Source organism: Pyrgilauda ruficollis, unplaced genomic scaffold, assembly GCF_017590135.1.
Source record: "Pyrgilauda ruficollis isolate IOZ18807 unplaced genomic scaffold, ASM1759013v1 scaffold15, whole genome shotgun sequence".
Lineage (NCBI taxonomy): Eukaryota > Metazoa > Chordata > Aves > Passeriformes > Passeridae > Pyrgilauda > Pyrgilauda ruficollis.
This window is the reverse complement of record NW_024513654.1, coordinates 9,866,877-9,979,235: the sequence shown is the minus strand read 5'-3', so window position 1 is coordinate 9,979,235 and position 112,359 is coordinate 9,866,877. Positions and strand designations below refer to the sequence as shown.

General features: G+C 40.9%; 1 protein-coding gene across 6 annotated transcripts; it reads left to right on the top strand.

Moving 5' to 3' along the window:
- Nucleotides 1-16,894: 16,894 nt before the first annotated feature.
- On the top strand, nucleotides 16,895-109,084 carry ADD3 (adducin 3). Of its 6 annotated transcripts, XM_041461171.1 has the most exons (17): nucleotides 16,895-17,116; nucleotides 28,874-29,060; nucleotides 50,275-50,320; nucleotides 60,812-60,908; nucleotides 84,751-84,974; nucleotides 95,641-95,779; nucleotides 97,169-97,320; nucleotides 97,438-97,518; nucleotides 98,579-98,728; nucleotides 99,599-99,742; nucleotides 99,831-99,929; nucleotides 100,958-101,140; nucleotides 101,375-101,632; nucleotides 102,688-102,807; nucleotides 104,078-104,167; nucleotides 104,876-104,996; nucleotides 106,703-109,084. In XM_041461171.1, exons 5-17 carry the CDS (start codon nucleotides 84,780-84,782, stop codon nucleotides 106,993-106,995), a joined length of 2,025 nt encoding a protein of 674 aa, XP_041317105.1. In that variant the 5' UTR covers nucleotides 16,895-17,116; nucleotides 28,874-29,060; nucleotides 50,275-50,320; nucleotides 60,812-60,908; nucleotides 84,751-84,779; the 3' UTR covers nucleotides 106,996-109,084. The 6 variants fall into 6 exon arrangements, with proteins under 6 accessions (XP_041317105.1, XP_041317104.1, XP_041317103.1 ...); XM_041461170.1 differs by lacking the exon at nucleotides 28,874-29,060; XM_041461169.1 differs by lacking the exon at nucleotides 60,812-60,908.
- The last annotated feature ends 3,275 nt before the right edge of the window (nucleotides 109,085-112,359 follow it).

The following is a 112,359-nucleotide window of genomic DNA, read 5'->3' as shown; positions in this document are numbered from 1 at the left end:
GATCACCAAAAATGACCCCTGCCCATCTCAAGCATCCCACAGCCTTTGATGGCAGATGCTATTTGGCACCTTGGTGAGACTGGTGGTGTCAGAAGTGACCCAGCAACCAGTCTATGACCAAGTCATTTTTTTCCCCCTCAAAGTAATGGAGATTGTTGTGGGAGAGGGCAATAGAAACTGAGGATTTGTAGCAGGGAGCTGAGCATCCACACAGCTCTTGCCAAGGACAGGAGATGCCAGTGGTGTCTGCCAGTGTCTTGGGACATCTCCTGGCCACTGGGCAGATGAAAGGGTGCTCTCAGCCCCGCTTCCCTGACACACAGGCTGGTGCCACAAGCACCATCGGGCTCTTTGCCATGGCCCCACAGTGCCACAGCCTCCGCACTGTTTCCAAGCTGGGAAATGCAGCAGGAGACACGCAGAGGGTTGGAGGTGAAGTGTGGGATTGCTTCCTCCCTGCCAACACAGGTCCAAAACACATTTTTACAGGGTTGCACACATGACTGAACAGTCCCTCCCATCGGTGTGTGAGCGCTGGGATCCTCCCTGCCAACACAGGTCCAAAACACATTTTTACAGGGTTGCACATGACTGAACAGTCCCTCCCATCAGTGTGTGAGCGCTGGGGTTGCCTGGACAATAACCACCCTCTTGTGTTTGTGTTTCCAGGGGCTGTCCTGCAAACGTGAAAGTTGCTTCACTCACAACAACCCAAGTGAGTTTGGCCATGCTCACAGCTCAGTTCTGGCAGGGCAGGGTCACATCCTCCCAGCTCAGGGGCACACCTGTGTCCATGTGGGGGACAGCAAGTCCAGTTTTCTTCCTATTTCCACCCTAGAAAATTACCTAACAACAATCAAAGCCAGTGTTTTGGTAGTATATAACAGCAGTGCTGTAATGTGCCAAGAAAAGGAAGGGCCTGAGAACAGCAAAAAATTGTTTGTATTTTTAGCTCTCAGCTCTGACTTAAATGAAGGTTTCAAACATGTGGCATGAGTCCTCTTGGATCATGTTTAAAATAAATTTTGTGTGTTTGGAAACAGTGAAACTAGAAACTGCAACAACAAATGTTGTGTTTGGGGGAAAAGATAGCAGGGAGAGAAGAAACAAGCCTATCTGGAGATCTTATCTTCATTTTTCTTGGGAGGACAATTTATCTGGCCAGTGCTGGAAGTTGATCATGGCTGGGTGGTTCCCAGCAGCCACATTTGGAAAGGAAAGGGAGGCAGCAGTAGGCCAGGTAGATATCTGAGTATTTCCACGTCTGCTCTTTTAAGTCAAATACCAGATGTTCAGGCTTTGCCTGCAAACCTTTAACGACTCAGATGAAAACGAAATGTTTGCTGCATTCTCTGCCTGGCTCCCTTTCAACACCACACAGTGCACACACATCCCCTGTCACCTGCACTTGCCTCTTTGCAAATGGCCCAGATTTGGACCTCGTGGCTGTTTCCAGGACTCTTAATTTTCCCTTGTCCATTCTAGCAGGAAAAGAGATGGGAAAAGCTAGATCTAATGTATGCAAAAGAGACCACTGTGGTCACTGGTGCAGCACTGGTGTTAAATGCTTTAGGAGACCCTTTGTTCAGTCTGCATGAAACTCCATTCTGCCAAGGAAATATATCCTGATGACTTGCATATATTTATGAATATATTCCATATCTAAATTTTAAAATCATGCTCATTGCACAAAAGAGACTTTATCCAGTTCCTATGATGCCTTCTTCCTCAAAGTCTTCACTAGCACAAACATTAACAGGGTGCAGTGACCTGCCCATGTTTTGGCCTGACACCTGGGAAATATTTTTATAACACAAGGTTTCCTTATCTGCTCCAGCAATAAAACTAATGGAGCTAGGTGTCTGCTAGGTCCTGTCTGCCTGGGAGGTGAATGAGAACCCTCCTGTGAGCTCATGCCTTGGTTTGGGATAGTGTCACTCCTCCCAATGTTAACACCAGTTTAGCAGCTGAGATTGCTAGTGGATTTTGTTTCTAATTAATATTTGCAGGGTAATAGACATTTATTTGTATAAATATATAAAAGGGACACATTTTACAAGCCCAGTTCCCACCCAAAGTCACTGCCTTTGTGAGCGAGGCCCACTCACCTGCTGAAAAATCCCTTGAGCCTGAATGTGTTGAAATAATTTGGTGTCCCAAGCTGTATAATATATTAAATGAATCACAGTACAAGAAACAGATGTTTATTCCAGTGAGTGCAGGAGTCCAGACACAAAGTATTGGGTTACTGTCTGTCTCAGATAACAGTACAAAGCAGAGAAAAGTTGGGATTAAACATTCTACATGTGTTCAGTATAGAAACTTTAAACCTTAAAAATGTGGCCCAGGTTCTGCTCCTGGCCTTGCTGGAACAAACCTGCAGTTGCCATGAGGCATTTCCAGGCTGTGATCAGCACCTGGGCACAAACCTGGATGCTGGCACATGCCCTGCACATTACACCAAACTGTGAATCTGAGGTGCTTTACTTTGGTGTCTGGCCATGTTCCTTAACTCTCATGTCCCAGGGACAGTGATCTGTAGCTGATATCTGTGAGAGATTTGGTACATCTGAGACCCCACCTATGACATTTCAATTCTTTAGACACTGCTGTCCTGAGATTTAATTGCAAAACTGGGCTCTTAAAATTAGCTGTTTTCCTTAAAATAAAGGCTCATTATGTTTGATTAGTTGGTATTGTCTGTTAAGCCAAAACTCTAGATTAGGAGTGAGAAAACCTAGGCTGATTTTTTTTCCCCCAAATGAAACATGAAATATGAGGTGCTCCAGAGAAATCTGGGGGCCAGGGCATCTCTGTCAGGCTGGCCCCTTGACTCTTAGCAACTTTGTTCAAGGAATGTTTACTCAAAACTCTGTAAAGGAGAAAGCAGGAGCCTGAAAAAGAAAATGAGGTAACTTTTTTTCTCTGTTGAAAGATCATGCATATCCAGGGATGCTCCTTGCTTGCAACTTTTGTGCCCTGTACTGATTCTTTTATCATCAGCATTACCCACATGAGTCCTGCTTGGGGTCATTTCTAGAAGACCTGGGGGTCCAGACTGTGCCCTGTGCTTGGGGACCCTAAGGGAACTCAGCTTTTGGCCCCACAGGAAGGCAGCCAGTGAAAAGCAGTGTGACCAGATCTCCAGCAGCTCCTGTCACCTGCAGTCACTGTCCTTCAGCTGGCAGCAACTGTGGAAGGTGAAAAGCACCATTTTTACATTATAAACAAACAGACCTTTGCTCAGAGAGAGCTTTGCCTCCTCCCACATCCCACTGCTGTATCACAGGCAGTGCTTCCTGGCTGCAGAACCTGAGCTTCACTCATAAAGGAGGAAAGATCTGCTGCTTCTTTTCTGTTCCTGTTTGCATCCCTCACCACGCTTGAAATGAGCTGTATCCTGAGTTATTCTTGTACAAGCCTTCCCATTGTTCACGTCATGGGTTATGAATTCTGTCCCTTTGAAGAAATATGAGCCATGTTATGGAAAAGTGAGAATGGTGTTGAGTCTGCACGAGATACTCATGGATGTGACATACAGGAAAAGGATGAGTGCTCTGCTCTGTCCTCATGAATGAAGCCACAGGAAGGAGATGTGACAGGGCACTGGGTGAGCTGCTGAGAAATTTCCATGGTTCGTAGTTCTGCACTGGCTCAATTTGCATCCTCATCCTGCATTTTCATTGACTGAAAATATTCCTCATAAAGAGTTCCACTGGCACTAACAGTCTTGTCTCTGCTAAGAGGTTTTTAAATACCTAGCACCAGTGATTCACACTTAATTTGCAACATTTGTATCGTGACAACCCATGCTTTTCAGGGCACGGGTACCTCAGTACAAACATCACCTGGGATTGAGCAGACCTGGTTATATGTACCTGCTTGGGAAGGAGAGGCTGGGGAGCAGCACCTCAGGAAGAGATCTGGGGCTTTGGGTCGATGGCAAATTAAATACGAGCCAACACTGCCTGTCAGTCCAAAGGGCCAACCAAGTCCTGAGGTGCACCAGGCACAGCATCACCAGCTTGTCAAGGGAGGAGATTGTCCCACTCTGCTCTGCACTGCTGCAGGGTACTCTGTGCAGATTGGAGCTCCTCAGTGTAAGAAGGACATCAAACTAAGAGGAGTTCAACTAAGATGGTGCCTCGAGGGCAAGACTGAGAGGAGAAGCTGAGATATCTTGGTTTGTTCAGCTCGGAGAAGAGGAGACTGAAGGATTTCTTCGTTGCAGGCTACAGCTTCTTCACAGCAGGCAGGAGATGGGCAGATGCTGATCTCTCTTGGGTGACCAGTGATAGGACAGGAGAATATGGAATGAAGCTGTGTCAGGGGAAGTTCAGACTGGACATTAGGAAAAGGTTCTTCACTGAGAGGCTTTTGATCCCTGGAACAGACTCCCTTGGGGAGTGGTCATTGCACCAACTTTGCCAGAGTTCAAGGAGCATCTAGAGGATGCTCTCAGTCATAGGGTTTATCTGTAGGTACTACTGTGAGGAGCAGGGAATTGGACTCAATGATCCTCATGGGTCCCTTCCAGCTTGAGATATTATATGATCTTATGACGGTCATTGGTCCCTTGCCCAACTTTCCACACTGTACTGCTCCTATATTGTCATCAGTACTGCCAGCTGAACATTTGCAAGGATGTGAGAAAGCACTTTGTGCTGATAGAGACCTCTGATGGCTGCAGTCTCCTCCCCAGGATGCCATTACCAGCCACACAAGGCGTATTTTGCTGGAACAGGGGAAAAAACAAAAATGCCACAGCCAAAGGCCTGATGCAGGCAGGTGCTGAGCATCACCATTCTGGAGCATTTAGAGTTTGCTGCTGGGGCTCTGTGGCCTGCACTGTCCCTGGGATCTCTTGGCATTTTGTTCCCCCAGCCCCACTGTCAGCCCTGGCAGTGCCCCTGCTCGCCGACACGACACGGGCTGCGCTGCCCTCCCCAGCTCCTGCAGGCTGCTATCATGTGCAAAAAGGAAGGAGAAGGCAAAATAAGCACAGCCAGGAATCACATAATATTGCTGCAGTCCTGCCAGGAAACAGACTGTAGAAGTTCCTGTATTTAAAAGCCAGGAGATGAGTTTTATTGTTAGTAGTTGTTATAGCAACCTGAGGTGCTGCAGAGTAATACATGCTCGGTGCGTTGCAGCAGACTCTGACAAGTTCAAGACTGTTGCCTTGCTGCTAAATCTTGTTGCCAAGGCAATGCAACACAAGGCAAGAGCCTAGAGAAATGAATATTGCTGACAGCTCATGCCAGCAGGCCTGGGCTGATTAAAAGGGAACTTTTAAAATTGATGTTAACTTAAAAAACGCAGCAGCAGAAAGGAAATGGGAGCACAGATGTGGAGGAGAGGATCCAGAGGAGGAGCAATGGGTTAATGTCAAGCAACAGGTAAAGGAAAGCATTTGATTAAAAAACAATGTGGCTGACAGGATGTCAGCTCACGAGGCAAGAAACGCGCCGCATTTTTGGAGGGAGCAAAAGCAAAAGCACAGAATCCTCACTTTTTAAATTTGTTTAGCCTGGGCAGTACTGCTGTAATTTGAGAACTTGAGAACTGTAATTTGGGAACTTTGGCTTTTTCCCAACAGTGTTGACAGCAAAAATAATTTTCTCAGTAAATTTGTTTAGTGGCACGGATTTTGTTGCTGCTGTAGTAAAACCCATGAAGTAGCTCAGTCAACTTTCAATTTTATGTTCATTTTCAGCCTTTTAAAAATGCTTCATGGTGAAAGGTTAGCTGGAAAAGAGATGAAGCTGCAAGCTGATTATTCTCTCCTGTCTATGATTCACTGTTAATGCTGACAGTATACTCTGAATTGAAGGAAGAATATTACCCCAAGGACCACGGAGTCAAAATAAATTATCAGTGCTGAAGAAGTCAGGTGATGATGTTAATTTCAACTACACATACAATATTTTTACATTGCTATGGGATACTAGGGTTCTAAAATTCAAGTACTGCAGAAGTACCTCAGATACACAATGATCTCAGATGAACTTGTTACCTTGTCAATTGATTTGTGAATAAAAGCATAACATTTCCTGGACAATTACCATAGCAGTATTCTGCTCCACTCCCACTTATGCCCCATATATTTTACATTTCCATGAATTATCAATATCTAAAAATGACCTCATGTTTTCCTATTCAATGACTACTCCATCATGTGCAACTTTCAGTACAGTAGTACTTTACCTGACCAAATGCCCTGAGTGGGAATTTGTTCTTCTGGCACCTGCTGTGGATCATGGAAAAGTCAGGTCTGCAAGTACTTTGCATTATATTAAAATAGAAAACTAAGACATGGGAAGTGGTTTGCCAGTTGTGCTGGAATTTTTTTGTGTGTGCATTCCTTGGCAGAGCCATCTCTATTGACCTTCATAAAAGTCAGGATTTTTAATTACCTGGCAAATATTTTTGTACTATTTTGAAGTTCTTAAGCCGTGGGCCAGGAAGCAGGCAGGTGACTGGTCATATGCTTGTAGCCATCATTTGGTTTTCAGCAGCTAAATTATATTCAAAAAAGCTGGCAGTGTGTTACTTGCACCCTTACTACTGTTACTGGCATTTTTCCACAATTGCCATAGCTAGCTGTGAGATATTATACAATCAGAAAAAAGGGAAAAACTGGTTCAGACAATTGTGAAGGGAACATGGCATTGCCCCAGAGGATGTTTTTATTTGGAGACTGTCCATTAGATAAAGAAACATGAGAGTCCAAGATTTGGGCATTTGCTTTTTTTTTTTTTTTTTTTTAATCAGAAAACAAAAAGAAACTCTATTTTTATTCTTAGTTTAATTTTTCTGCTGGTGATTCCACACATAGTGCTATTTCTTAATATATTCAGGAGAAGGTTTTGAAGCCCTCCAGAATATCCTTCCTTTTCCTGAAGAGAAGCATACACAAAAGTCAGGCTAGTAAAAAGGCGGAACCATATGGGCAGGTCACACAGCAACATCAACATTTAGCTGAACTGCAGGACCCCAGAGCACTTCCAAGACCTGGCTCTCCTACCTGCAAGTCCCATCTGCCCCTAAAGCCTGTGACAAGAGGATCCTTCTTGGAAGCTTTCTAGACCATGTTTACCAGCCCAAACCTGCTGTGTGATGCCTCCTCCAGGACAGATGGGACACTCAGGGGAAGCTCAGACCCCCCCAGAAAGAACCAGGGCTGAAAAGCACTGCAGCTAAATGCACCTTGGCACAGCCTCTGAAATATGGCTGCACAGCCCAAGGGCATCCCCCTCTGCTTCCTTCTGCCTCCTGTCCCCCTTCCCTGCTGTGCACTTGCTCGAGAGCCACCCCCAGAGAGCAGGGAAGCAATGTGGAGCTGGGACAGTGTGTCATCAAGATAGCTGCTGATAGCAGAGCAGACAGAGCTATTTCCAGAATGATTAATACTATTAGCACATGCTGAAGCTTTAGGCTAAACATAAGCTTTAGAGGAATGGATTTTGATGTAAAAAGTGAATAAATGAGACAACTGTCAGAACAATGAGTGGTGAACCAAGTAAAGATTCTTAGTGTAGGAGATGCAAAGCACAGCCTGCTGGCCTATTTTCACTGAGCCTGCTGGTAAAATTCCCCCTGCCCTTCAGGCTGGGGAAATAGCTCAGCAATAGCATGTGGCACAGAGGTAACCCAACCAGCAGGCACCAAGGCTGCTCCCACAACTAATTAGCTGCATGGCATTTGAGCAGAGGCACGGCGATGGTAACACCCTGGGATCCAAGGCACTGATCCTCCCCCAGCCCAAACCATGCTCCGCTGCTCCTGGAGCCTGTTTGAAGATCTTTGTGCTGCCCTTTACTGTACATACCTTGAGTGCTTGCAAGAGTACCAGTGTGAGGGCTCGTCTGTCGCTGAATAAAAAGCACGTCTCAAAAGGACCATCTGACTTATGCTGTCTTCTCATAATCCCCATTCCAGAGGTCCCAAATGCCATAATTGAAAACCTGCTGTTCATCCCCTGAAAGTCAGGTTTAACTTATTGTAAGCAGCTCCCAGAAGGACAGTATTTTGCATAATCAGTTACAGGGGATATGGGTAGCATTTTTCTGTTTTTCTTCTCCTGATACTTTCCTCACAGGAGAGCAAGAAAATAAAATGTAGGCATAGCTGGGCAATGTCCTCTTCCCCACTTCCTTTTTTTTCCCCCAATCATCAATCATACTTGTTTTCTTATGGTTATAGCATTGTATGTACAGTTCTTCATTTCCTTTTTGAAAATTTATTCTTATTTTTCCTACACAACACATCTTGAGAATAGATGTCTTGAAAGTCAGGTGGGTTTGTTACTTTAGATCCATGTCTGCAAAGAAGTCACATGCTCAGGGCGTTTCTCTGGAGTAGCTAATTCAGCTTGGGCCCAGCCACATGATCCCCCTTTCCAGTCTTGCCTTATGGCCTCTGAGGAATGTTGCATTGGCTGCGAGGGAATTACTAGGTCTTGGCAAGACATGTTAATATCTTCGCAAAGACTTGTTAGGGACCAAGACTTCAGCCTCCAACTATTTCCTCTGATAAAGCAGAGTATTCACAGCAGTTCATTAGTCTTGAATTGCCAGTTTGACTTTGAGAGAAATGAAAGTTCCCTGGAAACCAGAGGGGCTCTGTAAGTAAAACTGGCTGGTGTTGTCTGCCTGCTAGCAGGCTTCAAAACAGAAGCATAGTGTTGGATCCAGTGAGACAAATCAGTGGCTCAGGACACTTTAGTCGAGGATTGGGAAAATGAGCACCCAGGTAGAAGAAAGATTATGAATTATGGCCATACCTGCTATAATGGGATTTGAAAGACTGTCAGGACATCAGAAAACTTTGGCTTGGGCATGCAAATTTGATGTTTTCTCCTGAAGATGTGCCCATGTTCATACACCAAGTTTGCAGCAGCAACAGAATTACAGTCTTACTTTATTACAGCAGTTGTTTTGTTGGGTTTTTTTTTTTAACATGCAGTGTCTTTCCATTAGCATCCAACATTACACTGATAATCCTTGAAAGCACCAGAGCATGAGTATCATATCTGCATCTGGATCTCTCTGCCAGGGAGCTCGTTACACAGCATGGAAAGAATTTTTGCTATCTCATTTGGAATCATTGATAACAATATCACAAGTGAAGGGAATGTATTGTTCATCCATGAGATGGGAAGGAATCATTCCCACAGTCCCAGCACATTGCTGTCCCAAGCAGTCACTTGCAAGGCAGAGAAACAACATCTGAGTTACACATTTTGCAAACCAAGAGCAGTTTTCCCAAGCATGGGGGGGCACAACACTGGTGCAAGGGACAGAAGGTGTATCACAAAACAGGTCCCTCCATGCCAGCTTCCCAAAGCACTTGTATGATTGAGCTGAGCTTCAGAGCACAGCACAGAGAACATTAAAGGAACCTGAGAGCTGGCCCCTAGCAGCAGCAGCAGCCAGCTCCAGCAGCTGGAGTGCTCCATCCGAGGAAGGGTATCTATCAGTCAGATGCTCAGAAAATCCCAGCTGACTCAGGGCCCCATTTCTTGGCTATGTGCTGGCCTCTTTACACCTCTGGTGTTGGAAAAGGAAGTGGAACAGCCGGTTCTCATGTATACGTTCAACAGCTTTGAAAAGCCCCCCGTTGTAGAAAAACGCAGCAGAGCTGCGAGGTCTGGAGCTGGTTTCCTATCTGAAAGCCAGGCAGGATGCCTGATCTGTAGCTGCAGTTCAGCTTGACAGAGGGCCAACTCCAACACCGCTGTTCTCATCTGCTTCAGTGTCAGATGAACACTTGTGTGCCGTTTTCCCATCCACCACCATACAAGCTTAAACCAAAGAATTACGTTCCCCCGGCTTTCTATAGAGTGGTGGCATGAATTGCTGTCTTGTTCAGAGCCATTTTCTGGCACCCAGCTGGCACTGGGATCCAAATCAAGGCCCCAGTTCAGCAGTTACTCAGTGACTTGTCCCAGTGACATTCCAGCCTCCCTTGCCCTAGTTAGACACATGTTTAAAGAACTCACTACAGCCATGCTTAAGCCCTGAGAAAAAAGCATCCCAGCAGAAGGGCAGAGAACCAGCTCGATCAACCACACACAGTGAGATGTGTTCAATGCTCAAGCCAACTAATGCAAGCCTACTAATGGGTAATCCTGTGTCTACTCTTGGCAGAAGAGTGTTATTGCCCCTTGGGGAACAAGTCTTCCTGGTCAAAGATTATCCTTGTGGAATACATTATCAAACCAAAGTAATGCATGTGTATGTATATATATATTTCACATGGATTCATATGACATGTAGCTTATACTTATGTCAGTCCATCTGATGGGGTAGAAATCAATGGGGAAGCTGTAACTACATGGAAAGAATGGGAATTTTCTGGTAAGCCTCAGCATGGCAGAGACTGTTCTCAGAGGTCGTAAAAGACTTCTGCAGCCTGCTAATTATACACTAGCCAAATCTTATTACAAACAAGTAATAAGTATAGGCACGTTTGTTGGTTTTGCTAATGACATTAATGTCCTTTTTGATGATTTGCAGAGCTCCAGGAGGCCAGAGACTCAATTTGTACTGATGTATCTCTCACTCCGGTGAAGTCTAGGAAACTCTGGATGTTTGATAGTTTTTCACCATCTATCTTTAGACAACCCAAGATCTGTTTTCTGCACAGTAGTTTGAGCTGCTTCATCTGCTCTATAACACACACATTCAGAACTCTAACTAGATACTGGATTTGTGTATTATTTTCAGGTATGTAAGTGACGGTGTGTAGACTTATGCATTCTTCTTAAAGGGAATTTGTTCATATACCCTTCTTGTTCATTCCCTCCTTAAAGGGAATTTGTGCTTTTACTTCTCCACAGTTTCCTTATCTCCCTCAGCTGTGACACTGAAGTCTGCTCTGTAGATTCATTTATCTTTCCCCTGTGGAGTCCCAGAGAGTTCAGATATCCCAGTGAAAACCACAGACTTTGCAATTTAGGGTAAATCATCACACGGTAAGAGACGGACTTGGAAATGGTTAGTACACATTCTGAAGAATTACCAGGATTTGCTGGGCAAAGAGAAGCAAAGGTTTTTCTCTTTTCTCTCTATCCACATACTTCTGTGACTGATTTGAGTTTCCAGTGTCTGTTTGCACAGACCTCATCACTGGTCCCACTGCCCTTCTCCACTTCCTGTCTGAGAACAAATGGAGACAGTCAGCAGCAGCAATCTCACATCCTTTCGTATGAAAACCACTGAACACAATTTGTCCCACCAGGGAAATCAGTGCTTTAAGTATGTGAGTAATTCACTGATTTCATAGGAGTATCTCAGGAAGGTTTGTTTCAGCCTGCTCCGATGGCTGCAGTGACAGAAGGACACTGCCCTGAGCACACTCTGGATGCTGCAGGAGCTCTCTGTAGGCACTGCTGGCCCGTGCTGCAATCTGGGGAGCCCTGCTGTGCTGGGGCAGCGAGCTCCTGCCCCCAGCTTTCCATCCAGCCATTCCTAGCATTACGAATCCCTGGGAATACACTCAGAAACTACAGATGAGGTCATTCCCAAGAGTCTGCTTAGGTATTTGGGGCCCTTGACACTGAGAGGAGCTAAAATCTTACACTCTATGAATGGTTTTTAAAGGGAAAGTGGAACTCTTTTTATAGTACATTAGCTGTTTGCTAATCTTGAATTGGTAAATTATTAACTCCTCTACAATTTGTTTGTCCTTTTTGTTATATACTGCACTAATACACATTCTTCTATCTTACTTGCCTCCTAAGAAGCTTTGGGAGTGACAGTTACTTATCAAAATCCAAAATAAAACATTATTCATGAATTAATATTGTTTATGCACATTAACAAATCTGAGGCTGATTTCATTGCTGTGCTGTCCTTTCAAGTGATCCATCAAATACAAAAAGCAACAGTTGGCCCTAACAGCTCTGAATTTGACTTGATGCTCTAAACTTTGAAACATTTGTCCAGGAAATTGCATCACATGCTCCTCTGCGGGCCCTGAGATAGCATAAAAAGCACAGCATGCCAAGATACCTTAACAATGAGCATGGGGGACTCTGTCTTTGTCCTATATTCAATTTGTCTTGGGGTAATGGAGAAGAAAGTAGAACTCCAGGATAGTTACAAAGAACCTTTTTCAGACTTACTGAGTCAACATGCACATCTATCAGTGTGCCATGACCTTAGGCTCCCATACTTCCAGGCTCCTGTCCCCCAGGAGAGGGCTGGCCTTCCCAGCTGGTGTGTGTCTGGTGACAGCACACCCATGTCAGAGATGGCACTTGAGCTTCAAGTCACCATTAATGTGCTGACAAAGAATCCCCACCTTGTTCAACCAACACAAACCTTTTGCCTGAGCGTAGATGGTGCTGAGTCAATAAATGTAGGTTTCTTGATGCAAAGGGACGTGCTGTGCTCCAAATGCATCATCAGAATCACAGATTAGCGATGTCTTTTTAAAAATGTGCTCCGAACATGAGTTTTTCCTTCCAAAAATAACTTTTATTTTGTTCATATTAGAAGAGCAGGATGTTCTTTCCTGTCCTGAAGGGATAAGGAGGAAATGAGAACTATGGGGTTCTTATATGGTATGAGCTACTATTCTTCTGGACTAGTGCTGTGAATCTTGATTTTTTTTCTCCCCAGGCTTAGCATTTTATTCCCCATGGACCTCATTTTGCATTCATTCATGCTGATGTTACTCCAGTGAAGCTCTCTGATATCAAAGGCATTCCTCCATGTTTACAACCTCTCTCATCCTAAGGCAATAGACATTAGAAGGGAGGCAACCTACTGAAGGCAGTGCATGCTAAATGTCTCAATTCCCTTTTCGAATGAGATAAAGTCAGTTGAGAGACATGAGTGGGGGCAGAAAGCATCCTTTCCTGTACTCTGTGTTCAAGGAAAGAGACAGCAGTTTGGAGGAAATGTGAACGTAATGGACTGTACATTTGTATCCCATTGTACCGAGGTCTGACAGGAAACACTTGGGGCTTGATTCAGGAAAAAGTAAATCGGATCCCTTTATAACACTCTCATAACCCCGGTTATCCTGCAGTATTTGACTACATCCCTGTCTTTAATGTATATATTCTCACAGCTCTCTCCAGAAGACCAGAAGGAAATCTGGTCACTGGGGAGCAAGGGAGGCATGGGAAGAGATTTTACAACATTTTCCATCCGATGGCCCTCCTGAGTGACAGCAAAAGGCCAGCAGCCCTTCACTTTTAAACCAAAGGGACTCCTGAGCAGCTGCCATTATTGACTGCCGCCATAAGCAGTTCCTTACATGAGGAAAGCTGCAAATACCAAACTTTAGATAATTTCTGAGCAGCCTCTGCCAAGCCCATGAGAGCTTTTTGTTGTCATTGGCCTTCACTGTAATGTGTAGATGGTTGCAGTGAGTTCCCACCACATGTGCAGGGCCAGAGGCTCCTCAGCAGGCACTGCAGAATCCCTTGGTTAGAGGTTCACCCTGCAGCAACATGGAAGAGGTTCCAGCCCTCAGCATTCAGCAGCTCTGTTCCTCAGGCAGCCCGCTGGGTTCTGTGGGATCTGTGCTGGTCCCTGGAAATGCCTTTAACTGCTCCCAAGGGAGCTCCCTCCCAGAGTGAGCAGGGTCAGGGAGCTGTTAGAGCCTTTGTCTGTGGGGAACACGCAGTACCACCAGTGTTTGGCATTCTGCTGTACAGCTCACGAAGCTGCAAAGATTGAAAAAGAAACCACCCCCCACACGTGACCCAGAAGAGACGGATTGAGGACATAATGCCCCTGATTGAAAAGGGAGGCACCCAGGACACCTTGTGGTGTATATATATATATATATATTTTTTTTTTAACTAGAGCTAAAGTAATTTGGCATGTGTGTCCCCTGAGCTACTTCCTAAACCACAGCTGCATGAGGAATTATCTAGCTCTTAGCTGAAGTAACTTCTCAAAAAAAAAACCCAAACATGTAGGTCATCAAAGTGCTAATAAAAAAATTTAAAAAAAAAAAAAAGAAGTTGATGAATCTCTGAGCAGTGCTCTGATTATCTCTCTGTGGGGAATGAAGAACTCATTAACATGAGCTCCATGCCACTCCCTCGTCCTTTCTCTGAGTTTGGCATAAAGCAAGGAAACAAATGTCTGTGGTTTGGCCAAGTTTCTAATGAGTAGCTCAGCTAGGTCCACTGATTAGACACGTGGCTCTATGGAGGGTGAAAAGGCTGCCCTGCCATGTAAAGTGGCAAAGAGTGGCAAAGCATTTCTGCCACACTGGGTTCCCAAAAAGGAAATACTTTACTTCTTGTGTGGATTTTTTTCAATGGATTTAGCAAGAACTGTACACAGAGAGGGTTTCCTTGACATGGCCAACAGAGAGAAACAGTGTGAGGTCCAGAGAGGGCAACAAAGGCGGGTGTATGTCTGAGGGGTCCCTCTCCAAAAATTGTTGTTGCAGCTTGCTATGTGTTTGGTTTCACTTGTTAAGGGGGGGTTTGCTACTAAAATACAGTCCAAACCCAGAAGAACAGTCCTGCCTATCATCTGTCCTCCCTGCTGTGGGTGTTACCTGTCCCACTGCACAGAAGGATGTCTGCAGAGCAGCCCCCAGGCACTGCTGGAGCCCACAGGCAGAGGTCTCCATTTGCTGCATCACCTGCAGCAGCTGCAGCACAGAGGTCTGCCTAACTAAGAATGGCCCACTCCACTGACTCTCTGGAAGCACCTGGCAGCTTTTTGAAGGAATGAACAAAAACTCCAGAACTAATGGGAGAAGTCTCTTCCATGCAGGAAAGTTTCTCCTTGACAATGTTTGTTTCATTTATAGCTTGAATCATCAGTACATGTCAGCTTCATATCATAATCCTTCCAACACTAAAGTAGAACTCATCTACATGCCCAGGAGAAGAAAACTCACCCTACAATAAACCTGAAAGGCATCTGCTGGGATAAGCAACTGCTGCCTCTGAAATTCAAATATCAGGGTGTGTGATCAATGTCACGCAGCACCTTAGCACTCCTGAGACATCAAGTCTGTCCCCTGCTGCTGCAGACAATGCATTGTATAATGACTTTAATAAACTACAACTTAAAAGCAGTGAGATTTTCCATTCCAAATATCCCCTCAGAAAAGGCAGTATTTGATTGCTGTAATGGTTAACAGCTCTCTTCTGGTTTCCAGCTGAAATTTGTGTGTGGCCGGTTCCTATTCAATCCCTTATGCGCCTGCACCCTCTCTAGTAAGCAGCTGTCTGGGCCAGAGCTCAGAATTCAAGGCAATTCCCAACCCACCAATTTAATTCCAGTATCACCCTCATTTTCAAAACCACACCTAAAGTTTGTAATTTATTGGCCTCTTCAGGTTCATGGTTTATTAAAACATGATACAGCTGTAATTTTTTTCCAAAAGGAAATAAAAATGAGGGGATGAACATGGATGGAACAGCCCTACTAATTCCATGAGTGTTAAACTGAATTAATAGGCAAATTGGAGAAAGCAAATTGCTCCAACCTTCATAGCACAGTCCACATGTAATTATATATTCTTCCTGTGCCCAAGGTAAGTTTTAATTTCCAACAGCCACCAGATAGTTAAAAGTCCTGTACTAAATAACAGATGCTGTGCCACCTCATCTCCTTATTAGTGGCCGGTACCTGCAGGTTCCCGTGGCGCTGGTGCAGTCAGGTGGAGCCATCTCAGTGCTGGGTACACATTTGCAAAGTTAAAACATGTTCTGCACCCTCTCTGTATTCAAATCAGACACCCCATGGCTGGACAGATTGCTGCCTCAGGCACTTTTTTTCTCCAAGGACCTCTCAAACTCCCAAGGGCCCTTGCTTGGGATGGTCCTGTAGCTCCCCCACTGCTGTGACGCTGACTCCATCAGAAGAGGGTCCTGGCACACAGGGTCTTCATCCTACCCTGCTCCAGCCCTGCTGCTTTCCCCAGGACCACAGTCCTCGAGGCACTCTTTAAAAGCGAGCAGTACGCAGAATTAAAAGTTTTTGTCCCCCGAATATACGTGGAGTTAGTTAATGTGTGATTTTACACCTGTGAACAGCAGTGCTGATTTCAAAGGGACCTTCTAAGACTTTCAAGCATATTTTACAAAGTTTCTACTTTATCCTGCTTGTAATTCCCTCCTAGCCTGGATCGTGGGGACTCGTTGACCTTGAAGACTTCTGCATCTTAGAAATAATTAAAAACATAATTAAAATACAGAGGAGTTTTTTATTTGTTTTGTTTTGGTTTTTGTTTTGGTTTTTTTTTGCATAAAAAGGAGAACTATCACCCAGTGCTTCCGTGGCTTCAAACGTCAGATCAGAGCCGCTCAGATGTAACAAAACCAGCTCTGAAACCGAGAAACCAAGTAACTTTGGGTGGGGAACCAAGAACAGGGATGATTTCAGCCGCAAAGCGGAACAACTAGAGAAAGCCAAGAAAACAAAAAACAGGGAGGAAAAGAAAAAAAAAAAAAAAAGAGAGAGAAAGAAAGGACAGTGTTTGCCAATATGACTTTAGCATTTTGTGCAGCTTTTTTTAGCCAGGGCTGCTCTCGGCAAAAGAGCTTTCTCCTGAGCAGCACGAGCCATCTGGAGAAGCCGTCTGCCGCCTTTCAGCCTCAACAACTGTTTAAATTTCTCACAATTTCACTTCCAACCCAGGGTTTTGTTGTTGTTTGCTCAGGGGGCGTGGATTCTTTATTCATTTTACCCGCACACTTTTCCCCCGTGCGGCGGCCACCGCGGGGTCCCTCTCCAGCGGCACGGCCCCTCGGGATCGATGCTCCAGCCCCGCACTGCAGGTAGGCAGGGGCGCGGGGCGGGCGGCAACAATGGAGCGCAGCCGGGGCGGAGGACACTGCCGGTGCCGCCGCCCCTCGGCCAAGTTGGAAGCCGCGGAAGGGCGAGGGAAGGCGGCCGTAATTCCAGCTTGGCCGAGGGGCGGCCGGGGAAGGACGGCGGGCGAGCCCCCAACGCTGCCAGATAGTGATCCCGAGCGGGCGGGCAGGCGCGGGAGGAGGAGCCCAGGTGTCCCTTCCTGCCACATAGTGCGCCGCCCCTTTCCCCGCCCGCTCCCGCGGTGGTGCTGGCGCTCCCGCCGCCGGGCGCGGGGATGGACTGCAGCACAAAGGCGCGGGCCCGCTGAGGTAACGCTGCCCGGGCTGCGGGCACCGGCGGGGGGACGGCGGGCAGCGGGGATCTCCCTTCCCGCCCGGCGCGGCGCCGCGGCCGCCCCGGAGCCGCGGTCGGGGAAGGGGGGGCGGCGGCGGCCGGAGGCCCCGAGCGCTCCCCGCGGTGCCGCGGCCGCCCCGGGGCTGCGGGGGGAGCGCGGGGCCGCGGCCGGCGGCGGGATGGGGCGGTGCGGGGGCACCGCGGGGCCGAGGGGGAACTTGCCCGCGGGTCTACGCCAGCTCTCCGCCGGGGGAGATGCTGCAGTGCTGTCGTTCTGCCTCGGCGCTGGGCTGAGGAGGAGGACGAGGCTTTAAATAATGCGCCTCCGCTCCGAAACTCAGCTAATCAAATAAAACCTTGGGAGTGATTGTTGCAACTACGAGCTGTCCTTGCTCCACCGCGAGGCTCCGGGCTCCCTACGCCTCTCGGAAAACTTCTTAAAATCTACATTATTTGGGGGTTTTATAGTGGCGCGCAGCTCCACCTTGGCCGTGGGTCGCGGTGCGGCGAGCCCGGGATTGCGCTTCCCGGTGCAGGCTCAGGCATTCCGGTCACGGCAGCGCGGACCCACCGGCGTGACCGGCATCAGCCCAGCGCCGCTCGCTGCTGCGGGCTCGCCCTGGCCACCCAGCCCCCTGCTCTGCTCGCAGTTTGGAATTATCTCCAATCTGTGCTTGTCCTAGGGAGGAGGAAATTCAGGATTGCTGCCTTGAACTTTAGGCTCCAGAAATGAGAATTTACGATGGGCCTTTTGGGAGTTTGTTCCTCGGTGTTGGTCAGTTTTCATCTCGCATTAAAAAGCTTATTTAAGAATTCAGAGCGGAGTTATCAGTCAGTGTGCACTGTAGACTTCAGGGCAGGCAACGTCTGCATGGCTGAACGATGGGTTTTTGGCAGGGAAGCCTTGGAGTGGCTCTGTAAGGAGGGTAGAGCATGCCTGAAAAGCAACGATGTGGTCGTGGAGGTGGGTTGTCTCTGTTTCTGTCTCAGCATCATTATGTTACAGGCAGGTTGAGCCTGAATCTGCTGGTTTTCATTCACATGTTCTGGACTCGTGTCTGGAGGGTAGTGATGTGATACCGAGTGGAGGGAAAATGTGTAGGCATGTGCCTCATCTGCGTAGTTCCACTATGTGGAGGAGTTAAGTTTAAAACAACAAATAGATAAAATCAATGGCAATGAATATCTGGGCCAAAAAATGAATGGCCAAGGGTTATAAAGGCATGAATGTATGGAATTGCTGAATTGTGTGGGAGAAGTTGCTGCTTAAATGAGCTTTGGTACCAGAGGAATGAAGCTGACAAATGTAACCTCAGCCTTTCAGAGAGCGCTTTGGTGTGCCTGGGGCAGCTTCAGGCTGTCTCGCTTACCTTCTGGTCCAGTTGCTGATGACTGGAGTGCAGCACAGGTGTGGCAGAAGTCTGGCTCTGTGTGATCTGCTGGGAGGGGACGGTGGTGGCTTTTGGGGGGAGTGGTGCAAGACGGGACAGGTTCTGCACGTGTCTGAAACTCCCTTTTGCCTCCCTGCCAGGGTTTGTCTTGTACCAGGGAGTTCTCAGGGCTACACACCCGGTCACTTCAGTGGCCTTGCTGGCTGGAAACTGTGTGTGAACAAATTGTACGAACCTCCTTGGTGGCATCCAGTACTTGCAGGGAAGGAAAGTGTCAACCCAGGGGACAGCATGAGCTCTTTGACTGTTATCAGACAAGCTCCTCAATGCTGATTTGAGTAAGAAGTGCATGTATTTCTCAATGAAACAAAATTATAATTGTGTAACTAATAGAATAGACTATACCAGTTTTAACTTTAGATGTTGACATGTTAACACTTTTAGCGTTAGTTGCATTATTTCTCAGAAGATATTATTACTTGAGTTTAATTTTTCTTGGAAGAATGTGAAGTCCCAGGCAGGAAGGGGTGGGCTGCTTAGGGGTTGAGTGTTTAATGATAGAGGTTACTGCACGACGATGATGATGATGATGATTAAGCACGTCCTTAATTCCTGACCAATAGATGGAGTGCTGCTATGCTTTAGGATATCTGGGGATTTAATGGTCTCTTGGTTAAATCAGTCATTATCCTTGACTCTTGCCTGAGGATTGAGGCAGCTGACATTATTTAAGGGAAAGGTGATTTTAGGGTGGTGCATTTAAGCTGTCATGTACCCCACAATCATCTAACCCAAAGCGAAGATGCAGGTGATGCTCTGACCCCCAGGCTTTGCAGTGCTTGCAGGGTGGTTGGACTGGAGCGATCTGGGGGAGCGGGGCAGTGTCACTGCCTTGGCCAGCAAGGTGTACTGCAGCCCTTGCAGTGCCCCTTTGCTGGTTATGGAATGAGCTGGTGGACAGGGCTGGCTGAGCCCAGCTGGGCTCGGTGTAGCTGGGCTGGAACGGTCCCTGTTGCATGTGATGTTAGAGGTGACATTGCACGCAGGGCCGCCAGCTTTTGTTCAGCTTCACTTGTTAGAGGCCAAATGACCTGGCATAAGACTCTGTTTGCTGTGAAAATCGTGAGAAATTAACATGTAAGAGTGAAAATCGTGAGAAATTGACATGCAAGAGACGAGAAATGAAAACTGTTTTAAGAAAGGCCAGCATTAGTTTGTTTCCTTTTGTAAGGGAATGTTTTACGGATCAAGAACTGAACTGAAAGAAGGCAAAAGGCTGCTGGTTTTTCCCTTGTTAAAATCATCATTGCCAGTTAAAACTGCAGCGCTGTCCTTGCTGCGCTGTGGATGGTGCTGGAATGATAATGCTTTAAAAAAACAATTTTAATTTAGGGGAATAGCTTGCCTCACTTTGAGATGGTGCATAAAATTGCCTTTTTGCTCGCACTTTTTAAACTGCATATGAATTCTAGTTTAAAAAATGTCCTGTAACTTCAGCAGCCGTAGTAACCTCTGGCTATTATTTCCCTTGTAAATCAATTTTGCATTTTCATAGTGCTGCTGCTTCAAAAACCAAATCGGTCATTGTTTTGGTATTGACTTAGAAGAATGCAATCTATATTTTTTAATAGCATTGCTTCCCCTTACATCACAGGCTTTTCTTCAAGCTATGTTTTGAAATGCCTTATTGCCATATGAGAGATGGTGGTGTGGCTTCTGGTAGGATTCTTGGGGGTTAGTTCTCTTTTGTGTAGTGTTTTTTGGCAGATGAAGATGAATAAAAAGTACTTGACAGGGAGCAAGCAGTAACTTACTCATTGTGTGTTAATATTAGTTCTGTTTGCCCACAGAGTCTACTCTGCTTCTATATGAACTCTGAGTCACTTGACATGTGGGAAAACACTTTTGTTTCTTTTCTGTATTCAAGATAACACGTGTCATTGTACATCATCACAAATGGGATTTTGAAGGATTTAATTTAAAGATATCCTAGCAAGTACATGGCTTTTCTGCAGATAATTTGTGATCCGGATTATTAATTAAGAGAAACAAATTTTAATTGGTTAGATAAGAAAGTATGTTCAGTTATGGCATGCTCTTAATCTGGGCTGGTGGCAGAGGGATGGCAGTTCAAAACTGTAGAGTAAGCTGCAAAATGCTGACTACTAAAAACTTGAAAATTTCTACAGATTCACTGAGAAGTTGGAGAGTGGGAGAAGGCTTGAGAGCATCACACCTCAGTGGGAGGGTGATGGCTTCCAGTATTGCCCCCTGGATCATTACAGTCTGGTGAATGTGATGTAGGTATCTGTTTATTTAGGACTCTGGGAGCATATTAAACATTGTTCGTGTCTTATGGTAGTAATGTCAATTCTGCTCAACAAGGATGCAATTCCGCTGTTACAAAGTGCTAATTAGGGAAATATTCTAATGGCCTCATTCATTGTTCTCATCTGTTAAACTGTTGTGGTCTTGGCTAGGAAGAAACTCTTTTCTTGCCTTGTATTGTCTAGCGTGTTAAAATCCAAGTGGCATCAAAGCAGGAGGAAAACTCACAGTTTTCATGTGAGTCAGCAGGCTGAGGTGAGGATCCGTAAATCACAGGCTGGTGTGAGAGCTGGGGCTTGCTTTGTAGCATTTCACGTTGTGTTTTCTTGACCCACAGCAGCTAACAGCTGGTAAATCCCTTCTCCCTCGTGCAGCTGGAATCTCCTGAAGTTACTTCTCCAGCTGAAGTACGTGGCAGTCCTGAGCAGCAGGAGCTGACAGCAGCTTACTGCTGTTCCCATTGTTGCTGTGCTGCCCTGAGCGAGTACCTGGCGTTACTGGCAGCCCTTCAGCCAAGAGCTGAACTCTGCTGTGTTGGCCAGACCAAGAGGATTCATTGAACTGCTTTGAAAATCTCTGCTTGTTGTCTTCATCTAGACCTGTAATAACTGATCCCAAGTTTTTTTTTTTTTTGTTTTTGTTTTTTTTTTTTTTAATATTATGCATATGTTCAAGTGTTAAGTTTCGTTGTTTGGGGTTTTTTGACTTTTTTTTCTTGTAGAAAACAAGTATCCCTCTGCATGTCATTCATTGCTATTACACTGAACACAGCCTAGGTTAGAGGCCAGGTGGACCTGCATGTTCTGTGTGCAAATGCACAGTAAATGTCAGCCCTGGAAGGACACCTGCATTTTGCACTCTGTGGTAAACAGAGTGCAAAAGAGGAAAGCTTACTTGGTGGGTAAAACTTGCTTAACTATTCAATACAGTCAAAATAAGGGAGGAAAAAATATAATTGTAAATATATATTTTATTTCCCCCTACAAATGTAGACCAGCTTTCTTTTTTTTTTTTTTTCTTTTTTTTTTTTTTCTTTTTTTTTTTTGTTGGACAGCTCTAGAAGTCTTGGCAGAATGCTGTGGGAGCAGTTTGGTACTGAAGTTGTCTGTGTGAGTCAAATAAATAGTTTCTAGAGCAATGTAAATTATAAATTGGCTGGGTTCAAAGAGACTGCTGGTATTAATGTAAGTAATTTCATATAATCCAGTATCCCAGTACTGTCTTAACAACCCATATGATGTTTTAGTCTTTATGGCTGTATATACAAAAAACCTCTGTATTTATAAAGAGCATCACTAAGGCCACAAAGTCAAGTATTTGAAAGCTGGGTAATGCTTTCCAAAGAAAATATCCTCAATTTAAAAATTAAATTGCGGCATTGGAAAGTACACTTAGGAGCCCTGATGTCAGAAAGAGAGAAGTGTTTTGGCTCAGATTCTTCAGATCTAGCAGACACTTAGCAGAGACAACCTTCAGCCTAACATGAAAAATTAGGTGAAATTGAAAATAGAATTTTGGGACGGAAACAGTGGACAATACTAGGCAGTGCATCCAGCTCTGTCTAGAACTGAACACAATAACTCGAAAGTAGTGACCTCACAAGTACCTCTGTTTTTTCCTGACTCAGATACACAGCCATTTTTAGGAGGGTTAATGAATTGTATAACAATTTCTCCAGGCTCCTGATCAATGCTAAAACAGGAGTAAACCACAATTTAAGCAAGCTGCCTTTCAGTATTATTTAAATTATTGCTCCACACCAGGCAACATACCATATTTGCTGTGTATCCTAAACCACCAAAACCTAACCTAATTTTTTTTTTTTTTTCTTGGAACATACAGACTTTATACAGTATTTGAAGGTGTGCCCTGTGGAAGGTCATATCAAGTTTTCTCAAATGATTGTTTTCAGCTGTATTGACTAGAGTTCTTTGAAGGTGCTGAGATTTAGGGTGTAAGAACTTGTATATGAAAATAATATCTGGCATTCCTATGCTACATTAGCCTGTGCAGCTCTCCTGACGCAGCATTACTGCAATAATAAATGAATACCTAGTTCAATATATATTTCTGTTACTGTGTTTAAATTGTGATAGTACCCACAACAAGCCTGTCATCCTGTTTCAGATCTTGATTGCAGATGAAGCTTTGCACTAAATACCTGGTTAAGGGATAATTGTCTTCATAGTGTTCACAGTTAATCTGTACTGGTTACTCAAATGTTTTTGGACCCAGCCATCAGGGCAGAAGTCAAAGATGTTCATGATCTTTAATTCATCCACTAAATAGAAGCTGTTCCCCACTAGAGCAAATTGTGTATTTTCAGACCAAAGTCTGTGTAACCTTCTTATTCCTAAAGTTACTGAGGTTGTAAAAGCGTTTGTGGGTGTGTGTTAATTTTTCTTTCCCCCATTCCCATCAGTGGGCATAATACTGAATACAAATGAGATTTCTTACTGATGTGCTGGTTGGAATGGGTTGGCTGTGCAGAGCTTTGTCTTTGACACGTAGCTGACTTGGCATTCAAAGGACACGTGCATGTGCTGTGTTAAATGGCTTAAGGACTGGAGTGACACAGTTGGAGAGCTTGGCAGATACCTCTGTGTGTGCATGATTTGGAACAAAAACCTCCATATTGTAAGACAAACTGTCCAAAGTAGATCTCTCAGTCAAAATTTCATAAATATTTTTATTGCAAAGATTTAATTCTGAGCATCCCAAGAAGAAAAAAGGACTTGTGATGCATGTTTTAATAATGGCTGGTACAGTATTATGTAAAGCCAAGTATGTCTGTAACCAGCAAAGCCCTCTTTAGGTGTTTGTTTTGTTCCTTATCAATCTGATCACAATTATGGGTCTGGTATAGAGCAGGAAAAAAATGGAGAAGAATTTGCAAAAACATTGAAATTTATGGTGTTTCAAAATACATAAATGAACCCAACACAAAAGCAAACCAAGTGGTCTGGCAGTCAGGTTCCCCCCTCCATTTTTTTACTCTGTTTCAAACTTTGTTTAAATACTTCTGCAGCATGCAGAGAGATTGAATACATCTGTGTAGTGCTAGCATGAGCGAGTCTGTGCTCAAAAACAGGTTAGTTAAAAGAAAAAGAAAATCTTGAAATGAATCCAGGTAGCTTCCTAGTTAAAACATATCAAATAACATAAAGTATGTGAACTCAAGACAACTCAGTTTAACTATATAAAACATTCAAGCTGTAAAGCATCAGGAGGTTTTTTTATAGGTGCCTGGATAATTTGCCCTGAGGTGGCAGGGGGGCAGATTGGGTTGGTTCCCTTTTTACATCAAATGTTTTCCTGTGAGCCAAGAACTTGGGGAGAAACTGAAATACTGCTTCCTCTTTAAAGGCTTGTTGCATATACGTTATGCTCTTTGTGTGTGTTTGCTTAAACTTAGATGTTTTTAAAGATCCATGCCCCTCGTTTTAACTTAATGTCCTAAGACAGTTCCTGGTTAAGGGCTGGATTTCAAAGACTGCTTAGTTCTTCTCAAGCACCACACCATTCAAAATGGAAACTTTTGCTGTCTGGTCAGCAGAAAGTGTTCTTTTTCCTTGCCATTCCTAACATGAGTGTTTTATTGCATGTCAATGCTTCTAATCAAATCAAGTGGCACTTAATGTATTGTCTGGTGGGATCTTGTGTCCTTCAAAGTGTCTTAGGTGTGAAAGTCTCCAACTGCCTGAGTCAAGGCGCTGTCTCCAAGCAGTGGACCCAAAGTGGCTGATGGAGGCCGTTCAGCGTGGTTATTTCTTCCTTACCAGAGAGGTGTCATCCAGCAAGGGTGGTCAACACTTCAGTCCAATGCTTTGGGGAATCTTTGCTTAGATGTGGAGATTTCTATCTGAGGAGAGATTTGGCAAACACACAGAAGAGACCTCGGGGCGAGAGGGAGGGAATGGGGACGGGGAAGGAGCGCTCTGCTCCGCAGGCAGGGCCAGCAGGAGCCCAGGCTCGTCCAGTGCTCCCACTGCCAGCAGCTTCATCTGCCTGCTCCTTTCCAGAGCTGGAGGAACAGACAGCCTAGGCCATGTGTATCAGCAGAGCTGTGTGTGCATGGTCCCTTTCCAAGAAGCTCGAGTGCTGTATGGCATTTGTCACCGAGCTTGGATCTGTGAACTGTTTCACAGGAACCCACGGGACAGACCAAGTGTATTGGTCTTATTGTCCCAATACTTGTCTTAGGAGATTCTCTCTCTCCACTGGAAAAATTACAGTTTCCTTGCTGAAAAGGGATGGAATTCTCCCCTTTATGGGGAAAAATGTTTAAAAATTAAAACAAAAACTCCCACATGTATCTCTTCCTTTCCTATTAATACTAGCTAGTATATTGCATAAAACTAATGTACGTGCAACGTTGATTAAAAATAATTGGCTAATGGTGAGAGTAAGAATAAAAAATTATTTATAGCCTGGGCTAGCCTTTAACAAGAGAAAATAGCTTGAGGTATACCATGTAACACTAGTGTCTGGCTACTATCAAACATGCTGCAAATATATAGTAACAGATATTGTGTGCAGTAAATTTATCTTTGTAGTAGAAACCTGATGTTGTTGCTATTCCCAGGGGCTAAGTTGAATTACATTATTACCGAAGCTGAGCTAACAGAGCTTTGCTTATGGTATACATACAGACAAGGCGGTTCTTCACAGAGAGGTGACCTCTGCTGTATTTTGGTTTCAGATTTCACAGGGACACATTTCAAAGTTTTTAGCTTCAGTCCACACCCTGCTGGTAGCTAGCTATAAAACTCTCTTTTAAATAAATTAAAAAAAAAAAAAAAAAAAAAAGTCTGTCCTTTATTACTTTAATAAAGTCAGATAAAGGTCATTTGTTTACTCCTTTTGTGATATACACTGCTGCCGCTGTTCCTTGTCAGTATAAGTGATACTTGAAAGATGGAACTAAAGCTACAGAATTACTGGTTGCAGTGTGCAAATGCGTAGTGTAAGTAATTATCTTTTTTATGGGTCTTTTGTTTATTAGTTAACCTGGAGAATGTGCACAAGCATATATTTGTGCTAGGGAAGCTATTATGGTTGACATGGCGTGATGTAGTGTACTCCCTCCAAGGTTATTCCACCCTCTCTCTAAACTTTTTTTGTGTTTCTCTCTCTCTCTCCAAAACCAATTTAAAGAGCCAAATTAAAGCCCTGTAATCCTATTTAAGAGCCCTGTTGAATAAGAAGTCTGCATGTCACTGTTCCAATAAATATAATCACCTCTTTAGTGCAGTCTCCCCTCTCTAGGACAGATTTCCGTCTGATTGAAATCCTTGGGTTGTACATTGCAACCAAGCTCAAGGGGATATCCTGTTCTTCCCTCCTGGCCCTGTGGTCCTGCCTCATCCTCTCTTGTGTAAGCCCTGCTGCTTGCTGAACTTGTGCAATTCGCTGTGAATTGCAGAAAAGCTCCTCTCCCCCCTCTGACTGCATTAACTCTCTTTAAGAAGTTGAATTAACTCAAGAGAGGGTTGAGTGAGCACTAGGTGTGTACAAGGTGTCGAAGGCAATGGGGAGAAGCAGGGAGAGGGGGGGTAAGAAGATGGGGCACTGTCAGCACAGGTGGACTCCAGCCCCACAATCCTGGCGTGGTGATGCTCTGCAGCCAGGCGCTGCCTGCAGCACTGGGAGGTGTCAGTGAGTCTTCTGCAAGGGGACTGGCTGGTAGGAGAGCAAGAGTGATCAAATAATTGCTCTGGGCTTTGAGGTAGCATGTAGCAGCCCCCAGATTGCAAGGTTCTCCCTTACCCCCCCCCAAGTGCTCAGAATCTGAGGAGGAGCAGTCGTGTTTAAAGGGAGATTGTGGGATAAATGCAATGTTTTGGCAAAACAACATAATTTCAAAAATATTTTAATAAAAAATAATCTCAGCATGCTAGGCTGTGTGGCTCCCATATCCCAGCCCTGCCAGTGGGTGACAGTCCTATGTGGTGTGCTGGTCTTTGGCACTTGGTGTTGCTTTCCACAGCAGCCTTCCCTTGCCTCCAGAGCCTGCAGTATCCATGCATAGCACAAGATGCACTAGATTTTCTATAGCAAAATTCAAAGGTTTGCACTACTGAGTAGTGTATACCATTGCTTCTTTTTCTTTATTTCATAAGTTATATATAAGAAGTGGAGGCTAAATACTGCCATTATTTAGAGAACTTTATTACATCAAGTAGGCCATGCTGTCTGTATGTATAGAACAAATTCTTTCTTTGGTGAGAGGGGAGGGTGGGGCTGCTCTTGGTTCTAGTAATGAACTTCTGCATATGTTTACAAGATAACTTTAGATATAAAGAATTCAGAATGCCATTGAAGAACATGTATACAAATAAGTTGCTTAGCATATCTCAGCGAGCCGCCCAAAATGCTAATTCTGGCTTGCAGCCTCTTACGTGCCTTTGACAATGGCATTGCCTCTCTTCTTCCATCCAGGTTCTCATCAGTTAAGCAATGTGTGAGAAAACCTGGCAGAAGAATTGTTTTAGGAGTGTAATGCTGAGTTCCTAACAGCAGAAAGCTCTTTGCTGTTGGAGTTGACTGAAATGGTTCCAGTGCATCTCTGTGCAGGTGGTGGGTGACACAAGCTCTCAGCGTGAACAGCTGTCCTGCAGATAGCACTTTAATGTCTCCAGTGCCAGGTCCTCCCAACTTTCTCCTGCAACTCTTCTCCTGTTTTCTCCTAGCTGCAGAGAAGGATTGTCTTCCAAAGTTTGCATTTTCTGTTTCATATGATATGCAGGCTTCAGTGTAGAGACTTAAGGAGTCTTATCAAAGTAATACTGGCTCAGTCAGAGTAAAGATGCTTTAGTTAAATAGACTATGGCTGTGTTTAAAAATAACTGCTCTAGCTGTGTCAGCGTGTTGGACGACCTGATACTGACTGCAATAGAAAGAGCTTCTGAAAATTACTTTGCCTGTTGCAGTATTGCCCCAGTGTGAACTTGGTTTCTTTGGTAGCATTTCTGTGTTAGATAAACCAAAACAGAACCCCCACATTTTAAAAGTGAGCAGCCAAATGGCTTCAGAGGGAGCTTGTTGTAGTGGGCACCTTTTGAATGCACAAACAGGAGCAGCAGCAGTTTTGCTCTCGTTCGCACTGTGAACAAGCAGTGCCTGGGTTTGGTGCAAACACCACCCTCATTTAAGCTCAGTTAGTTTTGGGTTCTCAGCTGGTCGATGTTTGTAGTAGAAAGTTGGTGTGGGTATCTTCCAGCCCGAGATCTGTGTGTGAGTGCCATGCTTGCACACGTGTAGCCTGTTGCTTTCTTATAACAATATAGTGTGTGGAGGGGCTTTCTAGTAATTCCTCTGCAATTGTTTCATTTTGCCCCAGCCCTGGTGTGTCTCTGACTTCTGCTGCCTTTCTGAAGACTCATTTAAAGCACTGATGTTCTTAAAAAGTCTGGTTGATGAGAATTTTTTGAAAATACTTTGTGTATCTGATGTTTATCCTGTGTTTTACAGTTCTTGTCATGTGCGGGTTTTCTGTCCTTTTTTTTTTCTTGGCAAGGAAGACAGTATTACATTCTTGTACCAAGAGGAAGAGTATTAAGCCTACTCATAAAAAGAAGATTTATTATCAAATGTAGTTTTTCATTTTGTCCATTGGAATTTTTTTTTTTTTTCAACTCTAACCATACCCAGATTACTGGCTTCATTCATACAGTCGTTGTATCAAGTTTGGATGCTGTCTTTGTTAAATTATGGCTCCTGAGGGTTTTCTGTTACAGAGGTTTCTTCAGTCAGGGGAAATGAGGGTATAATAAGGAGGATTCAAGGACTGGACACAATGATTCCATATAACTGAAACAAACAATGCCAGATTTGGCTGATGTTGGATTTTCCATCAAACTTTTTTATTGGCGTTCATTCATCTTACTTTAAGCAGAGTTTAAAATTGAGGCACTTTGAGTGCCTGAAGGAACGGAGGGACCAATAGCAGATGATTTGGGCAATACTTTTAATCACTATATCCTATCTTCATGCATTTATTTTGAATTCCAGCTTACTCAGGAGGTTGCCTTGATTCAAATGCCATTAGAGCAGTAAATCCAACAGGAGCCATCCAGATTCACTGAAAGGACTGTCACTAAATGCAGTGCAAGAGACCTGACTGTGCCTGGGGTTTCTGAAACACTGATTCCAAGCATTGAGCTCATGCTTAGTGAGAAGAGTGCTGTTTCCTGGCAGAGTGAGTACCTGACCTTCATTTCTGTAGCCTCTCACTTGCTGCAACTCCCTTAGCTGTTACTGGTATATTTTGTCTTTTACTACACTTATAAAATGTTATTAACTGTAATGTGCTAAAATAGGGATAAAATAATCAGAATGCACTTCAGGATGCAAGCAAAATTGCTGTGAGATTCTATAAATAAATGACTGTCAGCTAGAAATACAGTGTGAAGCAAGAACACAGGGTATGCCTGTAGCTTTCTGTCTTTCTCATGTTGAGCACTGCCAGAAGGGGAATGATGCTGAATCTGTTTTTCACTGCCTCTGCTATGCCAGAACATTGGTCTGTTGGGGTAGAGAGAGTGCACTACTGCAGTTTTCTGCAGACACTTCTCAAGGAGAGAGAGGAGGAGAAAAAAACCATAGCATTAGTTTTGACATTTACAAACTAAGAGATACTATATAAAGCTGAAGTTGAAACTTAGCTGTTGCTTAAATGTCCTTTTAATTATTTTAGAATGCTTTGGGGTGTTTTTCCCCACTCTTATTCTCAAAAACTTCTGTGTCTTTGCTCACCAATTGGTGAAATTGGATGCAGTGGTTGATACCCAGTACAAAAACTCCTTCCTCTTCCCATCTTTTTCTGCATGTGCTCTTCAATATACCTTATCCAATTCTTTATTCACAGAAGTCTAGGAGAAACTTTCCTAATTAGGGAAGCTTTTTCTCTTATTAGGGTTCAATGGCATAACTTTAACTTCTGTTCCTGCATCTTTTCTACCTTTAGTGGCTTAGAAGTAAAAATTAAAGCCCTTACAGTGGTCTAACATGTAGCACTTTGGAGGATGAAAATTAGATTCGCCGTGGAGCAAAAAGCTGTATGTGATTTGAGATTAGCACTTGCAGTGCATCAGCATTATGGTCAAATTTATTTGACACAGTGTTTTTAGTCTTTTTATGCAATATGTGGTAAAAGAGGATTCTGCTTGATAAAAGAACGAAAGCAAGCCGACAGAAGTAAAACTACATATTGCCCCAAGGATAGAATTTTAGAAATGTTTCTCTGGATTCCAGCAATGGGCATTACATAAGAAAGAAAAAAAAGTCTGCCCTGAAGTGCCCAAGTTATTGAAGTTTTTGTAAAAATAGGATTTGTCTGTCCAGAAATTTATTGCAATGTCTACTTCTGACCAGAGGTGACACGAGTACAGATGCTTTGTAAATTCCTACTCATCTACAGGAACCTGTGGCTTTTGAGGCTGCAAGGTTGTGTAACTCGGTGTGAAAAACATAAAAGGTTGCAGCTGATATCTTCAAATTATTTATTTACCTTGCAGTTGTGTGAAATTAAGTTTCCTGAGAGGTCTGAGTGATGTTATTTACTGTAGGAGGATCTGATCTTGTAGTTGTTTGTTCTTTGTGGTAAGCACAAAGACCAAAGATCTGAACTAGCACAAATGACCAAAAGTGTGCAATTGTGCACTCTCTAAGAGTGCTCTCTTTGGTGTATTGATAGATCAGCATTAAGGGGTGGTGGTTGTGAAAGCAGAAAGGAGAACTGTCATCACTGTGAGATGCAGCGACTTCTTGTAGCAACTTGTGGGGAGGAATTTGCACTGGACTCAGACCCACACTCATACCCCAGATGTTCTCTTGAGCCACAGCTCTTTCTTTGGCTCAGCCCCTGAGGGAGCAGAAAGGCAGGAGGTATTCACACAGCACTATTTGTGGCCAGCCAGGGCTTTCCCCTTAATCACATTCCTGCTTTGAATTGCTATTTGGAGAGCACTCTAAGGATGCTGGAAGCCTTAAAACAAGGCAAACTCAGGGCTTGGCTGGCTAATTAAGGTGCCCCAGCAGAGCAGTGAATAGCACACTTGGGTTGTTATGCCTGCATACAGATTCTTGGTAGAGGGGCCTGGATCTGTGGGTCCTCTCAGATCTGTGCAGATAGCACCCAGGTAACAACTCTGTTAATTCTCAGCTCATTATTCAGATTGCGGTTATATTTAAATATTCTGTCTGCATTTTGCCTTAATCTCTCAGAAGACTTGGATTGTGAGGGTCTTTTTTTCAAACTTTTTAACACAAGCTGTGTAAGTGCTGCAGTATGTTATTTTTCTCTTTTTAAGGTATTTTATCCCATGCTGATGTGACAGCTGTTCATGTTCACACATCTTGGCAACAGTTAAGCCTTTCATGTGAAGTAGTTGGCAGCTGGTACATGAATGATGGTTTTGCCATTGATTCATTAATGTGTCCAGAAACCACCTGTAAGGTTTTGGGTTCTCAAGGAATTCCATTTATTTGTCTTCTTTCTGAAGAAAATAAACAAGTACACACACATCTTCATTTGTTTCTCCTATCCCTATCTGTAGCTAGGCTTCTCAAGCTGGGGTTTCTTTTATGTTTAAAGAAAAGGCTTTGCTAGCAAGGCTTCTGTTATAAATAGTAGGTAAGTGCACCTACACATCAGGGCTCTCTTTTTAAGTGAGGTTGTAGCAGTTGCAGTTGGGAGGTGATTTTTGAATACTCTGCAGATAGACTGCATGGTGGGCAGAGCCTCTCACCTGCATGACACCCACAAACCAAAGTCGCTGGAAGCCCTTGGGTGAGAGCACAGCTGAGCTTCAGAGCTTGGGCACTTCAGCAGCCTCTCTCACTGACAGAACCTTTTCCTCGTGGAGCAGGAGCAAGTGCTTTGCTCACCTCTGTGCTCGGAGTGTTTGTTTGTCCATCCTCGCCAGAGCTTCCTCTCTGGACAAGGTGTAACCACACTTTAAATCAATCTGATTCCCCACTAAAGACAGTGTTTCTCCAACCATGCATATGTATTTAATCCTGTTGAAAATGATTCTCAAAACAGATGTTTAAAGCTCTTGTTAAAGGTCACTTGGGGCATTTTAAATAGTTGTGTAAAATTCCAGTTGCCTCATTGTCCTGTCTCCAGAAGCAAGTAGCAATGTACCTGTTGATTAGAAATTGGCTGGTCATGAGAGGATTTTAAAATTTTACCTCCATTCACATCATCTGACACAGAATTTCTTAGGTGAAAGTAGGACTTTTCCCTGTTTTGATTTTTATTTTTTAATTTTTTCATCATTTCATATGACCTGTTTAATACCTTGCTTGGAAAAGATAATCTAGATTAATCAAATATATGAGCTTTACCAATAAATGTAGATGCTCCTAAGTGGTGCTGTGCTCTGAAAGAGTTAGTTTTGTTTTTTAAAGACCTAATCAAAAGATAATTTGGGGAAAGGGGTTGCTTTCTTTTCAACTGTTGGTTCTCAGTGATGTTACTGGTAGTTAACTAACCCAGCTTTTCAAGTATTTCCCTTCCTTCAATAAATACATTGCTAAGGTAACAGTCTCAGTAACCACTGAACATTTTAGGGATTTACAGCTTTAACTTGATATGCTCATGGATGGGGAGTGAGAGTAATGATTATAAAGAGAGACAATTTTTCTTAAGCACTGGATTCTCTATTCATATGAATAAGAACTTGTCTGATCTAATTCAGGAGTGTGTTTGTTAAGAGGACTGTTCTTAATTAATTCAATACTTGGATATCAAATATGGTGAAAATCTCTTGGGTTCAGATGTGGAATGATGCAGTCAGTCTTTCTGTACTGTTTCTTTTCTGTTTTGAAAAGAGTTTGAGCTTTATTCTAATTTTCTTGAGGCTCTAGATAGGATTTTATAAATCAGCAAGCATGAAACAGTGGAGTTCTTATTCAGACTTCACTGATTTTGAATTTAAAACTTTTCTGTTTCTTCTGTTCTTTTTGGTGGTTGCTCAGGGTTTTATTAGAATTAAACAACCTTTTATATCCTAAGCAATCCTATAGTACACCAATTAAATCTTTACTTTATATTTTAATTGCCTAAGAGCTCTCTAAATTTGTAAGAGATTTCAAGGATGATATTATTAATCAAAACTTTGATATGTTTCAGCTGACTTTTAATTTTCTCTACTTAAAACACTACAAATAATTGCTTACAGTATCTACAGTTTCCACAGTTCTGCAAGCAGAGTTGCAGTAACTATTTTTGCACTTTGAAAATCAAATTACAAGTCAGGTGCAGTGCTAGCTAAGTATTGTTTGTGGCAAGGAAGCTCAGTCTGGACTTAGTTGTAACCTGCATCGTTGCCTTCTCACACCTGGTATAGCAGTGGGCTGCTACAAAGCAGGGTTTCCTCAGTGCATGCTATGGGGTTTTTTTGTAAGAGTGTGCCTGAATTTTTTTTTTTTTTTTTGGTGGATTTGTGAAAGGGGAAGGCATGCAACTTTTCAGTTCTAGGAAACATTTTCTTTGTGAGTTAGGAGTCTTAGAGAAAAACACAGAAAATGGGTGAAATTCACATAGAGAGAATTTTTCCCTAAACACTGGGTTCAGGATGTAGGCCACATCTGTAATCATGTTTTTAGAAATGAGTCCATATTAAATGGATTCTCTGCCAACAACATCTGGTTGCACTTTATGTACGTGTTTTCTTTCATAGAGAAAGCAAACCATATGACATAACCCCAGTCAGATAAAATGATTGTTTATAATACTTTGTTTATTTATATAGCACCACAAGATGAAATACATCTTCATCTGAAAAACCTTGCAGCAGATTACCAAGGTGAGCAGATGACATCTGCATTTCCAGATGGCTGGTTTGGGGAACTGTGTTGTGTGGTTTATAAGCCCTGCTTAAAGGCATATAAAATTAGTAGCTGAATTTGCTAATTGAATGGGGGCTGATAATTCCAGGTGCCTTCTTGGGGAGTGTCCCACATTCTGTAGTGGGACTGTGATGCTGGAAGTGCTCCTGATGCATTGCATGGGGTCAGAAGGGGCATTACTGTGCAGTGACAAACCTTCACAGACACAATGTCTTTTAGGACTGGTGGTAACCCTCTGGTAGTGGCCACTGCTCTGAGTGAAACTTGAGAGCAGTGATTTGCTTTTATTAAAATGGCCAGCCCTGCAGTTGCTGTGCTGAACATGAATTGCTCAGACTAATTTCAGCAGGCTGATCTTAACTGTGCTCTTAGAAGTGGCTTCTCTGCTTACAAAACAAGCTGTCTGTGGGCTGGTAGTGGTCCAGCCTGGACTCACCTCTTGGGCTCTGCCTGGAAACAAGCCAAAAGATAAGAATTGGGAATACCTTGCAAACATCACAGGTGTGATATCCTGTATGAAAAAGTGTTGGGCTGTGATGCCCTGGGAGCAGGGGGAGCTGCAGTGGGGTTTCAGCTGCTGAGATCCCAACCAGCAGATGTGCTCAGCGCGTGCCTGCCCAGGTATCGAAGGGTGTCAGCTGTGTCCTTGTCACATGAAAGCTGAGCCACCTGCAGCTGTAGATGAAGCTGTGTTTAACTGAGCGTGGATGGTACTGTACTTCTGAATCTGAGATATTTGGAAGGATCAATTTCCATGCAGCCTGCAATTATTTCAGAAATAGCTTCATGTATCAAAAGCTCGGTGGGAGCTTTTCTAGCCTGCCAGACTTTGTGTGTCAGTGAGGGACATACTGGGGAGGGAGGCAAATGTCATCTGCTGCAGGGTTTGTTTCTTCCCTGAACAGGCTCCTATCAAATGTGCTCAAGGAAAGAGTATTTTGACAATTTGTACCCAGATAAAGTATCCTTGTGTGCTTGATGATCTCGACTGAGATCCAGGGTGTCTTTCAGTTTGCGTTTCCTAACTGATTATTCATACACTAAAGCTGCATAGAATATGCACTACTCAACACGTAATAATTTATTTGACTCTTCATTGCAACTGATTAACTTTTCTGGTAACACCATAACTTCTTTTTTTGAGTCAGTCAAAAAGAATGACAGTGGTTTAGAATAGATTTTTCTTGCATTACCCAAAAAACCCCAGAAATTTAAATATTGTGGCTATTAGACCTTTTTAAATTAGGCATCTTAATTAACAGAGCTAAACATGACTTAATTACTTAATGTAATTAACAGAATATCTATTACCTTTTTAGTTGCTAAGCTAAAAGGTTTTTACTCGAGTACAAGCTTTTGCTGTGCATGATGACCCTTTAAAGGCTTTTGGGACTCTGTCCAGCTGGCAGCTTGGCATTGCTGAGCAGATGTGGCTGGTCTCTGGAGAGCTGATCTCTCCTGCTTAGCTTTATTAATTCCTGACATTCATATTGATCTGTGGGTCCAAACAAAAGTAAAGAGTCTCAGGTGGAAGTGGCATAATGTGTAGCTTCCTGTTGGCCTTTTCCTGCTATTTTCAGGATATATTTTGCTATTATTAGTCTTAGCAGCTCTTATTTTGTTGTATGTGCATGTGCATGTTTTACTGTTTCTTGGCTTCATATTCTGTTCTTGGTGATTCATAGAGCATCAAAATGCACAGAAATCATGTTCTCAGAACTTTGGAAGACCTCTCCAAGTAATTCTGCATGCTGGTTGTTCACAGGAAGCAAGTGGGCGTGCTGGAAGAGCATTCAAGTTTCCCAAAAGTGCTCATGATCACTCAGGAACTGCTGTGCAGCTCCCTTCTGAGAAGCATTCTTCACTTCTTCCAATTATTTAATAATTAAAATGTTGAGGTTGGGAGGAAGTCCATTTTCCTGTAATAAGGATAGGTGGTGTTGAAAAAGCTATTGAAAATGTGTGCTGATGGACGGAAGTTTGGGTTTTCCTGAGATGTACTTTATTTCCATAAAAAGCAAATGGTAGTGAGTGTGACAATAAACTCGAATAGCAAGTGCCAGTTTTTTCTTAGTGTGGGGAGAGTTGTAGTCAGATATTCTGTGCATGGGAAGTCTTTGTGGGCCACCCATCAATGTATTATCATCACAGTAGTAAAATGAAGATTTTTTTTTTTTTTTTAATATTTATCAAATTCAAGAGGAAACATGAGGAGTTTACAAATAAGAAGAGTATGACCAGAGCTGGCATGTTGGAGGCGCTGATCACAGGCGGTTGCAGATGGGTTCTGAAGGTCACAGTGGAGCATGCCAGTGGGCTGTGGATTTCCCCCCTCAACCACACTCTGTCACAAATAAACATGGTGATTACTGCAGCAAAGGCTCTGCTCTGACACGCACTGCTGACCTCATCCCAAGAAACACACAGCACCAGCCAATTTCTGATATAGCTCGGGAAAAACATTTATTTAAATACTTACTGAAAACAGATGTTTGGAGTTTTGTTGGGGTATATTAAAGTCTTCTAAAAATTTTAAATCCTGAACTGTAATTATAGTAGCTGATAGTTTATACCTTTCCAATCCTTGGTCTCTGAGGCCATGCTTTGATAATTTCTCTAAGGGAAGCACTTGCTGGTCAGAAAGTGGATTCAGATTGAGACCACCCAATAGTCACTGAGTAGAAGTCACGGCAATATGTGTGTTTTCATTTAGTATAAACATTTTTAACTTAATGACTTCCTGTTTCTAAGGATGAGAATAATCTTGCTTAAAAAAGGAGGAGGAGGAATATTAAAACAGGAAGCTTGCATGCATGACTGCTGTTTGCTAGCAAGCATATAGGCTGAGGCAAACTTAGGAGAAAGCTCATGAGATGTTTTGATAATTGCAGCTTGCAATTCCTAAGGTATTTGTCAAGTAATTATGGTTGTTTTCCTACAAACACACAAATTTGTGCATTTTGCCAGCAGAAATGGACCAAATAACAAGAGTTTGTTGAACGGAACAGCAAACGAGGGATGAGTTCATGTCAGGAAGACAGAGAGGGGAGAATACAGACAGTGTTTTAAGTAGTGTCTTAATAAATGTTACACTGGATAGGAGTTCTGTTTAAGTAGGTAACAAGTCCCTGTTTACATTTTGAAACCTGGTCTGGATAGGCAGATATTACTATAAAAAAGTAAAAAGAAAAGCTTAGCTAAAACCTCACAATTAGACTTGAATCATTTAAACATTCAACAAATTCAAGCTGAAGGTGTCTGTCCTAGTTTTGTTCACTTTCCTAACTGAATTTGATGTACAATTTCTCAGTGTGACTGCCTTGTAGAAGTAGCACATGAAAGTGGCTGGTTGTGTTCTTGAGTTTGGCAGCTTCAGCGGTGGAAAAAAGTGAGTTGCAGAGATAGGTAAGGGTTTGTGTAAGTTGGCTGAGGTGCACATACTCAGGAAATCTTACAATTCTATAGTACTGTTTTATTTTAGACAGGGATGTAAATTAATTCTGCTGGCCTTCAATGTGTATCTCATGCTGTCTTGCATCACCATTTAATGGAGTGTTCTGTTTGATCAGCACATGTTCCCTTCCCTCCTTTAAAGTAATTTCTGTTGAAGGGATCCAGGTGTGTGCAATAAATCCCTTTAGCCTAAAATGAGGATCTTGTTAGAAATGCAGCTACTGAGAGGTGACTTTAAAAAGTCATGCATTTATTTTCCAGTAATGTTACTTTCATAGATTTTCTTCATACCTTAAAACTAATAAAACTGCAATGTGAAATTTAGTATCTTGTGCTTTATCTGTAGAAGGCAAAAGGTGTTAGGAAGCAAAGCCTGGGTGGGAAGAAGACTGCTGCACCACACAGCAGTCAGACTTTCCTGTTGCACTTAGTCCTTTCAGTCACTGTTAGCCATAGTCACCACTGGAATTCCTAATTTTTAATTTCCAGCCTCAATTTCTTAAACTGTAGAGCTGCCTCATTAAAAGTCTAATCTCCCCTTAATAACATTGTTATGAAATAAGGTTTTACACTTGCTGAAATTTGTCTTAATAGCATGGGCAGTTGTACAAGAAGTTTTTTAGTACCAGGCAAAGATGACAGCAGTGGTTTCCACTGCCTCCCTGGCATGTCCAACCTGGGCATTCTCATCTATTCAGTTTTAGCCCGTCTTTTGGTAGGTCACTTGATTTCTGCATGGTTTGCTTGCTGTGTTAGGAAGAAGTAGGCTGAAATGAAGAAAATCCTGCCTCCTAAACGTGCCTGGAGTGCATGCTAGGACTCATTTCCACAGCAGGCATTAGGAGGTCTGTTCCTTGCTCTGGGTATGGCTTTCTTCCTCTCTCCTAAGCTGGTATGTGCTCCTTAGCACAGGAGCTTTTGAGTACAGCCACACTTTGTGGGTATTTTGGATACAAAACCAATCACACTTTGCTTGAACGAAAGTAAAGCACTGAACAAGTTTTTTCTGCTTTTGGTGTTTCTAGCAGGGCAGTAAGAGGCAGCGTCCTTCTGTTTGGAGAAAGACAATTCATCTCTCTTGGAATAACTCATAGAGTATGTTTGGTAAGGAATGGCTTTGAGATTCAACAGGGAAAAAATACTTCATTATGTATTTGATATATATATATATATATATATATATATATATATATGTACCCCACTGAATACAGAAGGTAATCTTAAGAAAGTGTGTTCTTGCCAAAGACAAGATCAAAGTTACTTGATATTTCCACATTGTGTTTACAGCTAAAACCATTGTTCTGGTTTGCATTCAGAATGATGCATGTGACAGGCCATTATCTGGATTATTCAGTGTGTATAATTAGGCATTTACTTTCTTTTCCTTTCAGAGTATCTGCAGATTTTAAAAATTTGAAGTAAAAATTATCTGTGCGCTTTGATACAGCATTTGCATAATTAATTTGAGAGGTTGGTCAGAAGGATTTATTTTGAAGCTTTTGTGCCTAAAATAGGTTCCATTGATTTATGGACAGAGATGAGCATTGATGTGTGTTCTGCAGTGGAATAGCATAGTGGAAATAATACCCCAGCCTGTGGTAATGTATTGGGATTTCAGGGCTGGGTGTCACCTCTGGCCATCAGGCAAACGGTTTTAGAAGTAGACTCTTAACACTGAGGTTTTGAGGTGCATTGATGTTTTCCTTCTGAAAAGGAAAGCTGTGCAAAAAGAATTGTCACTGCCCAAACTGACACAGCAAACCAAGAGAGTTCCCTCTCAAGTTGAAATTAGCCTTACTCAAACACCTGTATTGAAACTGCTTTAGAAACATTTTATTTTCAATTCATGATCTAGTTTTCACTGAATGTAGAGGGGACCTGGATTTATATTGAAATGTGAATTTAAGATTATTTTTAAAATCAAACAACAAACCCTGTGTATACTCAGAGAGAAATTGTGTCATGAGAATGATGGATAGCAAGAGTTGTTCTCCCTGTTGCAGGCAGGTACATGTGTGCAACCTCTGTTGCTAAGCAGTGAGTTATGTGGCTGGTTGATAAGAGGAATGTTTCCTTTCAGAGTGCACCGCAAACCTCAGAAGTTTTAAATTCTCCAAGGAATTCTGATTATTTTGGCCTGGAGGATCTCATCATCTGGAGTTCCCTGGTGTAGCTGCCCTTCTTGCCTGAGGGCAATCCTTGCACGTAGGGTGCAGCAGCAGCTGGGGAGAGCACCCAGAGCAGCCCCATGCCATCAGGCTGGAGGGATGCTCTCCAATGTGCTCATCACAGGGGGGACACCTGCTTGGCATTTGTGCTGTGGAAACCTCTCTTGAAAATCAGCACCTTTTATCTGACCCACTTTGACTTCTTGGACAGAAAAGTTTTCTGCCTCACTAGTTAAAGATTTGTTTTTCCTCTGAAAGAGGAACCACGGGATGTGGGCAGTCAGATTTTCTAAAAGTCACAGCAGAGCCTGTGCACGCCTGAAGGAGCAGACTATATTCAGTGCCAGCTGTGTTATTTTTAGTGACTCTTCCTGCACTGCAGTTGAGAGGAGTAGGCTGGCAGTGGATGTGAGCTGGTGTGCATCCTGTGCACGTCTGTGCTCTCCTCTGACAGATGAGTGCCTCACCAGTGAGGCTGCCAGTTAAATTGCAGGTTCAGGATGCCAAAGGTCCAATCCCTTAATCACTTTGGAGTTTTGCTTCATGTGCCTTCTGCAGCTGATGCTGTGTTTGTTACAGAAGCAGCACAAACACAGAAATTTTGTCCCTTGGATTCTGCCCTGTTTCCTTAGAAACTAATTTCATACCATAGCTGCAGACTGAGCATCAAGTCACTTTTTGTTCTCTCTGTTAGAAATATGTAAAACTAAATTGAGGCAGGCTAAGTGCAAATATATTAGTCCTCACTTCTTGGCAGATTCTTCTCTTCTTTGCTGTGAATATTCTCCTACTGATAATTTTTCAACTTGGAGGCTCTAGAGAACAGGGCCCATTAGGCTGTGATTGCTATTCCTTGATTAAAGCTATGAGGAGTTGTCACAGCTGGAAGTAAAACTTATTTTTAGTAGTTTGCATAAAATGTTCAGCTTGTGTATCAAGAAAAGGAAGTTTAGGGTTGCCTGAATATTTATTGTCCATGTCTTCTAAACGAAAAAATATTGCAAATTTTGGGGAAAATTTGAACAACTTGAAATGGAGGTGGAGAAGTCCTTTTTAGTAGAGGTATTGCTCATCTGATAGCAGATCTCCTGGGGTTTTGTTTCTGATAAATAATTTGACTGAGCTTCCCTAAAGCAGAGACATGTTGCATCTTCACAACACTTCAGCTACTTTTTAGTGACAAACCATGTTTATTCACTCTGCTGGTCTTTTGAGTTTTGGAGATGAGGAGGAAAAAACTGTGAAGAGACAATGTTGAATCATTCTAGAAACTGGCATCTTTAAAAGAAAGCAAGCAGAATGTGGTAGTGTTTGGGTGAGTTATTTCAGTAGTTATTTTTTCATGTGGGCATATTCATTACATTTTTAATTCGTTGTTACCTCTCTGCTGTGTATTTCCTGCTCTAATGAACTTACTGTGGCTGTGGTATGCAGCTGACCACGCATCTGTAATTGAATTTCTACTCCTTGGTATCCAGAAGAGTTGCTGAAGGGACAAGAAGATACTTGACATGATCATTAAAAGTCATTATGCTGCTGAAGGGTCACTTTGTTGAATTAAATTCAGAGGTTCAGCTTGAAAATAAACAACAGTAGGTAGTTCTCTTTAAGCAAACACCCCTCTAGAAAGGTATTTTTCTTCCTAGTGTTTTCTAATTTATGTTACATTGGCATTTTTCCCTTATACAGGTATTAAATTAGCTCATTAAACTGAATTAGTATTTGAAATTAGTCAGATGTTTGGGTCAGGCATCAAAAAGCATTGGGGCTCTTCAATTCCTAGTTCAAAAGCTGAATGTCAAGCATCACTCATTGCTTTCATTAATTTTCCGTGTAACTAAGACACCAATCTGGCTTTCATTTAAACTTGATGCAGATTTCTGGTGCATGTCAACTGGAGCAGAGTAAATCTGCAAAATAGCTTTTAATGATAAGCTATAGTTATAGACTACCTTTGATCAAAAGAGATAGTGTGCCCTGAAAAACAAGGTTATAAAATACTAAAAGGCAGACTTATACTGCAGCTCAGATAAAGTAAAAAATAGGTGGGGTTTAAGGACATGGGGTTGAAAATAAAACCAGTTTGAAGTAGTTTCTTGTCTTCTGCAGTTTGTGCTTTTTCTTCAAGTTTCCTCAGCACACTGGATCAGCAGTGTTGGGAGAGGGGTCACAGCACAGATAGTTTGATGAAAATGCAATTTTAAAAAAATTGCGTGCTCTTCTGTCCTGGAGGAGCCAAGATGCAGCAGTCACTGCCAGAGGGAGGAATACCATTAAAATGGATACAAGTTCAAAAGTAAATATTTGTCCATGTCCCTTTTAAAATTTGTCTCTGATCTTAGTTTGGCAATAGTTCGTTTTATTTGCAAAGCTGTCACTTTTACTGTCTAAATAAACACTTGGGTACAATTGCTTCTATCCTAATCCATCATTCATGAACTTTCACACTGTTTGTAAGGGCTTTTGTGAAGAAAGGGTGAAAACGGAGGGGAAAAATAGTAATTTCTGTTTTTAATTTTTTTTTAAAGGCAGCACTAGGAAATTATAAGCAAAGAAGTTGTATGACATCAGTAGAGCTCATGAGGGAGATTGAGTGAGGTCCCCAGAGAGAACAGTAATTTTTTTGAAATAATAAGAACTTAAAAGATAACTATGGAGACAAGACAGAAAGATAGTAAGGAGATTTTCTTCGTTCATGAGCAAGTTTGACTTTCTTCTTAGTAATGTAAATACAGTCCAGATGGCTGGAAAGTACAAGATGCTCCCAGGGGTTAGGGTGGAGGTTGGCTGAATTAAGCTTTGCAGAAGTCAAAAGTGAACAAGTGAGATACAGAGTTTAAAAAAATAAAACTGTAGTTGGTTTTGATCCTTTCCCAGGTTTGGGGGCTGAATTGACTGTTTCATGCATATGATTAAATAAAAGAATATAAAGGGGCAATATTTCTGTTCATAATGTCATTATAAAGTAGGATGAATACTGGTGAAAACCTATTTTTCTTTCACCAGTGGAGTTGGTCAGTTTGTAAACAAATCATAACCTCAACTTCCAAATACAGCTTGTTCTAATAAATAAGGGGCTTGGTATTTCAGAGGGGAGGAAAAGTGTTTCAAGATCTTTTTGTACATTATTAGCTTTGCAGCAGTAATTTGGTGTCATGGATCCAGCTATGGCTTTAACCATAAGTTAATGCTGGAAGAAAATATATCATATATTTGAAGTTTATGTTGTGAAACATCTTCTGATCATCTGTTGGCAGGCAGCGATTCCTCGTGGTGGTTTTGTCCTGCCTTGATGCAAGTGGGCTAATTGCCCTACTAATCACCATTGGGAGAATAGGGAAAATCCTCTCCAGCCCCCTCCAACTTCAGCTGCAGGTCTTCACTTTTATTTCCACCATTCTCTCCCTGTTTGCAGGCACAGTATGAGAGGAGTTTTGTCAGTCTCAGAAAGAGCTGCAGAATGCCAGTAACCTTGCTGGGAATGCTCAGAAGTAATGTTGCTGCAGTAGAATGAGAGTGACACCTCAGCTGCAGAGCTGAAAGACAAAACTCTATGTGTGTGCAGCTTAAGAGGTGCTGTGAATTCGATGGCTTGCAAAATAAAACAAAATAGCATTAAAGGAAAAGGTGAGAATAGAGAGGAACCAGTGTCTGCTCAGGTGGTTGAAGCATCAATTTAACAAGAATCCCTTCTTAGTAAAAACATCCTGAATGGACTTTTTTAGGACTGATGTGTCAAAGGGAGGTTGCAAAAAAATTGCTGAGAAATTAGACATAGAATAAGAATGTGCTAGGTCTTGCTTTTACTTCATAGGAGAAAACACATGGAAAGAGTCCATGTGAATTTTGCTTTGTATCCTTAGGCAGACCACTACTGCTATACCAGTGTTATAACTGTGAATATTTAAGTGTATTTTTTACATGTTAATCTAGTGAGAAGGGAGTCTCAAATGCACATACCGGAGCGAGCTGGGAAGTTGGTCTTGTTTCCTTGTGTGGGAAATGGAACCCAAGGGAGCAGAAGTCTTGCTCCATGGAGTGCCCATTTCTTTCTTGAAGCTTTGAGGCTGTGTTGGGTCCCTTGGGCAGAGGAGGAGGTGGGTGGTCTGTGTGCAGCACCAAGAAGTTATTTCCAGTTGTGCATTTGAGGTGGTTGGCCAGCACAATGTGTCTGGGCAGTTCTCGTGCCAGGAGTTCATGTGGCAGTGGAAGAGGAGCAATGGGCTGGTGGTGCTGAAAGCAGAATGCAGAAGTAGCATGACAGAAGGGACTTGCAGTGGGTGGAGGGTAGGATTTCTTACAGCCATTAGTAGTCTGGGTGTTCTGGAAGGAGTGTTTATTGCTAGGAGTGGGATCCTGCAAACCACAAGGAAGAGAAATTGAGAGCAGCTTTGGAAATGACCATTATACATTAGTAGGGGGGTCAGAGGACAGTAATGAGACTGCAGTAAAAGCTAATGGGTTGAAGTTGACACTGAGAGATTGGTAGAAAATGTGAGATTTGTCTCAGGGAGAAGAAAGCCAGAAACCTGTGTTAACAAAAGGTGAGAATGGAGTCATGCTGGGCCTTCACATTTCCTTTTCTTTTTAAAAAGGAATGTAAGATATTTTTTCTTTCAGGAAGATTTAAAATCTGAGAAGTCTACAAGACTTCAATATATAAGAATACATGTGGAGTGAGACAAAAAAGAAGGAAAGGGGGAAAAAACAGATTCAGGGGCATTAAATTGCAGCTGAAAAATCCTAGGTGTCTTTTTCTTCACAATTGCCCAAACCTTGGGCATGGCTTGAAAATTATTTTACTTTAATGAATTTGGTGTACCTTTAAACTATGCTTTTTCATTTTTCATAAGGAAGGCTAAAGGAGCACTGTCTGCCTCCTCTTGACGGGCTTTTTGGATCTGCAGTTAGCACTTGTGTTTAGTCTGGTTTGACATACCCATTGCTGGAAGAGATGTAGTATATTACAGTATATTAACACACTTCTCTCATGCCAGTCTCAGCAGGGAGCTCACCTTTTGAAGGGAGCAAGGGGAGCAGAAGTATATAATGCAGAAACTACTTCCCTGAGGCCAGTTAGAAGGTCTATTGCAAAACTGTACCCACAGTCAGATAAGGCCATTCAGATGATTTCTGGCAGTGTCATTTCCCATTGCTTAGGCTGTACTTATGTGGAAATTTAGTAGTGCAGTACTTAAAATAGCCCACCTGAAACTAATTTTATTCTCACTGAGAAACAGTCATTAAGATAGATACCAGAAAGCAACTCTATTCTTTACAATGCCAAACTGTTGAGCACTGGGCCTTCGTAAGTGGGGTTTATCAGATGACAAAAGTAAAATTACATAGCCAGTATTACTATAAACAATAACCCATAAAGTAATTGTGAATTAACATATTCATTTTTGTATGTATTTATTTCAGCCAGAAGTAATAATTAAAGCTTTTCAGTTACTCTTCAATAGCTTTAATTTGTAATATTTTTCTAAAATCGGTCTCTGCTTCCTTATCAGCACCAAAGTTTCTAGTGATTGTAGTGCTAATTCAACTTGAGTATGAATGTTACATAAATTTTGCCTAGTAGTTTCTTGCCATTCTGAACATGCATCTTGGTGCAGGGACTGTAGGAAAAATTAAAAATGAACCGTGCATTTTAATGAAAACCAGCAAATAATTTCCTGCATCACTTGGTATTACTATGTTCTAATTATGGTGATCGTGGTGTGCTGTAGCTTCTGCTTTGCTTTTCAGTCTGCAGAGTCTGCGTAGTTCTCTAGCAACACCAGAGATATTAAATTGAAAAGTTTTTGGTGCATATTTTTTTCTTAGGATATTGACAGCAATAAAAAGAAAAGGTAGTTTTTGAGTTCTATTCTAAATCTCAGCGCACTTTGATGTGTCAGCTGAAGCGGGATTTTGGTATCTAGTTAAGATAAAAACTGGAAAAATAAGTTTTGCTCTACTATTATAATTAAACCAAGCTGTTTCTTGGTATAATTTATGTTTGGAGCCTCAGAATCATCTAAACAGGAGAAAAGTTGAATTCTCCAAGATCAGCAGCGTGCTGTGATGAAAGATCAGCTTTTGAGAGTTCAGTGGGCATCCCTTTGAAAGAAAACATCAAGAGATGCAGCAGATAAATAAAGCTTAACTTGAAAATTTTAGCTACTGGTTCAGTAGCTCCTGGTAAATGGTTTTGTATGTGAAAATATTATGGGATGTAATGGCTGTTTTATTATTGAGGATCTCAGAATATGAAAGTGAAGTATTGACATGTTTCATTTATGATGGTGACCTCTTCCTCTACGGAGCCATTGGAACCAGTTTGTTGTCGAAGTCTTGTTTGGGACACTAAAGCCGTATTCATTCTCCTTTCAGAAGAGCATGGAGGATTTTCCTATGTTCCCTCTTGAAAGGGGAATTCCAAAATTTGGAATCCTGTAAGAGTGGTTTCCTTGACTACAAGAGTCATAATCTCTCTGCCATGAATTGTAAACACTTCCACACTAGCAAAATCTTTTTATGTCTCTATCTGAAGTTAAGACATTTGTCTGTCTTTTCTACCATCCAAAATTCTTGACTTGTTTGGCAAACTAACTCATAAAGATTTGTCTTTCATTGGCTCTGTTTGTTTTGGTTTTTACTTTTGAAAACAATTTGGTCTCTTTATAGCACATTCCAATTTTGTTCTCCTTTTATGACTTGTTCCTCTTGCTTTCTTTCAGCCTGAATTGAGAGAATTAAGTGCAGTTGTAGCTCTGATTAAAATCTTGCCTTAACTGAGTTGCAAATTTGCAATGACATACATTGGTCAGGGGGCCGATGTAGCACCTTTCCCATTCCTAGCGCCTTCCTGAATTCTGGCAGTACTGTGTTTTCAGTTGCCTATGTTCATTTATCCTGCATTTCTCTCTTCACAGCATGGAGTTCAGCACAGAGTGTAAATTGTTTTCTCCATGATAGTGATTTGTTAATTATATGTCAGGAAAATTAAGTCCCTTTGTAAGTCCTGTCTTGCCTTTCCCTTGAGGTATCTCTGATACTTGATCTCCTTGTGCAGTTTCTGGTAGAATGTGAGTTCTGAGCACCATTGCTGTACATATACACAAACATTTCCAGCTTCCTTTGGAGGGATTCATGGTGTGAGCTGACATAGCTCAAATAATCCTGAATGAAGAAGGTGGTGAGGAAATCTATCCATTAGATGTCTTCTAAGATTCAAAGAGTAGCATTGCTTTTCCTTTCACTAACTCAGTTGAGTACCAGCCCATGTTTTTGTGTATCACCTGCCTTACTGTCAGGGAATGTTGTGGGAATGAGTCTTGTTACTGATATGCTGAGTTATGGTTGGGGATAGGGATATGTTTTGGGTTGACAGGGATGCTAACAGTATTTAGGGGAAATTCGACAAATAAGTAGAAGATCACAGTTTTGTTAATCAAAGGTGCTAAATAATTAGGCAGAAATTCTCTCTGTAACCCCTAGGAAATATGTTTTTGTTAAGTTTCTCAGGTGCTGATTTATAGTAAAGATGTCTTGTGGCCCTGGTATGACAGTTCTGTATTCTATTATATCATCTGTTTTGTATGCTGAGTGCTGAGAATGGAAAAGATGGAAACATGGTTAGATTGTCAGTTGTTTCCAATGAAGAAATCTCTGTTTGGTGGAACTGTTTGCATTCCTGTGGTCAGCAGTATAAGGAAATACCATGTTATGAAAAATTCCCAATTGTTTCTTTAAGGGCTCTTAGAGTTGCACCATCTTTTGATGGTTTTGTTTGTTAGGAAAAAAAAAAAAAAAGAAAGAACTTAGTTGCCAGCTCTTCAGTTTGGAACTCAAAATTCTCTTAAATATTTACTAGAGCTTTGCTTTTATACTCAAGGTTTGGATTCAAACCAGAAGTGTATTTTCCTAATGCACACTGCTCAGTCATTATAATATGAGTAGCTGAGGAAGAGTATAATTTCATTCCAGGGTAAGTTTCTTTGGGATATCCCAACAGTTCCTGGACTATCCATCATTGTGATTACTCATAGTTTCTGGATGCAGCTCTAAAACATTTCTTCTCTAAGAGAGGCAGAGGTAGCTCTCAAGTAACCAAGTGGCTTTTGCACTTTAATTCTCAAGATAAATGGTATTTCTGACACAAAAATTCTTTTGTCCTACAGGATGAAGCCCACACTTAGCATTTAATTTGTACTTGCATTTTCAATATCCTGTTAGGATTTGTGTAGTATGTCTGATTTCTGACATATGCAGTTATTCAGATATATTGAAAATTTTTCCAAAGCTGTTCATGTTCAATATCTGTCTTACTGCTGTCATCTCTTGAGTTAAAATCCATCTCTCTTCCTCATTTATTCATCCAAGAACGTATATGGTTGTTGTTTTCCCTGATCTGAGACCTGACTCTGAGTTTGTTCTTTAATGTGTGACTGTTACTCCTTCCCAGATTTTCTTTTTCCCATTCTTGATATGATCTTCATCCTTTGTTACTGATTATATAATTTTATTTTGAGCATGGAGGCATTTAACTGATGAACAAGAGCTGAGAATGTGACTTAAACAATGTAAAGTGAAGTGAAGACATTTCCTGACCAGTGCCTGTGTCAAGGTTTCTTGCTCATACTCCAGGGGTGGGTAGAATGGGATGAAAGACCCTGCTGGATTAAGCAGAAGGAATTAAGTCGTGGCACTAAATGGCAGAGTAGCTTGATAATTTTCACATATTTTTGTTGTTGTTTTAATAATGAGAATTTTGAAGTGGGGTGGGATGAATAGCTTGTGAAGGTTCATTGAGTGGTAATAAGGAGAAGGGATGTAAAGTAGAAAAAAGAGATTGTAACAAAGAGCTTGTGACAAAGGACAGGAAAAAGATTTTCTCAATAGCATTTTACGTTTGCAGTGTCACAGTTTCTGGCTTTCTCCTACAGTACCTCCTTCTACTGAGAGCTGCAGGATCTCCAGCTTGTGCAGTGCCCAGAGATGGGGACAGAGCTGAGCAAGCTGCCCCTGGCTGTCCTGGGGCTACGCTGGCTCTCCTGGACAGGAGCAGGGCTGTGCCACGCTGGGGGGACTGAAGTGGGGTCAGACACCTCAGATATGGGCACCTCTGTGCTCTGCAAACCAGTGCTACTAGACCCGAAGCTGGAAAATTGGAGAGACTGAAATTTTCCTGTCAATGCCCTCTGGAAACAGTAGCTGCTGGCCTGGAAGAGAGTCTCTTCTTGCTTGTGACGGCCACGCTTAAAATAACATATCAGAGCTTGCGTAAAAATAGTATTCCCTTATCTCTAACAGTGTGAAGTAGATGAAAAATAAACTGTACCCATGCCAAGAATAAACAGTCACGTTAGAGTGTTTAAATTCCTGATGCTGTGGAGTACTCACGCTCTAGCATGGCATTTTGGTGCCAATGGATTTCTTGTTCTTTCCCCAGTCACTGCCATTGCTTTGTGTGCTCTCTCTGCCAGGGAGCAGTTGGCAGGACAGCAAAATGAGTAAATATGCCCAAGCCCCACAAAGAGCACCTAGGCAGAGAATTCTGTCCCCTAAATCTCCCCTAAATCTGTATTCCTGTCAGGTCTAAAAGTAGATTAAATAGTCTTATGGCTGTTTACCTGTATTATACCTGTAATATTCTGTATAAGTACATTGTTCATTCCTAAATGCAAACTTGCTGAGCAAGAAATTGACTTTATATAAGTAAATAGACATGGGAAAATAGACAATTTGAGCAATAGCAAGATGCAATAACATCTTATTTTTACTTCTCTTGGAATTTTGGGTTTTTTTGCTATAGAGTATCTTGTAATGATGGTGTCCTCCAGTAATTTTGTATAATTCTACTTGCATTGTTTTTATGCACCTTGGTTTTTTGGAAGTCAGTTCTTTACTCCTGAAATTCATAGAGCACATTGAATAATCCAGCTTTTAGTGCTGATGGGAAATGGGACAACCCGGCTGCTGTAAGTGTTGAAACTAGAGAGGTATTTGTAGTGTGATATGCTGAGAAGACCTAAGCAGTAATCCTTGAGGATACTACAGTGAAGTCATAAAAGAATAAAAAGAAAAAGCTGAGAGTGGTTGAAAGAGTCTGTTACAACCTGATGAATTCAAATGGGGTAACAAGTTGGTGAGAAGTAGCAGCCTTGCCTCATGGTAGGCTGAGCTCAGTGTTTTCAAAATGCTTAAAATGTCTAATTTGCAATGTACAGATCTTAGAAAATGTAGCATATGTTTTGTATGCATGTATGAAAGGAAGGAGTCTGGCCCCTGTCCCCCAGGAAATAACTGTTTTTTCTTGGTGGAGTGGCTGAGGGAAAAAGGAAAACGATGGAAATAATTTGTCAGGTTTGACTGAAGTTAACTTGTGGTCAAATCCTGTGAAGACAAAAGATGATAGAAGGAAACAATTGCTATTTTATTTACTCATTTTACATTCATGTTAGAAGATGAATGCAAGAGGAAAACCCATTCCTGCTCGGGGGTGGGAAAGGGTCAGAGCAGGGCGGTTGTTTCCGTAGGAGCTCTGGGCACTGGCAGCTGTCAGTGTTTGAAGGGAGGTGTTGTGTTCCTGTGCTGTGCTCCTGTCCCAGCTCAGGCTGCTCTGGAATTCAGCTTCCTCAGGGCTACCAGGGGAGTTGTGGATTGTGGTTGTTACGCTCTACTTTAAAAATGCAGCAGGTAGTCTGGATTTTCTGAGTTGTAACCTGGTCAGTGTTGAGATTTCCAACTAGACGCTCTTAAATGAGACTTTCCTTTGAGATTTTGTTATATGAAAAATGCATTATATGATAACAAAATAAAATGTAATTCAATTAAAAGTTCTGAAAAGGGGTTTAAGAAGATACTGTAAATATACAGTACACAGTATATTCCAGTTATGTTGAGAAGCCTACCACAAGTCAGTCATGTCTTTTTTCTGTTTTACAGGTCAACTGTATTACTAGAGAGGAGGAGAGCTGTGGAAAAACTCAAGGTACCCAAAACATTTTGCTGCCTGAATTCTTGCTGTGTTCTAGTGTAACAGTATTAAGGGGGAAGAGGGAACTGAATCAGTGAACTGCCACTTTTAAAGTGGTTTCATTAAAAACCATAGACAAAAAGCCCCATCACAATAATCTCATTAATTTTGTGCAAAATACTTTTGTGGGATAAAGTTTTACCCTAGCTTTGGTGTGCGGACAAGAGTCTGAACAAAGGTGCATAATACTTGCTCTAAATGTATAATAGAATTGCATAGACATAAGAGTTTTGAGGTGTCCTGCAAGTTCCAGCCCCAGTGAGGTGGATATTCCCTCTTTGTGTAGTGGGTTGCAGGCACCAGCTGATGATAAATATCATCAAATACCAGGGAGTGTGGTGACTGAAGCTTTGACTTTCTTCAGGGCAGTTAGCAGACTTAGCTAACAACAGTTAACTGCTTCATGTACAGCTCCTAAAGATGCAAAAGGAGTGGTATGAAGATGGCAGAACCTGACAGCAGCCTGGATTCTGCAAGCTGGAACTTGGGGATTCTTTTATACATTTTTCAGACACTTCTGTTAATGTCTTAGAAGTGTATCTTTGGTATAGAGAACATATATTGTGTTGTGGTTTTTATCTTTATAATAATAGGCAGCAAACACTCTTACTCTGGAATATTTTAGGGATTTGAGTACCTAATCTCTTATCTGAAGTATTTTTTGTCTAGCACTCTTTTCTATAGCTCCCCAGGTCTTTATTAAAATAAGACAGTGTTATAATTTGCGTTTTCATGTCTGTTATGTAACTAAAAAGACTACATTAAAATAATCCTGTTGCTAGCACTTGGATAGGGTTCTTTTGAAAGATTTTTCTTAGTTGGAGAAAGTTTTTCTCCTTTCTTTGCTGTGAAGTATTATCTGTGAGATGCTACACATACCTTGCAAATGGAACACTGTGAGGCAGAAGCAAGGAAGAAGTCAAAATATTATCACTTCATCAAAATGGAAAGACAATGGCTTTTGGTAATAAAAGCTGATTTTATACTTGTGTGCACTTCAAATTGAGAGGAGCTGAGCTGCCTTCTTCCACTAAGAGTGCACCAACTTGTTACTTGTGAGTAGTGGTGTAGTGAACTCTGGTCCTTTCTGTCCTGTGGATGCTGTTTGTGTTGTTTGTAGCTGTGTAGGTTGCTTGTGCCACGCATGCAAAAGCAGTTTGCTACAGATGAGAGTAGAGTTTATATGGAATTAATGCCTCAAATTTCTACTATAAATACAGCTTTTAGAGATGAGTTACATTAAGTCTTTGTGATTGATGGAAAAAATAATGGATGTTTTCTTTTTGTTTGAAGAGTGTGAGAATTTAAAAGAAAGGACAGCGCAACTTATCGTCCTGGTAAAAGCAAAATGTGTTCAGTTCTTGACCTGCTGGTGGTAGTTATGCTTACATTGCAGGTGGTACAAAACTACTCATGTCTGTTATTTAGACAGAACTGAAAATACAGGAGAGCAAAATCTGTCTGCTGTCCAAGAACAAAACCAACAATGTTGTTGTCATTGATGTGTTCATCAGTAATGCCTTTCATTTCAAGAAACTGGGTAATTTCTTGGTCCTTTTACTTTTGCTTTAAGGTGATTCAGATCATTGGTTCCAATTGAAACTGAGATCTTATGTGATGCTTGGGGTATTTAAAATACAAGATGTTTTCCTGGGATCTTGGGAGAGTGCTAGACTTGGAGCCCCAGTGTGGCTGCATTCCCTGCAATGTTGGACTGGCTTCTCCTGCAGGCTCCTGGTAAGATGAGAAGCTGGCAAAAAGCATAAAAAGGAACTAATGTGTAGCTGGAAAAAAAGATACAAGGGATTCTTAGACATTTTATCTGGCGTCTCCAGTGCTGAAGGAGAGGTTTCTATCTCTTTGCTCATTTTAGACAAGGGATTTTACTCTTGACGTTTTTTTGCCCCTCACTGCGCAGAACCTGTCAAATCCTTTTCCTGACACTTTCTCCCCCATCAGTCCCTCAAAAAGACTTCAAAAGAGATTTTTCCCAATTGAAAAAGGAACCAGGCATGGCCTTTCTAACTCACCCTGCATTTGAAGCATTGATAAGTAACATGTGGCTGGCTCCAAACTGCTGACTTTCCCAGCATTTAAAAAAAACACGGAGTATGGTTTTAAAAGAAACTACAGGATTGTTCTCCCTTCTTTGCAATTGCCTTTGTGTAATGTCTCCCAAGAGGTTTGATTCTTTTCTGTCTGAAGCAGTGAGAATTCACTACTGTCTTTCTGATTAAAACATATTGAAAAGAAATGTCAAATTTTTAAAACTTTTCCATATGGGAAGGGTTTCTTTATTCATAATCTGTGTCACGCTCTTTAAGTTGTAACTTTCTTTTGCTTTAATGCCTTTGGATCATCACTATTTGGAGGTGCCCTAGCAGAAAGAAAAATATTATTTTTAGAACTTGATACTGAGTGAGAGGAGCCTGGAATCAAAATCTACTGTCATGCATAATTGTTTAAACCTGCTATGGAGTTTGGCAAAGGTAGAGACTGACAGGTCTTTTCCATAAAATCTGGTTGGGGCTTCATCTTTAAAGACAGGGCATACCTGAGGACAGCCCTGATCCTTTTAAGAAGAGTTGAGCTCGCTTTAAAGGCGAGGCTGAAGATGAAGAAGAATGTAACTTGGGGAGTTTTGAGCTTATTCAATAACTCCAATCTGATGCATCTCATTATAATGATGGGAGAACATGGTAAAACAATGGCCTTTTTATTTCGTGCTCTAAGGAACAATCTAAAAGTAAACTGTACAAAAATACAGTAAGATGCATAACTAACATAAATCTGTTTTCCAATCTATCACCTCAATTGATTTTTGTTTTAAAAATAACAATAAAATCCCAAGCCCTCCCTGAAATACACATGGTGTAGCTGTATTACCCATAACCATTTAACTTGGTCAAATAAAATTCAGCGTTGTCTCTTAGTTGTTGGGAAAGCTGCACTCTCTTCATGTTGTCCCACATGGTTTGTGTGATCAGATCTTGAATATTGAAATGTTCAAAGGGTTTCTTTGGGCTGTTTTTGAAAACATCTCACAAAACTCTTAAGCAAGTTGGTAAAGTTGATACTTCTTTTTTAATCTCTCTCTCTCTCTCTCTGATATAAAGCATATTTCTAAGCTGCAGGTGGCATTACTCATTTAGACTTTTAAAATCCCCTTGCACATAGTACTGGGAAAGAGGTCAAAATAGGGCAGAGCAGGACAGATGCCAAAGTATTTTTGCATGCTAGCAGTGTAGAGTTGACTAAATCTTTTGTCTGTGCCCTGCTGAAGTGTCAGCCTTTAGTGTCCCATTCCTGCCACCTGCACACATCCTGTTTTCCAGCTCTGCTGAAGATCATATTCCTAACTAGGCTGCTGTAGTGTTGATGGTTTTGAGCCCCTGGGCTTTCTAATCCGTGAGAGAGGCTAGATGTGTTTGTGGGACTATTTTAAGCATCCTCTTGTGCTTTCCTCCCACCTTGCCCAGCGTCTTTCAACATTCCCTCTCCATTCTCCAAACAACCCTCACCCTTCCAGCCCATCAGGAGGAATTGGGATGAACATTGGCTCAAAATCCCTTTAGGCATGATGCTTCCTAGAGTCAAACAAGGGAAAGTGTTTAATAAGTGTTTACTCCTGAATGTATTCATGCAAACATGGAAAGATTGTGTTCTCCATCTTCTGTCAGCTACCAGCCCTGATGGAACCATATTTAATCATCCTAGAAACCTGGGGTCCTCTGGTTAAATGTAAATTTATTGTCCCCTCTGAGCCCCATTGTCAGTGAACTTCCTGATTTTGGTCATTTTTGTAATTGGTGCTGTTTAAGTTGCCAGATGTGGCTCTTCAAATGTCAGTGACTATAGATAATCCTGTCTGCATGAATGATGAAACAGAATATGTGACACAAGTGTATTTCTGCCTTAAATGCCTGTTTCCAGTAAAAAGAAGTTGTCTTGCAGTCTGATAACAAAGAGAAAATTAAACACGGATCTGGGCTTATGCACATTTCATACAATTATATAATCTGATGGCTTTTTCTCTAGAGAATTATTTTAAAACTTTTTTTATTCCTAGTATGAGAAGTTTCAATGCATAGAAGTCTGAGTCATTGCTTTTATCTCACTAAATATTTGTAGTTGAAGGCAGTAATATTTGTTCATGCCATATTTGCAATCTTTGTTTTTCTTGTTCGGATTGAAAGGTAACCACATTAATTGTGAAGATGATTTGTATTTAAAGTCCTGCATTGGTTGGAATTTTCTTTCCTGTTGAGATGAAGAAACTCTCTGGAACTCAGTTCCTGTTTACTTGGCTGTCTCAATCTTGTCCTGTATGGATGTGACAATGGTATTTTATCTCCTCCACTTCTCCAGCTTTCCCTGCTGGTGGTAGTGCTCATGCTGAACCGAACTGTTCACTGTGACCAGTTCACCAAAGCACTGGAGCTCTGCCCAGATACTCGTAACAAATGAAATAAAATGTCGGATATATATTGTGCAAGTTAAAGTAATCAAAGAGAATTAAAAAAAAAAGATAAAAGGAGATCCTGTTCAACATTTCTATAGTTGTTGCCTTTCTCCTGAAAAAACACTTGCTTTGTGCGTAGCTCCTGCTGCTTTTAGTACATATGTGAAAGAGCTGTGCGGTTGTTGGTTGTGTCTTTAATCATTATTTTAAAAACACAATAATTTTCAGCATAGATTGTTGTTACAAAATAGAACCTGGTTCTCTGTAACCTCAGCACCAAGTGATGATTGTCTTGTCTCAAAAGAGCCAAACCTAAAGTTTCCCTGGCATAAACAGATTACATTTGAGCACTTGTACTGCTTCTCTCACTGTGATGGAAAGCTGCAGTAGCTTAGAAGTTGAGGATGAGGAAGATTAATAAGTAAAACAGGAAAACATCACTCTAGGATACATCCAGAACTGCTGCTACTTTGATGATCCATAGCAGTAAGGAAGGCTTATCCAAATTCCTACAACCTTTTAAATGCGAATTGGGTGCTTGAAGCAAAGATCCCACTTCCTCCTCGGGCAGGCTGCTAATCCCTGAGTTTGTGCAGAATTTCTGTAGCTGTTACTTCTGCTGAAGATTCAGGAAAAATACATTCAGGCTTTCCAAGACAGCACAGCTTTCGAAGGCTTTATTTCACTTATGTTAAAATACTGAATTGTTGCTGCTGCTGGGTTTTTTTTTTTTCCTTTTGTCTTTTGCTTTTTTTCCCCCTCGAGTGCCTGGAACATGTTGAAGAGTGTTGGATTGCTCTTTGCCATTTTCCCTTTCCGAGGTCCCTTTCATGGAAACAGTTTGCTGGCAGCAGATAAGTTTCTGTATCTCATTCCCAGTCAAATTCCTCAGTCCATGTGATAAAGAGTTTCATGGGAGGCAGGAGGAGGAAGAGGACAGCATTCATGTGAAGTCTCTGATTGCAGCAGGGAGCAGAGGAGCTTGGCGGGCACCTCCAGAAGGAATTGTAGGGAGTTGCTGGGCATGGGAGAGAAGCACTGGAGCTCTGGTGTTCACCACACAAAAACATTTTCCAGCTGACACAAGAAGGCTGTTAAAAGTTAGTAATACAGATTGTTTTATCACATCCTGTTAATTATAAATTAATGAAGAACAGCTCTGCAAAGAGGAGCTGATGTAATTCTTCAGTTGCTTGTGACATGGCGATCAGATTTTCAGCTCTTTCTGTATGATGTTGGAATTAAAGCTGGAAATGCTATTCAAAGTTGCAGACTGGTATATTTTAAGTGATCAGGCTTATAACTGCAAGAGAATAGATCTACCTTAAAATTAAATATTTTTTCCAAAAGATAAACTCTTTCTACTTTGTTAGCATTATAGCTATTAATGAAATGACTTTAAATGTGTCTCTCTACATCTACCACACTGTACTTAATTTTTTTTTTTAATTGCTCCTTGGCACAGGAATAAATCTGTCCCTGATGACTTAAGACTGCTGAGTCTTTGTAAAGCATAAAAAATCCAAATGTGGCTAGATGTGTATTAGCTCACCATTGTGTGTTTACTGTGGAGATTGTTGGATTTTACCAGGTTTGGCTTTATTAATCAGCTGCATAGAGTGAATGAGGAATATGTGTTTTAAAACTGGATTTTTTATTTTCTAATGTAGTTATAAACCTTGAAACTCTCCCACTCAGTACCAATTTAACTTCAGCAACAGCCTGTGAGTTTGTGATTTTTTCCCCCCTTCACTTATTGAGCTGTATTCAGAAGTTGTAACATCCTAAGGATATTTAGAAAGTCAGGTTTTTGTTTCCCCTCTGCTGAAGCTGGATTTGTATAACTTCTTGACAATTCAGTTGTAGTAACATGGAGGTTTTCTGTGTCTGCTAACGACCAATGACTCTTCATGGAAAAGAGTCTGTTAAATGTGGAAGCAAGTTTAAGACTTGGTTTTGTTGTGTGTCAGGTTAAAACAAACTCAGTCAAGTTCTTTGCAGCTGATGCTCCCTTAATTCTGCTCCTCCTGCAGAGCGTAGGCTGCTAACTGAGGCTTGCCAACACTCAAGCCTCTGCTGGTTATCAGCATGGAGTGCTAGGAGCTGTGATTTGTGGTGTGTCATCTTAGGCTGAGGGGAGTCTTGGTTGAAGGGGAGTGGGGTAAAACAATCACTAACAAAACATGAAAGTCTGCTTTCTTTATGCTCCACGTTCAGGAACAGTTTGTGCAGTGGTTGACAGTTGCTGCTCTTCCCCAGTGTCTACACCTTAACGTAGGGATAGAGAGGGTTTCATGTCAAGAAGTTCAGTTTGAAGCTTATCTGTACCAGTGATTGGAGTAACCTATAATTATCTTAATTTTAAATTCAATTTAATCACATTTTTTGGACTAACAGTAGTGCAGCTACACAAATTGGTGAGTGAATTGCTAAATGAAATGTGTTTATACTCCATGGAAATGGACCACTTACACTTCACATAGGCTGTTACTTTAGATTAAGTTAATTCTTCTAGTAAACTAAAGTAGTTAATCCCTCGAATATTACAATTAAACAACAACAAAACAAACCCCTTCGCATTGTTTGCAGTGTTTGAGTATGTGTTCCTTAAAAAAAAAAACCACCAAGTTTTGAAACATTGTAACACACAATACCAATAGCGGTTATACTACATTGAATGTTTGGGGCAGCAGTCTGCTGCCATAAAGGTATGGAAGGAAACAATTTTGTGTTTCCAAAGCCTGTGGATACAAGTCTCAAGCTTGCTGAAGGCAGTGACTTGAGAAGATATCAGTGTTGCTCTCAGCACCTTTGTGTCTGGATAGCAAAGCTGCTCTTCCCTGGCTCCCAGGAGCGTGTTTGTGTGATTCAAGTTCAGGGGTCTGAGCAGTGCAATTTCCCTGCCAGCCTCCTGCCTTTGCTAGCCATAAAAATGAAAGTGCTCATTATGAGGAAGTTAAAGCCTGCAGGTAGTAAAGTGGCTTTTAAAAGAATGAATTAGAAGTTGGATAAAATACATACACATCTGCTGAAGACTTCAAACTTTTTGTTGTTGCTGCTTTTTATTTTTAAGAGGCAAGGAGGGGTTTATAGCAGGGTTTAGGAATCTCTTAGCAACAAGGAACCATCTTTCAAAAGTTGAAGTTTTTGCTGAAGAAAATAGAAGAGGAAAAAAACCTCTCTCACAAATTAAATTTTAAAGTATAATAAGTCTGGCCAAAAGATATTCTGAGAAACAATTTGCTAAAGATACCAGAGCCAGCAATAAATCCTTTAAATTGAATCATTTCAAGTATATCAGGAATGAACATCCTGCCAGACAGACTGGAGAGCTGATAGATGACTGAAGTATGGATGAAATACATGGTGAACATAGGGCTACAACAGTAAAAAAGCTAAATGTTTTTTATCCAAGTTGACTTTCCTGAGAGATTTTAGGGCAGAAACTTCAATTTGGAGGTCATATTTTGAGAACTGGTCTCAGATTGAAATATTGGTAAAAAAGATTTTTAGAACATAGAAAAAAAAGCATCAAATTGCCAGGAGTAGATTCCATTTACCCGAGAGAGCTTACAGTAACCACCAGTGACAACATTGATCTGGCAACCATGATCTGCTGCTTAAAATGGCTGCGAGATCAGAGCAGGAAGATAGACAAACACAATTTCAATGTATTAAAAGCATTCCAGGAATAGCCAGGGTACCACAGACCTGCAGGTCTGTACAGGCAGGCTGGTGTGTTTCATTAGGAACAAAGACCACAAAATTGCTAAATACGTGGGCAAATGCGTGGGCAAAATCTCATCTCAGGATTTGAGGGAAGTGCTCGTGCATTTCAGATAGATGGCCTTTAACCTTAGGGTGGGACATGCAGTTATTTAGGTCTCATTTTTCTCCTCTTCAGCTTGCAGAGTTGAATTTGCTGTTGGTGTGAATTGCAAAAAAACCCCAATCATTTGCTCTGTAATCGTATAACTTTTTGAAAAAGGTACTTACTTAACAGCCAGGAACAGAATACTATACCACAGTGTAACTTTGTGATAAATTAGATGGACCTCAAGAAATAAATTCCAGTCTGTTTTTACTGGAAACAGTGGACTGAAATTAACTGTATTGCCTCAAGAGCACTAAATGACACATATGTAATAAAAATCTTTGACTGCTGATGTACATTAATTTAGATGTGAATGTTTGTTTACTTTTGGTCAGGTTCTGACCACAAGATGTAGGTGAAGCTTACTTTGTGGTATGTGTGGCGTTGTCAGTAGGTAGGCTCTTATGAAATCTGCCAAGTCTGAATTTTCTCCTGTCTTTGTATGTGATTGGCACACATCACACTGAATGTTTGTGACTCTTTCTGACATTACTGATTACATACACTTCTTGGTAAGAAGATACAAAATAAATAAGATGAAGTGTCATATTGGCATCATACCAGGCTTTAGGAGAAGAATATTGTTTAGACTAAAAGCAGCTTCAAGCTTTTTCACAGCTAGAGCCTCTTTAAGGTACTTAATGATGGTGAAATAGCTTTAAAGTGAAACAGATTTGCTAGACCAGCTGAAAGGCCCTCTCCAGCATCTGTCAGCTTTATACTAGTTTTGTACCAAAGAATTACAAAATGAACAAAAAACCTCACCAGAAAGGCGAGGTTACTTCCATGGAAATATTTTCTTTCACCAAATCTTTCCCTTAGGCTTTGGGAATATACACTTTAGATAAAATTATGCTATTCTCTTTCAAGCATAAAACATGAAGTTTGCACCATTGCTATTTTGCACATTGTGTCATATGGAAGAAAGCATATGTTTGTAGGTGGGTACTCATAAGCTTGTGTGATTTAGAAAAGTATTCAAAAATCCTCTCATCTTCCCCATAACTTAGTGTTGCATGTCTGCCATGCATCATGCCAATTCAACCCTGGCTCATCTAACTGTCATATAAGGAGGAGAGCTTAAATCAGCTTTTACAAAATACATTTCAGTGCAGTACATTCAATACATTTCACTGCAATAAACTCTTTATTGCCATGAATACAGCAAGGTGCTTGTAGTGGGCTGATGGATACGAGGGGTTTGTTGTTGCCTTTACTCCACTTTCAGCATGAAACATTAAAGGATTTCTATTATAAAGGAGTGTTAGTTTATTTACATGTCATGCTAACACTGAGATGTAGAGACTCTAGTACCACACTGATGTCAAGAAGTGTGAGTTGTGCAGTGCATTTGCTAACTTTTTGGCTCATTTTTCTTTTGTGACAGCAACAGTAAAATACAGAAGACAGTCTTTGAGTTGCACATTAGCTTTAAGCACTTACTGAGAATGGGAGAGAAAGCCTTGTCATTACTTTAGAAATCATTTATGGAACTTGTTAAGCACAATTTCCTATTAAGCTTGTTTGCTTTATAGTAGTCTCCGTGGATGAATATTTTTGTAATCAAATAAATTTGTATTTTGATTGCAAACCCAATAAAATATATCTGCTACCTTTCCACTGTTCCTCCTTCCTTCACTTTTCCTCCTGTTCTATTCCCCACATGTTAAGATGTTATTCCTTCATATTTTTTGAGGAATTGGTCATATATTTTTACTTAATGATTGTTATATTGGCAGTTCTTGCACTTGGTATTCTGAAACCTTGTTTGTGCCTGGTAACAGTTTCTCACAGCATATTTTAGTCTACACTCACACTGTTGCCAGATCTTGGGATGTAGTTGGCACTGAGGTTCTCTTTTTATGCTGTGTTGTATCTCACTGCTAAGAATTAGTCTGTAATACGTGTTGTTGACTTGGGCAATGTAAAAAAAAAAACAACCTCTGGTTGTGAGATGCATAGAAAAGTGTATTACCTGTTGTTCGCATGAATTGCAAGAATTTAATGAATAGACTGTTATTTTTATATCTGGCACTTAGATTTTTTTCCCCCGGGCTAATAAAATAGTTAAGTGATCTCTTCTTACATGTTCATTCTGTCTTGCCTGCAGCTTGCCGGTGTTTTAGAGCTGCACGTGCCTTGCATAACTCGAGATCTCTGCAGTATCAGTGCCTGCTTGTGGATTGTGTGCCTCTGTTGGACACGCTGTAAGTCTGTGGCACAGCCAATGAAGTCTAGATAATTACTCACTTCATGCCAGAGAGAGCTTAGTTAGACAGTGAATTCAAGTGGTATGTAATTATCTGAAGTTAGGCAGAAAGAATTACACTCTAGGACCTAATGGTTTCACAAACACAAATGCTGAACATGAAGATGTTAAATTTCAGTACTTAATATAGATGATAAATGAAAACTGTTACTTTAGGACTTAGGAATTTTTCTTTCAAACTGGGAACTTTTAGACATTGAGCAACTTTGTTCCTGATTCACATCTCGGAGAGAGAAGAACTTAAGTCATCCCAAGTGACTCACAAATTATTTAACCGTGAAGTATGAACTACTCTTGCAAGTTCAGATGGTGCTATTTATCCTTAACTATTATGTGATGTAAGTATTTCTAGGCACAATCAAAACAACTTCCACATTTCAGTAATTATTCCAGCAAATGTGATATGTGTACATATTTAGCATAAGTAAAACAATTTGCATGTATTACAGCTGAATGTGAAAATTAGGGACTTTCTAAACCCCTTTTGCATTCTTTTGGTGTGAAATTTCTTGCTGTGTATCAAATCTGAGCGGTGTGCACAGCTAAACCTCACTATTACTCATATGTAAGTCTGGTTTGGGACATAAGTAGTATGTGGGCTTGGAACCCTCTCTGCATCTGAGTTTTAGCCTTAGTGACTAAAATTTGTATCCAGCTTGAAGCATCATTCCTAAATTTAAATGGTAAATCCTTACGAGCAGAGGAATTGTGGTTTGTTTCTGGGATAGATCTTTCACGCTTTTAAAGAGTACATAGATCTTGGATAGGTTTACTTCACAAGAGAGAATTTTACTCTGGAGAAGTAGCAAACAGAGGAAACTAGTCAGTGAAGAGTTGTGTTTAATTAGCCAGGCATATGTGCACTTGCAAGATTCACTTGAATGATTTCTATTTGCAGTGCTCAGCTGAGTTCTACTGATGCAGTGAAACTTACTGTTATCACTTTTAACATCTATCAGTATTTTCACAGGTTCCTATCAAAATATTGCTGAAAACTGAGCATGAGAAACAAATTTGAAATCAATAACTAACACCCATTCTAGTTAGTGTGGCTGGGGGAGGAGGAATTTTTAAGCTATATAATTTTTTAAGGCATCTCTAATTTTTTAAGGCAGCTCTATCACCATTCCCTTCTTTACTGAAATATCTTCCATTTTGAGGTAAGTCTAAAAAAGCCTTTAATCCTTCTGGGAATTTTTAAAGACTTCTTCATATTCTGCTGTTTAAAAATACTTCTGTCTTGTGTTGTCCAGTATTTAGAATAAGTAGGATATTAAGAAATAAAATTATTTGCATTGCTGAACTTCATGTGAAAAGAACTAATGGTCTTGGGAAGGTGGCCTACATACCTTGGAGGTCTTGGCATTGCTCAGTGTGATGTGATTGACTGATCACCTCCAGAAACTTTCTGTGCATGTTTCTAGGATGTGAGAAGACCAGGTTTTGCTGTGGCAGGCAATAAGCAACGTAGGATATCATCCCCCAATGGATTTGCCCAATGTTGAGTAGCTGAAAATAAAATTGTGGGAAGAATGATGAGTGCTGTTCTTGCTTTCCAGCAGCAGTGGAACTGTTCATACAGCAGTACAGTGAGATTACATGCAGTCTAAATTGTGCTATGCTTCTGATTTAAAAATGTGCTGCTTCTGTTTAGCCTTTATTGAGTCATTGGTTCCAAGAGAGAAAAAAGGGATGGTATTTTAAGCCATTTGTACAAATTCATATCTTCCAGTCAACCATGGGGTTTGGATATACTTTCCTTGGGAAGCTGTAAATTACTGAAAGTCCTCTACTTTTCTATTTTCCAAATTTTAACACTGCATGCTTGTATCATGGTTTTGGAGACTATATCAAGCTTCCAGAAACATAGCTCTAAACTTTAGACATCCTTCTTTGAAAAGGCAATATTTAAATATTTTGTCAATATTGTTTGCTTGAAGGATATTTTTCTACCATTTGTTTTATTACTGTATGGACATATCACAGTTTTATTTCTGCAGAATGTTTTTCTTTCCATGCATTGGGGCACAAGCGTGTAGTTTTAGCAGACTCAGTTTATTTAGCAAAATACACAAGCTGGTACTTCATTGCTTTTTTGTGAAGGGAATAGCCCTGTGATAGTTACTTCTGACCATAGGCACTGGTCGTGAAAATACTTTCTTATTAGTGTCACTCTTTTGAATACCTGTGCAGTTTTGAGAGGATTGATTGCTCCATCCAATGAAAAGGTGACTTGCTGCTACTAAAAATCAAAGGAGCTATTTTTTACTGGTGGTGTTGGAGAAAAAATGCCAATAATATATATTAGAAGTGGTTTGGTGTGTGTGGCTTTACCCAGCAAGAAGGAATCAATTTGAAATTTTTAAATGGGGACTGGCTTGGATTAACTGGTGAGGAAAAAAATATGTGTTGTTTTGAGTTCTTAAATGTATTAGAGGAAAAAATGAGCTGTTCATGTAAACTGGTGAGTTGTGGTAGGATGAAATTTCCAGGGCTCTAACAGGGTGAGGTTTGTCAATGGTATAAATAGCATCCCCCTTTTATATGCCCTGTGCCTTTCCTGAAATCCCAAGGGTGGCATGAGGGGATTTCATTCACAGGAGAGACTCTAAAGGACTGAATTCTGCCTTCAGTTCTGGGGCCTCAGGGCTGCAAGCATTGGTGAGATGACTTACCAATACATAGTAATTTCTCAACAATAGGTCTTACTCTGGAATGGATGGAGCCAAGTCTCTATTGCAACTTTGCTGGGCAAGCGTGATTCCAAGTGAAAGCAACAGCTTTTGTGAAGTGCCCCCAGACCTACCTGTCTGACACCAGCCAACATAAAAACATCTTGGCAGAGCTGGTGCAGACATGCAGGTTTCTGAGCTCATCCCGCCTTGTCTCTGCCGCTGATTGTGTCCTGCAGGCTGAGCCTGGCTTCGCTGGCAGCTCCCCGTCCCCCCTCGGCCTCCCTCTCCCCCAGATAACTTTATCCTCATAGCACAGATACTCAGTCTGGATTTCATTTCTTCCCCTCCAGCTCCGTGTGATCCCGCGCGCATTCCTGACGCGTTACCAGCAGCCCACATCTCCGAAAGTGCCGTATCAGCTTTCAGTGGCCAAAGCTCAGAGGGGAAACAGCCCAGTTCCTCCGTGCACAAACAGCTGGGCAGTTGTGGATGGAATTAATTGCTGATATGCACTGGGCTGTGTTTTTCTTCTCTTGTCATTTCCTTTGCAGCTGTGAAAGGCAAGGTTTTAAGGCTTTGAAAACAGCACAGACCTTCTCAGTGGGAGTAATGTAAGAGTACTGAAATATATGTGTAGATTAGGATTTGCATATGAAGTAAAACCTCTCCTAAGATGTAAGAACCAGCACTGTTGACGTTGATATTCAAATTCCAGGTGCACCTTGCCAAATTAATTTCTGACTTTGGATTTCCAGCTTGAGAAAAAAATCTGGTTGTGGAGATTTGGATTTCTGAAAGCAGTAATCATTGTTTTCTGAACATAGGAGTCTGAAGTTGAGCGTTGAAAGCAATCTGTTTAGAAAATGGTTGTCTTTCATGTATACTCTTGGAGCTAATTTATAAAATGGACTGATGTTACTTTAGCCAAATGTGAAACAGTGAAGTTGCTGAAAGTCATGTTCCAGCCCAGCAGCTATGGGAAATTTATCACGGGGTTGGAAAATACATATGTTATCAACAGGGCTGCATGTCTGCCTCGAGGCTTCACCCAGCCCATAACAATCCAAAAACAAACCACCCATCACAAATGAAAAAATGCTGTCAAAAGTAGATTCGAAGCCCTAATGCTGTCAGAAGCTGCAGCATGCTGGGCTTAGTTGTAAAATCAGTGGAAAAATGTGTGGTACCTGTTGTTGAAGATAGTATTTTGTGAGCTTCCAGTATGAAAGGATAACAGATACTTTTCCCCTTGTTTATTAAAATGTTTTAAATGCACTTTTGTTTTATGGGATTGTTTCACCTCCCCTACTAGTAGGCTTATGCTGCCATGCAGTTTACTCAGGGGAAGATCTCTAAGCTCTTTTGCCAAAATAATTACAACTCTTGTAAGTGTTTTACTAGTACACGGTATTTGCATACCATATATTTATAAATAGTCTCATACCTGGAATGAATGGTTTAAACAAATGCTTGAAAAAGGTTTTGTTGTTTTAAGACCTAGTCTTAATGACTAAATAAATGAAGTTGTACAAATATGCTGAAAATGTCCCCACCGGCTTGGGTTGTGTAACTTCTTGTACTGTAAGATGAGTATTTCAAAGGTCCCACTGAAACCAGGGCCATTATTTATGGTAAATACTGTACAGAGTGAGGAAGGGTTGACAGACCAAGATCTTTAATAAATAAATAAATAGAAATTACACAACTCTTGAAAGGAGCCAAACTTTCAGTCTCAGCACCCACATCAGCCAAACTCTTGCAGAGACTGCTGCAGAGAGCCGTGGGATTGTACTTCCAGCAAATGCAAAGGAGTGCATCCTTACATGCGAGTTTTTCAGCCTTCCATGCAAGGGATTTCCGCTGTGACCTTGTCTGTCGTGGCTAAGAGCACGCAAGGGGACACCAACCCAAGTCTGGCTCACATGGTGTGCCGGAAGTTCAGCTGTAGTAATTTGATTGTAAATCTGAGCCAGGGAGTCAGTAACTCAAATCATGGCTGTTACTTCAAAGAACGAAGGTTGCCTCCTTGAAGGGCTTTTAGTTTTTATAGCTATACAAAAGTTAACTATTTGAGTTGTATGTTGTACATATCCATATATATGTTCATATCTTATTATAAATATACATGTATCATAGGCACCCTGTTCCATATCTGTCATACTAAGTACTTTTTTGGCAGGTAGCAGAAGTTATGGAAACAATTAAAATTCCTGTGCAACACTGGATTACTTATTTGTTTGGAAGAGTGGGTGGTGTTGTAGGGAGGGGAAAAAGGCAGATCTCTGCTTCAAAACCAAAGAGTAAAAGCATTCTGGAGTGGTTTTGCCAGAAGGTCTTTTTGTCAATTTGTGTTTGGACAGAAAGGTCTGAGTATCAAGAATAGAGTTCTGGGGTTTGCACTCTGGTGTATGTTGTTAGTAAATATTTAAAGAATTATAGAGCTGCAGTTGTTTTTATGGCCAGTAACCAACTGGTGATCCTTTCAAGGCAATAAACAGTGTATGAGAACAGTGTTCTTAATTACCCCAGCATGTAAGAAGTTGTTAAAGGTTAGAGACTGGTTGTTCTCTGCTCTGCCTTCACTTTAATCTAGTGCCTGTCTGACTGCAAGATTAAGAGTGGCAAAAAAATCCAACCAGTTTTATGGAACTCATATAGGAGCTGGGCAATTTAATTTCATCCTGCAGTGAGTATCTTGATCCAGACTGTCTGTACTGTGTTTCCTGTGGGTTACGTGACAGGTTGGTGGCATGATTTGCTTTGCAAACCTGTAAATGAATTTATGTTTGTGAATCTTTCAGCTGTGGTTTCTTTCTCCACCCTTTTCTCATGCATAAACTTGAAAAATATTTAGGACAAGATTTCTCTGGACTCGCCACGTCTGATGGTATCTTTTTCAACTGTGGTCTTTGTATATATGTACTTCTAAAACAATTGGGAGGTGTGGTGCAGTGTGCTTCCTTGGAGGGAGGCACTGTTAGTAAAGATTACTGATCTGTGAGAAGAGTCAACTACAGAAAATGCTGAAACTAGCACTGCCTGGGAGGAGTCTGTGGCTTTGGTTTTTAACTCCCTTTGGGTTTTGTCAGTAACTTGGAGCAGGGAAGTGTTTGGTCAGCTGTGGTGTAACAAGGGAAAGATTCTTGTCCTGACAACTACATTTATCAATATAGTAATAAGTTCAGTGTCTTAAACAACCACCTGACCTACTACATGAAGAAATTGTATGCAGTCAATAAATACTTCAGATTGTTCTGTATGTGACTGACAAGCCATAGTTGACTAATGAAATACAGGGTTTGGCAGTGCTAAAGCTCGAGACATCGTTGAGTGAACTTTGTGTAAGAGTGGGTTCATTCAATAAAAAATAAAAGGAGCATTTAAAGAGCCTTTTATTCCTGTCATAATGATGCTTTGTGCTATTGCAGTTGTGTGTTTGACAGAATGGTTGAGGATGGATGCTGCAGATAGTTGTCTTGTAATTTGAGTGTCTTCTATTTGACGCCAGCATGATTTTTATCTTCAGTGTTGTGACATGACTGGTGAGTTACAGTTTCTCTGTTTGAATGGAGTTTCCCACTGTAGTTAGTATCATGTATCCATAAATCGGTCTGTTAGAATTGGTCATTCTGTATATTATGGAATGGGATGGGGTTTGTTGGGTTTTTGTTTTGTTTTGTTTTGTTTTGTTTTTTTAGGAAATGAGATCTGATTTTGCTTCTGCTGAAGCCAAGTAGACCACCAGACTCAATAGGACTGGGCTCAGAGTTTTGAGTGTTTGTTGGCAGCTGAAGTGAGCACAGCCACATGGGGCACAGGGCTGATTCCACTGTGCTACAGTACCATGGGTCCTGTACCTTTGAGCTTTTAAGTCTGTGAAATAAAATTAATCAATTATATTTTGGTTTGTGGTTGAGTTTGGTTTGGGATTGTTTCTTTTAATTGTTGTTGGGTTTGGGGTTTTTTATAGGTAGGTAATCTTGATATGTTTAAACACATGGCTCTCTAAAGCCTCTCATTACTGGTCACACAGTTACAGCAATTGTTGCACTGTAGTTCCCCATCTCTCTTTACTGTATCAAAGTAGTTCAACTTCTGTGAGTATGTGTGCTAATGAGTTTTTATCATCTGTGTGAGTAGTAGCAGACTAGATATTCTGCCATATTAGTCATTGCAGTGTGATAATAATAGAGAAGTCTACTCTCATTTAAAGCTATAGCAGAGTGCATGAGACAGCCTTCATTAATGTATGCTGCAATTGTATTGAATTTCTTCAATTACATCAGATTCTTTCATTACTCCAGAATCAGAGAGATTCTTATGGTAAAGGCATGACCAACTAGTTTTAAATTGTCTATTAAATTCAATTTTCTAGTATCCAAAAGCATACATGCACCCCGGTCAAAGAAAAAAAAAAAAAACAAGAGCTAAGTACCCAAATATTTAAAAATATATAAACTGGGGAGAAGCGATGAACAAAAAGCTTCTAACTTTCAGTAGATTAATCGTGCTTTCAACATCTAGAATGAAGGTTTTTCTTAAGCACAGTTTTGAGATACACAATATTAATCCCAAAGCTTTGTGAGGGCAAGCAGAGCTTAGCCTAGGAGGCAGATACTAAGTTCTGGCATTAGTTTTTTTGCATTGTTTCCACATTCTGGCACTCCACTCCATTTCCTCGCCTCACTGAGCATTGAAAGGGACATAAATTGACATAACTAGATTTTTGTGACTGGGGCAAGGGAAGCAGCCTGAAAGATAAACTTTAACCTGTCATCCTGTCAACAAATTTGCATTGTTAGAAAAGTAAGAATTTATATACCGTGGAGGCAAGAGTAGTATGTAGGGACAATGCATTTAGAAAGTGCATATCTGAAGTTAATTTATTTCAGCCTAAAAATAGAATTTAAACATTCCACTATCTGATTTGCTTTTCCATTAAAATTTTACATTTCCATTTTTCTGTCATAAAAAAAAACTTTGAGTACTCTCACTGCCTAAAGCAAGGAAGTCGGAACTATGACAAAAGTTAATGGCAAAGTAATGGAAGAATTTGGCCTGTCCCTGCAGTTTTGGGGCTGCTAACTTCTCTTAGCAGTCTATACTGTGTCTTGAGCATGCTGCAGTTCAGTTATGCAACCTTGGGAAGTTTCTCTCCCACTGAATGCACTGTTCCTTTATTAAGGCTAATTGGAGTCATGTGTCCCTGTCAGTGGGAAAGCAGACCCTTAGAAATCTTTCTGGTAGATTTGGTGGAAACAGAGCTCACGTTCGTTACTGCCGTTCTGGGCAGTTGGATGTCTCATTAGCGGAATGTTAATGATGTTCAGCGAACTTCATTACTGGACGAGAGGATGTGGTGAAAATATAAAACGAGTGACTTTTCAATCTTATAATTTCCTGTATTGTTGGATTAATTTCTGCCAGTTGTGTCCTTTCTCCCATCCCAGTGCTTACACGTTGTGTACCTGGAGTCTGGTGGATGTGATGCTGGGGGTGCTTCAGCCCTGCCCTCGGGGCTCTCTGCCCTGAGCCCATCCTGCGGCTCCCCTCTCCTGTGAAACTTGCAGTAGCAACCATTAGATTGCCAATCTTCCTGCAACCCCAGGTAGGAAGCAGATTATAAACATCCAGCAGGTAGGAGGCAGATTTTAGCTGTGGGACTGTCAATGCAGTGTCTTTACTGAGTGCGGAGGGAGTGAACATGGCTTTGCACAGCCCCTCAGGGAAGGCGATGGTGAGACCCACGCCGTCCCTTCACTGAGCAGATGTTCCTGCAAACCCCCCCTAACAAAAACAAACCCACCGCGTCCCCGCCGAGCCGCAGGATGGGCTGGCCCCATGTGAGGCCGAGCCCTTGGCTGGCAGTGGGAATTCGCTTACCCTTGGAAAACGCGGCCTTTCGTTTTATCTCGCTGAGGCGACCGCGGGGGAACAATGGGTTATTAGAGCATTGGAACAACACGGGCTTTGAGTGACCCCACGGTACTGTGTTCTGCAGGCAAGGCTAAAAGGAGAGACTGGCTGCCCTCAGAGTTAATTTGGCAGCTGCTGCCTGGGGGCCTGGGCTGATGGTGGGTGTGAGGTGAGGGCGGCCATGAGGGAGCAGGGAGGGCTTCCCCTCAGGGCCGTCTCTGGGAAAGGGAAAGAAGCAAACGCAAAAACTGAGAACTGGCAAAGTTGAAAGTGTTCAGTTTGTTTTCTCTATCTAGTACAAAATCTGTTTTCCTTCATTCTTCAGCTTTTAAGACAAAATGGTTACATTGCTGGTTTTTGCCACCGACAGTAGAAGCGGCTGGAAATGGCTGAATGGCAGGTGAAGCGTCCGGTCAGAAGCAGAAAGGTGCTGACCTCCCCAGTTCTACGCGGAATGGCACAGTTAGGGTTTCACATCCCATGCAGGGTCCAAAGACTTTGATCTTAAATGTGGCCTTTGGAGGAGTCATCCTCCCTGAAGGTAATCTCCCTGAAGCTGTGCACATTGATGAGCAATTAGGTAGATTATGGCATTGATATCTCAGAAGTTAGAGTCCCAGGATCACAGAACAGACTGAGTTGGAAGGGACACACAAAAATCAAGTCCAATTCTTAGCTCTGCAAAGAAACATCCCCCAGAATCACACAATGTGCCCGAGAACGTTGTCCAAGCACTTCTTGAACTCTGTCAGACTTGGTGCTGTGACCACTGCCCTGGGGAACTATTAAAGTGCCCAACCACCCGGCTGAAGAAGCTTTTTCTAATGTCTAATTTGCTGTACCAAAAATTTGTTTTTTCAGAGGAATAAGGATGTAGGGCAATGCTTTAGCTTACAAACAAGGTTTGTTCCAGGTATGTATGCTGCTGGTCTTAAAGGTGCACTTTTATTAGAAGTGCTCATATTTCAGTGCTGGTAAAATATGTAGAGCTACAGAGTGGACATGAATTTTGAGAAAACCCAGAAGGGACGCAACATTTAGGTGTTTACCAGTAGCAATACTCCTCTTTGTAAAGCAGAAACCAGTTTTTTAGTTCCTCAGCTTTCACTTACACATCTACCCCTAACAACAGAAAAAAGAAACCACCTCTCCTGATGACACTTCACTGTCTTGGGTAGAATCTTCCTGCCTCCAGAGCTGAAAAAGGAGCCCATCCAGTGAGTTATTTGTAGGTCAGTTGGTCTTTTCATGATGAGAAATAATGTGATGAAACTAGTTTTATATTCTGGAGTGGTGTACCTATTGCATGCTGAGGTTTTATGTGTATTTTTAATGTGTTTTTCTCAAAGCACATAATAATGAAGAATTGTGGCATCCCCTTCCTGGGTAGCTATCTACTCAGTATGCAAATGTATTCCCAATGCCCTGCTGGAAGCCTCCCAGTCAGTCCTCACTGAACAGTTCCTGCATTACATCTGAGAGTCCAGAACCAAAGACTTTGCTGTCAGTTTGGTGAAGGCAAAACGGGCTCTCCGTGAAGGAGGAAATATTTAATAGTTATGATGTGCACTTTTTTTAATCCTCTTTTTTTATCAGTTGGGGAAAAACAAGCGGTGGCAGCAGCTGTGCCATGTGAGCGAGTGTGTCATGAGCCTGCTGGGCAAGGCATAGTGAAGGGCATTATTCCACTGGGAGGTTGGCACTGGCCATGGCCCTCCAGAGTTGCCACAAAGGATTTTCTGTTCGACATCTAACGCAACAAGCACATTCATATGTTTGCAGAGGGTTTCCATGGAAACCGTGTAAACTGTGATGCTGGCAGACAGAGGCAAAGGTTATACTATTGTAGAGGCCCTTTTGTATTCTCTTTAAATGTTTCAGAGCAGCTATATTTCTTAACTGATATTCTGAGCCTGTGCAGCAATTTGTTCAGATTTTTGGTTTGGTCTTTTGTTTTTCCTCCTTTCTTCCCCCCACCCCCACCCTTGTCTTTTTCGTGGTTGTACTGAGGAGGTCAGATGAGACACAAGAATCACAATGAAAGTGTGGTTCTCTTTTTTTTCTTTTTTTTTTTTTTTTAACACGGGATCACTTGAGTGTCATTATTTGAATTGACTTATCTTTCTGCTAGTGGTGATGATGCAATTGGAAATGGAAGAAGAGAGTAAAAAAAAAAAAAAATTCAACCCCTACTAGTACATTTCTCTTTTTTTTTTTTTTTTTGAGTGCTTTTATTGCTCAGGTAGAACTAACTTGGGTCATTGCTCACTGGCACTTGGAGAATTTTGAATGCTGGTCTCCTCTCAGAACAATGAACTTAGGCTATTTATAGATACCAGTTTTAACACTGGCTAGACTTTAGTATGCTTTGAGGGTTCATGCTGTTTTTGAATTTAACCTACAAATTTAAATTTCTAAATATACCTGTTGCTTTGTTTGTGTTTCAGAAGTACTCCCAATTATGGGCACAAATGCTGCTTATTAAGAAGAAAGAAAACTATTGGTTCTTCTATATCCAAGTTCCCCTTTGATAGTCCATGTTTGCAAAATTACGCTTGTTCACAACTTCAGCTTAATTATCCTGGGAGGTTATTTTAAATGACTTAATCTGTGTCTGGGCTCATGCTGCAGGTCAGAGAGGTCCAGGTACTGCTTGTTCACCTGCTGCTCTATGAAAATGAGAGCTCACCTGATCACACTGTGCATGTATTCATTCCTGCCGCTTAACTTCTGAACCTGTTGGTTATTTTAAGCCAAACTTGGTATGAAGGTAAAAACATTATTTGCTGGTGCTTTACAGAAACTGATATCTGGTTAAAGATGTAGGATTTTGATGCTGAACAGCATCCTCAGTACCTGAAATACAAGTTGCTCAGTCCGTCTGATTATAGGGCACTGACTAAAAAAAGTCCAGGTTAAGTGTAGATAATTAACTGAACTTGATCACGAGTTTGCAGAATTAAGAGATAATTTAAATTCTCAGTTTTAAGGACTAAAACATACTTTCCTGCAAAAGGGGCAAATACCTTTTAGGTGTATAAAATATTAAAATCTTAAATAGACAAGTGACATTAAAGCATTGTGTTTCTGAACTTGTGAAAGTGCTGTCATAATTACGCAAGGCAGCATTTACTTTTTGTGAATACAAGAATGAAAGAGCCAACTTGGAGAACTTACTGTTGTGGGAGACAGTTTCTAACAGAGAATGAAAAGGTGGAATGTGCTGTTAGCTCAGGATGGCTGCTGATTTACTTTAGGACAGCCAGGCATGCCCACAACCTGCTGCACCATGCCAAGAGTGGCCAGGAGGGTTTATTTGTTTACTTATTTCTCATGTCTTGCTATTTATATATCAGATGTATAATTATTGAAGGCTTCATATCCAGTGCCTCGTGAATGTGACAGTTAAAAATAACTTCAAAAAAATAAACCATCCATTTTAGTCTTCTAGAAACCACTGGTCTCCCAGTCCAGTATCACACAGTTACAAACAACGTGTTGAATATGACATGAAAATGAACACAGGATAGATGTAATGAAAACCTTTCTTCAAGTTTCATCCAGCATAATTGTATAATTGCTCTCTCTGAGGTATGGGGGTTGTGTGCCAGGTAGGAGGAGTGTTTCTCATTATGAATTCCACTTTTCTGAGTTTGAAGCCAGAAGTCTCAGGAAAAAGTCTGTTCATATAACACAAAACTTTGCATGCTTTCATCACATCATACTGACTGCTTTGCAGTACAAACTTTGATTAGTTTTGATAGTTTATCACAGAGAGAGAACATGTAGTGATGAGGCAGGCCAAAATCAAAATTCCTTAGCAATTTGTCAGAGAATTACAAAGAACAAAATTATAAACGCACAGCAACCCCCAAATGGTATCTTACATGCTTGTTTCAATGCACACTGGAAGCATCACTCAGTAATTAAAATAAAAATAGAAATCCAGCTATCTCCCTGCCCAAATTGATGCAATAAATTAGCAAGTAAGAGAAACACATCTTACAGGAAAAAAATAAATCTAAGTACTGCCCAACTCTAAAAGCAGCACCTACTCCTATTCTTCCAGAAACCATTGAGATCCAACTCCTGAGACCAGATCAGTCCTGCAGATTCCTTTTTTCCTCTTTGGATTAAGAAATGAGTTCTAAAAAAAAAAAAGATGTGGTTCCTCTCCATCCCCACTGTGGTTAAGGCAGAGCTGTGGCTGCCCTAGGTCAGTGCTGTCCTCCACAGCATTCCAGCACGTCTGTGAGAGCTGTCATGAAGGAGCCCTTGGCAAGCATCTAATCACCTACTATTCAGCACTGTATTAATCAAGTTTTGTGGTATTTTTTGGGCATGTTCTTGCATGGATATCTTTAATTCTTTGAACAATGTTAGGTTTTTACAGATGTTTATAAAAAACCCACAAAGCACCCAACACAAAAGTAAAAAAACCCTGAAAAACCTAGAAAAACGTTACGTACCTTTATTCATCAAGTAGATGGACTCTCCAAAGTCTCATTTTTTTGTATCATCAATAATTTTCTTATGGTGTAAGGTGAAATGCTGTTTACATAGGATCATTTCCATCAGTTATTCAAATATTGAGGGGAAAAAAGCATCACCAAAGCTCAGAATATAATGTCATTTTTCTAAAAATCACTGATTGACTTTTAAATTTGTTGCTTTTAATTCTTAATGTTGGAGTTGAGAGAAGAATTTGCCTCTACATTTCAGACTCTGAACTTGAGCCCATGGGTAACAGATACTTCCACCCAGTATAAACATACACAGGTTTATTTGGAAACAAGCCAATAGCATTTCAATTAGCAACTTTGGAAATTCAAATAAAATTACTTTTAAATATTTCATTTTAACGAGAAGACAGATCCATCTAATATATTTGTTGGCTTTAGAATATTGTTGAAATTACAAACAAAACAAAAAAAACTTTAGTAGAAGGCAAAACTGGAAGAATTGTTTGGGGAAAGGATTTGAGGGGAGAGTCTTTAGTGCTGCATGTGACTGATCAAAGGCTGCACGTGCCTTCAAAATTATGACAGAGTCTTTGCAACTGGAATTCTGAGTTACTGCTGCTGCAGCTTCTTCAAGTCCCTGGTTAGAGGAGAAACCAGGAAGCATTTCTTCATTCCTCACTTGCATGGCAAAGTGAGTGTCTTCTGAAGCAGTCTGGGGTGGATGGTTGCTTGTACCACTTTGGCTGCTGGGAAGTTCTTTTCTCAGTACGTTGGACCATCTCCTCTTTAGTTGTGAAATATTCATCTTTCATGCAACTGAGATCAAAGGAGAGGATGGTTTGAATCTCTAGGACAAGTGTTCAGTGTCATTTGGTGTTCCATTCTAAGAACAATCACAGATGTGTGCAAGTCCCCATGACTTTGTGTGGCATGCCAGGATGCATCCATGCTCTGTAATACCAGAGTAGTTTGCTGTGGAGTGCCTTTTATTTTATCCAAGTTTCCAGGGCTTACAAGTGATGATGGAGGAGGAGAACTATGGGATAACAGTACATAATTGCTTGCTTGTACTGGAAAATAATAGTAACCTAATTATGAAATATTTATGTATTTTGCTTTTGACTTTAAAATACTGCTCTTACTACTGGGCTCGATGCTGACTCACCCTACCCCTCACTGTCTGTCTTACCAAAGCTTTTGTTAGTAAATCTTCAGCACTTGTTCAGAGATGTGCTGGCTGCTGCTCTGGGCACATCTGCTTCTCTGTTAAGTGCTGTGGTTAAGTCCAAAGTGACCCTCTGCCATCAGCTGGGTTTGCTTGAAATTCAGGGGAATACTTTTCCATTCCTGAAGGTGTAGAAGACCTTTGGCTCAGTAAATTCAATTTGCTTTTCTAGTACCATGAGTAAAAGATGACAGAGGCAAGAAGGAGGTCAAATTCAGGCCAAGTCAATTGAGATTGATGTGCATATTTGTATAGGTTAAACTTTGAATGCATGTGAAACTTTCTGTATATGCTAGTTGGGTAGTTGTTGCGGGGGCGTTAATTATTTTCAAGCAAGCTGAAGACAATATTAATCATGTGACTATACACACAATATTAACCATGTGGCTATACACAGAAAAAGTGTTTCTCACTACTGTAAATCCTAGGGATTTCCCTGGGAAGGATAATTAAAGCAACATGCTGTGAACGCAGCTAATAAAGTAATTGCCTTTTGAACTTTTGAGTAGATCAGCCAGGTCCTTGTGGCCCTGCTCTGCTCCGCTCCACACTTTCCCCTGCTCTCCTCCCCCAGATTATTTTTAACCCTGATGCCTTTGTGTAACCACTGTAGACTCAAACTTCATGGAGAGGTGTGCTTAGCGCAATTAGGGAATGGTATTTTCAGAGGAGGGGGACTGAAACACATTCACTGGGAGAGGCAGAATTGCCTCAAGGCAGCCAGGAAAACATGAAAAATTGTAGCATAAGGTATGTGTAACTTAAGTCCTCTGAAGCTGATAATTTTGTAAGTATTAGGGATACAACTATAACCTTCATCAAGTTCTTGTGTTTGTTAACTTTTCCCTTGTTGTGTTTTGACAGTCACAAACATTTGTTTGTAAATGGACCAAGGAGGGAAAAAAATGTCCCATATGCTAAAGCAAGACTAATTTTGGTAATGGAGAAAAAAGAAAGTCTTGGAGCCTTGAATGGGGTGAGAAAAGACACTCTCAGTATAATCTGTGAATAATGATTTACAGTTTTTTGTCCCTTGTGCCATCTCATGGCTGATATAAGCTGTTAGTCCTATTAACAGAGCCTTCCCTCTACACCTCAATTTGAGCTTGCTTTTTTTTAAGCATTTGCTAGAGTAAGGGGATAGCTCTTTTCTCACAATACCTAAGGTTTTTTCCCTTGCTCATGGCCAGTCAGTGGCAACGTGCCTGCTGTACCGTCAGGCCTGGGCTTGGCTGGCATCATTTGTCTCACACTTTCATCAATCCCTAAAATTACCATTTGTAATTCTAGTTAAAAACCTTAAGACAACCGTAACATTTACACTAAGCCTCTTCTTCATATGTGAAATCAATACATGTAGTTGTGTTGTTTTATCTAAAATATTTTGAGTTTTAAGTATAGCTATCATAAATCAGTTTTTGAAATGATCTTGTTTTCTGTTTAATGTGAGAATTATGTATAAGTCAGTAAAATGTTAAAATTCCTTTTTTGAGAAGCTAGCCAGTTTATTTTGACATGGTCAAGCTGATATTGGTGTATTAATGTGATTTATGTTATTGCTGTTCATATAAAATTTATGGCAGAGTGATTCAGAGATCCCAAGATGAACTGGGGAGAGTTGTGCAGGGTGTGGTGCATGATATTAATAAAGATACAATTTGTCCTGAAGACTGTATGATCGAAGACCTGGCACAATTTCATCTTTTCTTCAAGTTTCCAGTTACAATTGTTCTACTGAGATTAGCTGTTGGCCAGGTTTCCCAGTGCTTACTTGTGAGTTACGGAGGGCGTTGAGCTGCAATTCCATATGGTCAGTGCGTGGTGGTGGTCTTAAACGAGGTCTACACTGAGCTGTCGGTAGTGCTAAAGGTCAGGATTTGATGTGAAGAGAGAGCAACTCCAGGGGTTTGGGCTATAAAAAGGTTTGGCTGCATGCTACCATACACAGGATCGGTTGTTGGTGTAAATATTTGTAAAATCCAGCAGTTGCCTTGTGTCGATCATCTGGATTGCCCACCATCACAGCCTCTGACCCTCCAGCAAAACACAGGAGGAGGCAGCTGCTTTGGCCATGACATTTCTCAGGATAATCAAACTGCCATAAATCACCAAGACTTTTCATGTGCCCTGGGACTGATAAGAAGTTTCCCTGCTCTCCAATGTCACACATTGTACCAGTGACCCAGGAGGGCTCCTGCAGGTTACTGGGAGTAGTCCTTGTTACTCCAAATGGCTCTATCCAGCTCGATGTGAATCAATGGATTTCAAAAAAAGTATTTACATAACAGACCTATTTCTTCTACTCCATAACCTTATGTAGATCTGTATATAAAGTAGAATTGTTTTCCCCTGCATGTGTGCAGGTCAGGGATAGCCCAAGAAAAAAGTCACCAGAGGAAGGTGGAGACTTTGCAAGAGAGGGAGAGGAAGGGTGTTGCAAAATATGGAAGGCTGTGATTGCCATCAGCTTTTCCAGTTAAGTTTTCTTTTCATGGAGAAGTTCTTATTTTATACTGTGGAGAAACCCAGGTTTCATGTTTTTCAGGTGACACAGGGACATTGTTCAGCCATTGTCTCTGTGTGTGGGCTATGTGTGTGTGCCTACTTTCACAGCTTAATACGGATAAGTGCTACCAGAACATAATCTTTTAATTTAGCTCTCTTGTCTACTAACTCGTGAAATATTTTTAGGTGACTTAAGTACAAGTGATTATGTAGATAAGGAGGGGTGAGTCTTTAAAAATAAAGTGCTTTTCATTGTCACCTGCGTGAATTGTTTCACCAACAAACTCTGTATTCCTCCTCTGCTACTTTTCTGTAACTAGTTTGCATGTGTGACTGGGTTTGTTCTGACTTGCATGTTTTGTGTATAGAACATCATAATCTCAAAATGTTCATATTGTCTGCACAATCTTAACAGTTTTTGTGTAAAAAAAGAAAACATTTTGTGGAGCAGAGCAAGGAAACCATTACACTGCTGGCTGCTCAGGTGTCACACACTGCAGTGATGGCAACATCCCGGTTATGTACTGCTTTTCCTTGGCACAAGGGCTTCTGCAGTGGGCAGGGTGGACCTTGGATCTGAACTCCCAGGGTTGTGCTTTTGAGACTGGTTTTGTCTTTTATCATACTGACTCTCAGAAAAGGGTGACTGGATAACTTCCTTATCAAGGGTTCCCTCCCTTTTTTTACATGAAAAACTCATGCAGCAGTGAAGGAAATAGTTTGTGTCTACAGGGTTAAGCATGCAAGTTCATTTATGAGACTCCACACATGCAAATAGCATTTATGGCCATGTGGTAGAGCATATTGGATACATCAAACCAGCATTCTGGGCTCCGGAAGTTTTTTCCCCACTTGTGCTGAAAAATGTTGGCAGGCCGGGCTGCAAATGTGGAGGTGCAGACTGCACCTGCTACAGGCTGAGTGCATTATAAGGAACCTTCCTTAACAGAGAAAAAACATCACCCCTGCAGCTAAAGGTAAAGCTACAGGCCTCAAATTCTCATGTTCTGTGTGGCTGTCAGCGACCCACTTAGTTCTCACTTCTTGACAATAAAGTGTGTCTGGCTCCATTCCAGTTTACACTGAGTAAAGTGTGAGTTGCACAGCTTGACTATTTGTGTTGACTTTAACATTGCATGATGTAACTGGGAACAGTAGTGCTTTAGATTTAACACAGCAACACAAAAGCAAGGTTCAAATGCACTCAAGTGCTTATTTCTTAGGAAAAAAATATATTGTGCTGCCATACAGTCTCTTTAACGTGGTGTCTGAAAAGAGATGATCATTAAATTAGCTTGCTCTGTTTAAAAGCAGAGGGACTTAAATATGCAGTGCTGGATTAGACTATTTGATTAGTAACCAGTTTGGGCTGTAGTATGACGAATTGTTTATGGCTGCATTGCTACTGGAAGAAATGGTGTTTGACGCTCCTGTATCATCATTATCTTTATTTCAGAACAAACATTTGTGTAGATACGCAGTTATCTGGTAGGGTAACTGATACAGCTGAAAATGAATCCATTTAATAAAATCCAAACCAGCTTTAAAAACCCTTACAAACATTTTCTGGTATGAATCTCGAAGATGTGATAAAGGGAGAAAGATTGAATGGCTGGGCAGGCTGGGAGGAGATATGACTATTTTTAAATGCATATTAATTTGTGTCAGTTTAAGAGTGTAGCTTGGCCTGAGCGCTAATGTAAGGAATTCCTGTGTATTAGTAAAATCAGTTAATAGAATTTTGAACAAATGCTACCTATCTAGTTATTTCTAGTTCCACAAATCGAGTTTAGGAAATGCTGACCTCTGGACACACATCTTACTCACCTGAACAATGTGTAAGAAAATCCCAAATCCATTGTAAGATAACTAGAAAAAGAAATTTTTTCAGCTCAGATATTTATGGTATTTGATGTCCCCATCAGGTGAATTTCAGAATTAATTTAATTTTGAGGCACTTATCCAAATTATGTTTTTTGCCTTAAAAGAGTTGCAGTTATTCATTTGTGTGTCATTACTGAAATATGTAGGAGGGAGGATGAACAGTTAACTTTCTAGTGCCAGAAAATAACATTGGTGACCCTCTTCTCAGTCCACATTCTCCTACATACTTCCCCATGCCCCTCAACCATTCCCCCATATTCCTGAAGTGTGTGTGCTGCTGCCAGCTGACGTACGTAGCTGACGGTGTTTGCTAAAGCCAAGTCTTTGATTCAGACTGGAACCTGTTTCATGGGGAGGCTGGAACTGAGATCAAGAGACGCCCAGTTTGCTTCCAACAAGTCTCCTGGCAGACAAGATATTGGAGGGGGGGCTGGGGGGAGAGAGAGCAGACTGTTCCTTACAAACAAGCAGGCGAGAAATCGCAGGAGCAGAACAGCTCAAGGTGCTCCTGAGAGGAGCCGCTCCGGTGCGGGGTAGCCCAGCCCGAGTGCTCGGACCCCAGATCAGTCACACCAGTTAATGATGCCGTGCACACACTGCTGGTTTGCAGTGCTGGGAACTCTCAGTAAGATGGATTGCACTGCATAGAGAAAATGGAGATGTCTGAAACCAGCCAGAAAAGATCAGCATAAAAGGTAGGTTAATGTTCTGTTGCTAGGTGATCTAATAAGTTGGTCCATTTGCTGTTATTCTGTCGGGTGGTATTTATTTTTATATACATTCAATACATTATGAAAGATATAAATATATCAAGTCAGTGCTTTCTGGGGGGTTCTTTCTCAACATAAATTTTCCTCACATTTGGTCTCCTGCACTTTTTTTTACTTTAATACTTCTTGTTTCTCTGACCTCATTATTATTTTTGTGATTTGACATTGAAAATAGTTATTGCAACAGAAGCAACACAGCAGATTTCTTCGATTTTACAAAGTGTCAGATGGGGATGCTCAGGATGTAATGTTGCAGCCTAAAAGCAACAGTTCCATGTTCCTGGAAAAAAAATTGAAGCCTTCATTAAATAAGACTTACTCCTAAGTAGAGAGATAAACAGCTTCCTGGCAGAGAGGGTATGTTCTACTTTCTCTCTGTAGCCCAGTTACGGGTGTAAAATACAGAACAGGGTATGGAAGCCAAACCCATGAGCTATATAAGGCATCAAAGCACGGGAGGACACGACCTGTTTTCTTTTGTATCAGAATTCAGTTCAGCATGAACCAGGAGGGCAGAGCTCGGAGGGGGAAATGGTGTTAGATTAACAAGTTACGTTGTAGCAAGACCTTGTGAGCCTTTTTTGTTTTACAGGTCCTTAAAAGTATTTTCAGCAGAGATGAGTATTCTGTGTAACAAAAATTTATCCATTCTGAAATTCAGTTCTTAGGCCCGACAGTGGAGCATTGAACCAAGCGTGGGCAAACTGAACCCAAGTGTGGGCTCTTCTTTAGCTTTGAATCTCTTTTTAGTGTGTCAGCATGTGCATGTTAGGTCAAAATGTGAGCTAAAATGTGTGCCTCAGCAGACCAAGAGTGATGGCTCTCACCAGGATAGAATCAGATCTGAATTTATATTTGATTTCTCTATGTATGTTTCTCTGTTCTGACATAGATATAGTGTCTTGTTGCTGTTAGGAAGGGTCTCATTTCTACCTGTGCCTCAGTCTCTGCAACCACTCTGGAGCATGCATAGGAAATGTTAGCTAGTACTGTTCAGGAAGGTGGTACCTCACTCTCTTTAATTCATAAACAGCATTGGAGCGGGTGGAAGCCAAAAGTAGCCTTGCAGCAAAGCTGATTTCTTCTCTAGGCACAAGTATCACACACACAATTTAAAAAAAAAAAAAAAAAAAAAAAGAAGGTGGGGGAGAAGATCCTCTATCACAATTCATAGATGTTGAGATCTGGATTTCCTGTAAACACTTTTGTCTTATTGCTGGTTCTATGCTGAGAAGGAGATACTAATTTTTTGGTCCCCTAAAGCTGATGGCATTTTTAACAAATATCCTCTTTCTTAAAAAAAAAAAAAAAAGAAAAAAAAAAAAATCAATAGAAGATGCAAATAAATAATAAAAGAATGGTTGATTTGTTTGAAAATTTTCCAGGAAACAGTAGGGGTTATATGAGAGTCAGCCTGGGCCCAACAGAGCGGGCATTGAACCAGACCTAATAAGAACAACTGGACCCAACACCCATATTATGTTCAGTAATGGAGGGGTTTTGTACTACAAGGACTTCAGTGTTGTAATCTTAATGGCTAGAGGTAACAAACCAGGCTGAAAGGAAAGAGGAAAAACTAAAGTCCAAGGCAATTAGAAAAATCTCTTTCGTGGATTTTGGGTATTGCCAGTCACATTTGTGCCATTTTTACAGATGAATGGGCTTTTCTGTCACTGTAAGAATGAATTGTAAAGTAATGGACTTGAACTAATTATGTCCTATAAACCTATAATAATAACAATAAATATGTTTTGAAGTTCAGACATGCATGTAGTTGATCCAGCCAACTGAGCTGATCAGCAGCTGAGCAAGTCTCCTACTTGGGGTTAACAGTTCAGATTTTAGGGAAATAAATGGTCAGATAAGACAACTCCAGGGAAGGAGGAAAAGAGCAGGAGTCACGGCTGGTCACCAGGTCAAGCAAGGCTCTTGCTATCTGCTTTTGTAGACTGCTTTTAGTTACCTGCAGGTGATGGAAGGTGTCTGTTCTGGCTCAGATGGAGGTTCTTCTCTCAGCACAGATGGAGAGCAGTGAAGGCTGACAGGTCTGGTCTCAAGATTTTCTTACCTTGTGGCATTTAGCCAGTGATCTCATGGTCTTATGTTTTCTCCTGATGCTTGTTTTCTTTTTCTTCTTAAACCTCACCATTTTGGGCAGGGGGGAAAGGGAAGGTACACACAGGGCACTGGAGCAGCGACATAATACACAATTACATTTATAAGGGTGTTTTTCCTAAGCTGAGCGGTGGTCAGGTCCCCAGACACCATCCCGAGAGTTAATTCTTTAGAAAAACTTAAGCTCCTTTCATACTACTACCAGATTTTTCCCAAACTCTCACTTTGAAGCAAACCCCTTGTTTTCTCCCCAGCATCCTTAAACTGATCACACATCCCAGGCTTTCCAGGGGTCAGTCAGCAAATGCTGAATGAACTTGTACTGCACCCAAGCAGCAAATGCAAAACTCACCAATGTGTTTCCTCAGCCTCTGGAATGAAGCCATCAGAGTTCATGGAGCTTGTCTCCAGGATGTGAGTTATACATCCCAGAGCATGGTATGTTCATCCAGCATGCCAGGTACCTCCTGGGAGCTCTGTGTGTGCAGCTGGATAATGTTGCATCCCAGATGATGTTTTCTTTTTCTCTCTTTCTGTGGAAAAAAAAAAAAAAGGCAGGAAGAGCAAAACCAATTAAACCTGTAGGAACTGTTGTGTTTCATCTCAATCCCAAATTTTATCATAATCTGTAGTATACAAGAAAGTCATAGACATAGTTTTCTTGGCTCTTACCTGCTAGTGCTTTCCCAGCTCTGTTGGTGGTTTCTGTCTGGGGTTTCATACTTGGTTACAGGGCTGCAGTGCCCCAGGATTTTATCCTTGTGCTGTCCCTTGCAATGTCAGCAAAGCCATTTGGGAATCAGTGTGGGAAACTGGCTGAAAACCAGTTTGCATCCTCCTGCCAGCCTGGGTCCTGGTGTGGCTGAGCAGCAGAGGGTGTTACAAGGACCGGAAGGACTTGCTGCAGGCAGGAGGAGGGCTTGGGCTGCTGAAGCTGGTTTTGACAGGGATTCCCAGTGTTCCACCTGGGAAATATGTGAGATTACAGTGGAGGCAGTTTGGATGCGCCTGTTGGCTCACTGTTCACAGAATACCCCAAATGGCAATTGCAGTGACACAAATGAGGAATGGGTGAGCTGTGCCACAGAGCAAGGACACTTTGATCCACTGATAACAGAATGTCAAACCACACTGTTGAACACTGCTTGACTTGGGCTTTTTTCCTCTGAAGCTGTGAATTTACATACCAAATATTTTTTCATGCAAATATTTCTATATTAAATGTATTATTGACTGTAGACATTTGCATGTTAAAATGTATTTTCATAATACACTTATCTTGTCCTTCAAATCCTGCTTCTCTTTGTTCCTCAAACCTGAGAAAGTGTCCCTCTTCAGTAGCTTTTGAGGAATGGTGTTCTTGAGTGTGCTTTTGAGCCTGATTCTTCGTATGAAAATTCAGGTGTCTGCTTCTTTCCTTTTGATCCAGTTTTGTTTGTGTTTACAAATGCTTATCAGGTTTTTTAATGAGAATTTTAAGCTTTCTACCAAGACATGAAAGTATTTTTGTTGGATTTTTTTTTTCTTTTCCTAATGTAATGAGCTTCAGTGAGAATCTTTGCATACAATTGCACACAAAAGGAGAAAATCTAAAGCTCAGCTGTTTGCCATGGATGTGGCCTCAGTGCTGTGTAAGCCAACATACAACCTCTGCAGTTCCCAGTGTTTTGTGAAAGAGCAGGCATCAGCTGGAGCTCAGTGGAAATTCCCTGGTGGTCCTTGAGTGTCCTGAAGCCTTGTCTTTAAGCTGTGGTTATGAGATGCTTTGAAAATGCTGTAATTGAGGAATTTCTTCATTCAAGCTGGGAGATGAGCTCTGAGCAGATATTAAACAGGCCTTCTCTTCTGGGTGTTTGCTTGAACAGCTCAGGAAGGAGAGCTATAAAAAACCTTGGGAAGTGATAAGTGTAGTGTAAAATTACAGAGGAAAGTTTGTCATAAAATGTACAATGGTCATTTCGAATGTCACTCCTAATTGTAGGCTTTTTGGTTTTTATTTTCCCTCAAATAAAGTTTATGCATTATCAGAGAACTTACTAATGGTTTTTAACTATTTTTTCTAAAATTTTTTCCTAAATTTTCTGATTGTGATAGCTACTCACTTGTTCTCTTTTCATTTTAGATAATCTGCAGAGATGCAAAGGGACGTTAGTTGTGTCCAGACTTGGAAGTTCCATGCACTGGCCTCCTTTAACTGACATTTTTCCCTGCTTTCCTTTTGTTTCAGGGGAAGCCTTCCCTGCACAGTGTTGAAGCATGAGTGCTGATGCCAGCCAGGTGGTGATCACTACTCCTCCCCCCGCCACGATGCCTCACAAAGAGCGGTACTTCGATCGCATCAACGAGAATGACCCGGAGTACATCCGGGAGAGAAACATGTCCCCTGACCTCAGACAGGACTTCAATATGATGGAGCAGAGGAAGAGGGTCACCCAGATACTGCAGAGCCCTGTGAGTGCCCCTAATGGGGGGTAAAATGGAAAGGCTGTTATGAAAAAAGAAATCTGTGTCACAGCTAGTTGGAATATCTCTGCACCATCTTCTGTGAAAAGTCACTAAACAGATTATCCAGCATTTTGTTGGTGTGGTGTTTTGTTTGTGGACAACAGCCTTTATAGTGTTGTTTTTTTCTCCTGATACTTTTATATTCTTATGGTTCATTGCGTTGTTACAGAAAGATGTGGCTGGCTGCAGGGTTCCTAATTAAAACTTAGGGACGGGGAAGAGAGTGAAGGAGTCACTGGTCAAATAGGAACAAATTAGGGCATTACGTGGTGTTCTGCTTTCTGGGTTTGAATATTAACCTATCATTTGCATCAGGAATGCTTTAATTAACATTCGTAATTGGGTTAAGTTTATTTAAAAGCTAGACTATGTTCTTTTTATGTCCTTGAGGGCGATCATACCCCTACTTGGCCATATCAGTTCTCATCTACTGGTTGTGTAAGTTCAGTACTTGTGTAGACTGCATATAAAACTATTCAATCTATTGAACCATGTTCATGGTAGTTTTAATTTATATTTTAATACCTGTATTCTTTGAGTTTAACCTGATGAGTACATTGGAAAGTAATGCTGTTGCCTTGAGTATTTTGAAGGCATAGGGAGTGAGTAAGGCCTGTGCAATGATCCTTTAGGGGTATCCATGTGTAATGCAAGTTTTGAGGATAATGGGACTGAGAAGGGGCTAAGCAGCTTTACAGATCCTTCTGTCTTCAGTTCCTCTGTAAATTGGGGTGCTTCTGTAATTTTTTAAGCTTTTCCATATGTAAAGAGATTGCAAACAGCTGTTAGTAATCACCCTATTATAGTTATCCATGAATAACAGGATTGTTTGCTAAAGTGTTGTCCTGGAGTGTCTCTTGGATCTGTGTTGCTTTGAGTATAACGTGAACCTGTTGACTAAGGAATTTATTATTTTTCAAGTCAATTTGTGCAAGCTTGGGTTTGCAGCCAGGCTCTTTTATAAGGAAAATACTCTAAAGAGGTACTGCATAATGTTTAATCATGATAATTTTATGTTAAATACTCAGTTGTAAAATGTGATCAGAGTCTACTCATTCCTGTTAAAATATTCACATTATGAGTAGCCAGGACTCACAGAAAGACAAAATCTTTAGCCTACCAGGTAAAAATAAGTTGGAGAGATCATTTGGTTTTGCATGCGATGGTGGGTTTTGGGTCCTTTTGATGACCAGCATTGAATCTGATGAATGTAACTATTTCATCAACATTTTGGGGCATCTTTTGCCAAGTCTGCCAGATGTAATTAAAGTCCCTTTGCTGCAGCCTCTGTGGTGTTTTTCTGAGTAGATGCAGTGTCAGCATGCAGATTTTCAGAAGGGGTGTGAAGAGGGGTATGAACCCCTGAGTTTTTAGGCTGCTGTTTTAACAGAAGATTGTGGGACAGAGAGCTGCTGGGCTGCTGTCAGTTTCCTGCTGCAAGAGAAGCTGAGCCCAGCACTTTTTGGAAAGTGACTGTTCAGCGCTGCCAATAAGTTGCAAGTTTTTGTTGTGTAAGGGAACAGTTGTCCAAATAAGCCAGGGTCCTGCTGCCTGCTTGGCTTAGAGAGAAATGGGAATGTGGGAGCTGAGTGTGGGATCAGGCACGAAGAGGAGTTGTCTGAGCTCCCACTTCCCCTCAAGTATCTCCTTTTATCCTCCCTTTTCCTGATACAGAAAATTTAGAGGAACTCTGCAGTGATTTCTCACGCAAGGAAATGAAAGCATTTTTATACAGTATGCGTGAGCAAATGTCCATCAAGTGAATTTCAGAATTTATTTGGGGTGGAAGGTGCAGTGTGCCAGGCTCCAGCTGCTGTGTGCCATACTGTTCCTGGGACTCAGGACTGAAAACATTTACCTTGTTCTCTTGAATTTAAAATTCATCACACAATGGCCAGAAAGCCATTGTTCCTGTTACCAGTCTGTGTAACACGGGTTCAGGATTGAATTGATGAGCATTGTCCATAGTGTTTTTGTTCTATGGCTGCAGAATTACATTGTGTTAGATATTTTCATGGAACTTTGTTGCTTTTCTGGATTGTTCCACTTGACAGAGAGAATATAGTTGTAAGGTGTTTAGAAGAAGAGAAATTATGAGACATAGTTTAAGGAAGAGCTTGCTTTGCTGGTAAATCTTCACCCAGTCATATATATAAATGCATTCAGATCAAAGAAATAGTCAGTGACTCCTCTTCTAGCAAGTATTAGTAAATGTGAAGTGTACCTAGCAAGGATAGTAACTGTCTTAAAAGTACAAAAGCATGTTGTGGTGGTGATGAGGTGAGCTTTGAACATGCACTTTCGGTGAGCAGAGGTGCAAAACTAAAGGGTTAATCACTGTCACATAGTAGGAAGCTTAGGTACTAATTTAATCTGGTTTTATTAACAAGCTTTTTTTCTTTCTTTCAAGTAGGAAAATCTAAATCCTTTAGCAAGAAAATAAATTAGAGAATATATTTCAGGAACCACAGTATATTTTACTCAGTGCATTTTGTTGTAAGGGCTACAGGCCTGACCAGACATCTTCAGACATCAAGCTGCTGCATCTCTCTGATGTACTGTTTGGTGCCCATACTGGTGCAATCTGACTACTCCTCTCTGATGTGCAATTTCCCTTTCCTAAATTAAATAATTTAAAAGCTACTGAAAAACTATTTCCATTACTTCTGATGTTTGCTGATGCCTTGGAGTCTGTTCATATTAAACCTTAAACAAATCATAGTTGTTTTCTGACCATTGCCCATGGAGAATGTCCTGACATTATCAGTGAGTTCTCAGATATGTTTGCCTAATGCTGCATGTAGCCCCTGAGTATCTGATAGCCTGGAGAATCTGATAAACTGAACATGTTTGCTCTTCTGTGTCTGTTAGAAAGGTGGAAAGAAATTAAAATCAGCTGGGGCTGAGCAGCCTGATAGCTTCCAGAAGTACTGCTAGCCCATCTTAGCACAAAGCCATTTAGGTTTATTTTAGTAACATCTTCAGTTTCAGAAGATTTAGGTAGCATGTTGTTATTTTTAAAGAAAGGTAGTACATTCATGCAGTGCACTAGTTTTATTGCTTATTGGGCTCAAGATACTTGCCCTGTAATATATCCAGAATCAGAAAAGATGAGTTGGTGGTTTTGGGGTTTTTTATATTTTCCAACTTAACTCTGCAATTAAAGACAGTTTTGTCTGTATACTAAACAGTCATATGTTGCTTGTTACACAGAGTTACTGTGTTTTTCACAGACCAAAAATATATTTGCTGTACCATCAAACTCCTTATTTCACTTATGGTATACTTCTGGCCTTTATTTCCTTCTAGCATTTCTCTGGTGCTGTCACCGTAGCAACCAAAAACTCTTAAAACACTTTTTAAAAAAAGGGCAGTGGTTGTGCAGTTATGGTGTTTATGAAAACTGAAAAGCCAGTTTAGCACTGAGGAGCTGAGTGAACATACAGATACAGGTGGGGAGAAGATCCCCACAGGCGTGGTGAAGCAGGGAAGGTGTTGGATGTTTCTGCAGGCAGGCAGCAATGTCACACTGCTTCCAGTGCAGTGAGACCATGTGAAACCATTATCCACCCAGCAGAAAAGCTAACTACAGGCTTCAGCTAGCAGGATAATGTGCGTGTATATATTTATTTATTCCTTATATATATGTTCATTCTTTTTACTAATGTAAGAAGAAGTTGTGTCTGAAGCAATGAGCTGAACAGCTGTTTCATGTAAACATAAAAATGCACGGTTATTGAAATCTAAATGTGCAGTTTAAGTTTTTAATTTACCAGTGAAGTTTTGTGTGGCTTCTTGAGACCCATTGGAAGTGCGCTGGCTATTTTTACATATAAAACACAGCTATTTGGAGCTTGGGGTTTGTTTTTTTTTCTTCAGTTGAGCTCTGTGTTGACAGGATCCCATCAGGCTTTACTTTAATTTTGTGCTGGATCTAGAGAGTGTCTACCAACCCACTGTGACTCTGCAGGGAATTCAGGGCCAGTCTGGCTTGGTACTGCTATTGCAGGAAGGCTCAGGTGAAACTATCCAGACTGCAAAATTTTGGTAGGTTAAAAATGTACTTCTCTACTGTGCCTCCCTTCCTGCCTTGCACATGCACACACCCCCCTGCCTCCCACATTAGTCGGTCTTGCCCAAAAGAAAGTGGGGAGATAACTATACAGCTTAGCAACTCTTCTATTCAGAGGTCTGCCTTAGCATGCAGGCAGATTTTTCTCCTCAAAAACAAGCAATCCCACCCACACTTGAATTTTTTTCCTGGATATGTTATTTTCAAACCATCAGGACAGAGATGAAGGATGATTTAATTTATTTTTTCCCCAGCTTTTACAGTTGTTTAGTTTACTTTATTTTGTATTGAGTGAACATCCAGTATTTTTGCAATACCACTCCCTTTTGGGGCAGTTTATTTTCTTAAAAATATCAAAGTCCTTTCAGTTCCTCATATGTTTTGGCTTTTACTGCTCTTTTCTCAGAAGTTCAAAAGTCTTTCACATCCTTCAGAAGCCTCACCCTTTGGCCACAAAGGACTCACAACCTTTTGCATCACCTGAGGACCTCCTCACTGGGCAGTCCTCTCACCCTGCAGCTCCCTGCTCTGGCTTTTGTCTTCTCTGACATCTTCCCAATGTCCTGCTGGGAAGTCATGACTCTCCTCCCACTGCAATCGCTTATTTAGTTGCATGCTTTCATCATACAACCTGTGCAGCATTTTGTTCATTCAGAGGCAAGGGCCTCAACTTGTCACATCATTGAAGACATACTACAAAATGTCCCTTAAAGATCCCCTGTGCACTGTGACGACTTTTTAAGTGAGAGGGAGTTTGTGTCAGGGTAACATTGTCTCAAATGAAGGCCATCCACTAGGTCTCTGTGAGGACCCAAGAAATCCCCCAGCCCAGCTATCATTCATTTCTGTTGCTGTGATGAGCACTGTAAATTCACACCAAAGTCCTCCACCACAAGTGCACATCGTGAGAATTTCCCTTCTTTCTCACTATGAAACTGGGTTCCCTTCACTCCACTCTATTTCCATATTGCTCCTTTCCACTTAGTTTGAGCTGTGTTTTTTCTCATTAGATATAAATGCCACCAGCTACATGTTGAATGATGCCTGGAAAACCTTGGAAAGCCATGACTGGTGACTTTTCTCCTTGGCTGAAGGAGCATGTGCATCCAGAACACCCTGCAAGAGCTCTGCCATCCCTCCTAGTGCATCCTCTCCATATGTGCTCCCACGCTTCCAAGTCCTTCACTTACTGAAAAACCCAGTTAATTATGCTCAGAAATGCGTGAGACCCCTGACAAGCTGAAATTTGATTTTGTCTAGCATTGTACATTCCATTTACATTCATTACATTTCATTTACGTTCCATTTAGCAGGATGTATGCTATGGCTTCACTCCACAAGAGGAACACGAGGGAGGGACCCAGACCCCCATGCAGAGCAGCAGTTGTGTGAGTGGCTGGCTCTGGGTTGCTGGGGATGGGCTTGGCAAAGGAGTTCAGTGCTTCAGGTTTGGCTGTAATCATGGGGTATCTCTAGGCTGCTTATCACAGGAGTGAACACTGCAGCAGCTTGTGGAGGAAAGCCAGTGTGCACCAGGTTAGAGGAGCCGGAAAAACTGGCACAGGCTGAGCTCTGTGTGGGGAGCGCCTTGCTGTCATCCCAGGCACTAAATCCAGCCCAGGTACCCTAACCCTTCAGTGCAAGTGAAGAGATTATTATAACTTCAGCTAATTCCCCATACTTATTACCAAGCCTACTTCTTTTTGTCTCAACACAGAAGCCCCATCCCCCTTGTTCTCTTTCATGGCATTGACAAACACTTTTTGTGACTCTTATCTTCTCCCCGCCAGCCTTCGCTCCCTGGCGGTTTTTTTGTGGCCAGCTCCACCCTTTTCCACTGAGGGCACTGGCTGTTTGTATCTAAACTTCAGTCTTGAAAGAGCCTCTCAGGAGCCGTGCTGGCTGTTTCAGTGAAGGTCTTCCTCTCACGGGCAGCCGTGTTTACAGCACAGGAACCAAAATTAACGTCTCTTCACTCTCGAGGACAAAATACCAGTTAAGTTTTGAAACTTTTCTTCAGTGGTGGAGATTTGGCTTAGAGACTCTGTGTGGGTATGTTTAGATAAGTTGAATTGTGCCCTTTTTAAAAATGGATTTAAGATATTAGAAACTCTGATCAAAATGGGCAAAAGTGAAAATGGTTGAAGGGTTTTTGTATCATTTGGCAGGTTTTAGTCTAACAGCAGTGCTTTTTTAGCTATTTTTCTGTAGAATGATGTGAAACTGTTTAGTCATTACTGTTATTAGTCCTAATGTGAGCACGTGCTTTCCCCTCTTAAAGGTTTGCAGTGGAGTGGAGTATTTGTAGATGACTTGTATACCATTATTATTTGCTTATTATTTTTTTTCTACTTCTTTTGATTGGATACATGTAGAAATCAGTGGTCAACAAAAAAGAAACAGCATAGATAGTCAAAATACTTATAAGCCCTTGTACTTCTTAACATCCTTAGAGAGCTGCCTAGCAAGATGAAGAGACTAATACCAACCTTTTTAGCAACATCGTTATTCTGCACTATGTATGTGTGTATCCCTGTAAAATAGGTTATTCTAGTAAGTTGATTATTCTGGTTCTTCCTGCATATATTGACTGAAAAATACTAGTTGTCAACTGGTACACGCAAATGTTGCTTTGATTCTTAAAAGCCCAAATTTACACTGTCAGCTCACAGTTAGACTGTACTTCAGAAAGAAAATGGAAGTAAATGAGTCAGAACTGAGCTTGTTAACTTCACTCTTGACTTTCAGAGAACTTTTGCAGATCGAAGTTGAAAGATTTTTCCATCTAAACTGCCTGCATCTATGATGTGTATTTGGAAGATGATTGCAAATAGTTCTGGAGAAGTAATTTTATGATATTAGAAAGACCTTGAGTTAATCACCCTACTAATGACTCCATCAGGAAAAGCTGTGTCTGTTCTCCAGGCTGTGCAGAACATGTAAGGCTGTCTAAGTTGGTATAAAAAAGTTGACTACAGTTTTAGAAAGAGTGGAATTCTGGAAACAGTTTCAGGAACAGGGTGAGCTGCCCTGTTCATTTTTACTGGTGAGTGGTGAGGAAATTCATGTCTCAGAGCAAGCTGGTGGAGTGGCACTCAGAAGGTGGGTGAGGTGGAAGCAGAGCAGCAGCCTGCATTCTGCCAAGGTCAGCCTACTCACTTGAGTGTCTAAAATAAAAGCCCTACTCACCATCCTCCTGGCTGTGCACTTTGTCTGAAATGTCACTGTGCCTCCTTCCCAGTAGCTGTCATGGGCCCAGTTCTCATACCATGGGATATTTCCTATCAGACCTTCAGTCTGATGCTTGTAGTGCTGTTTCAGCACAAACAAGGGGACACAGGTGCTTGGCTGGGCAGGTGAGGTCCCTGAAGACAGAAGGATGCTTGTGCAAACAGGAAATGATTCCCAGCTGTGGAGGGGTGGGTTATCCAGGCTACATCCTTGCTGTGTGCAGGCACAGGCAGGTGTCAGAGTCCAGCTGTGTTGGCAGGATCATGGGCAGCCAAGAAGTGCTGTGCTGCTCACTTTGGGATTTGTACCCCACTGTAGAAAGTCACTGCTCTTAGTGTCTCATGTCAAAAGTTGTCATGGTTTCAAACAAACAAACAAAACAATGTACATGTACCCAAAGAGCCTACTAAATCCCTGAAACTTTCTCTTGATTGAGCAATGCTGAGCATACAGCTGAATAACTGTAAAAATAATAATTTTTCATTCATCTGGCAGTACAGTTGTTGCTTTGTCAGCATTTCTTGTCAAATACTACATCTGAAATTACCTTTCTGCTTGTAAAATATCTGCTTTGTGCTGGAGCAGCATGTTTGTCATCTCTTTGAAAGCATCTCTCTCCAGAATGACTTACTTGTATGACTTTTGCTTGATCACTTGTGGGCAGTGTAATGCCACACATATATACATATATTACAATCTCATGAATTAAAGCAAAACCAAACCACTTGGTCTCCAGGCCCTAGTTAGATTTTCAGAAGCAGGCTCCTGCTGCTCTGGTCAGATCCCAGAAACAGAGCCCTACAAGCTTGTGGTTTTACAGAAATCAGTCTTGTACAGTGAAATAAATATCCAATAAATATCATTCATTTAATGACTCTTATTAAAGGTAAATTGTTGACCACAAGAAGGTGGTGCCCTTCATAGGAGCCCACTGGGATTACCAGAAATGGAAGAAGGTTGTGTTAGCACATGTGGGGTGCTTACCTAAGGATATGCAGTTCCAAGTTTCACAGGTCTGTAGCAGTGGATGAAATGTAGTGAAATATTCATAGATAGCCATGTGGCAGGCTACAGGCTGCTAGAAAACATCATTATGCACTGGCATGTGGATAAATTGCATACCTGATTTTATGCACTTCATCCATATTCTCACCTGCTTTACTGCTCATTCCAAACCTCCACATTTGCTACTTTCCTGGCTCTTACCTATCTTCTCTTATTTCTAAAACTGTTTTTAAGGGAAGCTGCTTGTTTGGTTTAACAAAGCTGTTGATACAACACTAAATCCACATTTCTAGTAGTCTCAGCAAATGTGTAACATACTACTGTTAGCATTAAGGTGCAAAATTCAGGTCAGAAGAAGGAAACTAACATGACCAAAAAGCAGAAGAATTAAAAATACAATATGCAATAAACTAAAAAAATCTTCCTTTCAAAAATTTCCAAAAATATATTACATTACCTTTTTTTCTGCTATGGAAGTAACATTACTTGTACAGGTTTAAAAAACCTCCAGAAGTCTGAATATGACTAATAAGAGTTTACTATTAATGTTTTTGCAGATCTTTTTTATAGTCCTTTTCGGGTTGAAGGAGCAATCATTTAATATACTGCAGAGAACTGGGCAGCCTGGTCCAGTTCTCTGCTACTCTTGATCTAAAACTCTTCCTCATGTTGAGCTGGAACTTCGCACGTTTCAGTTTATGGGCATTGCTCCCTGTCCTCCACTTCTTCTCCCCCAGTTAGGTGTTTTCCTCTCTCAGTTCTGTGCTTTTTCTTTCCTTTTCCTCATCTGCTCCTTTCTCCTGCTGCATAGACCTTACCAACAGCAGCCACAAAAGAGGAAAATCTGACTTTGCTTGTGCATGTTCAGGCTGGTGAGAGGTTCTTCTGCTGTTGGGAGATGCCACGTGAATATTCTGGTCTACACTGAGAGATCTGTGCAGCAGATCCATCAGAGTCAGTCAGGGGAAATTTTTAGAGGACTTATGGAAATCTGGCAAGTCTCAGGTACAAACATGATCCTGACAAAATTATTCTAAGGAGAGCACTGATATCTGAAAAGTTGCTAATTAGTAGTCATGGAGACTCAACTATCCACCTGAGGAGGCTCTATCATGTAGAGTCTTGAGGATTTCTTTGTGGGGTTCAGTAGCACTCTCTCTTCCTAATCATAACCTGTTGGTGAACAGATCCAAGGGATTGGTGGATTTTGCCCAACAGAGTGGGTGTTTTGAAGGACTGAATTAAAATTCAGTGAAGAAATTACATTTGTCATACAGAACTGTTTTCTTTCTTTAATTGAGAGCAAGTGCTCTGCCAAGGAAGGCAAACTGAAAGGAGCAATTACTTACAGGGAATAGTCTGGAGTTATAATAGGAGCCAGCTGCGTGGTAAAGACACCAAATGTCTTCTTGGAAGGAACCAGGAGGAGTGTTCACAATCCACCTCAGCTCGTGTTGTGTGCAGCTTTGGGTACTGCACGTTTGGGGAAAAGCTGCAAGATGCTGCCAAGAAGTAATGAGAGGGCTAGAAAATGTAACCTATAAGTTTGAAGGAACAGAATTTATTTAGTCTAGGAATGTCAGTACTGCAGTGGTCCTAGGACAGGGTTTGTTGTAGACAGGGAATAATCTGTTTATCGTCTCAAAGGAGCAGGCTTTGTCCACAGTGCACAGTATATTAAATTTGATACCATGAAAACTTTTTCATTATATGTTCTGCAAGAGTTTATCTCTTGGCCCTGCAATCACTTTATTCAGAAAAAGAAGGAAGGGTTTTTCCCTTTGGGGAAGGAAAGAAATAGAGAGGAGGTAGCATTTCTTCTAGTTTTTGCATGTCTGTGATATTACTTGAGCATGGATGAACTCCAGTTTTCCAGTTGTTTATAACTTTATCAAACTTGAATGGGTTTTCAGAGGGATTACATTATTAAAAAAATATCCAGCACAGAAAGCAACACATCCTGATCAAATTTCAAGTATCTCTTCCAAAATATGGACAACACTTTAATTGCTGATAAAAATGGGTTTAATAATTTTTTAAAAATATATTTTATCTTGTTTTGTACTGTGAAATCGTAAATCCTCTGTGACCAAACTCCTCCTTTCTGCCCCCCAAATTGCCAGTACCTAGCATACAAAGTTTAGGTCAGATGATTAAGTCTGACAAAGTTAAAACAGCTAAAAACAAAGTCTATGGGGAAGTTTCATATAACATTAATAAGAGGTAAAACTACCAGCCCCACCTATAATAGAAATAAGATTATCAAGGCCGGGTTTCCTTGATGTTTCTCAAATGTTCCTACAGGCTTTTAGAGAAGATCTGGAATGCCTTATTCAAGAACAGATGAAGAAGGGCAATAACCCCACTGGACTGCTTGCATTACAGCAGATTGCTGAGTACATTACAGCGAGCACTTTTACAGGTTTTTCCTCAACTTCACTCAGTAAGTGAATTATACATAAACTGCTCTTTATTTTTTTTTTTTTTTTAATTGTTACCAGGGCTTAGGAATGCTGGGATCTCCTCTTTCCTTGGATAAAAATTCTGTCAGAGCTTGCTTCAGCTGTGAAGTAGTGCAGATGGTGGCCTTAACTTGCCTTTTTAGGCTTCATTCTCTCAAATTCTTTGACTTGTATAATGATATCCAAAATGGTTGGAATCCTCAAACTCAGTTTTTCTGTCATTTGTTAATAAAAGTTGAACTGACGTAGGGGACAAAATGTTGTGTTCTTTTACTGTTAGGAGTTTAACATGAATATGAACTGAGGTGTGAAATAGAAATACATTACCATTTAGTTTCTTTATTTTTCTCCTCTTGCATATAGATTGTTACTAAAAAAACCCAAGAACTCTGAGGTGGGGAGAATCCCCTGGCAAACTGAATTATCAGATAAACAGCTCCCACAGTTAAGCTTCTAGTCTGCACTCTACTTGTAAAGATGTCGCTGGGATCTCGCAGTTAACACCCAAGTTCTTTCCAAGTCATGAAGCACTGAGACATTCAAGTCAGTTTAAGTTCTGTGGGTGGACATCATATGGGAGATTACAAGCCTGAAGTACAGTGGCAGCTGTCAGCATTCATCATCTTTGGAGATTTGGTCCCAAAATGGTACTTCAGGGTTTATTTAACAAAACAAGTGGAAGAGAACAGAGAGCCCAAATAACCTCGTGTGCCCATCTCTGGTTGGTTACTGAGACTCTGTGTCCCACTGTTGTCTCTGCTGTGTTTGCCAGGGTCAATGGGGACAGATCTCAAAGTACACACTCCTTTTGTTGAAAACCAAAATGACTTTTACCTCTTTTGGTCTTAACTTTCCCTCTAAACAAAGGTTGTGGGCTGTCAAAAGGCTGTCATGCATTCATGAGAGGGACCAGGGGTGTGTTCATATAGTCACAAGTCAAAGACAGAAATTGATTTCTCTGTTAAGAGGTGATAAGGGTCACCTCTGTCTAAGGGTTTGAGAGCTCTTGCACTAATCCTAGTTTCTTCATTAGGGCTGAATTGAAGTGCTGAGACTGAGATATCTTTTTAAATTAGTTTTGCTGGTATCAGAAGCTGGTGTCATCCCATCTACAAGGGATGTCTTCTCCTGTAACAAAAAACCTCAAAGTAACATGTAAAAATACTTCATTAGTGACAAATGTCTTAGAGCACAGTTCCAGTCCTTTGTAGGATATTGATTCAGGAGTCAGCTCAGGAAAACCTTTATTCAGTCTCATAAATGCTGGTACTGTTTTGCTAACCATTTAAATACATTGCATCTGGAAGATCGTGGCATAGCTGGAAATATATTTCATTGTCCAACGGCCATTATTTTTGTCTTTTTTTCAGGCCATGGAATGATTACTCCCATCAATGACCTACCTGGGGTAGATACCTCCTCATTTGTTAAGGGAGAAAAACTCACTCGTTGCAAGCTAGCCAGTTTATACAGATTGGCTGACTTGTTTGGGTGGGCACATTTGCCAAATACCTATATCACAGTAAGTATTTTAGAAAAAAAAAAAAACTTACTTAGAATCTCACCTATTCATTCAAATTATATTTCCCCCTGATTAATGTAAATTAGATCAGTAATCCATTTCCTGTCTCCTTTGCAGGTAAGAGTAAGCAAAGAACATGACCACATTCTAATTATTCCAAGAGGGCTGTCCTTTTCTGAAGCTTCAGCTTCTAATTTGGTATGTGATTCACCTGCTGTAATAACCAATAAGGCTCATCCTGTTTTCTAAAATACTTCTGTGGCTGCTTAAATGGACTTCTGTAATTATGCTGTTGTTTGGGGTTTTTTAATATTTACCCACCAGATGAAAAGCTGATTAACTGCTTAGATGGTAGCAGCCTTTGTTGCCAGTATTTCTTCTTGGGTTTAGTTTTACATTCTGTTTCTTTGTCTCCAGCTTCCATGTGGAGCAGCAAAGTTCTGTGTTCCTGTCTGATGAAGCTCACCAGTAACCTCAGTGTAGCCTCTTATAACCTGAGAGTGTGGCAACACATGTGAAATGACTCTGTAGGAGTAGTGTTATCAGAATCACCTCTTACCTTTAGAAGTGAGGAGATAAAGTCAAATAATCTTCCCCAGGCCCAGCAAATGAGCTGGGTAAAGTTACAGGCTGGTATTTAGGCTGTGGTAGCTGCTAAATCACACATCTCCTGGTATAGAACCTGCCATACGCTCTTCATGTCAGTGCACATCTGTAAAGAAGCTGTCTCAAGGTGAAAGGGGTACCAAAATGAGATTAATACTATTACACAGCAAACACAGAACCAAAATACCATGACACATGACCCTGCTGTAGTTTTTTGTTGATCCAGGAATTACTTTTTTAGTGTTCCAATGAATCTGAAAATTCCTTGTGCATTGAATATTCTTACTGGAAATTTCTCAGGCTCTGAGTTATCTTCATATTTAAAATGTAGGAAATGTTAATGGAATGCATTTTTGAAAGTCAGAAATAAGGAAAGGTCAGCCTGACTGAAGTAGAATATATGTTGTATCAGGGTGTTATCCTTACACCTTACTTCTTCCATGACTGAACTTCCAACAGCTGTCAAGGACTGGCAAGTACAAGCAGGATGGTTTATTGACACATTCATGGCTGCTCTCCTACTTTTTTTGTGCTCTGAGCCTTGAATCTGTGTGGGGAAATTTGATGCTAAATACGAAAGGAAGGCTATTTTCTAGATAACTGAAGTCGTCACAACCTTTCTGAATGTCATTTCTCTGTTTGCCTTTTTCAGGTTAAGGTGAACATCCTAGGAGATGTAGTGGACCAGGGAAGCACAGCTCTCAGTATTGACAGTGTGGGCTTCAGTCCACACGTGGCCATCTACTCCACCCGCCCCGACGTCAGATGTGTCATACACATCCGCACCCCTGCCACCGCTGCTGTAAGTCTTCCTCTGGCACAGACTGAAAGAAAACAGCTTTGCCTTATGAACTTAGGGCGTATTTCTCCTCACAGCAGTTTAATTTTTGGTTTATTATCAACTCTGAACTGCTAAATAAAAGTGTGAGAGAGGGCTGGGCCACCACAGTGGAATGGCATCAGAATAAACTGATGCTCAGAGATTATTTTACCAAGGCTGAGGAGGTTGTAAAGCAAATACTAAAAAGGTAAAGCAAATAGTTTACACAGGCTTCATTTATAGCATCCTAGATAATATAATATGCTGTATAAATAATCTTCATTTGCATTACGCAGCTCCATTTTTTAGTGGTTGATTAGTTGTTACACTTAGTTTGGATTTACCTCAATATTTAAATGTTATAGTTAACACAAACTTTAAATGGTCTGGATAATAATGATAAAAAGGTAAGGAAGCCTGAAAGAATAGGTTTGAAATAACTAAATTCTTATTATTTTATCTAGAAATTCATATATATATATATATATATATATATATATGTATACATTCCTTGGCTACAGACAAAATATAAAAGAATGAATAATTTCTTTTATACTAGCTTTTTGAAGTAATAAATGTGAGCAAGAAGGATAAACCATTAAGTAAGCTGAGGATTAAACATGAATAAAATTCACAAAAGTTTCCTCCAATAAATATGTCCCTAGACTGGGTAGCAGCACCTCTGTCACCCTATTGCAAATTAGACTGGTGGAGGGGTTGTTTCTAAGCTCTCCCTATGGAGTTTGTCTCTCTTCTAACAAAGTACACCCTGCTAGGGCTTGGGTGGTTGAAATGTGAGTTTTAAGACTTCCATTTTTCCCTAGTTACCAGCATTTCATTTTCATGAAACAGGTTTCTTCTATGAAGTGTGGCATCCTTCCCATATCACAAGAGGCTCTGATTCTGGGAGATGTTGCTTATTACAACTACCAGGGATCTCTTGATGAACAGGAAGAGAGAATTCAGCTTCAAAAAGTTCTTGGACCCAGTTGCAAGGTATTCAACCTCATTTATGGTCTTCATAAACAATTTTCATGTCCTGCTCCAGTTTCTACCATTTAACATTAGTGTCTTCATTTACTAGGTATTAGTTTTGAGAAACCATGGTGTGGTAACACTAGGAGAGACGCTGGAAGAAGCATTCCACTATATTTTCAATGTGCAACTGGCCTGTGAAACGCAGGTGAGAGAGAATTTATCTGTGTTTCATTTCAAACACTTGTGCTGCAGAGTTACAGATTGTATCCCAGATGGGAAGACCTCTTAGATCACACAGTTTTGGAGTTGTGGAATCCAGTAATCCTGTATACCTGGTCTGGAGTGATCAGGGAATCACTGAGGGAGTGGCACAAATACTCACTCTAGGAACACTGACACAGTCTCAGTGGTGTTGCACTCCAAAGGGTACAGGAGGTTTTGTTCCATGCTGTGCAGAGTGAGCCTCATGCAGAGAATCTGTCAGATGATAGATGTGCTGGTACTCACTGCATGGGAAAGTGTGACTTAAGATCTCTTGAGAGCCAGCTCCTTTACTGAAGCTGAATGTTGTGACAAGAAAAGCTTCTCTCTGTGATCTCAGATTTGTGAAACCAAATTAAAAGAAGTTCTTTAGAGCAATAGTAGTGGGTGGCATATTTAAAAATAACTTGAATCACAAATTCAGTATTTCCATTCCGTCTAACTTTAGCCACCTGGTTAGGTATCCAGATGTTACCTATAACATGTGAAGAGAGACCACTGAAAATGTTCTCACCTTTCATAAGTTTTAAGCCCATCCCCAGAAACTTCATCACTTTGTTCTTGTTCCCCAGTGATGCTGTCCTCCCAAAGAGGCATTTGGATGTGCAAATGGCAGGCTCCCATTCCTTTCCTTCCTTGCCCTACCATTCACTTTGAGTTCAGACACTCTTTCATTTTGAAACAACGAGAAAAATGAAAGGTTTTTAATCTTGTGATGCAGAAGGATGTTTTTAAGGTACTCTGAAAGCAAGTGTTTCAATCTACTCCTTTTGAAGTGCAATTAATTGCAGATTATATAATGCTTTCTGTAGCAGTCACTTGCTATGTATTTTAATGCATTTTTTGGACAGTAGAAAACTAGCGTGAGAACTAACCACAGCATGTATTTAAGCAACCTCCTGCTGCAAATTCAGAAAAGCAGAGCATACCAAAGCTTTTTCACAAATGAAATACACTCCTTGATGTCTCTAGGTACATGCACTAGCTGGAGCAGGTGGGATAGACAATCTCCTACTACTGGATCTGCAGAAGTTCAAGCCTTCCACACACGCTGTGGCAGCAATGGGAGGAGGTGGAGTTAATATGGCTTCACAACAAAAATGGAAAGTTGGGGAGCAAGAATTTGAAGCACTCATGAGGATGCTGGACAACCTGGTGAGAGCACATTGCTGGTGGTATCTATGTAGTCCTGTAAGGTTTTGAGTGTACGATTAACTTTTGTAAAGCAAATAATTCTTTAGTCATACTGTTTCTGACAGCAGTATTCTGTCTTAAAAAGAATTTATAATGCTTTGAGCTTCAATTTTTGTCAACGTATAGCAACTTAATAGTAAAAAATCTTAATTTTAGTTTTTTTAAACATTCTTTTCTTCCTTTCCTCCTCCACAGGGATACAGAACTGGCTATGCCTATAGGCAACCATTAGTCAGGGAAAAGCCCAGACATAAGAGTGATGTTGAGATCCCAGCCACTGTGACTGCCTTTTCCTTTGAAGATGATACAGTCCCACTTTCCCCCCTGAAATTCCTTGCACAGAGGCAACAGAGAGAGAAGACAAGATGGCTGAACTCTCCAAACACATACTTGAAAGTTAATGTGCCTGAGGAGTCCTGGAACGGGGAAACCAGTCCCAGGACTAAGATCACGGTAGGTTGATATGTTGGACAGTCACTTTGGTTTTGCCCTACTTGAAAGTAAGTTATGCACAGTTTATATGAGGAAATCTTGAATAGGATTAGCAAATAAGTTTATTGAGAAAATTAAAACAGGCTTTTCAGAGCCTTAATGACATTGGTACTAAGGGTCTCCTCCCTTTGAGGAGACAGGGCTTGACTGTAAGAGTAACACTTTATGATAAAATTTAACAATGATTTCGCAGTTCTAACCATCTCTTTTTATTCCTGAAATAGAAAACAGTTTTTCTACCACTTCTTCTTGTGCTATTAGTTATCCACCAAATATAGTAAGGCTTTAAGTCAGCCGTGGGTTGTTCTTCTTTCAGGAAGGAGACACTAATTCATCTCTTGCTGTCCCCTTTCTATTTGTGAGCCTACTGAAAACAGCTTTCAAAAGGTCTGTTCGTGCTACAGGCTTTTAATGATGATGAAGGTTTTCCCCCTCCTGCAGCTCAGCAAGATGCTCACACTTAGTTTCCTGCCTGCAGAGAGGTGGCCCTCGTGGGACTATAGAGCATGTTATTGCTCTTCAGCTACTCCCAGTACAACTATAAAAGCATCAGCTCCTCCTGCTGGCAGGCTGGCAGGTTTCTAAACTTGAGTTTGGGAAAAATACCCTCAGAACCCTGCTTGAGAAGGGAAAAAAACTGTAATCAATGTGTGATCAGCAGAGGTGGAAGTTGGTTGCATGAACAAGGGCTCTGGATCTACATGCCAGTTACTAGAAAGCGTGATCCTTTCTAAATTCAGCATCATTAGTACACAGCTGACACTTCATTTTTCAGGAATGTTTGTCAGTATTTACAAAAAAGTAGTCATGTTCAAGGCAACTTAAAATCCTCTTGGGCAAACACACAAACCTGTAAAGGAATTGGGATTATTTTTTTAGGTATCATGTGGAATTGAAAATAAAGTCAGAAAGTTCTTTCTTAATATCTCTTCTTTAACATTAAGAACACAGAGAATTGTTCCTTTCCATCATACTGGGTATTTTAGCTTCTATCTTTGTTTTTCCCCCTCTTTAAGTGGATGAAAGCTGATGACTCCTCCAAGACTAGTGGAGGAACGCCAATCAAAATTGAAGATCCAAACCAATTTGTTCCTCTAAATACAAACCCAAGTGAAGTGTTGGAAAAGAGAAATAAGGTAAAATGAACTGAAAATTGTAACATTTCCAAACAAAATTATGTGTTCAAGTAATGATTCAGCAGAGAAGTAAAATAACATTTTCAAATGTTTTGATATTATTAAGAAGGTTCTTACACTATATGTGATTTTTGGCACCAAAAACATGTATTTAAATGTGTGATATACATGAAATCTGCAGATATGTGTGCAATATTTATATATTTAAATTTTGAATGCAATAGTCTGATGAAGGATGAGTGTTAACTCTGGAAATTATAGATTGGGAATGGTAGTCCCTGTTATTTAGCATTTTATTTAGTAGATAATTAGGTGTCAACACCAACGGAATTGCTATGCATCATCTGCAACAAGATTCAATCTCAGACTCTAATCTTGTTCTGTTCTGTTTTAATTTGCCTAGTGCTTGTTAAGCTGGAATTTCTAATGGCAGTAAAAAAAATGAAAATCAGAGATTATTGTTGGATCTCTCTGTAAACAGAAATATCTCTCTGCTTTTCCCTTCCAGCATAAAAGACACTGATTATCAGACTGACCAAATACTCCACCCTCAGCATAACTATATTAACAGATATTCAGGACACTTTTCATTGGATTGCACATTTTTTTTCTTTCTTGGAAAGCACTATATCAGTGTCCTTGGGGACTGAAGTGGAGTTAGAAGGAGCAACTCCCTTCCTCAGAACTGGGAAGGCACCCTCTAATCATCCAGAGATTAATAATACATGTCCCAGGCAATGATTTTTAAAGTCATGCATGTCACTGGCTCACAGAGAGTTTATTCCTAATTCTCTGCTGTAGGATTTTTTCTATATGATCTATATTGGTATTTATATCTTATCTGTCAATCTCTTAAGCTCTGACAATTAGAAGCTAGGGCTGTTAGTTTAGGGAAAACAATAAACTATTCACAGAAGGAAAAACTTTACCAACCTGTGTGACCACAGAGTTTCCTCCAATAGCTGAACATGCATCCTTTATGAGGGGGAGAGGACAGTTCAGGGGCTATTCCTGGGAGCTTATTTCTAAATGTTGACTTACATAAAGTGCAAGAACTGGGACTGGGGTAAATATTTGTGAGTACTGGAAGAGCCAAACAACATATGCTGTGTATTCAGAGATGGTAGAAGAGTTCTTAGTCTTTAGGTGCAACAGCTTGATTCTCCAGCCATTCACTGCTCCCTGTGTTAGTGGCTTTGCAAAGCTGATGGGCACAGGGTTTGTTAAAGAGAAATATCTTTTTCTAACCTGGTTTATTTTCTCTCTATAGATAAGGGAGCAAAACCGATATGACCTAAAGACAGCAGGACCTCAGTCTCAGCTGCTCGCAGGGATTGTTGTGGATAAAAAGCCAAGTTCAGTGAGTACAACATAATTAACTAATTTACAGCTGTTCAGGTAATTTGGCTGCCTGTCTTTCAAATGTCAGCTTGGGCCATTTTCGTTCTGAATGTTTTGTTAGAACTGATTATTTTAATGCCAGTTTTAGAGGTGTGATGCACCTTATTCATGTTTCATTTTAAAGGTTTTAAAAGTTAGTTTCAAATTGAGATATGCATGTTAGGTTTGCAGCCATTAATGTTAATGAAGTAGGATCCTTGTCTAAGCTCATTTAAGTGAGAGAGGAAGAACTTTGGAATGCATGGGGCCAAAAATAGCCTTCATTAGTCTGTGGAAGTGATGCTAAAGATAACAATTGAGTCCAAGAAGTAGCTGAGTTAAAAAGGTGGGATGTCACAATGTGGAAGGCAGCTTTCATTAGAAACAGGCTTCTTACTGGGGGAGAGGGTTTCCAGTTTCTTACCTGCCCATGTTAATCTTTTCATGAATGGAATATACTTCCAAACACTATAGATATCCCTAACAGGGTTATCCAACATACTGTGGTGAATTGGAATTCTAAGAGTTTCCAGCTATCCAACAGTTAGTACATCTGTGTTTTAATTTTGTATTCCCTGCCAAAACTTTGTCATCAAACTTGGGCCAAAAAAAAAAAAAAAGACCTGAACGTTTTGCTTGTTGCTTCATATTTTTTAACTGTTAAATTTTTTGGCTTTCTCCTTCCCAGCCAATGCAGTTTGATGATGAGCACGCGCCCCCGGCACCACCCAACCCGTTCAGCCACCTCACCGAAAAGGAACTGGAAGAGTACAAGAAAACCATTGAGCGCAAGCAGCAGGGGTTGGAAGGTCAGCAGTGTGGTTTGGATTGCTGGGGTTTACATTTTAATAATTGGCTTGAAAATATCTACTGTAAAAAATGTGTACATGTTAGTTATTAGGATATACTGCTGGCAACTAGCTTAGAACTAATCATTCCTTGAGGTGGTAGAATTCTTTTGTTAAATGTGGTTCGTTCTTTTATTTTAGTTAGTGCTGAAAATAAAGCAATTAAAGGTTTGCAGAGAAATGGGGTTGACAAAAATACAATTAATCATAATGAATTTTTTATGTCAGAATCATAGAATAACTTAAGGTGGAAGAATCCACAAAGGTCATCTTAAGCCAACTTCTCCTCAGAGCTGATACTAAAGTTAGATCAAGTATCTCAAGTCTGTGCCCAACTGAGGAAAAGTTTACTGAGATGTTTGGCCCTGGCTTCTCTAATTTTACTTCTGTTCTCTCAGTGTGCAAGTCTCATCTACTTTCACTTTTCATATCTTCATCCCATACTATATTCCATAGAGAATTACTAATTTGGGGTTGTTTCCAATTTTTAACAATAACACTTACTGTGAATTCTTCTTCACTAATAATGTGTAATAAAACAACTTTGCTATATGTCACACTCAGGATATGGTGTAATTGCTTACTGTACCAGCAGATTGTGGCAAGATAAAACCATGGGACATGCTACTTGGAATGCAGTCCTGCCACCTTTTTTAATGCTTTCTAATAAAGAACTAATATATACAAATTTTATCAGATAAAGCAAATCCATAATTCTTTAGAGTTTCAACTGTGTATTGTAACTTTGTGCTGTTGTCAGCATGAGCAACACAAAGCTGTAGCAGACATGTAAATCTTGTAGCATCAACACTGACACTCTTGCTTGATTTTCACTTTTGCTTGGCTACTAACTCACATCTTGTCCTGCAGATGCTGAACAGGAATTATTCTCAGATGACGGTTCATCTGTGTCACAAATTCAGTCACAAACTCAATCCCCGCAAAATGTCCCAGAAAGATTAGAAGGTATTCCATGCAATTTCTGTTTGATGCCAAGGGCTCCAATAACCCAAGTCCTCGACTCTTCTTCTGCACTTTTACACTTGCATGAAGTCAACTGAGTCAAAAGGAGCCCTCTTTTGCAAAGTTTGGGTGGTACTCTGTCCAGAAAACTATTTTTCCCTCATTTTTTCTAATATGACATTCTCACAAACAGAAGACAATTCAGGGCATGCTGAAACTTAGATATTAACCAGGGGGAGCAAATAGATATTAAATTTGATTTTACTGAAAATGTTAAGAATAGTTCTTTTGCCTAAGACTTTTCCAGAAGTCTAAGTAGGCATTTTAAAATGCAAGTTCTCCAGTGCCTTCTGTATGGAATGGCTGTGTTTTCATAAATGAGTCTCCTGCAGTAAAATGTAATTCTGACTGTGCTTGAGGCTGTGTAGACTATATTTGTACATACTCTGTACAGTTTGAGCTGTGTATGCACCTGGCAGAGATAAGGTTAAATTTTTCAGCCCATTTTCCCTTAATGACATTTTGACTGTGTTGTCTGCTTACAGCAACTAAGACTGTGGATAAACGGGGAAAAAAACACATCTAAGCAAAATTCAGATTTCATTTTTTGGATCACAGTCCAGACTCGCAGGCTTTGTCTCAATACTGGGTTTTTTTTGCATGAAAGTGTACATAAATAATTGCAAAATCATTTGCTCTTTCAGAAAATCATGAGGATTTCTACACCGAGAATACCAACCTAATATCTGTGGAGATGCCAGTTGTGGTGGTGAATGGGAAGGAAGATGCACACGACGTGGAAGAAGATCTCAGCAGGAGGGTCAGTCAGTTGAGTACTGTGGACAGCGTAGAGATTACCATTAAAGGCTCTGAAAAGATAGAAGAGGCTCTGTCCCCTGAGGGGTCACCTTCCAAATCCCCTTCAAAGAAAAAGAAGAAATTCCGCACCCCATCCTTCCTGAAAAAGAGTAAAAAGAAGGAGAAGGTGGAAGCGTAAGTGCAGTTCTGTTGTGAGGAGACATTGCACATTTTAAACCTTTAAGTTGACCATTAACAGTGTAGTGTTAGGGGTGTGCAGTAACTGGACTTTTAACCTAAACAAGTAGAAACTGGAAGAGGTTTTGCTTTAAAGAAACCAAACAAAGAGACAAACAAAAAAAACCTTTCATGTTAATTGCAAATTAATTCATCTCTCACTTAGCTGTGTCCAAAATTGCTATGAGGGTTGGAAACATTGATTAGTTTCATGTAGAACTACACTGGCAGGTGCTCAATTACCATCATAGCAAGGTCAAAGACCATCACAGTATGCAGCAGCAAGTTCTGCTCGGAGTATTTTGCAGACCTGAAAATTTTCAGTACAGTTAAAGTCTTTATTAAAGTTACTGTTGAGTGATCATATGACTTTCTAAAACTGCTGTCTCATTTGGAAACCAGATCATACATTTTTGTATTGTGGTTTTTGACCATATATTTTATGTTTCTGTACCCCTATTTGAGTGGGTACTTATTAACAGCACACCTTTACATCTTTTTTAAGATTAGCTCATATAGAAATAATATACACTGGCACATAATACTAGGGGGAAAACTGTGTAAGAGAAAGTTTATTTGGAATTATACAAAATGTCTAAAGAATTCCATTATTCAATAACTTTTTTGCCAAATATTTCATTTTAGTGAAATATAATTTTTGAAGACTTCTTTTTTATTCTATCAGTTGGGGCGGGGGAAACCCTTATTTTTCAAGAAGGGGGATTTTATACACTTAACATTGATAATTTAGTTTAACTGACAAAACAAAAAGAAGATTTTATATGTTCAAATGTTTGTATACCATTCAGTATAAAGGTATTATAAGCATGTGAACCAAGCATTTAATAGTTAGAGTGTATTTAAGAATGCTTGGTTTAGAGTATACTTAAATATAATTCAGGAATCCAGGGACTTCAAAATCAAAGGATAAAAGCATATAAAATTGAACTGGATTCATGTTTAAAAATTATTTGTGGGTTGTTCTTTTTTTCTCTCATGGTATTGCTAATGAATGAAGAAAATTAATCTCTTAACATAACCAAATGAAGGAAACAAAAATGTTAAAAGGGAAAGTGAAATAGTAGGGAAATAGGAGGAGACAAAGAAAGTAAAAGTTCGGTGATTATTTTTTTTAAATATATGATACGGATTGCGGGATATTTTTATTAAATCAGCAGAGTGACATTTCCATATTTAGATGTTTTAAATAATTTGTATGGATTCATGCAGAGTGCAACACTTTGGGTTTTCTCTTCAGTTTCATTCAAATTGTAAAAGGGTCTCGTGAATCTGTGTTGTCCTTTGGATGAACCCAGAGCAAATCAGAGCCTAGTGCCATGGGTAAGGGTGGTACTGCCACTTACTCATTTTTACTTGTGTTGTCATTTTAGTACTTTTACTGTATTGTAAATACAAACTAAACATAGAAATTAACATAGGGGTTTCTTCGCTGTGTCAAATGTCTGTAAATCAGTCATTGCAATAGGAAGTACATCTTTTAAGATCCATGTGATTCCCAAATTACCGGTTGAAATATTATACAATATATAATTGTTAAATATGGCTGGAGAGTGGTTTGGCATGCAAAAATGTTGATTATAGCATGTTTGGGAGCTGGTTAGCTTTGACCGTGTAAGTGTGATAATGCAATGTTGGAATGGATCCTGGAAACAATTTTCTAGCTGTCACTAAATACTGGAATCAGTGTTTTTAATCATAGTGGAAACTTTCAGTTGCTTACTTTGTTTTTTTATGTTCTACATTATTTGTGTTGTATTACAACATATGTAGAAACAGTAACCTGTGAACTACGCTTTTCATAACTTTTTTAAAAATATATCTAAATGAATGCAATGTGCATAAATATTTTTTAAAATGCAACCGTGAACTATTTGCACCTTTTGCTAATGCCTCTATTTACTTGCTTTGGCATAAAGAATGAGCCAGCCAACTCTTGTGTCCTGTGGAAAATATATAAATGTTATCTGAAATTGCTCATAGATGTAATGCTAATTAATGTTAAATCACAAATAAACAGTATTTTAAATAGATGGATTTCATATAGCAGTCTTTTGTGTATGCACTTACATCTCTTGCTTGTAGAGAAGATGCTTTGATTTTGCACGTTGCTTCTCAAGAATTTATTCTGGAGAGGACTTATTGCTTGTGCTTATCCTGAGAGCTCTGCAAGAAAATAACCTGATCTTGCTGTTGAGCAGCTTTTGACTCTGTCACAGGTGCTGGAGGGGAAAGAGGACAGGCCTGTGGTAAAAGGCAGGGCGCTGCCAGGCAGTTTTCTGAGCCCAGGGGGGTCTGTGCTCGCCCAGCCTGGGCTGCCTCCTGCTCTGCAGCACCATGGCATCACAGGTGACGTGAGGGACTGGGGTGGTTTTAGTGCTGAGTACATACAGAGCAAGGAAATGGCTCAAAGAAATTACCCTTTTAAAAATTACTACTAATAAAACAAAGGTTTTCTTATAGAAAAAGCTTAATGCAAAGTTATTTGAAGATACCTGTGTCACGCCCTGCCAACATATGGTGTATGTCGGAGCTTGTGAAGCTGCAGAAGTTGCAGTGTTCTGTTTTTGTAGCTGTATCAACTCTGTGGAATATCTTTTGTAGCTGTATCAACTCTGTGAAATGTCTTTAAGGACTGCACAAATGTTTATTTCCTTGTCCTTCCACAAATCAGCCTTTTGTTGCTGTTTACAAGAAAATCAAAATTTAGTCCTCTGGGTCTGGTGACAGTTTGATGAACTCGGTCCCCATGTGGTAGGATAATTTTGGTTTAGCATTTTAAATAAATCTTGACCAAGATTTTAGGTTTTTTTCTGACTATAATTTGTCTCCAAAAGCATCTACAGTCTTTTTAGTGCTGCACTAATGTGAAAGTAGACACTATATCAACAGGGAGGAGCATCCACTGTAAGGCCAAGGGCATATATAATTTACTTCTTTAGGTCCTTTTTATTCCCAAGAGTCTACAAACCACATCAGACCTTTCACTTTCACTTAAATCTTACTCTTTCACAGTGTTACTTGAAGGATCTGAGATTCTGCAAGCCAAAGCATGAAAATAAAGTAGATGTTTGTAACAGGCATAATAAACATTAAAACTTAAGTTTTGGGAAGTAGGAACCCTTGGACAGATGAGCTTCAAAAAGGATCATTAATATGATAGGAAATAATTATTGTCATTAGGCTGCTTAACCCAAGAGAGAGCAATACATAGAAGCAGTGTTTACTGTGAGGAATTGCATGCAAGCTACCATCCAGAACATTAAAAAGGATTTATAAAACTGTACATCCAGGTGATTGCCTGTTGATGTCTTTTACAGACTTCCAGCTGTTCTGGAGATAAGTGTTACATAGCAAAGCAGATTTTGCAGAATCTGCAGAATGAGGTGTATCGACTTTAGATGGCACAAGGAGACAGAATAATGTCATGGTTAGGGCTGTAATAGGCCATTTTGACTCGTATTTTCCTGCCTTGCCACTTGAGTCCATTACACACTGTTGAGCACGTGGCATAAATTGCTGTCATTTCTGGGGAAAGTTGTTCAGGATTTTCTATATATATAGCTTGCAAAACTGTTGAGTTTTCACTATTTGAGCCCATGGAAACTTCTCAAACAGGATGTACTGCAGTGTATCCAAGGACAGCGAGAAAGGGCCCCGGTGTCCCATGCTGTGCACATGGGTCTGATGGAAACTTCTGACGTGAGCACCGATGTTCTCTCTCTTCCTTTCTGCAGACTGGCAGGGAAACACATCCCCTCACCCCTGGGGCTGCTGCGTGGGTTGGTGTTTGTCCTTTCAAAGACTGGGGGTGTTTCCAGAGGTGCAGGGCTCTGAAAGGCGCTGACCAGCAGCTGCCTGGCCGTGTGTGTGGGCAGCTGGAGCGCGGCCAGCCTGGCCGTGGGCGTTGCTGCGGGCACGGCAGCGTGCTGGGAACACCAGGACAGCACTCGGGGCACTTCTGGCCTGCTGGCTGTCACACAGCCTGCAGGAACTGCTCTGCCAGAGACTTGCAGCTTGGCCAAACTTGCACACTCCTGGGGAATAGTAGAAAGCCCATCCTCAATATAAACATCGCTCAGCCCTTCACCACAGTTTCTAATCTGGGTTTCAAAGCCAGCAGTAGTTTAGGTTTCCAGGAGAAAGGATTGGCAGAATACACTATGAAAAAACTTGTATTTTTGTACATCCTTGTCCTTTGAAAGTGTTGGTGACTATTTACGTGTGCCAGCAGTACATGCAAACACACCCAGGCGGTTTTCACGTGGAGCAACACACAGCATGGACAGCTTCCGTCAAGTTTGATCAACTTAAACACAAACAAAACAAAGCCTGATGATGGGAACTGGAGGTTGAACAAGAGTTCACACTCTGAAATTGTGGTTGAGAGTTCCAAAGTCAAACAGAGCCTGTGGGAGGTGAGAATTCAAGCGGCCTTTAGGTGGCATCAGACCCTCGCGTTTGCTGCCTTTGTTCCCTGCAGTCTCAAAGCCACCAACAAAGCGCTTTCAAAGAAGGTATTTTTGGTGGAGATTTTGTGGGCTTTATTCCAGTTCCAGTACAGAGAGATGAAAGCAGACATCTGGCTGCCGGACTCATTTTCTATATTGATTCATTTCAAAATCCAGCAGTGGAGCAGGCTTTGTCAGGAAGGCAAGACTCCTCTCCCCCCCATCCTTTTGCAGCAAGCTAAGAATGTTGGTAGAGCTTTTTTTAACTTTTTCACTCACTCCGCTAAGCAGAATAATATCCATTTGTTCAATATTTTCTCTCTATCAACCTTACCCACAGGCCAGAGACTTCTCAGTGGTTCTGGATGGTGGGGCAGAAGTCACAGGAGACCCCAGTAGAAGACCACTGGTGCCAGGGGTTCCCACACCCTTCTGTCTCACCTGCTTCCATGTCATGAATTCCAGGTGCATTTCCTTTCACATTTGCAGTGGTAGCTCGATACAACTGCGTGTCTCTGGACACTGCTAGAGCTTTTGCAAATTTTTAATTTGCAAATGTTATTTGTAAAAACAAAACTTGTGCCCTGGGTTATCAGGATGGTGAGTAGTTGAACTCTGTAAGGAGCAAGTGAAATTCTCTGGGGTGGTGACGTGGTCCCGGGCATGGTCCTGACCGCTCCCAGCCCTGGCTGACATTGCCAGCTGGATTTGACCTTTGGCATGTCAGCTGCTGGCTGCTCTCTGACCTCCCAGGCACAGAACTCATCCCTCTCCTCCCAAAGGTACAGAAAGTTCAAACATGGACTGAAGTGAGGTGCTTAACTTAATGGCCTGGCTTTTCTCGGAAGGCTGAGCAC

Coding starts and splice junctions, on each gene's coding strand:
- ADD3 (XM_041461167.1), top strand. CDS start 84,780: ATGAGTGCTGATGCCAGCCAGGTGGTGATCACTACTCCTCCCCCCGCC. Junction 101,633..102,687: donor GTCCCAGGACTAAGATCACG/GTAGGTTGATAT, acceptor CCCCTCTTTAAG/TGGATGAAAGCTGATGACTC. Junction 104,168..104,875: donor TGGATAAAAAGCCAAGTTCA/GTGAGTACAACA, acceptor TCTCCTTCCCAG/CCAATGCAGTTTGATGATGA.